General features: G+C 42.1%; 1 protein-coding gene and 1 long non-coding RNA gene across 4 annotated transcripts; one reads left to right on the top strand and one right to left on the bottom strand.

The window, feature by feature from the left end:
- The first annotated feature begins 19744 nt into the window (after positions 1-19744).
- On the top strand, positions 19745-27476 carry LOC130859633 (uncharacterized). The gene is made up of 3 exons (XR_009055233.1): positions 19745-20062; positions 25378-25625; positions 27081-27476. It is a non-coding gene; the product is annotated as an uncharacterized LOC130859633 (long non-coding RNA).
- A 43400-nt stretch (positions 27477-70876) lies between these two features.
- Positions 70877-143823, bottom strand: PTPN11 (protein tyrosine phosphatase non-receptor type 11). 3 transcript variants are annotated; one of them, XM_057744477.1, is made up of 17 exons: positions 127761-127883; positions 123292-123397; positions 122395-122489; positions 121934-122128; positions 119925-120117; positions 116778-116894; positions 115827-115940; positions 100026-100122; positions 97608-97687; positions 97323-97481; positions 94221-94352; positions 89927-90093; positions 88957-89024; positions 87884-88035; positions 77144-77256; positions 75168-75270; positions 70877-74445 (listed from the first exon to the last, which is right to left on the bottom strand). In XM_057744477.1, the coding sequence occupies exons 4-16, from the start codon at positions 122020-122022 to the stop codon at positions 75201-75203; spliced, it is 1551 nt and encodes a 516-aa protein (XP_057600460.1). In that variant the 5' UTR covers positions 122023-122128; positions 122395-122489; positions 123292-123397; positions 127761-127883; the 3' UTR covers positions 70877-74445; positions 75168-75200. The 3 variants fall into 3 exon arrangements, with proteins under 3 accessions (XP_057600460.1, XP_057600458.1, XP_057600459.1); XM_057744475.1 differs by lacking the exons at positions 122395-122489; positions 123292-123397 and adding an exon at positions 143597-143823; XM_057744476.1 differs by lacking the exons at positions 122395-122489; positions 123292-123397 and adding an exon at positions 143597-143823 and having other exon boundaries at positions 89927-90081.
- Between the last annotated feature and the right edge of the window lie 356 nt (positions 143824-144179).

The following is a 144179-nucleotide window of genomic DNA, read 5'->3' as shown; positions in this document are numbered from 1 at the left end:
CTATTGAAGCCTGCACACCTAGAGCCCAGGCTCTGTAACAAGCAAAGCCACTGCGATGAAAAGCTCGTGCATCAAAACAAAGAGTAGCCCCCACTCGCTGCAACTAGAGAAAGCCCATGCACAGCAATGAAGACCCAACACAGCCAAAAATAAATAAAAAATGAATAAATAAATAAAATTAAAAATAGAAGTGTAGGGTGCCTTTGAGTGTTGACTGTCTTGCACTCACTGAGCTAAGAGCTTTTTCCCTGTAACAGTCCTATGAAGTAGGTACTGTTTTTATCCCCATTTTACAGATGACAAAACCAAGATTCAAAGAAGTAAAGTTGCTCACCTGAGGACCCACAGCTATTAAATGGTAAAGCTGGAATTTGAACCCAAGTATAACACAAACCTATACTCTTTTCATAAGGGTATATGCAAATTAGAATCTTAACTCTGAAGGGGATCAGAATATACCACCCCCAAATATGCCACTTTGACATAAGAATTATTTTGAGCTGAATGCAACTGAGGAAACAGCAGACACAGCAAGAGCTCTCTGCCCTCGCCTTTCTGCCTAAAAGCAGGCCATAAATTTCCCTTTGTAAAGGTGATATAAGTTTCCACATGTAAAAGTGTCCTCCTCTCCCACAGGAAAAGAACCACTTTTATTATCATAGATGACTTGAGTCTGCATAACAAACCTTACTGAACAACCCTTGTCTAACATATATTGCCTAATCACCTTCCCCAAATTTACCACCCCTAGGAGCCCAAACCCCCTTTTTCTTTGTCTAGTTACTTCCCCACAAATTATCACTCTTTGTTAAAATGGCATATAAACCCCCGAGTCTAATCTCTTCTGTGGGTTTTCACTTCTGTGAAGCCCTTGTGCACATAAAAATAGTAACATGAATAAAATCTGTGTGACTTTTCTCCTGTTAATCTGTCCTTTGTGTTTAATTCCAGTCCTGCATGACAGAACTTAAGAGGGTAGGAGAAAAGTTGTTCCTCCCCTAAAATTCCAAGATCACAAGCTCCTATGGCTCTGCCTACTATAGGACCCAGTAGAAAGAGTAGTGGACTGTGGAGCAGAAGGAGCCACTGCCAAGCAGGTACCAAGAAAATGAAGATACATAGGTAAGTGGTGGCTCAACACTAAGCTTATCCAGAAGATCATATCACCTGCCCCCATTTTATTAATGGGGTTTTTGTGAGAATCAAATGATATGCTGCCTGTAAATGACCTTCGAAAACTCTGAAGAGTTATACAAAGGATAAATTAAACAGACCCTTATAATTATCATTATTTCATCCAAAAGTTACCCACAACCTCAATGATCTGAGAGATGAAGAATCAGGAATAGAGGAAGAGGGGCTTCCCCAGTGGCACAGGGATTAAGACTCCGCACTCCCAATGCAGGGGGCCCAGGTTTGATCCCTGGTCAGGGAACTAGATCCTACATACATGCTGCCACTGAGTTCACATGCCACAACTAAGGAGCCCACTTGCAATAACTAAGGAGCCCACCTGCAATAACTGAGGAGCCTGCCAGCTGCAACTAAGGAGCACATCTGCTGCAACTAAGGAGACTGCCTGCCACAACTAAGACCTGGCACAACCAAATAAATAAATTAAATATTTTTTAAAAAAGGAATAGAGGACTTCCCAGGTGGCGCAGTGGTTAAGAATCTGCCTGCCAATGCAGGGGACATGGGTTCAAGCCCTGCTCTGGGAAGATTTCACATGCCACGGAGTAACTAAGCCCATGCACCACAACTATTGAGCCCGTGTTCCACAACTATTGAAGCCCACGCACCTAGAGCCCGTGCTCTGAAACAAGGGAAGCCACGGCAATGAGGAGCCTGCGCACCACAATGAAGAGTAGCCCCCGCTCTCAGAAAATAGAGAAAGCCCATGTGCAGCAATGAAGACCCAATGCAGCCAATAAATAAATTAAATAAATAAATTTATTTATTAAAAAAAAGGAATAGCGGTAGAAAGCTCTCAGAGCACTTCAAAATGTTATAGAAGCCACTTGATAAAGGAGAAACCCAAAGTATTCACTCAGAGCCTACTGACTCTTGATTTACACACAATTCACACAAAAAGTTACCAGGTTTCCCAATTCACAGGAGATTCAAAATTCCCATTTAGAATAAGAAGGATGCTGCTTAGATGTGATGGATGATAGTTAGGAAGAGAGAGAAAGAGGGGAGCTCTAAAAGCAAATAAAGAGGCTTGTAGTCTGGGGCTAATTAGTGTAAGGGTGAATGGATCTCCCTTCCTCAGGCAGGGAGAAATCACAGTACAGTGAAAAGAAAAGAGTGGGGAACCATCAAGAACTATGGTTGCATCTAACCTATACCACTGACAAACTAAGAACTTTGGCAGGTGACTCACCTCCCTGAGTGTGGTGGTTTTAAAATATATGTACAGATTCTTTAATACTTCCCCCTTCAAGAGGTAGAGCCTAATTCTCCTCCCCTTCTAACCAACAGGATAAAGCAGGATTGACCATATCCAACTACAGAGACTGTCCAAAAGGCATTATGGCTTCCATCTTGTCTCTGTCTCTCCTGGATCATGCCATGTTGTGAGGTCATATAGGCAGCTCAATGCAAAGATCTCTGAGGCAAGGAACTGAGGACTTCAGCCAACAGCCATGTGAATGGAAGTAAATTTTCCAGCCCCAGTCAAGCCACAGATGACTACAGCCCCTGCCACATTCTTTTTTTTTTTTTTAATTTATTTATTGGCTGCATTGGGTCTTCAATGCTGCGCACAGGCTTTTGTTGCGGTGAGTGGGCTTCTCATTGAGGTGGCTTCTCTTGTTGTGGAGCACGGGCTCTAGGCATGTGGGCTTCAGTAGTTGTGGCACACGGGCTTAGTTGCTGCATGACATGTGGGATCTTCCTGGACCAAGGCTCGAACCTGTGTCCCCTGCATTGGCAGGGGGATTCTTAACCACTGCGCAGCCAAGGGAGCCCCATTCCTGCCACATTCTAACTGCAACCTCATGAAATCCTCAACCAGAACCACCCAGCTAAGCTGCTCCTGAAACACTGATCCTCAGAAACTAAGAAAGATCATAAATGTTTGTTGCTTAAACCTGTTAATGTGTATACAGTAATAGACAATGAATACATTGAGCCACTGTCTCTCCATCTGTAAAATGCGAATAACAACAGAACAGGGAACACAAATCAGTATACATAAGATGTCTAGCATGTGGTAGTTGGTGAATATATGTTAGTTTCTTTTCCCATCTGACCCTCAAATACACCTGAGAGTATAACTTCAGAAAGAATGGATAACTGAATTTTATAACATGGATAAAAGTTAAATTGTTTCTGTACCCTCCTTTAGAAAGCAAAACAATTTTTAAGAGAGGGTGAGTCTTGGAATGACTGCCATTAAAATCAGCCTCAGGGCTTCCTAGGTGGCGCAGTGGTTAAGAATCCGCCTGCCAATGCAGAGGTCATGGGTTCAATCCTAGCTCCAGGAAGATCCCACATGCCGCGGAGCAACTAAGCCCGTGTGCCAAAAAAAAAAAAAAATCAGCCTCAGTAAAATAGAAAAGTTTTAACAACACATTAGCAAATAGTTAGAAATACAGCCCTTGACTTCAGACAGATCTAGGTACCAGGTATCAGCTCTGCCACTTTACCAGCTGTGTACCCTTGGGAAAATCACTTAACCTCTCTGAACCTTATGTTCTGCATATAAATATAGATGACCTCATGGGTATATGTTTCAGTCACCTGGAAAATGTAGTTATTTAGAACTCCTCCTACCTGTGGGTTCAAGATCAAAAAGTCAGCTGTTGTGAAGGCCAGAGCTGATTGCCTGGCAAATGTTGCTCCTTCTGTCATCTGCAACACACACACACACACACACACACACACACACACACACACACAGCTAGGCAGTATGCCGGAGGGTTACGAGATGTATATTGCATTCCCTTTTCACTCCAAGGCTGCTTTTGGTATTTATTTTAATAAACCTTCACTCATAAAGATGTTGGGATTGGAGTCAGGGAGCCCCATATATATCATGACTCGTCTCAGCCCTGCCCCTGTTAAGGTTGGTCCCATTTCTGCAGTAACTCATACACCTCCTGCCTTCTCTCTCCCAGCCCCCAGAAAAGAGCCAATGGGTACCTGGGAGTGTTTGGAGGTGAGCAGAATGAAGCCTGGGAGGTGAACTGTAATTAAAACACAGGTGGGGAAAGGAAGAAAGAGCTCCTTTAACATGCAAATAGAGAACCTGGCTGCCAGGAAAGTATGTTTTGAGCCACGTGGGCTGGGGGCTTTGTTAGTGAGGCACTAGGAAGAAATGGAGGTGTGTGAAGAGAAGTTTTGGACTCAGGAACATTAAAGAACCTGGTGTGGGGGGTGGGAAGAATCTCAAGAATACAGAGCAAGCCCCCAAATTCCTCTCCCCATGGCTGGTGCACAATTTTTAAAAAATTACTGTTACCTACTTGAGATGTGTATTCAAGGACATAGAGGATAATAAATGACTCCAACAGCATTATGCAAGAAATAAGCATCCCCAATATATCTGAAGGCTCTTGTGTGCCCCTCCTCAACCATACCCTCCACTGCCCCCACAGAGGGAACCTCTGCCCTGAATTTGGTGTTTTCAGTCTTATGTGTGTCTCTATACTTTTACTACCCATGTGTGTAATGTGTATCCTTAACCTTATATAATTGCTTTGCATAGTTTTATACTTTATAGAGATAATATTCCATGTGCTTTTTTGGGCAACTTGCTTTCATTGCTCTCGACATTATGTTTTTTGGAGGATTCACCCATGTTGATTCAGAGAGCCCGAGCTCATTCATTTTCAGTGGCATGAATCTAATGTATAAAAATCCACTTTCCTGTTGATAAGGGGCTAATTTACATCCCCACTCCCAAATACACTGTGAAAAAAAAGATTATAAAGGGAAATGGAATTAAATACTGAAGGCACCTGTTTTTCAGAGCATTGCCATATGAAATTTCATATCTACCTCAGAGGGTTTCCATAAGGATTAAGGAACATGATGATAATACTAAAGTGATCATTTATCAACTGCTTACCGCCTGCCTGGCTTCAGGCTAAAAAGCTTTCCATTAACGGTGCATTTAACCTTTAGCACAACTTTGTTGATGGAGCAGCTCGTGTTGTCCCATTTTATAGATGAGCACACTGAGGCTCAGAGAAAGGGGAAGCGACTTGCCTGAAGACAAATGACTTGGAGGAGGCAAGAGTGGCACTTGAACTAAGATTTCTCTGAGAATGCTTAACTCTAGACCCCTTGCTAGAAAAGGGCTCAGGGCAGAGTCTGGCACAGAACAAGCAATCAATGGTAGTTGCTGTTATCAGTAATAATGAACTATTTTTGAGCCAGGCAGAATTACCAGAACTGGCATTAATTATTCAGCTCACCTGGGGAGAGTGACTTGCAGTAGAGCCTGTATTTAAATTAAGAGGAGGGAAATAGATGATGGAGGGGATCAACCTTTCCCATATTCTGATTCTAATTATACCCCCAGGGAGTACCTAAATCCATAAACATTGGGAAAAGCTGCACCACTGTTATTCAAAATCTATGTTATGCAATCTCTTTTCTCCAGGCTAACAGCTCAGGGTGAAGAAAGTGTGCACTTATTGGAGGTACAAGTGTATTAACTCACTCAGTCCTCACAGCAACCAAGGAAGCAGGAACTGTTATCATCCCATGGGACACACCAGAAGCTTGAGGATCAGGGAGATCAAGCCATTTACCTAAAGTCACTGGGATAGTTTAGTGGCTGTGGTATAATACGAAATATATATTTGGTCTCTGTCCCTGGTTCCTTACACAGAGCTCCAAAAACTCTTGTAATTTCCTGAGTGATGGGATGCTAGGAGCATCTTTTGTGATAATATTGGAAAAACCCGAATGAACTGTTTGGCCATCCTGATATTTGGTCATAGTCCCCCGTTCCTGACACAGAGATTCTAAGACCCTTGGGACCCCTGGACGATAAGCGTGTCTTTTTTATGCTAATGAGATGACAGCTGGCTGGGAGCCCCTAGAGAGCTTCAGGATGGGAGCTGATCATGGAAAGATCAAGGTGTAATTAGAGGGTTGGAACTTTCAGCCCCAAACCCCCTTCCGACCTCCAGGAAGGGGAGAAGGGCTGGAGATTTGAGTTAATCATTAAAGGCCAATGATTTAGCCAATCATGCCTATGTGATGGAATCTCCATGAAAACCCTATAAACAGCAGGGTTCAGAGAGCTTCCCATCCCTGTGCTGGCAGAGGGCAGCACACCCCACCTCCACTGGGGCAGAAAGCCTCTTTATCTGGCTGTTCCATTGACTAGTCGACATTTGTTACAATGTGTAACATTGTGTAGTGTTTCATGTATCAATTTCAATTATAGAGGTAGAACTCACGGAACCAGAGAGAAAGGTGTTTGCCAGAGGCTGGGGTGGGGAAAATGAGGATATGTTAAAGGATATAAAATTTCAGTTATAAGATGAGTAAGTTCTGGGAATCTAATGTACAGCATGGTGATTATAATTAATAATACTGTACTGCCTACTTGAAATTTGCTAAAGAGTAGATCTCATCACTAAAAAAACAAAAAAGAAAAAAAGGTAACTATATGAGGTTATGGATGTGTTAACTACCTTGATTGTGGTAATCATTTCACAGTGTATACACATTAAATCATCACATTGTACACCTTAAAATCACATTGTACAACCTCAGTATATATAATTTTTACTTGTCAATTATATCTCAGTAAAGCTAGAGAAGAAATAAAATAACATTTAATTTTTTTCAATGTTATGGTTTTCTTTCCGTATTTCAGAGGCCACATTTCTTTTTAGGGTATAAATATTCCTTTGTAAGGCTCATAAGCTCCTAGCACTGACCTCACAGTACCTGATGGATAAACTAGATCTCATCTCAGACACATGAATAGAAAATCAACTTTCTCTTGCTACACAGACACTATGACTTGCTTTTGTATTCCTCCATGTTGACCCTTCTAATGTGTCAAAGGCAATGCAGAAGGCGACGTGGAAAGATGCTGACAGCAGAACACCAAGAAGACAAATGATTAATGGCTGCCCACCCTCCAGCCCCCTGGAACTGAGAGGTTAATTACTGGCATCTAAAACATCTGATGCGAAGATGTTACACACCCACATTACCAATTAACCTCACCTCTAAGAAATCTTCATCACTGCAAATAATAGAAAATGACTGTCATCCCAATTACCAGGTCTATACAAAAGGCCAGGGTTAGGCAAGGAGACCTCTTTCTTAACCTCTTCCTGGTTAGTTTCCTACCCTGTTTGGCATCTTTCAATAAGTTACACTTGGGTTCCACTTCTTCCTTAAAGCTGTCCGCAGATATAGTAGCTTCTGCTGTTGTAAATCATTTTTACTGACCACTTACTATAGGCCAGGCACCACACTAAGTACTTCCTGTGCATTCTCCTCCTCCTTCTCCTCCTGCCCACTTCACTTATTCATGGTCCCTGCTTGGTGTGATTTTTCACTTTTCAGTTTCCAAATTTGATCTAGGTTTTCTCTAATCTAAGGAATTCAGTTTTGGCATGTACTCCCCAAAAGGGGCTGTCTCAGCTCACACCAGCCGAACTCACAAAAGAGCAATACACAAATCAGAGTGCCAGGGTATTGACGGCTGCTGAGAATCAGAAGTGCTTAGGGAAGAAAAGCTCATCTTCACCAAGCACATTTTCTTCCCGTTACAAATCTATACTGGAAAACATAGTATATCCTATTGCTGTCCTTCTCACCATCTTTTGCACACTGATGTGACAACTTCTGTAAATGGCTGTTTCTTTGCCAGGGCTTTCTCTGCCTGCTGAAGCATGCTAAGCCAGTGTATAGAGCAGGTCAGAAGTGTCGATGAGATAATGCCCCCAGGAGTAGCTCTTCAGTGATGACTGGTGTGAGTGAAGGATACGTACTTCCCAACCTACACAACTTTGCACACCACGAGTAACTCTGAAGCATGAGCTACCCAATCTCCCCATTGCCCTCAGCAAAATGCTACTGCTTACCGTCCTTCTCTGTCTCAGTTCCCTTCCCTACTAGTGCTTCATGGAATTTGTCTCGGTCTGCTGGGGGGGGGGGGGGGCGGGGGGAGCATACCCAGCCTGAGACAGACATTACGGGTGGTCCTGCTACCAAAGACTCAGATGAGCAATCATAACATTGAGCCCCTGCATTCTAGGGATTTGCCTGTTACACAAGCACTTTCTCTTGCTTGTTGGTCTAGGAATTCTCTTCTGGACAGTTCTGGACACTGATCAGTCTGGCCTCCCTGGACCCGCTTCTGTAGATCCTTGGTTAACACAGTGTCTCCTCAGAGGACAACCCTATTGATCAGGTTTTTTTGTGCTTTTAATTACAATCCCCATCCAGGCACCTTCCTGACATAGGTAGGAGGGGTCCCTAGGCTCTCCCAACTCATCAATCACACACATACTCCCATTCAGACTTTAGAATGGGTCGTTTACTTTTTTCTTTTAATAGATTTTTAAATACATTTAAAACAGTCCCCTTTTTACAGTAATTAAAACATGACAAATAAAGCCCCTCCTGAACACCACCTTTCCCCAGGAATCCCAGTCCCTCTTTCCTCTCCCCAGAAGTTACCCCTGTAGTCGGTTTGGTATGTACATTTCCAAGCTTTTTCCTATGAATTTACACAGATACCTTAAGTCATGGAAATACATGGAGGAGGTTAACATATTGTAAATGGCATCCTTCTGTACCTATGCTACACTAGCCACAAACAATATAAAAAGGAAATGTAAAAGGCAGTATCATTTACCATGGAATCAGAAAATGCTTTAAATCTGGGAACAAACAAAATAAGCAAGACTTCTACACTGAAAACTACAAACATTGCAGACAGAAGTTTAAGAATATTTCCATAAATAAAGGAATGCCCCATGTCCAGGGATTGTTATGATTTTAATTCTCTCCAAAATGATCTATGGATTCACTGGACTCCCAGCCAAAATCTACTAGGTTTTTAAATTGAAATGTATAAGCTGATTCTAAAATGTATATGTAAATGCAAAGAACCTAACAAAACCAAGCAATATAGAAAAAAGAGAAGAAGGAGGAGAAAGTTGGAGTTACGCCACCAGATTTCAAGACTTAGTTAAAGCTATAGTTACTCAGATATTGCGGTATTGGCACAATGATAGACAAATAGGTTGATGCGACAAAATAAAGTTCTGAAGCAGATTCCACACACAGACACAACTCAGAGATACTTCATGATATTTTGGGTTCAATTTCAGACCCTGGCAATAAAGCTAATACAGCAATAAAATGAGTCACATTAATTTGGGGGGTTCCCAATGCATAAAAAATTATGTTTTAATATGCTGTAGTCTATTAACTGTGCATATACCTTAATTTTAAAATACTTGGTTGCTAAAAAACTAACCATCATCTGAGCCTTCAGCAAGTTGTAGTAGTAATATCAAAGATCATTGGCCACAGATCACCATCACAAATACAATAATGATAAAGTCTGAAATATTGTGAGAATTACCAAAATGTGGCACAGAAACATGAAGTGAGCAAAAGCTGTTGGAAAAATGGCACCAAAGACTTGCTCAACCCAGGGCTGGCACAAGACTTCAATTTGTTTAAAAAAAAAAAAAAAAAAAACGCAGTATCTGAAGCACAATAAACTGAAGCACAATAAAATAAGGTCTGCCTGTATACAGTCACTAGATTTACAACAAAAGCATTTCTGCATTTTGCAAGGGTCTTTTGAATAAATGGTGCTGAATCAGTTGGATATCCACAAGGACAAGAAAAGTAACAAAACCTTGACTCCCTACCTCACATCATACACAAAACAATTCTAGAGACCATAGACATACTTAGCATATTTTTCATCTTGCTTTTCTCACTCAGTGATATGTTTAGAGAATCTACCCTTATCCATACATATCATCCTACTTAATTTTCTTAATGGCTTCCCAGTAGCCCATGCCAGGGTGTATCACGGTTTATTGAGCTATTTCCCTCACCCATGTATATATATTCTCTCAACTAACAATGAAATGGGATCATTAGGTTATCTTCTTCAAATCATTTAGCATCTCCATTATATTTGGTTTTTCCAAATTTCACTCTCAGTGAGCACTGGTGTTTTGTGGTTGACTGTGGAAGGTAGAATCAATGCCCCACCCAAAACTGGCTTGCATGTCAAGATTGATGACACCAACACGCACCAAGAACGTATGTAAAGATTCACTACTAACACAGTGGGACTTTCTGGGGATAACAGGACTGGTACCCAACTGGTCTGAGATGGTTGGACTGAAGAGAGTAATAATGGCTTTGGGTTTTACTATGGTTAGGGAATGGGACTAGCTGAAGGTTCCTGCACACATGGCTGAACTTCCCCATAAGTGCCAAAAAATGGAAGCATGGGTGATTTCTTATTGGCTTGCTCAGATATTGGGGCAAAGGCAGGGAGGGGAGGGAGAGAGCTCGAAAGCTGTTGGTGGTCAAACATCAAATATAGAGTTAGACTCTTTATTATACTCAATTTATGTCTTGATTTTTATTATACTCAATTTACACTTGGGTAAGCACCTCACTGCATGAACCACATACCCTTCAGATCAATACATAGTCACTAGTCAATTTACCTTAGACTCTGGCTTTAGCAGATCACATCAGGTTAGGCTAGTCTGAGCTCCTGACTCAGTTTTCCCATATGAAAAACTGTTAAAGAAACCCACCAAGTGACAGATATACCTAAGCTGATCACTCATCTTTTGCTGAGCACTTACTATACACCAGGAACTATTCTGAGTGCTTTTGCATTATTTAACTCTTTTCCATATGACAGTCCTCTGAACGAATGGTTTTTATAATCCCTATTCCACAGGAGAGGAAACTGACACAGAGAGAGGTGAAATGATTTGATTTGCATAGCCAGTAAGCGGCAGAAATGGAACTCAAGACCAAGCCGTTCGGATCCAGATACCTTCACAATTCACACATTGGGAAACAAGCATACAGGGAACGCATACCCACTTTCCAATGCTTAAGCCTAGAGGTGACACACACTCTCTGCTCACAGACCACTGGCCAGAGTAGGAATGCAGCGGAGCACATGGACTATTTGATGAGCATTAATTACTATCTCTGCCACAGCGGAGACACACACAAGTTACGGACGTAATTACAAGTCCAATATGTGCCAGGAAGGGTCTGACTGTGGATGGCCTGGCCAAGGCTCCTGAATTAAGATTTCAGAAGGCAGCAGACACACATATGAAACCACAGACAAAACAAAATAAATGACCATCTATCACAGAACTATTCTCAAAACCAGGGTAGGAGTCTTGCTGAGTTATCCATCCCTACAACCTGACTGCAACCAAGTAATGATTTCATTTCTAAGCACAAATCACTAAAAAACAATGCAGAGCACAGAAATTCAGCCACATGATTCCCACATCACCTGTAAAAACAACCCGACATGGCACAATGCCCAGGATTTATTTACTGGGTCCTGTTCTGAGTAAAAAAGTTCAGCACGTCACAGGTCATGCTTTAACTGGTACCCAGGTTCAGCTCAAATCCAATAAAACTCACCAGAGGTCTCAAACTCAAATGAGAGAGGTGGTCTCACAGGACTGGGGCAAACAAGGAGACACAGGCTGATTTAAAAAGGCAACTGCTCTTCAGCACCACCTAAGTATTGCTACTTGAGATTATTTATAAATTTCTAAGAGAAGTTGGAAATCTGGAATTTTCTGTGATCTCTTAGATTTTTGTAAAGTGGGAATTAAATAAAATTATTAAAAACACTCTTTAGGTTGAACAAAATATATCTGCTGTCCAGATTCATCCAGTGGGCTTGCCATGCTGTGAAGCCACACCCCAGTTCTCTCTATTCAGGCTCTGAAATAATGCAGCCTGGAGCCTTAAGCAAATCTGAGTCATCCCACCATCAGTAGCCATAAAAGAGAAAAGCTGGCATCACCCAGCTTGCCACCAATCAGGGAGTGGTCATGTAAATTTAGCTGCTTGATGAAATATTATGCACCCATTAAAAATGTTGTTCATGAAGACAGGAAGGACAGACAGACATGGCTAGGGAGAAAACACTAACTGAAAAGAAAAGCATACAAACGTGTTATTATGTACAACATAAACAACCTACATATCAAAACTATATAGCAAAAAAAGACTGAAAGGAAATGCACCAAAATGTTCACAGCAGTTCTTTGGGTGATAGAATTACAGATAGTTTTCATTTGTTCTTTGTTTTTCTCCCCAAATCATTTAATGAGTTTGTCCTTTTCATAACAGGGGGAAATTACATATTAAAAATTAAGCATTTGTTGGTGTGTATGTCAAAGAATTTTAGACCTGGGAAAACATGTTAGTGGTCATCTAGTCCAAAACGTCTCACTCAACACAAGAGGAAATTGAAGCCCAGAGAGGTTGAATAACTTTCCCAAGGTCACACAGCTGGTTAGCAGCAAAGCCAGGATTGAACTCAGCTGTCTTGATGTCAGTCTGGGTTCAGGTATAGCAGGCTACTAACACAGGCATAATATAGAGGAGAGAAAAATTAAAAAGGAAAAGGAAGGAAGGAAAGAAGGAAGGGAGCGAGGGAAGGAAGTGGGGGGGGGAGGAAAATCTTAAAACTCTTCCCAAGCTACCTATTTTTTTTTCTGAACATTTCAAATTATCTCTGGACCTGCTCATTTCCATAAAGGCTGATAATCTTAATTTTGTCAAGACTCTGCAAAACATTTCCTTTCCCTGATATTCCCCAAGGGAAGAAAACTTGCAGGAAGTGACCAAAGAACAACTTTTACCTTCTAATTTAATTACCGCTATTCTCTTCTATTAGGGCACTCACCAAGAACTTGGATTTAAATGTTCCCCCTCAAAGCCAGCGTGTAATGCAGTGGAAGCAGAATTAAGAAAAGTTCATTTTGGATGCCAGTGTAATTCCTGTGAGAGAACACGCATCTATAATTTACCTCCCCAATCCATTAGTGCTTTGACGGTTTTAGGAATTTAATATTTTAGTCACAACTTGCAAACCAATCTGCACAAATTTGCTAATAAAACAGCTACCTTGACTAAACTACATCAAAGTGCAAGCCAGCCAACTCCTCTCTCCGCTGTCCTGCCACCCTCATATACAAAATACAAAAATGATGTTAGCTAAGCCCTTAATTAAAAATGCCCTCGGGCTTCCTAGGTGGCGCAGTGGTTAAGAATCCGCCTGCCAATGCAGGGGACACAGGTTCCATCCCTGCTCCAGGAAGATCCCACAAGCAACGGAGCAACTAAGCCCGTGTGCCAAAAAAACAAAAAAGCAAAAAAAAAAAAAAAAAAATGCCCTCATCTGGAGGGGCTATTTTCATAAAGTCATAGCTTGTTAAATAATGGTTAATGGGAAAAATGGGGTGACGGGGATGGGGAAACCAGGGGAGACAGAAAGAGACAAAGGGAGGAAGAATCAAGATGGCGGAGTAGGAGGATGTGCGCTCACTCCCTCTTGCAAGAGCAGCGGAATTACAACTTACTGCTGAACAACCATCGACAGAAAGACACTGGAACTCACCAAAAAAAAAACCACCCCACATCCAGAGACAAAGGAGAAGCTGCAATGAGACAGTAGGAGGGGCGCAATCGTCTTAAAATCTAATCCCATAAATGCTGGGTGGGTGACTCACAAGCTGGAGGACAGTTATACCACAGAAGTCCTGAGGGTTCTGAGCCCCACGTCAGGCTTCCTAACCTGGGGGTCCAGCAACGGGAGGAGGAATCCCCAGAGAATCAGACTTTGAAAGCCAGCGGGATTTGATTGCAGGACCTCCACAGGACTGGGGGAAATGGAGACTCCACTCTTGGAGGGCACGCAAAAAACTGTGCTCACCAGGACCCAGGGGGAAGGAGCAGTGATCCCACTGGAGACTGAACCAGACCTACCTGCTGGTGTTGGAGGGGTGCCTGCAGAGGTGGGGGCCAGCTGTGGCTCACCAAGGAGACAGGAGCGCTGGCAGCAGGAGTTCTGAGAAGTGCTCATTGGCGTGAGCCCTTCCAGAGTCCACCATTAGCTCCACCAAAGAGCCTGTAAGCTCCAGTGCTGGGTTGCCTCAGGCCAAATGACCAGCAGGGTGGGAAGAGAGCCCCACCCATTGGCAGACATGCAGATTAAAGTGTCACTGAGCTCCACCCACCAAATCGGATTAAAGTTTTACTGAGCTCCGCCCACCCAGTCCTACCCACCATCGGTCCCTTCCATCAGGAAGCACCCGCGAGCCTCCTAGACAGCTTCCTCCACAAGAGGGCAGACAGCAGAATTAAGCAGTATCAGCAGTATTTCATCTTGTGGAACTGAAAATCACAGCCACAGAAAGACACAGAAAATGAAAAGGCAAAAGACTTTGTACCAGATGAAGGGACAAGATAAAACACCAGAAAAACAACTAAATGAAGAGGAGATAGGCACTCTTCCATAAAAAGAATTCAGAATAATGATGGTGAAGATGATCCAGGACTTTGAAAAAAAGATTGGATGCAAAGATTGAAAAGTTGCAAGAAAAGTTTACCAAAGACCTAGAAGAATTAAAGAACAAACAAACAGAGATATGCAACACAATAACTGAAATGAAAAATACACTAGAAGGAACCAATAGCAGATTAACTGAGGCAGAAGGACGAATAAGTGACATGGAAGGCAGAATGGTGATAATCACTGATGCAGAAAAGAATAAAGAATGGAAAATACTGAAGACAGCCTAAGAGACCTCTGGGACAACGTTAAACGCACCAACATTCACATTATAGGGGTCCCAAAAGGAGAAGAGAGAGAGAAAGGACCTGAAAAATATATTGGAAGAGATTATAGTTGAAAACTTCCCTAACATGGGAAAGGAAATAGCTACCCAAGTCCAGGAATTGCAGAGAGTCCCAGGCAGGATAAACCCAAGGAGAAACACGCCAAGACATATAGTAGTCGAATTGACAAAAATTAAAGACAGAGAAAAGTTATTAAAAGCAACAAGGGAAAAACAACAAATAACATGCAAGGGAACCCCCATCAGGTTAACAGCTGATTTCTCAGCAGAAACTCTGCAAGCCAGAAGGGAGTGGCATGATATATTTAAAGTGATGACAGGGAAGAACCTACAACCTAGAATACTCTACCCAGCAAGGATCTCATTCAGATTTGATGGAGAAATCAAAAGCTTTACAGACAAGCAACAGCTAAGAGAATTCAGCACCACCAAACCAGCCTTACAACAAATGCTAAAGGAACTTCTCTAAGCGGGAAACATTAGAGAAGAAAAGGACCTACAGAAACAACAATGAGACAATTAAGAAAATGGTAATAGGAACATACATATCAATAACTACCTTGAATGTAAATGCACCAACCAATGGCTGAATGGATACAAAAACAAGACCCATATACATGCTGTCTACAAGAGACCCACTGGCTGAATGGATACAAAAACAAGACCCATATACATGCTGTCTACAAGAGACCCACTTCAGACCTGGGGACACAAACAGACTGAAAGTGAGGGGATGGAAAAAGACATTTCATGCAAACTGAAATCAAAAGAAAGCTGGAGCAGCAATACTCATATCAGATAAAATAGACTTTAAAATAAAAAATGTTACAAGAGACAAGAAAGGACACTACATAAAGATCGAGGGATCAATCCAAGAAGAGGAGATAATTATAAATATATATGCACCCAATATAGGAGCACCTCAATACATAAGGCAAATGCTAACAACTATGAAAGAGGAAATCGACAGTAACACAATCATAGTGGGGGACGTTAACACCCCACTTACACCAATGGACAGATCATCCACACAGAAAATTAATAAGGAAACCCAAGCTTTAAATGACACAATAAATCAGCTTGATTTAATAGATATCTATAGGACATTACATCCAAAAACAGCAGATTACACATTCTTCTCAAGTGCACATGGAACATTCTCCAGGATAGATCACATTTTGGGTCATAAATCAAGCCTTGGTAAATTCAAGAAAATTTAAATCATATCAAGCATCTTTTCTGACCACAACGCTATGAGATTAGAAATCAATTACAGGAAAAAAAACTGTAAAAAACACAAACACATGGAGGCTAAACAATATGCTACTAAATAACCAACAGATCACTGAAGAAATCAAAGAGGAAATCAAAAAATACCTAGAGACAAATGACAATGAAAACACAACGATCCAAAACCTATGGGACAAAAACAAACAACAACAACAACAACAAAAACCTATGGGATGCAGCAAAGGCAGCTCTAAGAGGGAAGTTTATAGCGATACAATCCTACCTCAAGAAACAAGAAAAATCCCAAATAAACAATCTAACCTTACACCTAAAGAAACCAGAGAAAGAAGAGCAAACAACACCCAAAGTTAGTAGATGGAGAGAAATCATAAAGATCAGAGCAGAAATATATGAGAGACAAAGAAAACAACAGCAAAAATCAATAAAACTAAAAGCTGGTTCTTTGAGAAGATAAATTGATAAACCTCTAGCAAGACTCATCAAGAAAAAGAGGGAGAGGACTCAAATCAATAAAATTAGAAATGAAACAGGAGAAGTTACAATGGACACCGCAGAAATAAAAAGCACCATAAGAGATTAATACAAGCAACTATATGCCAACAAAATAGACAACCTGGATGAAATGGACAGATTCTTAGAAAGATATAACCTTCCAAGACTGAATCAGGAAGACATAGAAAATATGAACAGACCAATCACAAGTAATGAAATTGAATCTGGGATTAAAAATCTGCCAACAAACAAAAGTCCAGGACCAGAGGGATTCACAGGTGAATTTTATCAAACACTTAGAGAAGAGCTAACACCCATCCTTCTCAAACTCTTCCAAAACATTGCAGAGGAAGGAACACTCCCAAACTCATTCTATGAAGCCACCATCACCTTGATACCAAAACCAGACAAAGATACTACAAAAAAAGAAAACTACAGACCAATATCACTGATGAATTTAGATGCAAAAATCCTCCACAAAATACTAGCCAACAGAATCCAACAACACATTCAAAGGATCATACACCATGATCAAGTGGGGTTTATCCCTGGAATGCAAGGATTCTTCAATATACACAAATCAATCAATGTGATACACCATATTAACAAACTGAAGGATAAAAACCATATGATCATCTCAAGAGATGCAGAAAAAGCTTTTGACAAAATTCAACACCCATTTATGATAAAAATTCTCCAGAAGGTGGGCATAGAGGGAGCCTACCTCAACATAATAAAGGCCATATATGACAAACCCACAGCAAACATCATTCTCAGTGGTGAAAAACTGCAAGCATTCCCTCTAAGATCAGGAACAAGACAAGGATGTCCACTCTCGCCACTACTATTCAACATAGTTTTGGAAGTCCTTGCCACAGCAATCAGAGAAGAAAAAGAAATAAAAGGAATCCAAATTGGAAAAGAAGAAGTAAAACTGTCACTGTTTGCAGATGACATGATACTATACATAGAAAATCCTAAAGATGCCACCAGAAAACTACTCGAGCTAATCAATGAATTTGGTAAAGTTGCAGGATACAAAATTAACACACAGAAATCTCTTGCATTTCTATACACCAACAATGAAAGATCAGAAAGAGAAATTAAGGAAACAATCCCATTCACCATTGCAACAAAAAGAATAAAATACCTAGGAATAAACCTAACCAAGGAGGTAAAAGACCTGTACTCAGAAAACTATAAGACACTAATGGAAGAAATCAAAGAAGACACAAACAGATGGAGGGACATACCATGTTCTTGGATTGGAAGAATCAACATTGTGAAAATGACTATACTACTGAAAGCAATTTACAGATTCAGTGCAATCCTGATCAAATTACCAATGGCATTTTTCACAGAACTAGAACAAGAAATTTTACGATTTGTATGGAAACGCAAAAGACCCCGAATAGCCAAAGCAATCTTGAGAAGGAAAGACGGAGTTGGTGGAATCAGGTTTCCCGACTTCAGGCTATACTACAAGGCTACAGTGATCAAGACAGTATGGTACTGGCACAAAAACAGAAATATAGATCAGTGGAACAGGATAGAAAGCCCAGAGATAAACTATGCTCAACTAATCTATGACAAAGGAAGCAAGGATATACAATGGAGAAAAGGCAGCCTCTTCAATAAGTGGTGCTGGGAAATCCAGACAGCTACATGTAAAAGAATGAAATTAGAACACTTCCTAACACCATACACAAAAATAAACTCAAAATGGATAAAAGACCTAAATGTAAGGCCAGACACCATAAAACTCCTAGAGGAAAACTTAGGAAGAACACTCTTCAATGTAAATAACAGCAAGATCTTTTTTGATCCACCCCCTAGAGTAATGGAAATAAAAACAAAAATAAATAAGTGGGACCTAAGGAAACTTCAAAGCTTCTGCACAGCAAAGGAAACTATAAGCAAGATGAAAAGACAACCGTCAGAATGGGAAAAAATATTTGCAAACGAATCAACAGACAAAGGATTAATCTCCAAAATATATAAACAGTTCATCCAGCTCAATATCAAAAAAACAAACAACCCAACAAAAAATGGGCAGAAGACCTAAACAGGCATTTCTCCAAAGAAGACATACGGATGGCCAAGAGGCACATGAAACGCTGCTCAACATCACTAATTATTAGAGAAATGCAAATCAAAACGACAATGAGGTATCACCACACACTGGTGAGAATGGGCATCATCAGAAAATCTACAAACAGTAAATGCTGGAGAGGGTGTGGAAAAAGGAACGCTCTTGCATTGCTGATGCGAATGTAAATTGATACAGCCACTATGGAAAACAGTATGGAGGTTCCTTGAAAAACTAAAAAAGGAACTACCATATGACCCGGGAATCCCACTCCTGGGCATATACCCAGAGAACACCACAATTCAAAAAGACACATGCACTCTAATGTTCATTGGAGCACTATTTACAATAGCCAGGACATGGAAGAAACCTAAATGTCCATCAACAGATGAATGGATAAAGAAGATGTGGTACATACATACAATCGAATATTACTCAGCTGTAAAAAACTATGAAACTGGGACATTTGTAGAGACATGGATGGACCTAGAGACTGTCATACAGAGTGAAGTGAGTCAGAAAGAGAAAAACAAATATTGTATATTAACACATATATGTGGACTATAGAAAAATGGTACAAATCAACCAGTTTGCAAGGCAGAAATAGAGACACAGATGTAGAGAACAAACATATGGACACCAAGTGGAGAAAGCAGGGAGGGTTGGGGGGGGAATGAATTGGGAGATTGGGAGACCAAATTGTACACTCTAAATATATGCAGTTTATTGTAAAAAAAATAAAAGTAAAAAAGAAAAAAGAAAGAAAGAAAGAGAGAGAGATAAAGAGACAGAGAGTGTAGAGCACCAGAGAGGACAGTGACTTGGAGTAACCTCCGGAGAGCACATGACCGGCCTGGTGACTGCAGGCAGTTCTGAAAGCAGAAGTAGTCTCAAAGGAAAACCGATTGAGATAAAGCAGTCACACAGCCTGACAGCTCCAGCTCCAGGTTAAAGATTCACTATCTCCCCTAGCAGTCATAAAAAACAAGGTGTTCTGTTTTTTCTCTATTTGAAGCCTATGACTTGGGATGTTAACTACCGTGATTTACAGTCCAGTCTCTGCTAGAATGCTTCTGATCTTTCTCAATAAACACGCTGTGGGAACCACAGCTCAGGACTCTTGACTTGCTTGCTCTTGAGTCCCCTGACCCCATGCTTTCCTAAACTATTAGGTGAATTTTCTTAATTCCACCGTGCCACTCACATTCAGGTTCATTCGTGTGGATGAGATCACCACAACTGGCGCCTGAACAGGGACCTGAAGTGAAAGGAGTTGCCTGAGCGACTGGTCAGAGACAAAAGACTGGTGGAACCCAACAAACAGAGGGACTTTCCAGAAGACAGAGAGGTAAGTTCCTTTTTGGGGATTCTCGTCAGGGTTACATTATAGGTCAGCAATCTTCTGCTCACATTCATGATGAATATGTAGATTTGTTACTAACTCTTTTACAAAGCTCCAGAGTAAAAGTGAAGAGGAGGAGCTCTGAAGAGCTGTTTTCTCTAGTCAGACAGCACTGCTATTGGTTTCCAGTGGACGGCACTTTACAAATGAAACAACAGAAACAAGTAGTACAAGAACTTAAGAGAGCTTACAGGAACGGAGAACATATTCCTCTCTCCTTTTGGTCTCCCTGTAACCTTATTTCCTTAGCTTTACAACCATTACAATCTCCATCTGTCACAGATTCAGAGGGAGAAGAAGAAAACGGAACCAGAGAAGCTATTCTTCTCTCCCCTGGCCCTATTAAAGAAGATAAGGAACGATATGTCTATGAAAATGAAAAGGAAGAAAGGGAAAAAAGTCCTTTATTGGCAATGCCTGCTTTAGATTATGAAACACAAACTAGTAAGAAAGGGACAAATGGAGAAAAAAAAGATTTAGAGGGTGCTACAGCCCCCTGTTGGGACCACAGTCTGCTTCCAGATTTGAATAATCCTCCTAAAAGTTCTATTGTCTCACCACTTGAGGGTTCAGAAAAACAGAAAGGAATTCGCCAAGCCCAACTAGAAGGGGATTTAGAGGCTTACTTATACCCTTGTGCTTTTCCAGTGACTATTATTACTCCAGTAGCTCCTAATCAGCAATTCCCTCAAGGGGCTTATCAATATGATCACACCCCTATCCCTTTTAAGATGTTAAAAGAATTAAAATAGGCATGTATGGCTTATGGAACCAGTTCCCACTACACCATGGGGCGAATGCAAGGTTTATCTCAATCAGAAAGACTCATACCATGGGACTGGGACCAACTAGCCCATACTTGTTTAACATTGGCAGAATTTTTACAATTTAAAACTTGGTGGTTAGATGAAGCGTCTCAACAAGGAGCTCGAAATAATGCTCAAAATCCACCATTTCCAATTACAATGGAACAGTTGATGGGGACAGGAAATTGGCAAGATGTGCAAGCCCAATTACAATATTCTGATCAGGCTATAATACAAGTACGGTTATGCTGCATGAAAGCCTGGGAGAAGACTGCACCCCCAGGTCAAGTGGTTCCATCAGTGGTAAATGTTAAGCAGAGCCACAACGAAATTTATGTTGAATTTATAGCTCACTTAAAAGATGTACTCCATAAGACTGTTTCTCAACCTGGGCTACATGAGTTGTTACTACAAATGCTGGCATATGACACTAATTCAGATTGTCAAAAGGCTTTACACCATGTAAAAAGGCAAGCTCTTGAAGAATATTTACGAGCATGTCAAGATGTGGGATCAGATAGTTATAAAATGCAAATGTTGGCTGAGGCCATCCATGGAGCTAACTTACAGAAAAAACCTCCTAAAGGAACAACCTGTTTCAATTGTGGGAAATCAGGACATATAAAAAAGGAATGTCGTACTAAACCTCAGAATAAAGTTTCTGTAGGTCAAAATATACCTGGAACTCCCGGTATATGCCCTAGATGCAATAAAGGAAAGCACTGGGCGAACCAATGTCATTCTAAGTTTCATCTTAACGGTCAAGCCCTAAACGGGAATGGGGACCCAGCCCGGGGCCCCTATCAAAACAAAACGGGTCTTCAGTTCTCAGTCTGGGTTCCAACGTCCAACGAATCTCTGACCTCTACCCAGCCACTTCAGGTAGTGCAGCCCTAGATCTTCCTGCCGTTCAAAATCTGTCACTTATTCTGGCCAATGGCATTATTGAAGTTCACACTGGAGTATATGGTCCTATTCCAAAAGGATATGTGGGTTTATTAATGGGCAGAAGCAGTCTTACGATGCAAGGAGTATTCATACATACTGATGTTGTAGACTCTGATTTTACAGGGGAGATTTTAGTCATGATGAGTACTAGTTGCCAATATCAAATTATAGCAGGAGACCTGATTGCACAGTTGTTACTGCTACCTTATTATGCTGTCAACCGCTCTTTGGTCAGGAGAGAAGGGGGTTTTGGTAACACAGGAAAACAAATTTTCTGGCAAACATGTATAAACGATGAAAGGCCTGAGATGGAACTGTCTATCAATAATAAAAAGTTTAAGGGTCTTGTTGATACAGGAGCCGATGTTACTATTATTGCCCGACACTACTGGCCTTGTTCATGGCCTGTGAAGGATATCCCTTTAGTCCTTACTGGCATCGGCACTATGACTCATATTCATCAAAGTACGCAGATCTATACTGTTCTAGGTCCTGATCATCAAATAGCTACTTTACAACCTTACATAGCCGATATAGCTATTAATTTATGGGGACGAGATCTGCTGCAACAATGGAAAACATATGTAAACATACCGTCTATGAATACAGCTATTAATAAAAGAGAAAGACAAGATTTTAGAAATCCAAATTTATTCTAGCAGTCACTGCTGAAAGTCCAGTTGCACTTCCCTTAACATGGTTAACCAGCAAACCTGTTTGGGTGGAGCAGTGGCCGCTCACTGTAGAAAAACTGGACGCGTTTAAAAAATTAGTTCAAAAACAACTTCAAGCAGATCATATCGAACCTTCTACTAGTCCTTGGAATTCTCCAGTCTTTGTAAAAAAAAAAAAAAAATCAGGGAAATGGAAAATGCTAATGGACTTAAGAAAAATTAATGCTGTAATTCAACCAATGGGATCGCTACAACCAGGGCTTCCTTCTCCTGCTATGATTCCAAAAGACTGTTCTCTGATTATTATTGATTTGAAGGATTGCTTTTTCACTATCCCTTTACAACCACAGGACTGTATTAAATTTGCCTTCACTATTCCTTCAATTAATAATCACAAACCTGCAAAACGATATCAGTGGAAAGTATTACCCCAAGAAATGTTAAACAGTCCTATTCTTTGTCAACATTGTGTTAATCAGCCACTGCAGTTGTTAAGACAACTGTTTCTTAATGCTTATATAATTCATTATATGGATGATTTGTTATTCGCAACTCCCAATAAAGAAGAATTAGGGCTTCCCAGGTGGCACAGTGGTTGAGAATCTGCCTGCCAACGCAGGGGACACAGGTTTGATCCCTGCTCCAGGAAGATCCCACATGCCGCGGAGCAACTAAGCCCATGCACCACAACTATTGAGCCTGTGCTTTAGAGCCCGTGATCCACAACTATTGAGCCCATGTGCTGCAACTACTAAAGCCCACACGCCTAGAGCCTGTGCTCCACAACGAGAGAAGACATGGCAACGAGAAGCCCGCGCACCACAATGAAGAGTAGCCCCCACTCACTGTGACTAAAAGAAAGCCCGCGCATAGCAAAAAAGACCCAACACAGACAATAAAATTAATTAATTAATTAATTAATTAATTAAAAAATAAAAAAAAGAATTAACCCTTCTTTTTGCTGTAGCTCAACAAAAGCTATTAAGATATGGTTTAGAAATAGCCAAAGACAAAATTCAGACTGAATCTCCACTCCTCTACTTGGGAGCTATTATAAATCGTAACATCATAACTCCGCAAAGGGTTCAAATTAGCACCAACTCTCTCAATACCTTAAATGATTTTCAGAAATTATTAGGAGATATTAATTGGCTACAGCCTGTATTGGGAATACCAACCTATGCTCTTTCTAATCTTTTTGATATTCTGAGAGGTGACCCTGCGCTACATAGTCCCAAAAAACTCACTCCCGCTACACAAAGGGAATTGGAATGGACACAACGTATTCATCAAGCTCAGCTTGAACGTGTTGATTTAAATAAACCTATTCAACTTTTGATTTTTCCTTCTTTACACTCTCCAACTGGTATATTAATTCAGGAAGAGGCCATCATTGAATGGATCTTTCTTCCTAACAAACTTAATAAACAGCTACAGCTTTATCTAGACAAAATGGGACAATTGATTCATAAGAGAAGATTTCGCCTCCAGCAGTTAGCCAGCCAAGACCTGCACATTATTGTAGTACCTCTAACAAATGCTCAAATTAACAAAACTTTGCAAAATAATATTGAATGGCAAACTGGGCTCTCAGATTATGTAAATATTCTTGATAATCATTTTCCCCATAACAAATTATTTCAGTTCTTAAAAACCACTAATTGGATTTTACCTCATATTGTTGCCAAAAATCCTATTATAGAAGCCCCTACCTTCTTTACTGATGGGAGCAATAATGGCAAAGCAGGATATACAGGACCTCTCACTAAAGTATGGGACACTCTTCAAACATCTGCGCAAAAGGCTGAATTAATGGCGGTGATATCATTATTAACAGACTTTTCAGCCTCCCTTAGTATAGTTTCTGATTCGCAATATGTCGTTTATACAGTACAAACCATTAAAACCGCTGAACTTAATTCCTCTTCCTCTATTTTCCAACTATTAACTCAATTACAAAAAACTCTTCGTCAACAAACTTTTCCATTGTTTGTTACTCATATGCGAGCTCATTCAAAATTGCCCGGACCATTATCCCTAAGCAATCATAATATTGATCAGTTACTTATTGCTAATGTTCAACTTAAGGAAGCAACAGAATTTCGTCGATTAACTCGTGGTAATATCAAAGGCCTTAAAGAACGCTTTGCAATTTCCCGTCGCCAGAGTCAGATGATTGTAAGACATTGTCCGTCCTGTCAGGTTGTCGATGTTCCCTCTTGGCCTAATGGAACTAACCCCAGAGGGCAAGCTCCAAATCAATTATGGCAAATGGATGTTACTCATATCCCTTCCTTTGGTCATTTGGGATATGTGCATGTTACTATTGGTACCTATTCTCATTTTATTATGGCCTCTGCTTTACCTAACGAAAAAACATCTCATGTTTGTTCTCATTTACTAGCCTGTTTCACGGTCAGGGGCCTTCCACAACAAATAAAAACAGATAATGGTCCTGCTTATACCTCTAATTCGTCCAAAAAATTCTGTGATAAGTGGCATATATCACATTTCACGGGCATTCCATATAATCCAACAGGCCAGGTAATTGTTGAAAGAGCTCACTTAACATTAAAACAAATGCTAGATAAACAAAAAGGGGGAGATGAGTTTCCTATAACACCTAAACATCGTTTGAATAAAGCTTTGTTTACACTTAATCATTTAAATTTTTGGACTGAAGAGAATAAATCAGCAATAGAAAAACATTGGAAAAACGAAATACCTGAATCTCCTCTCATGCAGCCAATTTGGTGGCGCGATATAAGTACAGACACATGGAAGAGGGGTTGGGTTAAATCATGGGGCAGAGGTTTTGCTTGTGCCTCCACAGAAAGCGGAGAAATATTGTGGCTCCCTGCAAAATGACTGAAACCCAGAAATAAACCGGAAAAGGGCAAGATTCGGCAAAGATCCACCACTAGAGGAAAGAATGGCGAAGCTGAATATACGACCTTCAGTAACCGTCACCAACACAACTCAGAAAACCCCTCCCATGACGTGGGGAGTGATAAAGAAGACCTCGCATGAAGCTGACAAGATACTGGAGGGACTGCGCGTACCAGAGACGTCGGCCAACAGGTTTCTCGCTCTGCTTGCCGTCATTAATACTACGGTGGGAATAGTATATGGTGAAACAAATTTCTCATATTGGGCTCATGTTCCACATCCTCCACTAAACAAATTAATTACTTGGTATGATGGAGGGCCCCTTGTTTATATTAATGACTCAAATTGGCTTCCTGGGCCATATGATCCTAGAGGACCTATGATGCCAAGTGAGGAGGGCTATACCATTCCTAATTATACTATAGGAACAGATAACATCCCTATTTGTTTTGGACATGAGAATCACTGTCTTAAGGTGGCATATCAAGGCTGGCTGTCTACTGTTAAGACTAGTAATACTAATCCTACTCAATTATTCTTATTGTCAAGTTTTAGCTTTAAAGACACCGGGATCATTAGTAACACCATGCCTCCAGACATGCCCATTTGCCAGCAAAAAAGGGTATCATCTATTTCCAAATGGATCAGTTGGGATAAATGCAAGGGGAATAAAGGTCGAATGCTTCTTAATATTTCCCAAGAAAATGTCATTGAACCCTAGGGGTTCAGCTCAACGCCATGGTTCCCCATATCATTTAAGATGGAAAAAACATAAGCATGGTACTACTATCTCAACTGATACATCTGGAGATATTATATACTGGCATCGATCAGGAATGACTCCTCCGAGTCCATACTTTTCTCATGGTCCAATTCATAACCAAATATGGAAACTAATGGCCTCTCTTCATGAAATATATGCTTGGAAATGAAACTATACTAGAAACTTGGTCAATAATGATACTGTGCTCTCCTTTACTATTAATGAAACACATTACATACTAGCTTGTGTAAAATTCCCTTACCTACTAATGAAAGGACGTACTAACTTTGATGCTTATGAATTATTGTTAAATTATGTTAATTGTACCTTTTATACTTGCTTAAATTCTAGCATATTATTTAATCATAATGCTGAATCCATTTATATACTCAAAGCTCGCCCAGGAATTTGGCTGCCGGTTCAAATGAAACGATCCTAGCAAGAGTCTCCTAATCTTTACTTCTTGCAGGAAATAATTTAAAAAATGCTATATAGAACCAAATGTTTCATTGGAAACTTAGTTGCTGTTATAATAGGTCTAATTGCAATAACTGCCACGGCAGCCACTGCAGGTGTAGCTTTACATCAGACTATTCAATTTTATGTTACTCCTTATCCTTATAATTCTTCAAAATTCAATTGGAACAAAGTACGCCAACATTTGTTAAATCAAGAAAACATGACTTATGAATTAACGTTATTACATAAGGAAATTCTTAACACTGTTGACAAAAAATTGGAATTACTAGCAGGATCAAATTATTAGGACAATATTGCTAAGGAATTGGGTAAATTAAATCCTATGCCCCATTTGCACATATTTAGGGGCTCTGCTTTGGTGATAACAGGAATATTAATCTTGATAATTTTCTGTCTTTGCCTAGTCTGGCAACGTCTCCCCTGACAAAGTCAAAAACAACAACAACTAGCTGTGTATGCTGTGAAGCTCAGATGTGTGTCCGATAAACAAAAAGGGGGAGTTGTAGAGAACCAGAGAGGACACAGAGAACAACGACTTGGAGTAACCTCCGGAGAGCACATGACCAGCTACATGGCTGCAAGCAGTTCTGAAAGCAGAACTAGTCTCAAAGGAAAACTGATTGAGATAAAGCAGTCATGTAACCTGACGGCTCCAGCTCCAGGTTACAGCTTCACTATCTCTCCTAGTAGTTATAAAAAACAAGGTGTTCTGTTTTTTCTCTATTTGTGATGTTAACTATCATGATTTATAATCCAGTCTCTGCTAGAATGCTTTTGATCTTTCTCAATAAACACGCTATGGGAACCAGAGCTCGGGACTCTTGACTTGCTTGGTCTTGAGTCGACTGACCTCATGCTTTCCTAAACTCTTGTGTGAATTTTCTTAATTCCGCTGTGCCACTCACATTCAGGTTCGTTCGTGTGGATAAGATCACCACAAGAGAGATTTTTTTTTTTTTTTTTTTTTTTGGCTGCGCCAGGTCTTAGTTGTGGCACAAGGGATCTAGTTCCCTGACCAGGGATCAAACACAGGCCCCCTACATTGGGAGCGTGGAGTCTTAGCCACTGGACCACCAGGGAAGTCCCAAGACAGAGCAAATTTAATGTAAAATCCAGATAGAAATAGAGAGATAAGCAGAGAAAGACAGACAAACAAGTGAGGCAGGCAGACAGAGACACACAGAGGCAAAGAGAGAAAAGTGGAGATTGAGAGGCAGACAGAGGCAGAGACAGGAAGACAGAGAGAAACAGAGTAAGAGGGGAAGAGAGAGGTGGGTGCTGGTCTCCCTTCAACTTTAAAGCCCACATCACGTCATCGTCAGCATCAGAGTAACAAACTACAAACATCCTGTCACCTGGGTTCAGGGTGTCCACCAAGGTCAGAAGCAAGGTCAAAATAAAGTGAGTTGTTACGATCAGAGGCACGACAGGAAAAGAATGACCAACACAGCTCTCTGGCAGAAGCTTAGACTCCCAGGATTCTGAGCCTTGGACGTGGAGGCAGAATCTTCTGGTGCTCTCTAGGCAAGCTGGTCCCCAAAGCATCCCTTTCCTGCCTCCTGCCCAGACAGTGCTAACAGGGAATGAGAGTGAAGTTTCACATGGCTCTGAAGCCTTCATATTATAAGCCTTCATATTAATGCAGATCGGGGAAATGCCAGGCTCAGGGTGACTTTTAAATCCCATGGGTTCCATCTATCTTCATTGTGATCTGAAGGCATCACACATGGTCATCAGTGCAAACCAAAGCCTTTTTGTCCCCCAGACTTCATTGGTCTTCACAACCTCGGAATTTGGCCTAGATTTGCTCTATTAGCTGATAGTTATACAGTGTAAAAAAAAAAAGATAGTGATAATATTATCAGCAAGCAGTTTTTGACCAATGATTGTGCAGCAGGCATTGGGCAACACTTTACAAGAATTACGTCATTTCATGCTTACCACAAAACTCCTTACATTTTAGTAACAGCATTTTTTAGGTAAGATAATTGTGGTTCAGAGAAGTTGTGTTTTGTCCAAGAGCACACTGCTAATGGGTGGGGGAGACAAGATTTGAACCCCTGACCCAGCTCTTCACCACAATGCCTCTCTTCCAAGTTTCTGCTGTGAAGGTTCATTTAGTTAAAGAATGTAGTTCTAAGTGGCCAAGGAAACGGTTTCTGAAATCCCCCATGCTCCCCTCCTCAACAGGGCTTTGCATATGCTGTTCCATCCACCCAAATGCTTTTCTTTTTTCTCTGTCCCCTCTTCTAAATCTGCTCACTTTTTAGATCTCAGTTCAATTGTCTTTTTTTCAGGGAAGCCTTCTCTGACTTCCTTGACCAGGTCAAATTCCTCTATTATGCTCTCCCGGAGTTTGATGTACCTTCCCTGGATTCACTAACTGCAATTGCACTTTTACACATTTTTGTGTGAGTCTTTGATTAATCATAAAACCTCTGCTAGTGGAAAATTCCATTAAGGAGGACTGAATCTGTTTTTGCTGCTCACCCCTCTATCCCCAGCACCCAGCAAAGTCCCTGGCCCATAGAAGGTGTTCTTTTGTATATGTATTTAATTAACAAATTAATTACTGAGTGAGGGAGTGAATGAAATAACTAGATATATATGTGAAAATCAAGATTAGAAATGTGAAGATGCGGAAATGCCATAAGAAACAGCTAAGGGGGTTGAAAATAACTGCCCTTAGGGATGGACTAGGAGAGAAGTGGGAAGCTAATATTTTGTTGTAAATACGTTACAGAGACTTCCCTGGTGGTCCAGTGGCTAAGACTCTGCGCTTCCAATGCAGGGGGCCGGGGTTAGATCCCTGGTCAGGGAACTAGATCCCACATGCATGCCACAACTAAGAGTTCGAATGCGTCAATGAAGTTCCCACACGTGGCAACAAAGATCCTGCGTGCAGCAAGAACCAGTGCAGCCAAAAATAAATAAATAAAAATTTTTTTAATAAATAAAAATAAATGTTACAATCTGACTTTTAAACTACATGCATGTATTATGTCAATACAATTAAATTATAAAAATTAAAAATAATTACTGGAATTTTGTAAATACACGAAGAAAGATGAAAGGGAAGGAGCTGAGTTTTTCAAATGGAAAGAGAATGGAGTGGTGGGGGAGGGGGGAGGATGTCAGTGAGGAGGCACCCCAAGAGCAATCCATGCAATTCAAAGGATCTGGGTACCCACAATCGAATTCTCAGAATTAGGAGTCAGTGCTGACCTTGAGCTACACAGTGGAATGGAAAGAGGCCCTCTATGAAGTTGTATACAAAATAAAGTATGTGTGATTTTTCCCAGGTTTTATGGCTTTGGACAGATTATCAAAGGAAGCTGTAATGAAAGATTAAGGAACTAGTAAATAAATAAGGTAAATCTTTTTATATTTTTTTAAAATTGAAAGATTTCATGTAAAAATCTAGATTTCCAACTTCTGTCACCTAAAATATGGTAACACTGAGCCTGTAGTTTCTCGTGGTAATGATTGCCCAGAGCTGAGCTGCAGCAGCTCCCTGTGTAATAGAGAAGAACAGATCTGACTCAATATTGGATCTATTTCTTTTACTTTAACCTGTGTATTCTATTGCTTTTGCTACAAATTAAGAATGTTGCCTATAGCCTGAAATACACAGGATAGCCTATTCTTAAGGCTCTGACCTTTAAAGGTATAACACTTTTCCATCATATAGAGATAAAAAGTTGCAGACCAGGAATAACACTTGTCTTGTTGGAGGTTTACAGGATTATGGTGACCTTAGGGAACAAAGTCTTCTGAGAAGTCTGAAGCACACATTCCCCCTTTCCTTTCGTGATTTAAGATGGTTCTTTGGGACACTAGACCATCATCTTCTTGGTCTGCTGACTTTCCGAGTAAAGTCATTTTTCCTTGCCCCAACAATGCGTCTCTCAATTTATTGGCTACTGTGCAGGCAGCAGTTTGAGCCTGGACTCGGTAACACCTATATGCAGAGCATGTGTTCTCCAATTCACCACATCCTACCACTCTTGTACTTTTTTGGACCAGCCTGATTCATTTGTTGACATTTCATGCCTGAATCCTGTAAGCAGTTGAGTCTGCAACTACTAGCTGTCAGAGAATGGCTAGTTCAGACTAAAATGTGAGTGGCTGATATGTTGGCATGGTTTTGGCTTTTTTTTTTCTAATAGGCGCTTATTGAACCCATCAAAATACTTAATGATGAAATTAATAGGAGACATATTTCTGAGTTCCCTCTCAGACCATGTTTATACTCCTCACTCTCCCTCCCATTCAGGTTGGACCAAAAGAACAGAAATCCAGTTCCAATCATTCTCCCTCCAAAAGACTTCTGTAGACCTTCCCAGATTTCTCTGCATTCTATTTTTGTTGTTAATTCAGTTTGGATTGGTTGGTTTTTGTTTGTTTGGTTTTGGAGTCTTTTGTTTTATTTTTGGATTAGGGGATTGTTCTTTGTTTTCCCTGGGGTGGGGAGAGGGGGTTTGGTTTGGTTTTTGCTTTTTTAAGACAAATTACTAGCTGCTGGCAATCATAATCTAGCCTGTCAAAAAGAATCTTGGCCTCTAAGAAAATGGGGAAATAGTATCTCCCTTTGATTGACATGTACTTTTGAAAGTTTCTGTTTTCCTCCCTAGCTCTGAGGTAACAATCACAGACAGCCACTATTGCTGGGGTCATGCAGAGAAAAACCCTGTTACCTCTGCATAATAAAATGCTGCACAGTTTGAAATTGTCTCATGCTGGGCCCATTTTCCTAACTGCTCGGCACATGCAAAGGGACAAAATGGCTTTGAATTGAGGGGTGGCAGTGAGAAAAACAAAGGCAACCAGACCAACTTCAGAGTCTGTGATGTTCTTTGTACCACAAGCTTGAGAACAGTGACTTCCACTGCAACTCAAAGGGAGAGAGCGATTCCTTGCCTGAGGCTGGTGTCTAAGAAACTGGATCTCTACTTTACTTGAGTCAATTACATTTGATTCAATACTTCCTGAGCATCATTATGTGAAATGCAGTATGTCTGATTTGTGGGGATGCAAAGATGAGGAAGACCGAGACACAGTTCTCAAGGAACTTGAAGTCTAGTAGGAGAGATCAGACAAAAAAAACCCAAAATAATAACAAATATGGTTTCCAACTACATAATCTTTCTGGTCTTTCCTGACAAATGTTTATTCCCACTTTTTTTTGGTAAACATCACCATGTTCCCAATCTCAAGCTATTTGGTCCAGGTGAGCCACCACCACCACCGCTCATTCCCCTACTGCTTCCTGAGAGATCAAGTTCCAATTACACTGAGCCCCTGGATCAAGCCATACCTGAAACCTTCACCCTTAGTCTTTTCTGAGCCTTCAAGCTGTAAAGTCCCTTTTTGTTTGTTTTGCCTAAGCAGGTTTAAGTTATCTTTTTTTTTAACTGAAAGAGTCCTGACTAATAAAAATATATGCAAATACTCCTACTTATATTACCTCATTTCATCTTCAAAACAATTCTGTAGGATTTACAAGAGGGAACAGCTCAGGGCCCTGAAGAGAGTAAGACCAGTGTGAACACTGCCAGTTCTATTATGTGATGTAACCAAACCTTCCTAAAGAAAATGCTTCCTCTACTGAATTATCTGGGGCCAGACCTGAGCTTTAGCATGTTAAAGGCAAGAAATTCAACTGTAACATGAATAGAAGATTGTAAACCTAGAGGCAGGAAGACCTATCCAGAAGGAGGCTAATATAACTTGTCCAGGCAGAAAGGCCTAGATAGTGCAGTGCTTCTCAAACTTTAATATATATATGGATCAACTGGGGGTCTCATTAAAATCTAGCATCTAATTCAGTAAGTCTAGGGTGGGACCTGGGATTCAGCCTTTATAACCAGCTCCCAACAGATGCTAATGCTGCTAGACCAGGACCACACTTTGAATAGCCAGGGGTCAGATCAGGGCAGTGAACAGCTGAAAGTGTTTAGGACAGAGGTGACCAATGAACATGTTTTATTTGACTCATACAGTATTTTTAAAAATTAAAAAATGTTACTATACCATTTTCTCTATTTTTGTGTATGTCTGAAACTTTTCATTATAAAAAGTGTTTTTAAGTTTAATTGTCAAAATCTACAGGTGATTTTTACATAAATGTCCCAAGTTCTAGCTTCTCAAGAAATCAGATGATCTGGCCACGCTGGGCCCACAATCCTGCCTGGCAATGTGAGTCTCCCTGGTGGGACTCCAGCTGGCTCCACAGTCCGACGGCTCAGCACAGCACAGTGGTTAAGAGCCTGGAATCTGGACGCACCCCGCCTATCTGTTCCTGACTTGGTACTTCCTACCTATGTGACTGTGGTCAAGTAAATTTCATGTTTTCCTACCTGTGAAATGGGAGTAATAACAAGTAGCAACCTTGAGGTACAGTGAGAATTAAGTAAATGAATGTGTGTAAAGGTCTCTAGACAGTGCCTGGTACCCAGTTGGAACCAGGTAAGGGTTGGGATCATTATTTATCTTCCGGTCCTTGTATACCTGAGTTTGCAATCTCTGGTTTAGAAGGTGAGATTAAAAGGATATCGTCAGTGGGTGAGGCCAGGAAGACCCCCTCTGACTACGAAAACCACCTTCCCTGGGGTAAGAAGTGAAGATGGGGGTAAAAATCTGATACACACGGGCAGATGCCCACTGTCTGTTAAGCGTCCAGATATCAGCACTTTCTGCATCTCTCCTCTTCCTATTCCCTAGAAAGACCCTTGATCAAGGCCTAAGGAGGGAGAGGTGTCCCAGCCGATGTCAGGCAACCCCTGGGACCGCTGGAGAAGGCTCACATCCAACACGCTTGGCTACCCAGACCAGGTGTTAACCCACCTGGACAGGAGAGACACCGCTGGAGCCACAGGCCGCTGCGCCCCAGGAACCACTCCCGCCAGCGACCACCTGTTCTCCGTGCGCGAGGACGAACACTGCCGCTAGCACACCCTATCAGGGACCCGCCCCCTCAAATTCCGGTCGGATCCCGCCAGTCCTGTGCCTTTTCCCTGCCGTCCAATTCCGTCGTCGCCCCACCCTCAGTTCTAGCGCATCCTCCCACTCCAGCAGCCCCATTCCCGGGGACGTCGTACTGCGTCCCCCTCCCAGTTTCAGATAATCCCCCAGGACCCCGGACCCAGCGCAGGCTGCTGCTCGGGGAGGCAGGACCTACGGCGGCCCGCCCCCTTCCCCGCAGCCCACGCCCAGCCCACCTTACCCGCCCGTAGCGACGGTGGGCCGGCCGTCCCTCGTTCTCTGCCTCCAGACTTGTCGCCTCTGTGACCGCCGCCACAACCACGACAGAGCCACCTGCGCGTGACCCTCGATCACCAACTCCCTCCCCCGCCCCCCGACACGTACACACCCGCGTGCGCGCTCTGACCTTAGATGTGGGAGCCGTGGACGAGGGGAACCTCATAAAGGGTTAATGAGCCAAGCTCAAAGATCTGGAAGACCACCTCCCTGCCTCCTCCACCACCGCCGCTGCTGCAAAAAAAGTTGTCTCTGCAGTTGGGTTTCTCAGCTGGCAGAACTCATTCACACACTCCTCCCTCCTCCATTCAATCGTTCATTTTCCTGATCCCCAAATACACAGTGGTCTTCGGCCCCTGGTGGAAGGGGTGGGGGGTGTCACTTGCTGTCCCTCTACTAGGAGCACTTCCGCCCCCACCAAGGGTCCTCAAAGGGAAAAATCAGGAAAGGTGGGGTTGGGCTGGGCTGGGGAGTCAACCTTCATCTCTAGTCTCAAAAGGAACCGCTGGCTGAAATGAGCAGAATTTTTAATCAGCGACTTAACCGGTGCCTAAGTGGACTTTCAGCCCATTCATTTAACCCCTTTGTGACCAAATGAAATAGTCGATGTTGGAAGTATTAAATGCATTGTTTTATGCAACAGGCTTAGAAGAGTGTCTGGCATACAGCAGGCACTTAGTCATTGCCTGCTTGCATTCAACAGGACACCCATCCCCAAAGCTGGAATAGAAAAGAACATTTTTCCAGTGTGGAAATCGTCTTTCTTTCCTCTTTAAGGCAAGTGATGTCAACCAGAGGACTGAGGCCAACGGTGGCCTGCAGAATATGTTGTTTGGTTTGGTCAGTGTTTTTTGTTTTGTTTACATGAATTAATTGCCAACACGTAAAAACTAAGAGAGCACATAAATATGGGGATTTTCAGTACCTCTTTGATAAATAGAAAGTTTGTGCCATACTAAGCTCTTCCTGAAGGCAGGAAGCTTAGAAGCAGTGGGTCTTTTAAACAGGTGTTTCTTCTGATTGGTCAGTTTCCACCAGGCCCACTTCGCTTATTTACAAGGTCTTTTTGGCCCCTGTGGACCTTCTGAGTTCAGCCTAAGGTCTAATGCTGAGTTTTCTCCAGTTTCCCCAAGAGGTAATTTTCACTATCCCCATTTTACAGGTAAGGAAACTGAGGATCAAAAAGATCTAGTGTATTGTACAAGGTCACACAGCTAATAAACAGCAAAACTGAAATTCGAACCCAGTCTTTATATCCCAAATACCTGAGGGGTGAGGGAAACCATAAAAGGGAAAAAGCGCTTTACACCAAACCATCTTTTTGAACAGAGCATTTTTATTAATAGCATGTTTGAGTGCCAATTTGTTGGATTTAATAAGAATTTAAATTTTTAGCTTCATCTGAATTGGCAGCGGCCCCTCCCTCACTTACTCCACCTCCTTTTTTTTTCTCATTTAACCACTTTGGAAAATTTCTAAAGGTTTAACTAAGACCGAAAATATTTATTTCATCCATCCCTAGTTACTCGCAACCGTAGGTGTTCTTTCGTTTCTGTTTCTTTTGTTGTTGTTGTTGTTTCTTTATATTTTACTCTTTGTAGTTTATAAATTTGCAAAATGAAAGTGTCTTTCCTGTTTTCAATTAGGGTTGTGCAGTCTTTTAGCTCAATAAACACACGTATAAGCAATGTGTGCTGTGCACATACCCTACCACTCCTAATAGGCTCTTGGTGTTTCTCCAGATATCACTGCCCCCAAACTCAAACGCCAAAGTCACTGAGTTTTTTAATAAGCATAACCTTTCACATGAAAGGTTTAGAAGAGTTTGGTTGCAACCATTGGCCCTAAATAAATGATCCTATATTTACTGTCAATTTGTACATGTTGATAACTAATTCAGAAGAATCTTAAACACAGTGGAGACACTCCCCCCCCACCCCCCCCAAAAAAGACATACATATCCAGGCCAGATTCAGCTAGTTTATGACTGCTGTTCTTTTAGGGCACTCTTTAAGGTGTGTCTACCCCTATGAAGTCAGTGGGAAAGCTGTTCTTCTTGGGCCCCTGGACCACTTTGATCCTCTCTAGGTTGACAATGTGGGCTGTCAATCATTCCATTCTGTCCAGTTACTCTGCAATGTGGAATGGGTGGGTGGACAGAGGAAGAGGGAAGGGCTTCAGAGACTGCAAATTGGAAAAGAGGGAGGAGTAAGAGGTTCTCACTGTGGTCTATATTCAGCCTCAAGCATCTTTAAGGTGTAACTCAAAGTGTGGTCCCAGGACCAGCAGCATCAGCATCACCTGGGAACTTGTTAGACATGCAGATTCCTGGGTTCTGCCCTAGAGCTACTGAGTCAAACACTTGGGGTGAAGGCTCCCAGGGAACCTATGGTTTAACAAGTCCTCTAGGTGATCCTCATAAATACTAAAGTTTGAGGTTAACCTCCTCCTGAGAGCTTTATGCTACAGAGATTTATGCTTTTAATCTCTCTTTCTCCACCTTAAGTTATATTACCAAAGGCTCCCTTCTCAGTTATCCTGGCCAGATCCCAGAGAGCAAGAGAGGCTAGGAACCCCTCCCATCACACTGAGCATCTTGAGTAACTGCATCCCTTGCCTTTGGGATATATCATCTTATAATTAAATATTAAGCAAATTACCCAATTAAAATGTGAGCAAAATATTTGACCGTTCAAAAAAGAAGGTATATAAATGGCCAGGAAGCCACATGAAAAGGTGTTCAACAGCATTAATCATTAGAGAAATGTAAATTAAAACCTCAAGGAGAAAACCAGTACATACCTACCAGATTGGCTAAAACTAATAAGACTGACAATATTAAGTGTTTGTGAGGATAAGGAGCAACTGGAACATTCATGAGCTGCTGATGGGGATGCAAAATGGTACAATAACTTTGGGAAAGAGCTTGGCAGTTTCTTATAAAGTTCAGATACACTTATCAAACGACCCAGTAGTTCCACTCCTGGGAATTTACCCAAGAAAAATGAAAGCATATGCTTATACAAAGATTCGCACATAGCAGTGCAATTCATAATAGCCCCAAACTGAAAGTGACCTAAATGCCCGTCAGTGTGTGCATAGATAAGCGAATTCTGGTATTTGTATATAAGGGAATGCACTTTAGCCATGAAAAGGGAATGAGCTACTGATACACTCAACAATGTGGACAAATATCAAAAACGCTATGCTGAGCAAAACAAGTCAGATAGAAAATGTTACATACTGTATGATTTCATTTATACAAAATTCTAGGGATTTGTTGTGATAAATAGCAGATCAGTCAATGGCTGTCTGGGATTGGGGGGGGTGGTGATTAAAGGCAAAGGGATATGAGGAAAGTTTCTGGGGTGATGGAAAGATTCTGTATCTTTACTGGAGTGGTGGTTATATAGATGTAGATATCTGTCAAAACTCATCAAACTGTCCACTTAAAATGGGTGCATTGTTACACAGAAATCACACCTCCATAAAGCTGATTCTTTTTAGCATTATTGCACGTCAATGACAGTTTGATAAGGGTGATTATTTTTCAGTGCCCATCCTGGCCCAGCTGTGCCCAGGAGGGAATGGCTAACACCAAAAGGGACAGAGAGGTGTCTCTGGTTGGCATCTAGTCCACCTCAGTGAAAAGCCTGTGCTCTCTCTGTTCCCACTGCAGCGTGGAGGCAGTTTAGCAGTGCAGACACTTTTCCCACATCAAATAACTTCAAATGCCCAGTAACTGGGAAGCAAGCTCCCTGGCCAAATGCAGTTACCAAGCACTCCTCACTCTGCCCTTTAAAACAGCCCAACAATCCTGGGACAGAGATTCTGTGAGAAGCAAAGAAGCCATCCTTCAGGGGCTGTCTGGGGACTCTCACCAGCCACCTGCAGGCACCCATGCTCCAGCCTCTTAACGCTCAACACTGCTTTCCTAATTGAAGTCAGGATCATCAGAGCTACATTCCTGAGCCTTTTGGAGAGAGAAGAATGCCACGAGCTTGGGGAGGCACTCAGATTTCAGCAAGTCAGATCCGTTTCTGAGGGCAAAAGCAGAGCTGCCACATCTCACAACTCTATGCGGGGCCGCTCACGTAGAATATCATGTAAATGGTGCCCCCAGAACTGGGCAACGCTGCCCCACATGAGACATGGAACTAGGAACCAGCAGCAAAGGTCTCTGGCATTAGCTAGAATAACCCCCATGAGGGATCATTTTTCTGTTCACAGGCCTTTTTTTTTTTTTTTAAATAAAATTCATCTAACACAATGTTAACCATTTTAAAGGGTTCAAGTCAGTGATGTTCGCAATGTTGTGCAACCGTCTCCACTGTCTAGTTCCAAACCCCTTTCATCACCCCAAAAGGAAACCTGTGCCCAGTAAGCAGTCACTCTCCGTTCCTTTTTCTCCTCCCAGCCCCTGGCAACCACTCATCTACTTTCTGTCATGATGGATTTGCCTATTCGGGACATTTCACATAAATGGGATCTTACAAGGTGTGGTCTTTTGTGACTGGCTTCTTTCACTTAGCATCATGATTTCAAGGTTCATCCATGTTGCAGCACAAATCAATATTTCATTCCTTTTTATGGCTGAATAGTATTCCATTGTATGGATGGGTACCACTTTCTCTTGATCCAGTCATAAGTTAGTGAACAATTGGGTGTTTGCAAGTCTTTCTACGGTCCTTGTCTTGGCCCTTGGAGGTACACAGGACTGTGAGTTCCTTAGAGGACAAATCCATGCCTTCTGAATTCTTCAGTTCTCTCCTGCTCTAACAGAATACCACAGACTAGGCTGCTTAAGCAACAAATGTTTATTTCTCACAGTTCTGGAGGTTGGACGTCTGAGATCAGGGTGCCAGCACGGTGGAGTTCTTTTTTTTTTTTTTACTTTTTTAAAATTTTTGGCCTGCCATGAGGCACAAAGGATCTTAGTTACCAACCAGGGATCAAATCCACTCCCCCTGCAGCAGAGCATGGAGTCTTAACCATTGGATCACCAGGGAAGTCCCAGCATGGTGGAGTTCTTGGTGAGGGCCCTCTCCCTGCTTCTTTCCTCCCATGGCCTTTCCTGGTGCAGAGAGAGAAGGAGAGGGAGAGATCTCCTATCTCTCCCTCTCCTTTACAAGGACACTAGTTCCCTCACAAGAGCCCCACTAACCTAATCGCCTCCCAAAGGCCCCACCTCCAAATACCATCACATCTTGGATTAGGATTTCAACATGTGAATTTTGGAAGGACACAGCATTCAGTCCAGAGTACCTGCCCCTGACTCACCCTGCCACCCTACTTATGCCTCCAGACAGTTTCATAGGATGTGAATATACTCTCTAATATTGAAGGAAAGAAAGGTAGAGGGATGGAAGGGAAGGCAGTCATTGGACAAATAATAAAAATATCATATGGCCTCTATTATGTATTCAACAAATATTTAGTGGATACTTACTGCATGGCAGGCAAGGTCAATGCTGGAGATACAGCAGTGGACAAATCTTCCTACTGTAACAGTCCTTACATTTTCCCTCCTCCAACTTTAAATTTTTTAATTTCACAACTCCACTCTCTCCTCCCACCTGCCAAGTTGACCTGGTTTCTTCTCTCCCATCTCACACTTTGCTTCCCCCCTATTCCATGATTGGGCCATTACCTTTCCAACAAACAAAAGTTTTTTTTAAAAAGACATTTCCCAAAGAAGATATATATAAATGGCCAATAAGCCCATGAAAATATGTTCAACGTTATTAATCATTAGGGAAATGCAAATTAAAACCACAATGAGATACTTCAACACTCCCACTAGAATGGTTAAAATTAATAAGGCTGACAACAACGTGTTGATGTGGGTATGGAACATCTAGAACTTTCATACGTTGCTGGTGGAAATGCAAAATGGTACAATAACTTTGGAGAACAGTTTGTCATCCCCTATAAAGTTAATGAGATACTTACCATACGACTCAGCAATTCCACAAGCAGACATTTTCCCAAGAGACAGTGCTGGGTTTGAATCCAGACCCTTTCACTTTCCAAATGTGTGACCTTGAGCAAATGATTCAACCACTCTGAACAACTTACTCATCTGTGAAATGGACATAATAATAACACTTTATTCATTCATTTAATAAGTATGTATTGAGCACCTCTGTGAACCAGGCTCTGGGCTTATAATGGTGAATAAGACAGATATGGTTATCCTCAAAGAGGCTCACAATTTGGGAAAGAAAGTTGGCATTAATAAGCAGACAAACATATCATTACAGATGGTGATGCATGCTAGGAAGGAAAATAACAGGGGAGCACAGGGTGATGACTTCAGGTTGAGGAGTGAAAGAAGGTTCTTCTGGGGAAATGGCCCAAAAGTGAAAAGGACAGAAGGGCCTGTAGAAAGGCCTCAAGGCCACTGAATCTCAGCATGTCTGAGGAGGTGAAAGCCTGGCTCACTGGAATATTAGAGGAGGTAGCCCCACGGACCAGGTTACACCTGCACTGTAGACCAGGTTACACCTGCACTGTAGACCAGGTGGGGTGTTTGGATAGTATCTTCAATGCATTGGGGAGGGTCCCCATACGGGTTCCCCCAGAAGCCAATGTTGGTTCATACACAACATACACAAGAGCCTTCTCTCACACAGGGCAGGGAGAGACCAAAGAAAGGAACAGCCACTCCAGGCTGGTAGGTGGGTTTTAATAAGCAAGGGAGCTTACTTCCGAGGCTTGGTTTGGGGGAGATCGCCATACCCGCCTGCCAGAGTCTAGAAAGTTTATATAGAGGTCGCAACTGGGCTCAGTTATACTGTCCAGACAGTCTCAAGGCTGTACTTGAAAATGGCTCTGACTGAGGGAACGGTGGGCAGAGTGGACATCCCAAGGTCAGGGGAGGGGGGTGAGGAGCCTCTGATTGCCCGGGGCTACCGCAAGATTCAACAGGTGGTCACGTCCTCTCAATGACCTCCTCCAATAGCTGACCCTGAGACAAAGATGTGAGTGCAAATAAATTATTTGGACAGGTGGCCTCAGGAAGCACTGGCAGAGGAGAAGGGAAGCCAAAAGAAGGAAGCAAATATAGGTGCATCACTGAGCAGACTGCCATTGGGGCAATAGAGCCCAAATCCCCGCTTGATGTATCCTCAACCTAGGAGCAAGGGATCTGGGATCTGATAGTTATCCTCCAACCATCACCAGTCATGGGTTGAGACATGCTCCGGAAGGGATGGGTGCTAACTCCTGACACTTCTAGCCTGCCCTGTAAATAGCCAGCTAAAGCCCTCGCCTACGAATCTTAGGTGTAGCTGTTGGAAGCGCAAGTCTGCACGCCCAGAAATGGAGTGTGCCAAGCAGATATGTGCAGGGCATCCACAGCATCTGCTGCAGGGACTCACTGAAGGATTTTAAGCACAGTGATTTTCAAAGCTCACTCTGGTCTTTGGAAGGAGAATAGGCTGTAGGCAACCAGAGTGGAAGCATAAGTGCAGCTTGGATCCTGCTGGCAGTGGTTCCAGCAGGAGATGGCCACAGTTTGGACCAGGATGGTGGCAGTGGGGGTGGAGAGAGTGGGAAGGTTTGAGATATATTCGGAAGTAGGAAGTGCAGGGCTTGGTGATGGACTGAATGTGGGGATGAGAGAGAGGGGCCCATCAAGGATAGCTCCTAAGTTTCTGGCTTTGTCAACTAGGTGAATGAAGGTGCTTTTCTCTGAGAGGGAATTGGAGAAGAGGATGTTGGTATTATTGTGGAATTTGATTAAACTAAAGAGACTGCACCTAGCCTGGGGCCTTCCCTATTCGAGGCACTCGGTATGGTTCTGTGTTTTTGCTCCCACTCCCATGTTCTTTGAAGACAAGATCAAAGCCTGCTGGGGCCCACAATGAGTGAAAAATTTATCTCCGGGAAATAACAGATAATAGAGACAAACCTCACAGCCCACCTTGGCAGGTTACTGGAATTACATGTGACATCCCAACCCAATTCTGGAAGCAAATTCCAGAAATTACCTTTGGTCCTGCTACACCAGGGGCCAATCTTTTTTGACTGGCAGCGATTGTGACATAAGCTTAGTGTTAGAGCAATGTGGTCATTTTCAGCTGGCAATGTGCTTTTAATTCAATATTTTCAAATGGCTCAGAGTTTTCCTCTTAACACATGGTCCAAAATAAACTTGGGAGAGCAAACGTTTGGGATTTGTTCCAGAAGATTTGAATCAGTCACACAAGTATTCATCAAACATTAGCATCGATTTCAAGGAAAATGGGCGGGGGGCACTATCTCAAGGAGCTAAATCATAAGGGTGGAGATGAAACTGTTCACGGCCAAGAAAGAAACTGCACTGGGGGGGTCAGAAAAAGCAGTGATTATGTCCACAAGTGGCTTTACAGGGAATACAGGACCACAGAATAATGCGATAGACTTAGAGATGGAGAGACATGCAGTTACCTGAACAGGAGTGCAAAGTGGTACAACCACTTTGGAAAACTGTTTGGGAATATCTATTAGGACTAAACATACATATATACTATAATCTAGCAATTCCATTCCTAGGCATATTCCAAAGAGAAATGCATTCATTTGTTCACTAAAAGACATACGCTAGAGTGTTCAAGGCCATATTATTCATAATAGCAAAAAATCAAAACAAAGAAACTGGAAACAACCCAAATGCCCACCCGTGAATGAAAGAACTGTGGTACACTCACACAATGGAGTATTGTATACTGTACAGCAATGTGAATGAATAGTTTGCAACAATATGCAGTAACATGGATGCTTCCCATACAAAGTCATAATTCTAATAAGAATACTTTGGGACATACTGTTAAATAATTTCAAGAAATACTGAGTAGTAATTTCTAGAGCAGATACTGGCCTAGGTTCTGGAAATACAGACAGTAAACAGGATCTTGAAAAACCCTTGCCTTCATGGGTCTTATATTCTCGTGGGTGGAACAGACAGCAAATAAGCAGTATATCCAAAATCTCCAAACACGTTTTAATTTGGGTTTTGCCTTTTTCATGGAATTAAATAACTTAATGGCCAGGATTGAACTAAATAAACATTATGGTCTAATGGAGTTGATGGACCTTTGTGGGGAGGGGTGACCCTTAATGGACATCAAGGGACCAATGAATCTCCTAGAATTATATGTAACATGTTGTATGTCTAGGAATTTGTCTGGGGAGGTGGTCAAAGGAATACTGAGACTCTTTTTTTTTTTTAATAGACTTATGAGATTCTTAGAAATGTCTCTGACCCAAAGGGAGTTCAGAATCTCCAAGTTCTCCCCAATGTTGCTTAGGGAGCATACGTTCTCAGAGCACTTGCCCATAATTATGGAATCAACTGTCTTTTACTCAAGTTGCTCAACACTATTTCTCTGAAACAGGAAATGTACAGCCACATCCTACGTGTCATTTGTAAATGCTACCAAAGAGCACACTGCTTCACACTCTGACCGCTCTATGGAACCACCTCCCGATCAGGCATGAGGCTGTTTCCCCCTTCTCACCATTCCATACAGGCTGCTGTGAGAGCTTTGGAAAGATTGTCTGTTCCTTCTAAAGGGTTGTCTGGGAGTGCTTTCGAAAACTGCAAAAAGTGGGTCAAATGGGACCAACAGTTTAATACTCCAGGATGGCTATTGACCACATTTTCAATACAGCAAGCATAGCTATTAACAATCACCCACAGGATATGACAAAGGGATAGTTTTAGCTTTAATTCATCATTGATCTTCCTCTCCCCCCGAAAATAATAGTCATGTATCTGTGATAAACTAGAAGAATGAAAAATACTTATTACAATAATGGAAAAATACCTATTTTCTGGCAAGATATTTCATGTTTCTATGCCCTTGGAAGTTCCTCTCAAATTTTTTTCCTATCATTCACCATAACCAATGTGTCAGTCTCAGAGTAAACAGGCAAGATGGGGGTGGGGGGGGGGGTTGAAGGGTGGAATGTTGCCATGGTAACAAAGGATTTCAGTGATGCGTATCCATGGTGACTGTTGCTAATTTCTGAGAGGTTTTAAATGCTTTATTTAAAATACATAACAACTGTGCAGCTGCTGAGGATGTTATGAGAGGAAGAGAGAAATGGGCTGTTTGTGCCTTTACGAATACATGCTTGGTGTGGTTCAGAAGGAAAAAGACAAGGCAGTTTAAGGACAGATGTACTCCCTGGGTCATGCTATTTAGCAGCTATCAAGGACTGCTATCCCTCTAACATAGAATGCTCTCACACCTCTGGGTCCCAATTTTACCTCCATCGCCTACTCAACAGGGTAACACCTGAGATAAACTCAGACAGGAACCAGTCCCCACCCTGCTCCTTCCCTGGGCAAGCTGCCCACATCACTGCCTCAGAATAGAAACAAGCGGCACTCTGAGCAGAACTGAGAGTTCCCAAGGGGTGAACCTCATTGGAAGCTTAAAATGGGATGCTGCGGATTATAAAGCAGGGACTATTTTTTCACCCCTAAATTTGCATGGAATATGAGTTGGAGAAATGTAACTAGAATCCAGGTTGTCTAATTAGTAATCCAAAGTTTGCTTGTTCTCCTTTTGTATTAGAACGAACTATGAACAGCAAAGACCAAACATAACAGAAACTTTAACAAGATGGGAGTTCATTTCACTTTTACAAGTCAATGAGTTAATCAAGCAATAAATCCAGAAGCTCAGGGGGCCAGGCCCCCCCTGTTGTTCCACTAGACTCCACTCTCATGGTCACTTCATTGTCCACTATGGCTGCCTAATTCCAGCCATCACATCCAAATTCCAACAAACAGGAAAGAGGGAGAGATGAAGAAATAAAAGCAAAGGGTCCAAAGGGTTGTCTTTTTTAAGAAGGTTCCTCAAAGCAGCTACCTGATGCTTCCCCTTATAACTCATCTACTGTTACTGAACACAAGTCCATGTGCCTGACGCACAGTGAGGCCAAACAGTACCAAAATGTTGGCGTTTGGAGCAAAGAAAGATTTATTGCAAGGTCATGTAAAGACATGGGTGGCTCGTGCCTTAAAAACCCCAAACTCCCTGAAAGCTTTCAGCAAAGCCCTTTTATAGGAAAGGTGAGGGAGGGGCATGGCTAGTTATTGCAGACTTCTTGGTGTCAGATCCTTTGTTCTTGAGGTCTGGTCACAGTCAGGTCACTATGTTCCTATAAACCTCCACCAAAACAAATGTTGTTCTCTGTTCTGACAAGAAAGGGAAAGGTCCCTAGGCTCAATTTTCACCCTCCAAGGTCCAGGCCCTGGCTAAGGGGAAGCAGGCCCTGCACCGGCTGGTTACCCTGCCCGGGAGGCGGAGCATTTGTTCAACACCCAGTCTGGGTTCTCCCACCAAGGCCCAGGCCCCGGCCCAGCAGAAGAGGCAGATCTCAGCTGGTGGTGCCCTCCGGGCCAGGTCCCCAGACCCTGCTCAGCTGTCATCACTAGGGAGCCAGGTGCCCAGGACCCACCCTGCCCTCGGGCTTTTCATTTAAACTGGAGAGAATCATTTGTATAGGATCAATAGGATAACATGTTGTAGCAAATACCAATCAGGTTAATTCCCAACTCACAACAATTGCCCTTCTTTGAGAATATCCCCAACTATTAGGGGAACCACTGACCATCCCGGCCAGGTATGACAGTAACCACTTGCATGAATTATCTTACAACAGGAGATCCTGGTAAGGAACTCGGAACTAACAAGTTACCACCAACTGGAAGAATTCAGGAAACGTCAAGAGGAGAGAGGAGATGCCAGTCCGTGTGCGACCAACCTCCCAGAATCCTTCTCACTGGAATCCATCCTGGCTGAGCGCCACCAGGAAGGACCGTGCGTCAGAATGATTGGCCAGAGACAACGGGGAGACTAACCCCCTCACCATAAAACCTGAGACTGTGAGCCAGGTGGCAGCGCAGTTCTCCCGGGTTCCCTGACCCTGCTGCTCTTCACCTGGGTGCCCCATTCCAATAAAGTCTCTTGCTTTGTCAGTATGTGTGTCTCCTCAGACAATTCATTTCCATGCGTTAGACAAGAGCCCACTCTCGGGACCAGGAAGGAGTACCCCTTCCTGCGACACAACCATAGAGGTGGACCTGAAGTAATCATGTACAATGCCCTTGCAACTTAACCCTGACCTCTGGCCACCTCCTAGGAGTAGACAACTGATCTATGCTGGAGCAATTTTTGAAACTTGAAGGAAGAGACTGAAGCTGGTTGAAGTTACCTTAATGGCAGTGTCCATATACTCCAGCCGCTGAGGCCGCCACAGACTGCGACCCACAGGGACCACCGCGGCTGCCACTAGGTAGCAGAGGCGGGGATGAGGGAGAGGTTCACTGCTGCGTCAAGGCCTGGGCCAGCCAGTGGGCGGCCGTGGCAATGGCTCTGGAGTTCTGCAGGACACAGGCCTCAGCCTGTCTCCAGGCCCCCAGCTTACCTGCCAGACCTGAGGCCAGTGGGCCTGGAGGGCCCCAGGGAGGAGGCCACCATCTTCCTGTCACCACACTCTTCACCGCGAGGACCACCACTGCCAGGCTGACCATTGGCAGAGCAAGAGCTGCAAATGCCAAGCCGTGGATCTCGCGCCTCTGATCTCGCGGTAATGGTCATGATCCCGGGGTAATGGTCATGATCTCGCGGTAATGATCATGGTCTCGCGGTCACAGTGCTGAGGTAATGGCTGAGCACCCGCTCTGCCCGTATTACAACATGCCCTACTGGGCATCATCTCACTGCAAAGGAGGGAGGGAGAGAAGGAAAGAGCGAGAAGCTCTCACAGTCCAGATTCATCTAAAGTGAGGACTGTGGTGGTGCTTGAGATGATTTTACATGGTACATAATAACCTTGGGAGAAATTCATCCGTTTTCCATTCCCTACCAATCCTGAACACAAGGAGGAAGTCTCAGGTTGGTACCATAGGTCCTGAACGCCACTTTCACACTGGCTATTGCCTCCTTTTAACAAAGACAGAGGAGGGTCTCAGCCCAGAGCTCTGAGTAGCGCCAAATAATCCTAAATACTAAACCTGATGGGCAGAGCAGATGTTAACTTTTGTTTTACAAGAGTCGCTATGGTATCAACCATAATTGCCTTGCTAGAGCTTTGAAACATGGTTTCGCTTGCCGGGTATTAATTGTCATTTATTTCCTATTTCTGTGAGTAATAAGATTTTCCATGTACATTTGTTCAGTGATTTCCTTTTAAATAAACACCTTTAAAAAATAAACACCTTTACATTTTTTAAAGTGAATTGATTTAAAGGGAAAACCATTAAGTGGACGATAGTACAGGGAGTACCTGCATATGTTATAAGTGTGACTGAAGTATGGAACATACAAGTTTAGTGCAAAATACAACTACTGACGCTGGAAGGGGCCTGCATTCTAATCCCAGTTCTGCCACTGATTTGCTGTGTGGCCCTTGACAAGTCCCTTCACCTCTCTGGGCCTCCATTTCCTTACATGTAAAATGAAGAAAACTGGACCCAGTGGTTGCAAAGATTCCTGCTCTAAGTGACAGGAATTCTGGGGTCTACAGAGGATCCCAAAATATCACATCTGGGGACCCCAGCCATCATTCCTCTAGCAATACCAGCTTTGCCTCAGTGAGCATTTGAGGGTACGTAAAGCAGCAAACGCTTAGCTTAGCGATGGGGATTAATCTGTATTCAGAACATGGCAAATAAATAAAGATTTTTAAGCCAATGGAGAGCCATCTCCCAAACATGCAAAATTAGACTTAATTATTTTTAAAACAATACATCTCTTAATTTTCAAATGAGCAGAATGGCATGCTAAGCAGAGACTTATTTTGGATGCTAGCTACAGTAGCTTTTTCAATTGAAGATTTTCATACTCTCTCTTCGCACTTCCCCTCAACTGTTTATTAATAACTCTGCCTTTTCCTTGGGTTTAAATTATCCCTAAATATTAAAGCCAGTGTGCAGAGCAGATGCTAACTTTTGTTTTACATAAGTCACTTGTCTTATTATAACCCAAAACAAAGACCATTTTTTCAAGAAATCCCAAGAGATGGTCTACTTTGGAGCTCTGAACTTAATGGGAGGTAGGGAAGGGGGACATAGCTCCACTGTTCCTCAGACATGTTGACATCTGTGTTCCCAAGCATATCAAAATATGCACAGGAGAACCACAATGAGGCACTATTTTATACCCAAGCATCGGAGAAAATTGAAATGTCTGACTATCGCAAGTGTTGGCAAGGATGTGGAATTCTTATAGTTTTGGAGTTGTTCATTCAGCAAATATTTACTGAGCACCTACTGTGTGGCAGGCACTGTTCTTGATGCTGAGAAGGGAGCAGAAAGTATGACAGAAAAAACACCTTGTTTTTGTGGAGCTGACAGCTTAATGGGGAAGGGTGAACAACAACAACAAAAGTAAGCGATAGAGTGTGTTACATAATGAGACGTGCCAGGGAGAAAAATATAGAAAGAGGGAGAAAGCGGGGGTAGTAGGAAGATAATTACAATTTTGTAAAGGGATGTCAGAGAAAGGTCAGTGAGGTGACTTTTGATCACAGACTTGAAATAAGCCTAGGTGGATATTTGAGGAAGAGTATTATAGGCAGAGGGAACAGCCTGTGCAAAGGCCCTGAGGTAGGAGCATGCCTGGTATGATTAAGGAAGACCAAGGGGGCCTGTGTGACTGAAGTGCAATGAACAAAGGGGTAAAGGGCAGGAGATGAGGACAAAGAAGGAACATAGGGGCCTTGTCAGCCAGGGTGAGGATTTGGGCTTTTACTGTGATAAGATGGGAGCCACAGAAGAGTTTTGAGCAGAGGAGAACTTAGCATGCCTGGGGCTGCTGGCTTGAGAACAGGCTGGAGGGTGGGGGGTGGAGGGGGAGGACATAATCAGGGAGACCAGGGAAGAAGCTGCTGAGATGTGATAGTGACTGGCCCAGGTGATAGCTGTGGGGTTGGGGAAAAGTGGGCAGGTATATATTTTGAAAGTAGAGCCAACAGATTATGCTGAGTCCAGACAGATCTGAGTTCAAATCCCAGCTCATCCACTTTCTTAGACATATCACTTATTCTCTCTGAGTCTCAGTTTCCTCATCTGTAAAATGGGGATAATCATTCCCATTGGGGGCTGTGGTGGAGAGTCAGTGAGTTAGCTGGTGCACAGTAACTCAAAGCTATTATTATCTGCTCCAGCTGGTGTCCATCTCCTCGTGGCTCCACTGACCACCACAGAAAGTCTTAGAGGCCCCTGGGGGATCACAGAGCCATCTTCTGATATGGAAAACGGAAATGAGTCTGTCCAGAATGGATCCTAAGAAACTGATGTCACTGGCAGCATAGAAACATGATGGGTCACAGGCACAGGAGGGGACTGACTACCAGCACATGACCTATCCTCAGCTATGGGCCAGGAAAATGTCCTTCCAGTCTCCTCTTTCTCTGCTTCTGCCAGTCTCCTCTCCTCCCTCCATTAACTGCAGCCTCTCATTCTCAATGGAGAAGTTTCTGGCTGCCTCTGATGGCCTTTCTGCACACTGAAGATGTGGGGAAAACAAAATAATTAAGCCCTGCCTTTCTTGGTATCTTTCAGCTGGGAACCCAAAGTGCTTTTCCAAAATTAATGAGACTGGGGAGGCTCCCAGCAGCTGAGCACGGAGAGCAGGTCACAGACAGAGCATGAACCAGGCTGTCAGGGTCTCTCTTTCTGCTGCCTTAAAAACCCTCCAGGAGGAACATGAGCTAATTCAGAGAAATGTCTGTGCCATTCTAAAAGGATGGATGAATCTGCCCTTTGGGTCACTGCTTTAAAAAATGGCAAAATTCAACATAGAAAAAGGAAGCCAGAAAACCTTAAAATGTTTATGGAAGAAATCTTATATAATTCCTACTGATTACCAACAATCAGCTTATCCACTTCTGCCATAATCAAGCTAGAAATCAGCATAATGTCATTAAGTCAATCAACAAACACTCTGTCATTTCACGTCACTCAGACATGTTTTTTCTATCTGTATTTAAAATAGCATCCCACTGCCCCCCCACCATCTCCATCATTCTTTGTTCCTTTATTCTATTTTATTTGTCTTATTGCTCCTATTACTATATGAAATTATGATTATATATTTTCTTATTTACTGTTTTCTCCTCCACCTGAAAATAAACCTCATGTCTGTCTTATTTGCTGCCCTGCCCAAGCACCTATTACAGTGACTGGCACATAGTAGGCCCTCAATAAATATTGAATGAGTGGATGAATGAATGAATTAGGGAATAACCCTTCGAGGTATGTGGGACTTGTATATCTTTGCCATTTAGCAGATGAAGAAACTGAGGCTTATCCAGATTGAAGCAAATAGCTCAAGGAGGGGAAGGGAAAGGGACCAACAGGGGTGCCTACAATGTGCCAGGGACTGGGCTAGGTGTTCTCTCATCTGAACTTTTTCACAGTCCATGAAGGAGGCAAAATTATCCCCATTTTACAGATGACCAGTAAAGTTCAGATACCACCTCATGATATGCAGAAAAATGGACTCCCTAAAATGTCCACATCTTAATCCCTGGAACCTGTGAATATGTTACTTCACATGACAAGGAAATCAAAGTTGCAGGTGACATTAAATTTGCAAACCAGCTGACCTTAAGATAAAGAGATTCTCCTCGATTATCTGGGGGCACCCAATGTAACCACAAGGGTCCTTTACATGGAGAAGAAGAGGGCAAAAGAGTCAGTGTCAGTGATGTGACATGAGATAGACTCAACCAGCCACCACTGGCTTTGAAGACAGAAGAAGGAGCCATGAACCAGGGAATGCAGTCATCCTCCAGGAAGCTGGAAAAGGCAAGGAAACGGATTGTCCCTTAAAGCTAGATAGGAACACAGCCCTGCTGACACCTTGATTGTAGCCCATTTTTGACTTTTGACCTCCAGCACTGTGAAATAATAAGTTTTTGTTATTTAAGCCACTAAGTTGCTGATCATTTGTCACAGCTGCAACAAGAAATTAACATGCAACTCTCAGTCATTCAGGAGTAAGTCCTTGCAGTAGATACACAAATCATTACTGCCCTAAGGGAACTTGCCCAGCTCTCAAACAGACTCTTCTGTCCCTGAGTGGGCAGTGGGGTCATGACCCCTCCCCAGCCATGGCTGATTGGACCAAGCTAGGGACAACTGCACCAAAGTAGGTCAAATAAAGTCTCTCCCTCCTGGGGGTTTGGACTGGAAACTAAACAAAAATTAGTTTCTGTTTAGAGCAGCTTCAGGCCAAATCTGGTTTGTGAATGGGATTTATTGGGCCTGCACTGTGCTTTAAAATCTTTTTTTTAATTAGTTGCCAATGCATTTAAGTCTTGAAATGTCATATTTTCAAAACCTGGATTACCTTCTGCTGTCAAAATTCAGAGCACTTGGCACGTGTGTCACTTGCTCCTTCATATTCTGGAGGCTGGACCTGTGGGTGGCACCGTTAGGCCCCCGTGCCCTCCGGATTTCAGTTGGGTTTAGCCAATGGGATGTGCCAACAGGAGATTAGAAGGCAGAAAGAACATGTGGTTGGATTATTTATTTCCCTGGCTCTCTCCCTGCGGGGTCACTAAGAACTGACTGTAACCCTCCTCTGAAGTCCACAACTCCTGCCTATATGGTCCCTCCATACCACCCACTGATCCCAGATTCCAGAACCATTCCCTCCCCGGTCTTTTGGGTGCAGGAGTGGTTACAGCTCTGTTGTACTAGCCCTGGCATTCTGTGCTATCTTTCCAGGTGTCCTTCAGCCTGCCCAAACCTTTATAAATAGTATCTTTATTAAACCCTTACCCTGATGGAGGTCTGCCAGCTATTTCCTGATGGGACCCTGACTGGTCAAGAGCGAAGACACAAAAGGTGGACCAAGAAGGCCGTTGCTTCCATTGACATCACCTGCTTGGGCCAAGGGAAAGCTATTTGTTGGAGGGCGGCGGGGGGGCTTGTGGGTAGAAAACAGAGCTTGGATACATGGACTAGGGATCTACCCGAAGCCCCTTGGGGTATGGGACAAAGCCAAAGGTTAGAAGAGAAGGGAGAGTGGGCCGTGAGCTCTTCCCTCTGAGTCATCACATTCTGGTCCATGACTCTCAGGAATCCAAGATTCTAAATTCAAACCCATAATATGTGCCAAGGTAGAAAGATAGCTCATATTTTATCTAAGCTTATTGGCCTGATGTATAATTTTCAGATACACAAATAAATGATATATGGGCCTCCTTTGGCACTCTTGCCTTGGGGTCTGCAAATGCTAGGGGTGCCCCCAACACCCCAAGCCAAGAACTGAGCATGGAACCCATGCTGGGCTAATTGGATGTCCCCTCTCCCACTGCCTGCATCCTGAGCCTTCTGATTAATGCCTTTGAGTTAACTGAGCCCAAGTTGGTTTCTGTTGCTTACAACCAAAGAACCCTGACAGATATACACCAAGTATGCCCAACCCCAAATTGGTTGTTCCTTCCATTAGAAAAGGAGGAAAATACACACCAGGTCTGCATCCACAGAAGATGTAGAAGATACAGAGAGGGAGGAAGGGGAGGGTAGGAGGGAATCTCAGGTACATCTCACAAGAGGTATCCAGAGTCTGAGTTGGATCCTGCATCCCCAATTCCCCCCCTTCCCAGCTGACTCATGGCAAATAGTCCATTAAGATCCACTGAGTCTCATAAAAGAGTTGTGCCTTCAGCTCCAGCCTCAACCCTCAAATATATCAAACAAAACAAAGCAAAACCTTTTTTTTTTTTCATTTTTTGCCAGAAAACATCAAAGCCTCCGCACTTGATTCTCTGTCTTTTGTAAATATTTCTATCGCATCCCCTAAAAGTGATCTCACTGAATGGATGAGTAATAAGCTAGAGAGAGGACAGGAGAAAATTTACATCATTTAAATGAGCGCCTCTATTATGCAAAATTATTATTCAAATCATGTAAATATCATCCTCTCAACTGGATGAACTTGCTGGGGGAGTGGGGGCAGGCCACTCTGTGGAGCGGCAGGAGGGAGGAAGCAAGATAATCAGGACCCCAGAAGAGCAGTGAGAGGGTAATAAAGCCTGGAATGGTCCACGGCAGGATGGGTCCTTGTACATTAGGTTTGCTCGTGCATCAGGCTCTCCTAAAAATATGCAAAAATCTGAGTCATTCCCCTGCAAATCACAGGAAATGATGATGTTGTGCCTGTAGATAAAGAATACTTGTAACGAGAGCTCCAAATATTCTGAAAGACTAGGAAGGATGGAATTCCCTCCCATCAGGGCATCTTGTAAAGATGAGACAACCTGAAAAAAAGTTAGCTTTCAGGGTAAAAAGAGAAAGGACAGGATGTTTGTTACAATAGAGACCAACCTCCATTATTATTACTGTGGACGCCAATACCCCAAATAAGAACCCCATTCCAATCCCATTTGTTTGCCAGAGAGACAAAGGGGTTTTTTTCTTTTCCTTCCTCCCACCCTTCCTCCCTTCCTTCCTTCCTTCCTTTCTTTTGTTCTTTCTTTCTAGGAAACTGGATGGTGATGTTCCCCTCCTTCCCCTGCTTAAAGCCTCTTAGCAGCTTCCCATGCACCGATGGCTGGCGTGGAAGCCTACACTTCCTGCAATCCCACTGGGAGTAGGTGTGATTATCATCCACTGTCCCAAGCTGGAATCCCCAGAAAACGCACTCTGAGACAAAGTTTAGCATATAGGCTTTTTATTAAGGAGGGCCCCTGGGATGGACCCCTGTGGAAGGTTGGGGAAGGAAGCAGAGTGGACAGAGGGGGAAGCTGAGCTGTGATGCAGGTCCAGTCACATCCGCAGCCTACCCCACAGGGAGGCCCACTGCCAGTTTGGTGATGTTCAAAGTTGGGTCTAGATGGCCAGGACTTCATATTCCACCTTGAGCTGTGAGTTGGCCCAGGAAGGGAAAAGAGCAAGGTGGCTCTGCAGCTGAGGGATCCTTGAAGGGATGAACAGCCGAGGGCCATCTGCTGTCAGCAGCCCCACAGTGAGGGCCACAAGCCCTCCATGGAAGGGGGATCTGGGTGGAACATGGAACTGAGGCTTGATGAGGCTATCAAACCTGCCCAAGGTCTCATAGGTAAAACACAGACAAATAGCAGAGCCAAGATTTGAACCCAGATCTGTCTGATGCCAGCATTTCTCCACCACCATGCACTTTTTTTTTTTTTAACTGCTAGGCTACACTGCTTAGTAAAAAAGCAAAAAAAGCAAAACAGTTCATAATGACTTGGATAAAGGGAGTAAAAGAGAAAAGATTAAAAGACCACTCTGAGGTTTGACAGCCTGGGAGCCTCAGTATCTGATGGCATCCTTGACAAATGGGAAAGTTGGGGAGGGACACCAATGGAGGGAGGAGAGGTGATAGGTTCTGATCTGACCAAGCTGCCTGTGGCGGAGGCTGCTAGATGAAAATTTGCCTTCAAGGAGAGAGGACAAAATCACCATTTTTTGAACTCTCTGAGTTGGCAAAGGGCCAGGAAGATAACCCAGCATTAGTTTGGAGCATTGCATGAAGGGAAACGCCGTTAACACTTGGAAAAGACGAAATGCTGCTGAGGATATTAAATAACAACATTGTACTTTCTTCCAGGGACTGTGAGGACTCAGGCTTGTCCCCAGAGAGAGGCAGCAAATGAAGACTGTTTCACAGATGATGACAAAATGGAACAAGCACACCATGAGGAAGCAGGAGGCCTGAAGTTCAGCAACAGAATTTCGTTGACAAATATGCTGTGTGTCCTTGAGCAAGCCACTTGCCCTCTCTGAGCCTCCATGTGCATGAGTTACAGTGAGTACAGTGAGTGAGTTCTGCCTTGCAAGCGTAATATAGAGCAGAATCAGGTTTGCTTCCTAACGATGTCTGAGATCGTATTCTTTTGTCACAGCCATACATCGTTTGCACATTAACACTTCAGGAAGAGCATTATTTCCACAAAGAAAAATGTTCATTCTTCATCTGCTTCTAAGACAAAGCCCTCTCAATCTGCCTTTTGTTCTTCCCCTCTTGAAGGGGCATTAGGTAAAAGAAATATTTTAGTCTCCTCTTAACTCTACTGTAATGGCATATATGTGCTGATACATGACAATTAATGACACTCCCTCTGCAAGTTTCAGAGGAAATAGGAAGTAATCTGGGAGGTGCCAGGAAGGCAGGAAGAGGAAGAGATCCTGTGCTTCCTTTTGGCCCATCCCGGCTCTGACAACCACTGCTACCTCCTGACCTATCAGGAGTGGTTATCAGTGGCTCCTCCTCAACAGCGCCACCTGTTGCTGGGTCCCCCCAACTGCACTCCCTTCCTTTGCCCCAAACATGGTAACGCTCCTCCCTAGGCTCTTAGCCCCTCAGTGTCTCAATATGCCCTTTAGTTCCCTTGACCACACCCACATCATTGTTCACAGTCTTTTTTTTTTTTTTTTACCAAATTCTGCTCGATTACCCAGTTAAAGTGTGCCTTCTCTTTCCTGCTGGAACCCTAGCTGATATAGTAGGTGCTCAATAAATATGGGTGAAAAAAATAAATGAACGAGTGAGTAAATGAGCGAATGAAAACGGTAACTGTGCGAGGTGTTGATTGCATTCAGTAACTTGATTGTGGTCATTATTTCATAATGTATATGTATATCAATTCATCACCGTGTAGACCTTAAATATATGTAATTTCTATTTGTCGATTATACCTCAGTAAATCTGGAGGGGAAATGAGTAGATGAATGAGTGGATACAGGCGAGAAGCAGAGAACTCGGGCTGAGGTTAGTTAAGAGTGAGAGTAATAAAACTCCTAGAGGAAAACATAGGCAGAACACTCTATGACATCCATCAAAGCAAGATCCTTTTTGACCCACCTCCTAGAATCATGGAAATAAAATCAAGAATAAACAAATGGGACCTCATGAAACTTAAAAGCTTTTGCACAGTGAAAGAAACCATAAACAAGACTAAAAGGCAACCCTCAGAATGGGAAAAAATAGTTGCCTATGAAACAACGGACAAAGGATTAACCTCCAAAATATACAAGCAGCTCATGCAGCTTAATACCAAAAGAGCAAATAACCCAATCCACAAATGGGCGGAAGACCTAAATAGACATTTCTCCAAAGAAGACATACAGATGGCCAACAAACACAGGAAAAGATGCTCAACATCACTCATCATCAGAGAAAGGCAAGTCAAAGCCACAATGAGGTATCACCTCACACCAATCCGAATGGCCATCATCACAAAATCTGGAAACAACAAATGTTGGAGAGGGTGTGGAGAAAAGGGAACTCTCTTGCACTGTTGGTGGGAATGTAAGTTGGTACAGCCACTATGGAAAACAATTTGGAGGTTCCTTAAAAAACTACAAATAGAACTACCATATGATCCAGTAATCCCACTCCTGGGCATATACCCAAAGAAAACCATAATCCCAAAAGAAACATGTACCATAATGTTTATTGCAGCACTATTTACAATAGCCAGGACATGGAAGCAACTGAAATGCCCATCAACAAATGAATGGATACAGAAGATGTGGCATATATATACAATGGAATATTACTCAGCTATAAAAAGGGATGAGATGGAGCTATATGTAATGAGGTGGATAGACCTACAGTCTGTCATACAGAGTGAAGTAAGTCAGAAAGAGAAAGACAAATATTGTATGCTAACTCACATATACGGAATCTAAAAATGGTACTGATGAACTCAGTGACAAGAACAAGGACGCAGGTGCAGAGAATGGACTGGAGAACTCGAGGTTTGGGAGGGGGTGAGGGGTGAAGGGGAAGCTGAGACGAAGCGAGAGAGTAGCACAGACATATATATACTACCAACTGTAAAATAGCCAATGGGAAGTTGTTGTATAACAAAGGGAGTTCAACTCGAGGATGGACGATGCCTTAGAGGAGTGGGACGGGGAGGGTGGGGGGGACTCAAGGGAGGGTGGGGGGGGGAGTCGAGGGAGGGAGGGAATTTGGGGATATGTGTATAAAAACAGATGATTGAACTTGCTGTACCCCCCCCCAAAATAATCAATCAATCAATAAAATTTAAAAAAAAAGAGTGAGAGTAAGGTGAGTGTTAGGGGTGGGGTTTGTTTACAAAGCAGAGGGAGATGGGATGACACAGAAGGTGAGGAGAGCTGCCCACAGCTGTCTCCGGTGCTGTGTGCAGACTCCTGCATCCCATCTCCGCCGCCCAAGGGGATGTGAGATGACTGTACTGAGCAAAAGCCCATTAATTACTTTGGCTGAAGGTCAGCCGGCACACCCCACACTCATTCCACAGACAGTACGTTAAACCACCTGCCGCGTGATGGTCCTTCCAGAGGCGGTCGGCACCTCAGCCTCGAGCAAGGTCAGATTGAAGGAGTCCAGCACGCCTGACACCCGTAGGGGACGTCACCAGGCTCTGTGGCTACGAAAGGAAGACATTTCTCATTTTAGACAAGCAATTTTGTGAGCTACCAGTGCTGTAGCTTAGAATATACTCAGGAGCCCCCCTCTGGCTTCTTCCCTGATGCAGGCATTTTCCTCGTTTACAGAATTCTAGGTTTCTAGAGTGTCCAGTGTTTCCTAAGTTTCAGTTATTCAAAGCCGTGGTCACAATTTTACTGTATCCTTGTTGTGCGTGCTTTACTATTTAATATTTTTCTTTAAATTGACTGTCACCTCCCCCCCCCCCGCTTTTCTGGGTAAGTATGTTTTAAAAGGAAACATTATATCATGCATCAGCAAAGGAGAATGGTTAAGGGCACAGGTTCTGGGGGCAGAGTTTCTGGGTTCAAATGCCCCCTCTGGTACGTACTAGCAGTGTGACCTTGGGCAAGTGCTTCAATCTCTCTGTGATGTAATTTTCTCATTTCTAAAGTGGGGATAATAGGGGCTTCCTAGGTGGCGCAGTGGTTGAGAGTCCGCCTGCCAATGCAGGGGACACGGGTTCGATCCCTGCTTCAGGAAGATCCCACATGCCGCGGAGCAACGAAGCCCAAGTGCCACAACTAAAAAAATAAAATAAAATAAAATAAAGTGGGGATAATAATAGTACCTTATCCCTTAAGAGAATAGAATGAGTTGTGCATGTAAAATCTTTAGAAAATTTTCTGGAATTACTAAGCACTTTGTTAGTGCTGGTGGTTGCTGGTGTTATAAGTAAATGGAAAACTGGAACTTCCCTGGTGGTCCAATGATTAAGACTCTGCACTCCCAATGCAGGGCGCCTGGGTTCGATCCCTGGTTGGGGAACTAAGATCCCGTAAGCCCTGCGGCATGCCCTTCCCCCCTCCCCACCCCCAAAAAAGAGAGAATTCAACAAGGAAGAACACTTTAACTAGGTGATCCAGTGATATTTAAAGCTCCAACCTTGTATCATCTAAAATAATCCTTCGTATCATATATGCTATTCCAATGACAGGGGCGAACAGAGGTCCCAAAGATGGCCTGCCCACGGGCACGGGCAAATCAATCATTCTCAGCCAAGCTGGAGGTTCTTTGGACATAAGGATTCCGGGAATCTCTCCTAGACATGGATAGCCAAGAGCCCCAGTCCAGTTCTGTCAAGTGGGTTCATATCTTCAAGCACTGGACATGGAAAGCCCTGAAATGTAAAAGAAGGCTTTTATAAAATTCCATAAAAACTTGAGAAGCCGGTCAATGGTGGTTGCAGAAAATGATTTGCAGAAGCTTCAAATATTTTCATCTTCTCCAAACGGCCTTTATGAAAAAGACAGCCATAAAAGTGAAGATTTTAGCAACCCTCTCAGGGCTTGTGAACACTGGTAGATTGCAATCAGTGACTCAGTTACCCCCAGAAATGCAATTTTTTTGACCACTGAAAGTGCCTGTGATATTCTTCTTTGGTTTTCAGAATAAATTCAAATGTGCATTCCTCAAGACAAAGGGAAAGTAACAAATAAAATAAAAAATAAAAACACCAAGCTTGGGGGAGTGAAACCAGGAGATAGAGTTTGTGGCTGTGGGAGTTGGACCAATTATGTTACCTCTTTCAGGGTCTGGGTTCCTCACCTGAAAAAACAGGGAATTGAAACTAATAGTCTCTACCCAGAGAACAGACTTATTGTTGCCAAGGGGGAGGAAGGGAGGGACAGGGATGGATTGGGACTTTGGGGTTAATAGATGCAAACTATTACATTTAGAATGGATAAACAACAAGGTCTTACTGTAAAGCACAGGAAACGATATCCAGTCTCCTGTGATAAACCGTAATGGAAAAGAGTATAAAAAAAGAATGTATATATATGTATAACTGAATTACTTTGTTGTACAGCAGAAATTAGCACAGTGTAAATCAATTATACTTAAATTTAAAAAAAAACTAATGGTTTCTAACGACTGCCACTTACACCTCTTACACACACGCGTGCGCAATCTCTAACAGGGCAAACTGGCTGCTCCTCCCACCCACTCAGCCCTTCCCCACATAACTCTTGGTTGAAGGTGGGCCATCCTCCCAGGAACTCAGACTCCAGACTTGAGGCCTCCAAGCACCTTATCTCCATCATACCCATCCACACGACACACCAAATCTTGCTGACTTTCATTTTGTTATTTTTGCTTTTATTTATACAGTGCTTATTCGCTTCCAGAAAAATGGGCTAGGGGTGCTTCAAATATGATCTCTTTAAATCCTTACAACAGTTGGTAATGAGCACCTTGTATTTTTCTGCCCAGCACCCACACCACTGCTTCTGGTAATGGCCCCCCGTTTTCTTTTGAGGACCCCCCCCACTCTCAGTCCATGAGGCTCAGGAAAGGCTAACACACACCCCCTTCCAATGACCTAGGTCTGACCAGTGAGTGTGTGTATTCCATCCCCTGGCCATAAGGATTCACTCAGGAATGGGCTTGTGCACGGTGGTGATCCAATTAAAGCCAACCTCATAATTTTACAAGAATGATTAGGGAAGGGGTACTCTCTTTTCATAGGATTTGCTGAGGGATTATGATGCAGGCTTGGAGATATTGGCAGCCATCTTGCCACCATGAGGAAAGAAACAGGCTAAATAAAGCCAACACTGAATCAAGAGATAAATCTCTAGTAACTTTACTAGAGCCTCTCGATCCAGCCATACCAGAAATTGTGCCAGACTCTAGTGAGCATACAACACAAGTAGGTACCTTAGTGGGAGAATGAAAGCAGAATATCTCAGGTAGAAGAGTGAAGCATAGGCAACAGCCCTGAGACAGAAGCATTTCTGTGAAACAGAAAGAAAACCATTTGGGGCTGGAGTGCAGAGACCAGGGACAAACAAGAGTGGAAGAAAATAAGTTCTGAGAGAAAGAAAAGGGCCAGACCATCCAGGGTGGGCCAGAGCGAGTATTTAGATATTTATTCTAAAGACAGTAGGCAAAGTTTCAAGAAGGAGAGGGTTAATAATCTGATTTGAATTTTGAGAAGTTCACTGGGGCTGCTTGAAGGAGAATGGACTGGGGTAAGGAAGAGAACAGGATATTGGAGGGATCATTTGGGGACTATTATAGTCATCAGGGGGAGAGAAAGGGTGGCCTGGAACATGGTGGCACGTGTCCAAACAGCTGCCCTTGGAAAGGCCATAGAGAGCAGGGGAAGCCGACTACATGCTCTATCTTTGTAGCTACATGAAGTGAAAACGAATGCAATAGCCAAGGCAAGATTTGCCACCCCTAGTAGCCCGCCCGAACCACCGAGTCGTGGAGAGCTAACATAATCAATAAATCCACAGTTGCTGGGTGAGAGGGCTGCTGTGCATACACATAGCCTCGAAGCAAGGAGCCGGGAGCTACGCACCAGGTACATTCAGTCACCCCGGAGCTTGCAAGAACCTGGATGCTGGCAAACTGTCTAGCAGCCAGGACCCCTTGTACCTGTTGGTCTTTTCCTGTTTACACTCTTCAGTGATTTCTTCTCCTGAGTGATATTTCCCTTGAGTTAAAAAAAAAATACGGCAGATGTTCATTATGAAGAGGAAAGATTCCTTTACAGGGGAGAAATTAGACAATATCACCTTGGCCAAGTGATCAAGGTTAGCATCGTCAATAACGGGACGAATGACACCACGTGGCCTCCTGATGGGAGCACCAAGAAGGACACAATGTTGTCCACATCGTGTTTTTGCCAAAAATGTTTAGCCCCAATCTAATCACAAGAAGCAATCAAACAAATCCAAATCGATGGACTTTATACAAGATAAACAGCCTGTGCTTCTCAAACAAAATCTCGTGAAAGACAGAAGGAAGGAATCGGTTCTAAATTCTGGGAGACTGAATCCAAAGGACTCCTAAATGCCATGTATGATCTTTAACTGGAGCCTGGTTCCCCCAAAACCAAGACATTTGGGGGACAACTTGGGAAATTAAAATATCGACTGTATGTTAGATAATGCTGTCGTGTCAATGTTAAATTTCCTGAGTGTGAACACAGCATGCAAACTCTTAAATTGCAGGATGTGGGATTTCATTCCCTGGCCAGGGATCAAACCCAAGCCCCCCCTGCATTGGGAGCGAGGGGTCTTATCCACTGGACCACCAGGGAAGTCCCTATTAGTGTAATCTTTTTTGATGTTTCATCCTGAAATATTTCAGATATTCAAAAGAATATATGGAACATATACCTTATGATTTAAACATATTATAAAATGTTATAAAATCCATAAAAATATGGAACATATCTTATAATGTAAATACATTATAGATGTCATAAAATCCAAAAGTATATGGAACACATGCTCTTATAATGTAAATAGATTATATAATAAGACATAAAAATTGAAAACATAAAAAAACAGCTCAAATAAGCATCTTGGAAGCCATGGGAACCCCACTTGCCCCTTGCTGTTCTCATCCAGCCTCACCCCTTTCTAACGCCAAAGCAACAACTCTCCAGAGAGTGGGGGAGGTTGTCGTTCCCCTATTTTCCTTCCGTGTTTGACTTACCAATGATTTTCTTCTCCAAACATCGTATTATTTGTCTTTGCATGTGGCTGAGCGTGCAAAATAGATGGTCTCATCCCATTCATCTTCTCACACGATTTGCTTGTCTCTGTTTGCCAGGATTTGTGCATGTTGACATGGTCCTCTGCTGTATGATACATCAATCAGTGTATGGAAAACACCACAATCGATCCCATCCATTCTTCTGTAGAGGGGCATTTGGGGGTCTTCCACTGTTTTGCTCCTACAAACAATCATTCCTCTGTACGTCTGTTAGCTCATTTTATCTGCATGGATGGTGTATTTTGATTGTCGGCTCCGTTCTCAGTGAGGTTCTGAAGCTTAGGTTCCTTGCCAAAGTCACATGGGCTAAACTCATGACCTGGTCTTGACTGTCAGCCTGTCCCTATTCTCAGCTCTTTCATATCAACCTTCTTCCCAAATTGAAGCAATTTCCCACTTATTGACTGTACTAAAAGTAATAGGGTTTTTCTCAACCATTACCTCTTGGAAGGGCTGTGTAAACTCTAAAGCAACGCATGAATTTCGTTCACTATCTCGCTGCTATGTCCAATCAGCTGGTAAATTCCCATAACACAGAACAGGCTACGCCAAGGGCCTGCAAGACATTCCCAAGCCCTATAGGAAAAACATGGATGTTTATTGAGAACCTACTATGTGCCAGGTCATCCACTGCCGTTAAACTTCTCAACAACCCTTCACAACAAGGTAGATTTCCTAAAGAGGAGTCTGTGGATCAAAGGCCTGAACTGACTTCTCTAAGATCCTACAGCCAGTAGGTGAAAAAACCAGGAAACAAAGACTGTGGGATTCCAAAGCCCTGATTTTTCCCATTAAATCAACATGCCTAGAACAGAATGTTCCATCTCCTCCTGGAGCCTAAAACTTGAATGTATTTAACTGCTTGTACCAAAACATATATTTTAACTTACCCTTAGCAGACACTTGATGGTTTATTCTTATATCTAAAGAGAGGAATTAGGGGACTTCCCTGGTGGTCCAGTGGTTAGGACTTCGCCTTCCAATGGAGGGGGTGCAGGTTCAATACCTGGCCAGGAAGCTAGGATACCACATGCCTCGAGGCCACCAGGTTAAAACATAAAATAGAAGCAATATTGTAACAAATTCAATAAAGACTTAAAAAAAAATGATCCACATCAAAAAAAAAATCTTTAAAAAAAAAAAGAGAAGAATTAGGACTTCCCTGGCGGTCCAGTGTTTTAGAATCCATGCCGCCACTGCAGGGGGCATTGGTTTGATCCCTGGTCAGGGAACTAAGATCCCACATGCCGCACAGTGTGGCCAAAATAAGATAAAATAAAAAACAAAGAGAGGAATTATGTGGTCTCAAACAAGGAACTTAGTCCATTTGCAAAAGTGGAAAAGATATTAAACACAGTAAATCGATTCACAATAGGTCACTGCCAGAGGCTCATTTGTATGGCTGAAGCTCAGGAGTCTTTTCTGTCCATAACTGAAACCTTTGTTAGATATTTTCTAAAGCCGTCATACAAAGTAACACTTGAGAGAATCCACCCTTTAGAAAGGAGGAAATTGATTTTCGTATGAGAGAAAAAAATGGTAATAGGGGAAGGAACCATCAAACATGTATGAATGAAGATGAAAAAAACTACTTTTTACAAGTTGAGAAAGCTATCAGGACCCAGACATCTGTCACCTCCCAAACAGACTTTAATTTTAGAGTCTGCTTCCTTTACATTTTTTTCCTCCTTCTCTTCCCATCGTTAGATGGATTTAACATATGCTTGGGATTTCACAAACTCGGTTTTGGTAGGTGCGATGTCTAAGAATATCTGAAGCTGTTTTCAAGACCTTATGGAATGACGCTTGTCTTGTTCTTTGAGATCCAACCTTTGGATTTTTCCTACTCCTCGTGGCTACTCTTGTAATGTCAAGTGATTCCCAAATCCCTGTCTGCAGACGTGAACTGACCCAAGCATGGGTATAATTGCCAATGACCTTTCTCTCCCCATGGAAGTCCTCCAGCACAGCTCATCACAAATGTGCCCACACATCCCCGGGTGATCTTGTAAAAAAAGAAAAAAAGAAAAAATACAGGTTCTGATTCACTTCGGGCTGAAGTGGGACCTGAGACTCTACATTTCCAGCAGTTCCAGAGACACCGTTGCCCTGTCTCCTTGACCTTCAGAAATAGCAGTGGCTTGACTAGGATGGCAGTAGTGGAGGCAGGGAGATGCAACAGGCCAGGGATAGATATATTTTAGGAGAGTGACCAGAACTGTCTGCTGAGTTGGACAGGAAGTGGGGGAGGAGTCAGGGACGATCCCTATGTTTCTGGCCAAAACAACAGGGTGGTGGCCATGCCAGGTCCCGCACCAGTGGAGTAGGTGCTGTGTGCCAGTCCAGGGTTTAAAAAGGGCTGGCTCAGCCTTCCCTTGGTGCTGGGTGTGACTGCTGAAAGCTCACAGCTGCCCTCAGGGAATCAGGGTGAAGCTGCCTTCCTCCACCTGAGACCAAGTCCTGCTTTACCCCACCCTCCCATGGCTCCCTGTCTCCTCTTCTCCAGAGGGCCTTCCTTCTGCAAATTCCTTGCCCAGGAGTTCCTGTCACAGGCTCCACTTCTCGAGAACCTGACCTAAGACAGATGGGGAAGGTCTCCCTTAAATCTTATGATTTAACCCCAAATTTTTTATTAAAAAGGTTTGAGGGGGGCTTCCTTGGTGGCACAGTGGTTAAGAATCTGCCCACCAATGCAGGGGACACAGGTTCAAGCCCTGGTCTGGGAAGATCCCACATACCTCGGAGCAACTAAGCCTGTGTGCCACAACTACTGAGCCCACGTGCCACAACTACTGAAGTGCACAGGCCTAGAGCCCATGCTCTGCCATAAGAGAAGCCACCACAATGAGAAGCCTGCACACCACAATGAAGAGTAGCCCCAGCTCTGCACAGCTAGAGAAAGCCCGTGCAGCAGAAACGAAGACCCAACACAACCAATAAATAAATTAATTAATTTAAAAAAAAAAGGCTTGAGTGTGGTTGCTTAGGAACAAGAGAGCTGGGGGCACTGGGGAGTGATGGCTGAAGGAAACACAGTTTCTCTTGGGGGTGATACAAATATTCTAAAATTGACTGTGGGGCTGGCTGTACATACCTGTGTATATACTAAAAACCATTGAATGTACAGTTTACAGAAGTGAATCGTATGAAATGCGAATTGTATCTCAATTCTTAAAAAGCAGTTTAAAAAAAAAAATAGTTGTCCATCTTCCATCCAAAACAAAAAAGGCCACCTTCCTTGGTCGTGGCCCCAGTTTGCCCCCCCAACCTCACCTCCCATTCCCACCTCCAGGAATGGGTTCCAGCCACGTTGAGCCCTCTCCCCACCACCACCACATGCTCTTCTGCTCTGTGGCTTTGCCTACCGGCCACATCTCCATCTCCCTGGGTCCCACTTCCAGCCAAGTGTGAAGCCCTCACTCTCTCCTGGGAATCCTCAGGGGCGAGTGTGGTGAAAAGAAGGGGGCATGGACTTTGGAGTCAGACACACCCACCTAGGCTCAACAAATCCTAGCTCCCCACTTACTCAATGGGGCCTCAGATAAGTCAGTTTGTGTCCTTGAACCTCAGTTTACTCATCTGTAATATGGAGATTGGTCACTCACAAAACAGATGGGGGAGGGTACCTGCCTTGCAGGGTTTGAAATCATCTCTGACAGTGTTTGGCATATTTTTTTTTAATAAATTTACTTATTTATTTATTTATTTTATTGGCTGTGTTGGGTCTTTTTTGCTGTGCACAGGCTTTCTTTTTAGTGGCGGTGAATGGGAGCTACTCTTTGTTGTGGTGCGCAGGCTCCTCATTGCCGTGGCTTCTCTTGTTGTGGAGCACGGGCTCTAGGCGCATGGGCATCAGTAGTTGCAGCACATGGGCTCAATAGTTGTGGCTCATGGGCTCTAAAGTGCAAGCTCAGTAGTTGTGGCACACGGGCTTAGTTGCTCTGCGGCATGTGGGATCTTCCTGGAGCAGGGCTCGAACCGGTGTCCCCTGCATTGGCAGGCGGATTCTCAACCCCTGCGCCACCTAGGAAGCCCCTGTTTGGCATATTTAACTGTCACTTAGTAAATGAAAGGCAGTATCATCATTTCCTTCTACTCTTTTAGTCTTGAGCCAGGCCTCATCCATAGCCTTTTATTTTCCATCTTGTACTCAGCCTGTGTGTGTCTGCTTTCCCTAAATGGGCCATCAAGTCCTTTAAGACAGGGGTCAAGACAGATATTTGTTTTGTATCTCACAGCACCTAGCCCATGGCTCAATGTACTCATCAAAAAGTGGTTGAATGGATACACGCATCCACATTGTTTGGTGCTTTTGAATCTGAAAGAAACTCTGAAGCAATTCTCAACTCACTAGCCAGGATAATTAAGGCCAGTCTCACATGGTAGCTGGGATAGAGCTTCAGCATCCTGGCGATGCCAAGAATGCTTTCCCTCATCCCCACTGCGAATGACAGTCACAGCAAGGCCACATCCAAAACGCACAGACAGGTGTATCCCACATGCACCTGAAGAGCATTTTATAGAAACTGATCCTGGTGACTCAGTAATTCCAATCAGGTCAGTCACTCGTAGAGAATTAAATATCTTTATTTCTAAACTCAAAAGAAGACAGATCCGGAACTCGAAAGAAAAAAAGGCAGCGACATAAAGCGTTCACAGAAAGGCATATACAAAGCATTTGAAAAGATGCTTGGCCTCCTTTTTAAAAGAGATGCAAATTTAGTTACATTGAGCTATCTATTCACCTATCAGACGGATGAGGGCTCAAGTTTGACGACAAGGGAGTTTGATAAAGGTGTGAGGAAAGAGGCTGGTAGAGCTATAACTAGGGTCAGCCTCACTGGAGGACAATTCAGCATGCTACATCCAGGTAACAAATGTAAACCCTGGCAACCAGCACTTACGGTGGGGCATGTGTTCAAAGCTGCTCTCAGTCCTTGGGGATAAAGAGAAACACTGTTCTCGGGAGACAAGTGTTGAGCTTTTCCCACTGTATGCTCTTTTGAACCTTTGTTTTAAGTGAATGTATTACCTACTCAAAAAAATACACACAATTTTAAGTTCAGAAGCGCTTTAAGAGTAAGGGGGGACATTTTTAAAGAACATACTGGTTAATGGGTACAGAATTTCAGAGGTGATGATGAAACAGTTCTGGAAACAGATCGTGGTTAATATTGCACAATAATGTGAATTCCCTGCACTGTCTATGTAAAAGTGGTATAAATGGTCAATTTTGTGTTATCCCTATTTCACAATTAAAAATTCTTTTAAAAATAAACTAGACAAGCACACAAGACCTCATGAATCATGAGGCCACATTCAAATACCATTACTTGGGAATCCCCTGGCGATCCACTGGCTAGGACTCCACATTTTCACTGCCAGGGGCCCGGGTTCGATCCCTGGTCAGGGAACTAAGAACCTGCAAGCCACGTGACATGGCAAAAAACAAAAAACAAACAAACAAAATCACTTGAAAGATATACTCTGTTAAAACTCAGAGGCCTAGACCACCTGAGTTCTCTAGGGTAGTCCTGAACAAACAGATGTTATCTTTCTTAATAAAGGACATTTATTAATCGTAAAACTGAATTGCAATGTAACTTTATTGACTTTGTGAATTTATATGAAAACATTTACAATGCAGGAAAAAAGTCCTTTGCCTTGCGACATGAACTTGATTTTTCCCTTGAAAAATGTGATCTCAATAATTATTACATTTAGGGCTTCCCTTGGTGGCGCAGTAGTTAAGAATCTGCCTGCCAGTGCAGGGGACACGGGTTCGATCCCACATACCGAGGAGCAACTAAGCCTGCGAGCCACAAATACTGAGCCCACACGCCCAGAGCCCGTGCTCCGCAACAAGAGAAGCCACTGCGATGAGAAACCCAGGCACCACAACAGAGTAGCCTCCACTTGCCACAACTAGAGAAAGCCCATGCACAGCAACGAAGACCCAATGCAGCCATAAATAAATAGATAAATAAATAAAATAAGTCTTTAAAAAAATAAAATAAAAAAAGATTACATTCAGAATGAAATGGTTCATTCCAAACCACAGCTTATACTCTATACTAGGAAGTCCTAGCAAAATTGGCCTAGATTATCCAACATAGGGAATTTATATTTCACCAAGAGCTGAATGGTTAAAAATGCGGTAAACAGATGCACGGATAGAGAATAAAAGACACTAATAAAATATGTACTATATTTTGTTGCAAAATGCATCCAAAAGAGTGCTAGAACTGCCATTGGTATAGATCATCACAAAGAGAATTATTCTCCTTTGTTCAGAGATGAATGGAGAAGCAAGAATTGAACAGAGAAATAGCTATTTGCCTTGCACGTTCATTTCTAGAAAGTGAGCCAAAGAAACTGGCCTTGACTGAACCCACAAGAAAATGAAAGGATGGTTTCCCTCTTCCTCTACGCGCACGCGTGCGCACACACACAGAGGTTCCGTATTGGTCAAGAATAAGCTTAAGTGACCCCCACCACTGAATGCTAACTCCTCTATGTAACCATCAATTTCAGTTAATACCCTGTTGTCTACTCCAATCAAATTATAACTACCTGTACATAAATCTGTCTCCCTGACTACACTGAACACTCCAAGGCATGTACTCTTTTATTCATCCATTTCCCTGTGCCTAGTCTCTAGTGGGGATTTAATCTTTGCTGAATGGAAGAAAATTTGTACCCAAAATGGTCTATGGTCTTAACAGGTAGAGACAAGTCTGAGCAACACATGAATTTCTTTGTCCATAAACTGCCCACAGATTCTTTCTTATAACCCTTGTGTTTGTAGTTATGTTTTATATCATGATGGTATTTGGAGATTTAAATTGTCTGACCTCAAATGACAAGATGATCAGCTCATTGGTAATTGTTGCTATGGATAAAATACTATAGCAAATCACTATTTCTGGCTCAAATTCAGTGTTTGGAAGCTCAGCTAAGTTCCTGGGGGATAAAAACAGCACCTGCAATAAAACCACTCACTCGAGGTCACAGTCCGTTTTTTTTTTTTAATTGATCCTCCTATAGTCAAAGCAAATGGCTGGATGCAAAGCGTACGTGTGATCCAATCATAACTAGGTGCTTTCTTCAGCTTTTCATTTGCAAGATGGCCAAGCTGAATAACCCTTAGCTCTCCATCCACAACTGATTTGTTATGGGGATTCCTGCTTTGCCCTTTAACCTACATATTTTCTTAGGGACTTTTATTCTGTGTAGGAACTACAGAACTAGAAAGTTCTTTCATGACAAGTCAAAGGTATCACCACTGCCCCCTAATGTACAGCCCAGGATCTCAGGAAGGCTGATGGGGAATGGGAGTTTCCAGGCTAACAGTGTATACCTCTTCGGAAACCCCAGAGGGTACACACCAAAGCGCCACAGTAGGAAAACACAGTAGATGTCCTCCACCCGTGGAAATGTACACTCCCCTGTGACAGATCCCTCAGTCCCTCTTTATAACTCTCATTCCATTTGGAACTGGTTGTCTAATTCTTGTCTAATTCCTGTCTTAGTGTGCTGTATCATCAGTAGTGCTTATCCCAAATACAGTTAACTGCCTTCTTTCTTTTTTTTTTTTGGCCACACCTCGTGGCTTGTGGGATTTTAGTTCCCCAACCAGGACCAGGGATCAAACCTGGGCCTTTGGCAGTGAGAGCATGGGATCCTAACCACTGGACCACCGGGGAATTCCCAGTTAACTGCCTTCTGACTTGTACAAGGCCTACCTCCCCTGTTAGAACACCACGACCACGACCACAGCCACCCTGTCTGTTTCATTCACTGCTCAGCCCCAGTGATTAGCTCGGATGCAGCGCCTGGCATTTTGCAGGTGCTCCATATTTCTCGAATGGTTGTATGGCTGGGCTAGCGGACTAACCCAGCTGCATTTAATTACATGCATTAAGAACTCAGCTGAGACCAGGAGGAGGGCAACAGTATTTTACAGTGTAAGTAATACAAATTGTTCCTTAGATTTATAATAGAGAACGAATATCTACCTGTTTTGTTATTTATAAAAATGATTTTTCTGCCAGTGTCAGCACAGTGCTGTCAGAAGAAGCAAATGGCTCTGTTTATATGAGGTATGAGGCCTAAATCTACTCTAAAGGGAAGAGGTGACGTCCTATAGCACATAATTCACTCCTCCTCCAAGCCTCTTTTATCATATCTTTACTTCACAGCCCCACCCAATATTATTTACGTTCACTTCCGTATATTTTCTAATTATTTCCTGTTCATGTTATACGGACATATTTTTTATTCACTACCTACTCGTAAGTTCTTCCAAATACAATTCCCTTTCTGTCTTGCAAAGCTACTCATAAAGCAGGCATTCAATTAACACCTGATGAACTGATTCATTCCTTTTCTACCCCAAGCCCCCTTCCAGATGAGAGCTGCTACACGTCAGGATGTGGCCAGTGTTAAGGGGTTGAGGGACCTGTAATCCCAGTTTTTCCTGGACATTTCAGATGAAGTAAAGGACAAATACCATAATATAAGAAAATGGTTTTATTCCTAATTTTTAGTTCCCATACAGTTTACAAATACACTTTTACTCTGATAACACGGCTTTGCAACTAGCAAAGCAGTTGAACTAACACCCATAAATACAGGTGGGGAGACAATTAACATCCACTAATGTTTCTCTACATAAACTATTCTTTTAATGTCATTTTTTTAAAAAAACAATTGCAAATCGACTACATAATATACGTGGGCAAAAAGGCAATTAAGTGAATCTCTTGAAACACTAAATGTATAATAAACAGTGCATATTATCAACATTTACATGATTCACATCAAAATGATGACATCCTAAAACGTATTCCTTTTAAAGGATAGATTTCTCAATAAAATATTACATATCTTTTAATACTCTGGTACAATACTTCATATACTGCAGGAAAATTAACTGTAGATCTAGTCATCGACTTAATAAAGGATCCTTTTCCATTAGCTTTTATTAATAAAAGAATCACAATTAGGTCATAAATAAACAGGCAAATTAATAATTACATGATTTGAGGTTTAGGATGGAAACTTTTAAAAATTAGTTTGATATACAGCAAAGTTATACAACACACAAAAACCAACTATTTAATATTTTTGCCTTGTGTGAACTGCCCATAGTAAAAAAGAACAAACTTCTTAAGGATGGAAGATACAACAAATTATATTTTGGAATTTATTTTTCAAGAGGAAGAGGAAAAAAGATTTTAATGACATTAAGGGCTAAATATAGATCCTAATAAAGGCATATTGAAATCAGGGAGGCCATGTGCTTGCGATATAAAACTTTATTCCCCCAACAACATACAGAAAACAAAAACTGTACTGGGTTTGTACTTATGTCTACAGTCTAAGTTTCCCTTATGGATTAATAAGCTACAACAAAACACTTCACAATTGCATACCTTTTCCCACATTCCTCTGAACTAGAAATAACCCAGGACATTATACTAGTTCTTAAAAACCCTAGTAAACCCTTAATAACCCCTTAATAACCCCTAGAAATAATCCTGATGATTTTCTTGGCTGTTCCAAAGCAACTGGGCTCCATAAAGAATGCACAAACACCAAGAAAGTGGTACATGTATTTTCTCATCCCCATTTAGACACATTTGAAAAGTCATCAATTTCAAAGGAAGAGATGACCAGAATCTTCAGGAGGGCCACATACTGGATACAAGGTGTCTTTTTGTTTCATTAAAAAAAAAAAAAAAAGCTATTAAGACTCTGAAATTTGGCTTAAAAAAAAAATACCATATGCCAGATAATTTCTTCACCCCCAAATATAAAATTCTATGCTTACAATTTTAAAATACTTAGCCAGCTATGGGATATTGTGCAAATTTAATGTCTACCAGCAACCCAGAAGCAGACTGCAGACGTGTAGCTATCACACCTATTTTCCAGGTAACCTGATACAACTATTACTGACTGCTCTGGCCCCAGGCCCTCTGACTTCCTCAGAAACCATCTCTTTGGAACTTTCATTTCCACTATTTTTTTACACCCACACCTCCAGTCACACACACCCCCCGCCCCGCCCCCCATCTTCACAGCCCCTCTGCCTGAATTCATCCTGTGTAATCTTACCGGAGAACCTGCAATCACCTTTACCAAACACAGACAAGCCTTAGCAACCTAGGGACTATTACAATCTTGTCCTGGCATCAGTTTATATTACATGATAGTTTGCCGACTTGATGGAGGGAAATCTAAATGAAATCAATGTCCTATTACAAACAAAGCTGGCCAAGATCAGAAGCTTCTAAGTGCAGAAACAACTGATCTTAAGCTACAGGCAGGACATTAATGCAGCAGATATACTGTACAATCAAACCCTTGTATGCTGGTGAAAGACCATGCCCCCAAAGTCTAGAGTCAAAACATTATCGCAAAAATGAGAACCATTCAATGTGACAATGCGATACAAATAACAGGATTCAAGATCCTTGTTGCAAATACTGAACTGGAATCTCTTTCTTTACAGGCTTGACAAGAAGACGGTAGTCCTTTGCATTCCTCTTACAAGGTAATTACCTTCAGCAATTCTAAATTCAATGGGTGGGGGCGAGAATCAACTTGCATTTTGTCTGTGAAAATGGCAGCCAGGCTCTCCCCAAAAGCCCTCAGGGTTTCAAAGGAGGTGAGGACCTCAGAAAGGAACTACGACCAGAGCTGGATCTAGTCCTTCCTTTTCAGGAGACAAAGCAAGAAGAATGTGATTAAGGAGATCATGACTTAACGGCAAAGCCGCCGTGGCATTTTATTATCTTTACAAAGTCCACCAATGATGCTTTAACTGAAATACACTCATTGAACACACAGGGCAAAGAGGGATGTCTTTGGAGAAGGCACTTCAGGTAGAACGTTAGCAAATCTTACTGCTTGGTTAAAATAAAAATGAGCTACTGCTAATTCAGTCTGATCAGTGGCCTCACGAGGACTGCTCCTCCTCACTGCAGCCTGACTGCGTGTATGGGTGTGAGGCCCAACTGAAACCAGTGGCATGAAGAAAGCACCCCATTCACCTTCCTCTGCAGGGGCCAGGGCAATGAGGTGGCTCTGCTTTCAAATGCTCTGCCCTCCCAGACACTTCCACCCTTAAGAGACCAGTTTCCCAAAGTGATGGTTCAGAACAGATGCTGAGAGCAAGCAGCACTGGTTCGGGAAGCTCGCTGAAGGCCCCCTGTTTCTGCCTGACTTCCAGCTTACCCCCGCTATCATAACCAGCTTCAGCTTCCCAAGGTCACTAGCAGCTTCTACTTTTGCTAACTTCTTTTTTTAGCTGTTTTTCCATGGCACTGGTTCTGACAGTCTGTTACTATCAGCCTCCAAGAATCCTCACCTCCACTTAACGCCTTCACACAGTCCCCTCTTCCCAAATCGGGGCTGGGCCTGGGACTGGCTTTAATCAATAGAGGGCGATAGAAGTGATGCTGTGACAGTTCTGGGTTTAAGTCTTAAGTACACCTGGCCACTACTGCTTTATACCATTGGGACCTCGGAGCTGCCATAACTGTGGTCCAGCTACCCTGCTGGTGAAGCCACATAGAGAAGGAGAGACCTGAGGACCGCATGCAGATGGAGAGGCCCAGCCATCCCACCAACCACATGAGTGATACCAGCAAGACAAGGAAAGGAACCGCTCAGCTTAGCCCAGCCCAGTTTGAAGAAGGTGGGGAGAAGCTAGTCATTGTTTTAAGTCACTAAGTTTTCAGGTGGTTTGTCAGCAACAAATGATAACCAAAAACTGGTTTTCCATAGATGCGTTTTTTTTTTCCCCCTAAATACAAGACAATTACTCAAATGAAAAGAAAAGATGGCAAACATTTTCCCACCACAACTTTCTCAGTCAACAGGCTGAATGGTAACTGGTCAACTGCTACGAAGAAAGCATGCCTTTTACTCTAAGCTCCCATGAATTCCCCCCTCCATGATTTTCTAATGGCAATGCAACGGTAGACAGTCTGGGGCACTGGCTTAATTATTATTTAGCCAAAATAAGAGGCCATCAAAATGAATTATCCACTACTGGATAAGGGATGATAAAGGAAATTGTTCTCACTTCTATAGGATGTTGTTACTTAATTATCCCAAATCATTTTTCCTCTTACAAGTGCCCTATCATCCCCCACAAAGAGGAGGGGGGAAACTAAATTCAGAGAGGTTATCAAAAGAAAAAAATGTCAATAACTAGAATTTGAGTCACCATCATCTGTAAAATACAGAGCACAATTTAACTGCTCCCTTAATTTAAAATAAAATTCCATAAAATATAACACTGTCTACATCGTAGAGATGATTTCTTCTTATCTGAGGACATGAGTAATTGGAAATCAGGTACTGTTGAGTTAGAATATAGTGGTCTTTAAATGATTTCAAATTTTGCTTATCAAAAGATAGTCAACCACAATGCAAGCCTTCCAAATTCAAATTCATTCTTCATGTAAACTTCCTTGGATCTGTTCTTGAGCTTTTTCAGGGAGAGGGTGAAAGTCCACATCTGGCAAAGAAATAAGTTAGAATTTTTAAGGAGCATACAACTAAAAGTTTGGCAAGGCATTAAACCATTTTAAAGCAGATTTAAAGCTTTTAAATATACTATTCATTGAAATGGAAATTTCAACATGAAATGCTAAAAACTATGAGTTTCTAACTTATCTTTTAAACATAACATCACACACTTGGGTCACTGTCTAAAAAGGTGATTGGAAGCGAGGAGGCATACAAGGGAGATGAATTCCCAGCATCAGAGCTAGAAAGGATGTGGAGTTGAGCCAGTCAGAGGCCCAGGAAGTCCAGTGCCCTGTGTCACACAGCCAGCCAGTTGGAGGCCCACTGGGGTGACAACTCAGGCATCCTGACCCTAACCATCCAGTGAACGTCCCCACACTCCCTAGATCCCTACAGACCATCTCCCAGCACAGCCTGGGTTAACCTACTTTAATGAAAATTGCAGGAATGACGATACCTGCTCTTCACCACCAGTGTCAACCATTTCTCTGTAAGTGCCAACCCTGCCCTTCATAGAATTAATTCTGTATTTGATTTCAATGTTTAACAAATCCAACTTGGAAAAAGAAACACAGGCAGAAGAAAAAAGAGGCTGGTTTGTAAAATTCAGTTCTGGTTCGCTCTGTTAACACAGTCATAAATTATTTGCTGGCCTCAAAATGCCACAAATGATATAAACAAGTGACCAGTGGAGTACTTCCGCTGAAATACCTCTTTCTGTGCTTGACATCTTGGTGGGGCTTCTCATCTGAAACTTTTCTGCTGCTGCATCAGACCCACATTTTCATAGACTCTAGCATTATCTTCTCTCATTCTGAAAAGAAGAGAAAGAAGATATTAATAAAAACGCAGACATATTGTTTAACCTTATAGGACAGTGATAATGCACATACTCTGTTCTCTGGGGACCGGATGTGGCACAGACATAGCTCCTGCTCCCAGAAGCTGACATGCTAGGAGGGGATATCAGACAGAAACACATGACAAAGTAATTCTGAAGTAAGAGCTTTGAGTCCCTGTGCTGTCGGGGGTTTGGTGGGAGGAGAGTTGTTTTCCAGGAGGGTGGAGCGAGGCAGGCCTGTACGATGAGGCATTGGGTCAGACCCTGAAGGAAGGAGGGGCGTGTGCATACAGAAAGGGATGGTATTCATTGCGAGCAGAGGGGTCTGAATGGGCCAGAGCAATGCGAAGGCAAAGTGCAGGACCGTTGGGCGGGGACTATAGATCCACTGAGCCCCCAATCCGGCTACATGAAGGTGAACGTGAAGCTGACCGGCGGTTTAGGGCCCCAGGGTGGAGGGCCAAAGCATTAGAGCCCAGACTCTGTTTAGCTGAGCAGAGTAGAGACCAGGAGAGTCCAGGAGGATGAGGAACCCAGCAGCTGTGGGCTGGTCAGAGAGGAACAAGCTGAAACAAGCAGCAGGGGCCACAGTCTCCTGGGTCTGCACCCCACAAGGGGACGATGGGAACCGAGAGGCAGACAACTCATTAGTCACAGGCAGGCCACTGGTAATAAGGGAGTCGTCAGAGCTAATTCTGTTGAGCCAACATGTGGAGAAAGCTTTCTGGCGAGGACTCGGAGCCCTGACGTGCTGGTTCCACTGCAAATCACGGCAGATAGCTATTTAAAATATCAACTTTCCCCATCAGTGTGCTGGGAAAGAAAAAAGCAGGCAGAAGGAAGAGGCAGCTTGGTGGAGAGCATACTTTTGCTATATAATTTCATTTCCATGTTAAATAGAAAGCAAATGTAAATACGAGTCTCATGTATGTTATTGAAAACGTTTACATAGAGTATTAAAGCCAGCAGGGGTTTAAGAATCCACATCAGAAGCAAATAGAGATAAGACTCTTAGGGGAAAATAAAAAGTAAATGTTATACCAGAGACTGACTTTAGTATATACAGAAAATAATAACTTACAATCTCTATTCAACTAATTGATTTAACAAATATTTTCCTCTCACGGGTTTTAGTTCAAACAAGGAGTTGGCAAAGTTTTTCTGTACAGGACCAGACCAAAAATAATGTATTCTCTGTGGGCCACAAATGGTCTCTGTTATGTATTTTTCTTTGTTTTTTTTTTTTTAAACAACCCATTAAATACCATCCAAGAGCTGTACAAAAGCAGGCCATGGCCCAGATCTGGCCTGGGGGCTATAGTTTGCAAACCCCTGGTTTAAGTACCCACAGCAGATTTCTGCTTACCTACCTCTGCAACAATCCACATCCCATCAAAAGGAAAACTAGATTATCGGGACGTCCCTGGTGGTCCAGTGGCTAAGACTCCACGCTCCTAATGCAGGGGGCCTGGGTTCGACCCCTGGTCAGGGAACTAGATCCCATATGCATGTTGCAACTAAGAGTTCGCATGCCACAACTAAGCAGCCCGTCTGCCGCAACTAAGACCCGATACAATCAAATAAATAAATAAAATATTTTTTTTAAAAAATTAGATTCTTCTTGGAGAACCAGCACTTGGTATATGTATAGGCTCCTAGCCAGTGTAGCAGGCAGCCTTCAGTTTAAGTCAATTACAGTTTAGTTTAGCTAGCCACTGGCACACTCACGAGACAGGCAACAGTAACGTGCACCAAGGAAAGGCATGTGCTCCAAAGACGGGTCATTTTTCAAGCTTTTCTACAGGATTGTGTTTAAGTAAAAAGAATTTCCTTCATTTCTACTTACTCTGCACAGGATGGCGTTGGGGTACAAGGCGGGAGGGGACTCTGATCTCCACTTGCCTGGTCCGTCAGGGAATACTTAATATTTGTATACTCGTGCCCTTTCCTCTTGCTTTTCTGAAAAGTGAAGATTGCATTTATGAAGAACTGTGACTTTTTTGAGGGAATGAAGAAGTTAGAAAGGCATTTCACCAAAAAAAAAAAAAGAGAGAGAGAGAAAGAAACAGAGACCGAGTTGGACAGACACACGAGTTGGACCCTGAATACTGGTATGTTGACCAAATGTCAGGGAATTCACCTCCTCCATGTAAATACATCATACGGGTGAAAAGGACCTTTGAACCATACAATTCAAAAGCAGAGACAGTCATGCATTAACAACTTACTGTATTAAACGAAATGTACCTGTTTCTGAGCTAACAGAGAATTCACACTTTGCCACATTAGCATCTAAATATTTCATAGTTCACTTGCAACACATTTAATGATTTTCAATAAACAGGTGGGAAAAGAGCTCCAGAAATAAATGCACTCCAAGTAAAAATGGCACACAGGTACAAAAGATGCCAGAACTCTTAGCAGAATAATACAATTTATCATATCATCCCACCCCACCCCCACTCCAGAAAAAACCCTAGCACATTTAAAACTTTATTTTCAGCCCAATGATACTCTGGGGGGGAAAAAGGCAAAGAAAACCAGTAGAATGTAATTGCATCTCAGATATAGAGGAACTGCATTAGGTAGGACTCCTGGTTAGATGATTTATCCCTCTTTCCTCCTAAATTCACCCAGAAACAACCAATTCTGAAAACCTAATTCATTGGGACTTCCCTGGTGGAGCAGTGGTTAAGAATCCGCCTGCCAATGCAGGGAACATGGGTTCGCTCCCTGAGCCAGGAAGATCCCACATACCAAGGAGCAACTAAGCCCGTGAGCTCCAACTACTGAAGCCCGAGCGCCTAGAGCCCGTGCTCCGCAACAAGAGAAGCCTCCGCAACGAGAAGCCCACGCATCGCAACAAAAAGTAGCCCCTGCTCTCTGCAACTAGAGAAAGCCCGTGCACAGCAACGAAGACCCAACACAGCCAATAAATTAAACTAAATAAATTAATTAAAAAGAAAAGAGATAGCAAATGTTAGAAAGAGTATCCATGTCAAACACTGATGTATAACAGTGATTTTCATTCACTGCTGGTGAGAGGCTGAACTGGTGCCATCCCTCTGTGTGCAATCAGTCAGAACTGATAGTACTAACTAGTTAGCATCTGGTAATGTTGAAAAGACACATACATTCTACAACCTTGAACATTTACTTCTTGAGAAACTCATGCACACAAGCTTAGAAGAGCTGACAAGGGTGTCCAGTGACATGCTATCCCTAACAACGTTCAGCAAGAGAACAAATGAATGTGATGTATTCAGATCAAGAAATAATATGCAGCAGTGAAGAGGAAAAGTGTGTGTGTCTGTGTGTGTGTGTCTGTGTATCAAAACAGATTACATACACAATGTTAGGTGGCAAAATACAAATTGCAGAACAATGAAACAGTATGCTATCTTGCTAAACATTCTAAACATAAAACCAATGTTATATATTGTATGTAGATATTTGTATTTTAAAATACAAAAAGAGACTGCAAAGCCTAGTGACTGCCTTGGGGTTCCAAGCGTGAAGATGAGCGGTGGTCCTGGGGGTGGGAATCAAACGGAATCGGAATCTCAGCCGCATAGCTGTTACGCTTGATTGCTTTTAAAAAGAAAAAAAGACTTGAAAGAAATGTGACAGAAGGAAATGGTCTACTATAATGGGTATAGTACTGAATGTTTTAAATTTTTCAAAACAGAATATAAAGCATAAAAGAAACATAAATCCACCAGTGAAATTTCTTTTTCCTCTCCTTGCTCAAAACTCACCAAAAACAACAGCTAAATAAAAAATGAAAAATCTTATCATACTAAAACAAGGGAATCCTACTACTCCAATCTACAAGCTATAAAGAATCTCTGCTATAGTATTGCGAAAACTGGACCAAAATAAGGAGGAAGCTGAGAAGCAACACACACCCCTCAGGTGGTAGCAGGAAAAGGAAATCCCTGAATGTCGCTCTCCCAGGAGTGAAAGGCCTGGGGGCCGAGCCATGGCAGGCCACAGGAGAAGCCGGCAAGGCCTCCTTGTCAGGAGTCAGTTCAACACAGCAGAAAGACCCACAGCCTGTAGGGCCCTTTCTGCCGTCCTACGCCACCTTCCTGGCTGTGGCCTAGAGGGAAGGCGGGGTAGGAGGGAGCATTATTAACCCCTCTGACTCCACAGGCAATGCAAGGGGTCAAAATGACCCCCTGAACACCAACACACAGATGTGCTCTCCGGGCAAAGGTAACAGGGCTTCAGAGACAACAAACCCAAGCAAAGCCGTGGACATCCTCAGCCACCCAGTCTCCCCTCAGTATGGGCTATCCAATAAGGAAGGGGTCGGCACAGAACCTATATAAAGAAGCGGGGAAAGGTACAAAAAAGAAAAAGGGAGCAAAGAGCAAAAGGCAGATGGAGAAAATGCATCGAAAAAGAACCTAGCCTTCCCTGGTGGTGCAGTGGTTAAGAATCCACCTGCCAATGCAGGGACAAGGATTCGAGCCCCGGTCCGGGAAGATCCCACATGCTGCAGAGCAACTAAGCCTGTGCGCAACTACTGAGCCTGCGCTCTAGAGCCCGCGAGCCACAACTACTGAGCCCACACACTGCAACTACTGAAGCCCATGCACCTAGACCCTGTGCTCTGCAACAAGAGAAGCCGCCGCAATAAGAAGCGCATGCACTGCAACGAAGAGTAGCCCCTCCTCACTCCACGACGAAAAGTAGCCCCTGCTCTCCACAACTACAGAAAGCCCGTGCGGAGGAACGAAGACCCAATGCAGCCAATAAATAAAAAATAAAATTAATTAATAAAAAAAGAACCTAAACAAAGAAGAAAAGATAAACAAATAGTTCTGCATTAATATCACAGACTTTACAGACATGAGCTTTCTTAATAGTGTAAATAAGAGATTATATGACAACAGAGATGAAAAGCAAGCTGGCAAAGCAACAGAAAGAAATAAATGAAGACAGACACGAAATATAATAAGTTCAAACCTAATTAGAGGTAGCAAAAAGTAAAATAGCTAAAAACATAGGAAGGGACATTGCAAACAGTCTAGAGAAAACATTTTTAAAGTATTAATAAAATACATAAAAGTGATGGAGAAAGCTAATAAGAGATTTGATATATATTATGGAATTCCTGAAGATGGAAACAAATAAAACAGAAAAAAAAATCCTAAGACATAATGCAAGAAAATGTTCCTGAAATATCAAAGGGGAAAAAAAAAATGAATCTGCATTTTAAAAGAAAAACCATAACAATCAATCTCCCAAACATCAACGATAAAGAATCTGCCTGGATTGGATCTCCAGGCAGAAAAAATCAGTCACTTATATGGGGGGGATAATCAAACTGACTTTAGACTCCAACACAGCCACATAATTCCCAAAAATCTCGTGGGGGAGAAAGATGACCCAAGAATCTTACACCCTGCTAAGTTATCCTTTAGATATAAAACCCATGTTTGGACATCTTTAAGCATGCAAAAACTTAGAATGCAATTATTTTAAAAAGAAAAAGGAAAGAAAAAGCTAGTGATGAAATCTAGCCAAGAGATAAATCACAATCAAAACAAAGAATTCAGAGAAATAGAAACCACGATCAAAGGACTAGAGCTTTGATTTAAATACAGCACTAACACTGAATAACTGTCATAATTATAGATAAAAATGTCATAAACCATGACAAAAATCAGGAGACAAAAGAAAAATGTGCTAAATTCTCTTTCACAGAGTTAAATATCAATTATTGTGACAGCGAAAACAGTTAACATTTTCTAAGCACTGGCTTTGTGTCAGGCACTATTTGAATATATTATCTCATTTTAATCCTCATAACAACCTTTTGAAATAGAAACTATTATTAGCCCCATTTTATTTTATTTTGTTTTATTTATTTTATTTTTGGGGGCATGCTGCACAGCACGCGGGATCTTAGTTCCCCAACCAGGGATCAAACCCAAACCCCCTGTGGTAGAAGTATGGAGTCTTAGCCACTGGACCAGCAGGGAAGAGCCAGCCCTATTTTACAGATGGGGAAGTGTGCAATTTCTAGTCATAACCTTAAAACAGGGGTTGGCAAACTAATGGCCTATGGGACAAATCCAGCCCAGATCTTTTGTAAAGCTTGTAAGATAAGAATGGTTATTTCATCACAAGTTTAATAGTTTTTAAAGGGTTTTTAAAAAAAAGAGAGAGAGAATATGCAATAGAGACCACATGGAACTGGGAAGCCTAAAAGATTCACTCTGACCCTTGACAGAGAAAGTCTGACTCCTACATTGACAGGCAGCTGCTTGCCTTCTATTTCCTCCTACTCTCTGCAACTGGGTGGAAAAGGAAACATCCTAAAAGACTGTAGAGTGACAAGACAGAATGTACCTGGGTCCCTGGATGAATCTCGGTCCCCGCCCTATACCTCTGATCCCCAAATCGCCTGCCAGCTGGACTTTCATATAGAGAAATAAGCTTCTATCTTGTTTAAGGCTCTATTATTTAGCTTCTGTTAAAGCAGTCAAAAAATTTATTATAAATTGCAGTCATTGCAGAACTTATAGTCTAGGGAAGAAGTTGCAAAAAAGAAATCAGAAGAGAAAATGTTCTGTTTATTCTATATAGGATTTGAATTTTTTGAACTGGTTTTAAAAATTTAAAGTCCTTGTGAATAATCACCTCTGAATAGCAGCCACAGACTTCTAGCACTGAAATGCTGACTTACATAAGAAACAATTTTTTTAAAGATATGATAAAATTTAAAATTAAATATTAGCTGGTAGAATTGGTAGAGAACATCACTTAAAAACCTGAAGTTTTAAAATCTCATTTTTTTAAATAAAAATTTTAAATATATAAAAAATAAACTGAAGCATAAAGATGCTTTCTATTCAACACTCTTTTTAAAATTGTGGTTTGAAAAAAAACACGAGATATATCCTCTTAACAAAATGTTATGTGTACAGTATAATATTGTTAACCACCTGCTATTGCTGTACAGCAGATCTCTAGAACTTTTTCATCTTGCACAACTGAAACTCGATCTTCCCATTTCTTTCTCCTTACTACACACTTTCTTGAAAACCAAGATCAATATTTCTGCATGAAGTGATGACAAAAGAATTTTCCAATGAGGAATAATTAATACAAATGGAACAGGATTTTTTTTTTTTTAATCATAGCAGCTCGCTCAACATCACTAATTATTAGAGAAATGCAAATCAAAACTACAATGAGGTATCACCTCACACCGGTGAGAATGGGCATCATCAGAATATCTACAAACAGTAAATGCTGGAGAGGGTGTGGAGAAAAGGGAACGCTCTTGCACTGTTGGTGGGAATGTAAATTGATACAGCCACTATGGAGAACAGTACAGAGGTTCCTTGAAAAACTAAAAACAGAACTACCATGTGACCCAGCAATCCCACTACTGGGCATATACCCAGAGAACATCATAATTCTAAAAGACACATGCACTCCAATGTTCATTGCAGCACTATTTACAATAGCCAGGACATGGAAGCAACCTAAATGTCCATCAACAGATGAATGGATAAAGAAGATGTGGTACATATATACAATGGAATATTACTCAGCTGTAAAAAGCAATGAAACTGGGACATTTGTAAAGCCATGGATGGACCCAGAGACTGTCATACAGAGTGAAGTGAGTCAGAAAGAGAAAAGCAAATATCATATATTAACACATATATGCAGAATATAGAAAAATGGTACAAATCAACCGGTTTGCAAGGCAGAAATAGAGACACAGATGTAGAGAACAAACAGATGGACACCAAGTGGGGAAAGCGCAGAGGGTTGGGGGGGAATGAACTGGTAGATTGGGATACCAAACAGTACACTCTAAATATATGCAGTTTATTGTATGTTAAAAAAAATAGAAATCGTAGCAACTCAAGGAATAGCATAAAAATGCTGGAGCTTTTTAGCTTATTTTGGAAAAATAAGAAATAAAATTGACTCACAAATCAGATGAGTTTGTGTCTTGGAACCAACTGTAACAGCCCAGGCTGTCTTATACAGATCAAGAAAAATTCTTCGGGGCGGGGGGAGTTAGGGCCGTTTTGTTTTGTTTTCTTTTGTTTTGCTTTAGGGGATGGTGCAGGGAAATTTATTTCAGAGGAAGTCTAAAAAATGATCTCAAATTGATCTATTCTCCATTGGAATTCAATGACATAGCATGGTTACCAAGTCTCTTGCAATGTTTATAATAAATTTTATGGTCTTGCCAACTGACACACAGCCAGGGTTGAGAGGAGGAACCAACCATGAGGCTCTAAAATCATCTGGTATTACATACCTTTCCATGTGAGGTAACCCCAGTTACATTCTTAAACCTTAAATTACAAAAAAGCCCAAATGCCAAGAGCAGGGAGAGGGTAAAACGGAAATGCTCTTGTCTGAGTTACAGAGCAACAAGACGATGCACCCAGGGTGCTCTGGGCTTAAGTGTCAGGATGACAAACACCCTGACTCCTTCCACATCTTATCACAGAATCCAACTGGTTCCACTCTCCCTGGGCTCACTATCGACCCCTGCTCTCCTGTCCAAGCCACCATCAGTTCTCACTGACACTGGTCCCCCCTGCAGCTGCTCAAGCCTCGTGCCCGCCTATTCTTCCCTCTCAAGCCAGGGCCCTCTTTTTAAAATGAGGATCTTTTTATGTCGCTCCCCTGCTTCAAAATCCTCAGTGACTTCCCATTTCCTTGGGGTAAAGTTTTAAATCCTGGATATGGACTGCAAGCCCCGCCCGCTCAAAATCTGGCCTCTGCTGACTTTTCTAATCTTGCCCAACACACCCACGCTCTTCCTCTAACTCCTTCTATTTCAACCACACAGATTTATTTCCATCTCAGGAACATGACTACTTACATTCCCAAGATCCGGCACAGGGCCTGGCACATAATACAACTGACTTTAATTAATACAGGAATGAACAAACAGATGAACAAATGTGAAAACACCTTTTTATTGAACCAAGGAGATTAAGGAAGACATGTGAAGAAGCACAAGGCTAGGGAAACAAATAAAATAGTCAAGACAGGGACTTCCCTGGTGGCGCAGTGGTTAAGAATCCGCCTGCCAATGCAGGGGACGTGGGTTCAATCCCTGGTCCGGGAAGAACCAACATTGTGGTGTCAAAAAGAGTAATAAGGAAGTAATCAAAAATGGGAACATATCAAAAAGTACAGGAACCAACTTGAAAAGGTTCCCATTAGGCAAATTTGGGACAAACAACAGAATAAGTAACAGTAATGGATTATAACCCATTCTGACATAAATGAATAAATAAACAAGGGAGAAGGGAAAGCTGTTCCTTATAGTAGGCTTCCAACTAATAAATGAAAAGGGAATGAAGGAAAGAGAAAACACCAGTGGGCAAATGTCACAGTGGTAATCTTTCCTAGCAAGAATCCTGAATGAATGTAAAATTGGTAGGCAAAAAGTATGATGAAAAATTGTACATTTATATAGTTTCTTGTATCTACCTATAGGATATTAATTAAGAAGGGAAAGAGAGCAGCTTAACAGTGGAGAAATCAGACAGACAACACCTTAATCAAGTGATCAAAGCTAACACCACCAGGAGAGAAACAAACCAAGAGGGAGCTCGTGATGTGATGCACCAGGAAGGACACAGCATCATGTCTGCAACCGCCCTGTCAAAAATGCATGACCTGAATCTAATCAAGAGAACACATCAGACAAATCCAAACTGAGGGGCATTCTAGCAAGCAACCGGTGTGAACTCTTCAAAATTGTCAAGGTCACGAAAGAGAGACTCAATACGGCTCCAGATTAAAGGAGACTAAAAATACATGACAACTTAATGCACCACGCAACCCTGAACCACAAGAAGGATATTAGTAGGACAAACTGACAAACTCTGAACATGGGTCTGTAGATTAGAAAATAGTTATTGTATCAGTGCTAACAGTAACTATTTCCTGATTTTGATAGTTTTACTATGGTTATATAAGAGAATGTCCTTATTTCTAGGAAATACACATTGGAGTATTTAGAGGCAAAGGGGCATTAATGTTTGCAACCTACAAACATTTCATTTAAAAAATTATTTATGTATGTATATATAAGGTTATTTGTGTGTGTGTGTGTGTACACACATGGAGAGAGACTATGAATCAGTGATAGAGCAAGTGTGTTAAAATCAACAGTCAGGAAAGGTGGGTGAAGGGAATTCCATTATACTGTTTCTGCAAATTAAAAACAAAATTGTTTCAATTCTGTAAATGGAAGTTAACAAAAGAAATCTACTTCTAAGTAAACAGCGGAGTGTGAGAAGATCCATTTATAAAGACCTGAGAATTTTCTCAGTCTTGCTCGTCTGCATTTCCTCTAGCTTCCCACCTCTGCTTCTGCATTTCCTCCTTCCAATGCTGTCTCTGTTTCTCTATTTCCTTTTCTTTTTTTCATTTATCCCTCTGTAGCACATTCTTCCACTCCCAAAGGTCCTCAATGCTTCTTAATTTTGGAAATGACTGTATTTCAAAATAATTGATTATCCTGAATGAATCTTGTTCTTTTGTTTAATTTAAAAATTGGGTGGTTTTTATCAAATATCATATATTAATGCATATGTGCAGACTCTAGAAAAATGGTACAGATCAAGCAGTTTGCAAGGCAGAAATAGAGACACAGATGTAGAGAACAAACATATGGACGGGGGGGTGGGGGGGGCGCCGGATGAATTGGGAGATTGGGATTGCCATATATACATTACTAATAAGAAACAGTATATCAAATTGTACACTTTAAATATATGCAGTTTATATGTCGATTATATCTCAATAAAATTCTTAAAAAATAGAAAAATAAAAATCACGTGGTTTTAATGTTTTTTAAGTCTGCCACTTAAACCTTCTACTAAATTAAAGTACTTCTTACTCTACCACAAAATCAAGTAGCAAGTTCCTACACTGAATCCAACAGCACAGTGCAGAAAACAACATATCACAGAATCTAATTTTTAAAAATAAATACAATCTAAGCCTACATTTTTTTTTAATCCAAAGGCTCATACACCAAACAGTAGTTAATGTGCTGGCACATACTGGCACCAAAAAAGTACTGGCTGAGTGGATGAATGCATGCACACATTCAACACTCTTGGGATGGGATTGCCAGGGACATTCAGTTTCCATAGTCTACTCTCTGTAATACTTAAGTTATTCTACCCCACCTACCCCACACCCCCAATACAAGAGCAGTGATAAAGGTTTTTGGTTTGTTTGTTTTGTTAAAGTAATTACTAAATCCAAATTACAACTTCAAATTCAGGGTCAGAGGGCCCATTATGCGGTAATGGGAAGATCTGCAGTGCCAGAAAAGCTGGGAGGGGAAGTTCCTAAATTCTCCAAAACAAGAAGAAAAACCAAAGCTTCTGAATGAAACAGACAGCTTTTCCCCCAGCTTTTCTGAGCAAGACTACATAACGTTCTTCAAGATACACCCAAATAATTTCCCATTTGTACCAACCATACTGTACTCTCTTGAAGTTATTAGGAGTCCTTCTCTTCGGAAAACTTTATGCTATAAGTATTCCTGGCCCAAATTAATATAACTGGAAGACAAATATAAAATAGCCTACAGTAACCATCTAAAGAGTTCATAGCACTTACAATAACACAAAGTCAGACTTAAAGCAGTAAAGTTCAAAACCAGTAGCTTGTTAATTATTTGACAGTACCTGTCTGTGTACACACTGCTTCTGCAGATGTTCTTGTACAAGGAAAGAGTCTAGTGAGTACTTCTGTGTAGACTGAGAATCTACTAAACTAACTAACTAACTCCGGCTAACCACGCTTTGATAACATGCCTGCTATGCTGCTAGGTGAGAAATCTTTCAATTAGGTGGCAGGTGCCATTTTGAGAAGCTGAGTTTTCTGGAAAGCAATAAACAGGGTAAAGCAGGCAAATACTGTTGACATTTAGACACTATCCGGTCTGTAGCACAGCAATGGGGCTGGGCCTGGGCCTGGGGCTGGGGCTGCGGGTGGGGAGAGAGATAAGCTTCGCTCTCAAAAGAGCAGTCTCCTCATTAACTCAGCTTTGTGTCTGCTGTGAATAGCTTCCAATGGAAAGGCTCCAATGCCACACTGTTCTTCATTATGCATGGCTTACAAAAATTGAAATTTTACTGTTTCCAACTTGACCAAATTGGTGGTTCAAACCCCCATGTGCTATTAAGAGTGAGGCATTCATTTAAGAGATGGAATCAGCATGAATGTGGCCTGGATCAAAACTGGAACAGGCTGGAAACTTCGAGGCTTTGAGTTCTAAGCTTGCCATGTGAGCCTGGAAAAATCCCAACCTTTCTGTGGCTGTTCTCTAAGCTGTCAGGCCTGGTGCCCCTCCCCTGAGCTACTCCATACTGAAAAATCTGAGTTGTGAAGTAGGGAATAATTCGTTTCCAGAGAGGCCCTTCCTGGTTGGGAACTTGTTTCTCCTTTCCAAATAAAGACAGTTACCTATCAGAGCCTGTCCTCCTGCACAGAAGAAGAGCATATCCAAGCTGCCCAGAAAAAAACACTGAAAACCCACCCGCCAGCCTCCTCGGCTTAGTACCTGCTCTTCTTCAATCCTGCGCTGTAGTGTTTCAATATAATGCTGGACGGCCATATAGATGAATCGGTACTGTGCTTCTGTCTGGACCATCCCTGACCTCTGAGACCGCACCATCTGAATGGTTTTGGGAACGTCAATGTCGCAGTCAACACCTACAAAGCAAGCACCATGGCGTATCAGGAGAAAATGCAGAGACGAGGTGAAGTGGTTTAATGCACAACTTTTAGCAGACTCAGAGATAAAGCACATTTAGTCTTTAATGTTCTAATCAAACATGTTCCAAGGGCTATAGCACTGGCCTTTTGACCAATACCAAGGATCCTAGACGATTACAGGGTAAAGGGCTGGCGATGCAAATATATGGAATCTAAAAAATGGTACTGATGAACCCAGTGGCAGGGCAAGAATAAAGACAGAGATGTAGAGAACGGACTTGAGGACACGGGAGGTGGGGGAGGGGAGCTGGGACGAAGTGAGAGAGTAGCATTGACATATATATATGCACCACCAAATGTAAAATAGCTAGCTAGTGGGAAGCTGCTGCATAGATAGCACAGGGAGATCAACTCAATGACTGGTGATGACCTAGAAGGGTGGAATAGGGAGGGTGGTGGGGGAGGCTCAGGAGGGAGGGGATATGGGGACATATGTATAAATACAGCTGATTCACTTGTTGTACAGCGGAAACTAGCACAACAGTGTATAGCAATTATACTCCAATAAAGATCTGAAGGGAAAAACAAAAGGGTCAGCGGTGAGGAATCCCTCACATTCCAACAGCACCACCCCATACTATCAGCAAGGATTAGGCGGCTGGGTAGAGACCACCACTGCATGTTCAAGAAAAGACCACAGCAGTAGAATCCACAGCTCCAAGGCTTCATCTTATGCCAAAAGCTCAAACAGCATCACTTCTGTTCTCTGGCACACATATTGAAAGTTGAAGTCCCCGGCCTAGATTTTTGTGAAAATATTTTAACATTCAATTCTCTTCCGCAGGCTATTTTCACTAGCACTCTGCTTCCATAAACTGAAAACAGGAACCATAGCTTCTTTCCCTCCGGATGACCTACCTTTCTCTCTGATGATGTCAATAAGAATATCAATCACAATGAACGTCCCTGTCCGGCCAATTCCAGCACTGTGGGCAGAAGGACGAAAAGCGAGAACAACGGAGTCATTCATGAGGGTTTTATACACAAAACCAAGCTATTAATATTAATGGAAACAATGTCTGCTCTTGGGAGTGTTTATAAGATTGTCTATTTATATTTGCAAATATATTAGCAAAGAGCACAGGGCTTTGGGCTCAGTCCATCCTGCACTTGGAGCCCAGCTTCTGCAGCACAATGTGCCTGAGGGTGACTCCCTTAACCTCTCTGACCCTCAGTTTCCTCATCTGTGAAATGGGTTGTTGTGAGGATCAAATATGACTAATGGATGAAAAGCACTGAGCTCAGATGCTGGTACAGAGCAAGTGCTCAATAAAAGGGAGCTCTTAAAGAAGTGAATAAATAACGTTTCACACACATCTACTTGCCCAACATATGAAAAAGATTTAGGAACCCAAACTTTCCCCAGTATAATCATGAAGCCTAAACACGGGCACCAGCAGCCCGCAAATTCTGGTACGGAGGCTGTGGGCTTGGCTTCTAGAAGCCTGGGGGGGAGCAGTCCGAACCTTTCGGGCCAAACAAGTATGTTGTCGGGGAAAAAATATACCTTATTTCCACAGAAGAAGAGACTAGAATCGCAATCAAAGAACTGAATCCTAAATTACTGTATTAACAAAGGAAACCAAGCAAACATTACCAGACCAAGGGCTCCTTCAGAATAAGGACTGTGTTCACCACCTTCTGCCCCACCATCCCCAGTCCCATAGGATCTAGAAGAGATGTACTTTGGGGTCAAAGCAATCCTTTAACGCCTCAAAGGTTAAATTTCTCCCACAGTCAAAGAGCTGGGGATGGGCAGGTAAACACAAGCCCCCCGGGCATCAGGACACGGGACAGGCGGCGTCCTAGAGGCGGAAGGGCTGGTCACCTGCAGTGAACCACCACAGGCCCTGCGTCCATGATGCTCTCCTGCTTATGGTGGACCTCCTCCAGGAAGTCCAGCACGCCCCCGGGGTCACTGGGCACACCGTGGTCCGGCCAGGTCCGAAAGTGGTATTGCCAGACCGTTCTCTCCGTATTCCCCTGGAGTAGAGCCAAGAAAAACCAGAAAAGAATTAAATAAATCAAGGGGTTGAGGAATCGCCTGGTTCCCATCTTTCCCAGATTCTACGCGAGCCAGGGGGCCGGGCCGGCACAGAGCCTCCTCGCACTCCGTTTACAGGTCCCCTTCATGAGCTTCCCAGATCTCTCCTCGTCTTGGGCCTGGCTGAGCAATCCTGGAGGCAACCCCTTGCCTCTGTCATAAGAACCCAGATGTCTCACACGGCTAATTGTTCTTCAGGAAACCACAACCTGAATCAGTCTCTGAATCCTCAGCCCATGGCAGACAAGGTCCCTGTTCCTCCTCATCCAAGTGCAGGTCCACTTGGGAGGCAACCGAGGCCTCTGCGACTCAGGACTCTCCTGCCACCAGATGAGAAAACAGATATTCCCTCAAGACGCTTTTCTCTTTGTCTTTTTGTACCTGGCCCTCCTTCCTTCCCCCAATACACACTTTTATCATAATATGATATTTAAACCTCTGTTTCGTGCAAAGCAGATAAGAAGACAGGCTTTGCGATCAGATGGGTGGATTTAAGGCCCAAATCCCAGCACTCGCACTCACTACAGCCCCTGGACATCTCTAAGCCTCAACTTCTTCATTTGCTGATGGAGATAAGAATCTCTCTGTTACAATACCACTGTGAGGACTAAACAAGGCCAATTAAACACACAGACACTGTGCAACAGACGGTAAGAGACTCAGCACACTGGCGCTCTTCTGAGGACTGACATTAATAAAGGTCAACAAGGGTACCAAGACTACAAAAAACCAAAAAGCATCATGTTCTGGGTCTACCCAAACCAGGTCACTGTAACAGCACTATTCGTCACTTCGTCTTCTTCCTGCATATCTGGAGACAATCCAAGCTAAGTAACATTTTTAAAGGGGATTTTAAAAAAGAGAGAAACTAGACCAGTGTCCACCACCAGTATTTTCAGAGTCTGAACCATAATCAAGGTCTTCTCTTGAATTATGTGCATTTAATTTGCTGAGTGAGAAAAGTATTTTTCTGGATGCTACCAGTGAGCTAAGAATCAGGGGGCTATAGGGGTCACAGAAAGGACAGGGAACGAGAGCGACCCAGCCGCCTGGAGCATCCTTGCTCCTCCTCCTTCATAAATGGCCACTGAGGTCTCTGCCCTCACTCCTTCTTCCCAGGAGATTAAGAGGCTTAAATGAGATTGTGTGATAGCACTTTAGAAAAAATGGAACATGCTATACAAAAAGCAGATAATCTGTGACCAGCAATTCTGGAGAAATGATCGGTCCCATGTCAGCACCTACATCCAAGGGTGCAAAACACAAACCCAAACGCCAACATTTCCCGTTCCTGCTACTCCCAAATCTCCGATAACAAGAAGATGGATGGTTTATCACTAAACTGAAGAAAAATCCACTTGCTACTAAGAAACACCTGATAATGAGAAGATGGGTAGTTTATCACTAAACCTGAAGAAAAACCCATCTGGAATCTTTGTCCAATGTCTTCTAAATCTCTCTCTCATTTCTGCTGGACATCTGCATTCTTCCAGCTCCTCTCACAGTCTCTGCAATTGATTGAACCTCCATCCCTCTCGCCATCAGCAGCAGAACTGCAACCCCGCTGACATCAGAAGTTTGACATCCCAACCTGGACCACGAGGCTTCCAGCTCACTTCAGTTCCCCGACCACCTCACAGAACTCACCAGACCATTGAGCTCCTCCTCTGCCCGCCTCCTCCTGTCCTTGCTGTCCTCCTGCACAGCTCAGATTCCACGCACTCTCTTGACAGTCAGTCTCCATCACAGACCTCCATTCCCTCCACCCTCTCTCCATCCACTGCACACGCACGCGTACACACACACACACACCTGCCACTCCGGCAAAGCCCCAAGCCTGGACGAACCCAACCACCCACTTTCTCTGTTTTGCACCCAAGGAACAGAGTGTCCTTGGAGAAAACTCACACCAGGTGACTGGTATCACTGAATGTTCTTCTTCACCACCTCAGTGGGTACTCAGCACTGCCCAGAAATTTACTGGATTTCTTGTCTTGCTACCCAATTACTATTTCATCCTTTTCCCACCTTCCTTAAGCGTTTCGTCTCTTCTTATTCCCGCTGAATGTCCGTGGATGCCCCTGCCTCAGGCCTGATGGAGAATTTACAGCAAATCCCTGTCAGCTCCCCTCCCTGTACCTGCAGCCACCTTCTTCTCTTTCCCTCCTGTGGCCAAGAAGTACTATCCCTCATTGATCAAAACCAATCCATCCACGGTGCTCTGGATCCCATCTCCCCTCCTCACCCAACCTCCACCCTCGTCTCCCTAGCATCCTCGCCTTGATGTCTCAAAGGCATCTCAAACTTGACGCGTCCAACAGGTTGTGCTTCCTCCTCCCTCCCTCCTCAGATCTGCTGCTCCTCCCCCCGCCCCCACTTCTCAAGCTTGAATGCCGCCCTCACCCCTGATTCGTACCATCATCATCAAATCCCTTCACATTTACATCCACAGTTGTCTCCAGCAGGTCCCCTTCTTTCCATCACCCCTGCTACCACCCTACCATCTTTTACCCAAACGATTCAAGCCCTATTATCCTGTACATCTTCCAGCTTTTCAGACCTCTGCCACAGCACCACCGTCTGCTCAGACTCAAAACCCTAAGATGCCTGATTCCTCCTCCTACTCCAAAAGCCAAATTATCTCTACACACCCTGCAGACTTCACCCCTCTAAGGGGTCTTTCACATCCCTTGCTTCTCTTCTGCAGTTTATTCTGGCATTTTATATCATATTCATTTCCAAAGGAAGGAAAAAGAAGCGAAACGTGGAGAGGAGGCCATCAGACCTAGACCTCTGCAGAGGCCTCCTGTTTACAGACCTCTTGGCCACTAGAGTCACCCCATCCCTCCCCTCCCCGGGGGGCTGTAGGACACCTTCTTGGCACCCATCTCCACACATGTGTCCACTTGGCATAAGAACTGTCATGGGTCCTACACCAGCCAATAACTAAAATTTACTTTTTTTTTTTTTTGGCCATGCCTGCAGCATGTGGGATCTTAGTTCCCCAACCAAGGATCAAACTCAGGCCCCCTACAATGGAAGTGTAGAGTCCTAACCACTGGACCACCAGGGAAGTCCCTAAAATTTATATTCCTTCCCATGAGAGTTAAGACTCTTCCCAATTTGGCCCCAACCTCTCTCACCCCAAGTTTACTCCCTCAGTTCCCCACTTGCCTTCATACTCTGTAAACCCCATTTCCCTGGCGTTGGCACTTTACAACCCTAGCTGACAACGACACTTCATTTGGGAGGCTCTTCCTCCACCATCTTCTCCCACAGAAACCCCACCCTAAAGGCCCACCCTATTCTGAGACAGTCTCCCTGGTGCCCCCGCCGGAAGGAAGCCCAGACTTGGCAGAACCCCAGCACCTCAGACGGGTGTGACAGCCAGCTTCTGCTCGACAGCATAGGAATTTGTATACGTGGCTTTTCTCGGCTACATGACTGCAATTCCCTGAGCACAAAGGCTGTTTCATTCACTTTGTGTCCCTCAAAGGACCCTGAAAAAATAAGCCCCACTAGCCATGAAATTAAAATGAATCCAAATCTTATTGGATTAAAAGTTAGTCACCCCAGGGACAAACCTGAACTACATGCAGTTAAAAGCTGATGCCATGGAATCTGGTCACTAAATAGGCCTCAGGGCCTTGGCACTTGCTGCTCCCTCCACTTGGAACACTCCTCTCCTGACCCTCTGGATGCTGCTCCACCTTCAGGCCTCAGCTTGCGTGGCAACCTCTCAGACAGGCCCTCCCTGCTTACTCCATTTCACTCTCTGACATATCAGCCTGCGGCTTTCACAGCCAGGGCACAATCAGAAAGCTAAGCTGGTTATTTACTCCTTAACCTTCCACCTCCCTAAGCACTGCGGGGGCAGGGGCTATGCTGGCCTGGTTTGCCATATACCAGTAGTACCCTGACGGCACCCCACACAGAGAAGGCGCCCACCTGATAAATGGGTGTTATTCAAGGAGTGAACGAACGTCTGAAGGTACGCAAACAGGCATAACCGCACGACCCTGGATTAGCGCACACCATGCACAGTTACCAAGTCTCTAAAGTACGACAGTATACTTACTTGTCCAACCTTCGAAAGTTTGAGTTCTCTTAATGTATAGTCGTGAGCGGCACTTTCTTTGACGTTCCTAACGCGCATGACCCCGTACTCTTTCAGCGCATACTCGTCAGGCCAGTACTTGACACATTTACTCTGGAAGGGATCAGAGAAGAGACAGTTAATCTCTGTGAGCTCTGACACGAAAGCCAAAACCAGCAGAAAACCAGCGTTCAAGTCTTGCCAAATGACCACTAACATGGAAAATGGGGTACTTCCCTGGTGGTCCAGCAGTTAAGAGAGACTCCATGCTTCCACTGCAGGGGGCATGGGTTTGATTCTTGGTCGGGGAGCTAAGATCCCGCATGCCTCACGGTGCAACTAAATAAATAAATAAAATAAAAATAATCTGGGGACTTCCCTTCACCTGCCAATTCAGGGGACATGGTTCAATCCCTGCTCCGGGAAGATCCCCCACGCCGCAGAGCAAGTAAGCCTGTGTGCCGCAACTATTGAGTCTGCATGCTGCAACTACTGAAGCCTGTGCACCTAGAGCCCATGCTCCGCAACAAGAGAAGCCACCACAATGAGAAGACAGCCCACTGCAAGGAAGAGTAGCCCCCGCTTGCTGCAACTAGAGAAAGCCCGCACGCAGCAACAAAGATCCAACACAGTCAAAAATAAATTAAAAAATAAAATGTTACAATGCTTTTTAAAATAATAATAATAATGAAAGAAAGAAAGAAAGAAAGAAAGAGAAAGAAAGAAAGAAAGAAAGAAAGAAAGAAAGAAAGAAAGAAAGAAAGAAAGAAAGAAAGAGAAAGGAAGGAAGGAAGGAAGGAAGGAAGAAAGGAAGGAAGAAAGGAAGAAAGAAAGGAAGAAAGGAAGGAAGGAAGGAAGGAAGGAAGAGAGAGAGAGAGAGAAAGAGAGAGAAAGAAAGAAAGAAAGAAAGAAAGAAAGAAAGAAAGAAAGAAAGAAAGAAAGAAAGAAAGAAAGAAAGAAAGGAAGAAAGAAAATGGCCTATCTGGTATCTACCTATTGGATTCTCAAAGAAAAGGAAAGAAGAGATCAAAAGAAAAGCAGGTGCATGGAGAACCAGGGAGAAGTGGGAAGAGAAAGGCACTGCTGCAAAGTTGTGTGATCTAAGCCACAGGTCCGAGAAGAGGCAGTGCTTGTTTACTTCTCTGTAAAGAAACAAAGAGGCAGAGAGAGGGGGACCACCCAGTGTGAGGGTGCTGTCTGGCACCCACTGAGTTCTGAATTCCAGAGATCTGCCAATCACTCTGCAGGGAAGGCAAGCAGGGCTCTGGAGGTGGATGGGCTGCCCAACGAGCCAGACTGTCTGGTTCACTTCCTCGCCAGTGTAGGAGGCCTCTGCGCCTTATCTAACCCAAGTGTGAATAACTCCAGCACAGAAAGGCAGCTGATGGGGTTCTGAACCAGCTGCTTTTTCTATATTCATATCCATTTGATACCTGCTACACACGTCACCTTCACTTAGCTGCGTGCCTGGGAACACCAAGCCTGCAATAGCTGCTGGCTTCAGAGCAGGCAGATTGGAGAATATGGCACCAAGGGAATCATTCTTGCTGCCAAAGAGGAAGATATTTTGCTCAATGAGAGATGAGTCTGCATATATGTGGTGATGCATCCCGGGCAGAGAACGCTTTTGTGTCTTGTTTTTTTCCTGGGAGCGGTCACCCACACCACTCACTTTCTACAACCACCAAGACACAAATATCAGCAAGAGAAATCTACCTTGTATATTAGGAAAACAGAGAAATTCACTGTTATAAAACAAGAAATCAGAGAGTAGCTGCAGACATCCCCACGGTCAATGATTAATTGAAAGAAAAAAAGAAAAAAACATGGTAGGAGGAAGGATCAACAGAAGAATTAATGGACAGTGTTTACTTTTCTGCTTGGCATGGTCTATGTGGTCTTTTATTTATTATTCTGAATTCAGCTTTCCCTCCAATATTTTGTAGATCCAAAAACCTCTCTGACAGATTTGACACAATTTTTATTCTCCCCAAATAAACACTTTGCCTATTTAACATATGCAATGCTGTCACCGGCCAATCAATTTTGAGGACTGCTGGTTGCTCAAGAGAACACAAATTAAGTCACAAGTCCTAACACTGTAGCTGACTCTACACGTCTGCAAACTACGGCACCCTCCTCCCAATTTCCCAAACTCTGATGTAAACCTTGGCAAACAAATTCTAAAATGTGAGTGCTAATATTTTAGCTTTTAAATTAAAGCCCAGGAATCAAAGGGAATCCAGAGTCTGGTTTTTCTTCTGTGCACTGGAGGGGACACCAAGTGAACAAGTTGCCAGGAAGGCTCGCAGGGAGACTGAAAGCCCATCATGTCCTCCTCTCCAGCAGCAGAGTAAAGACGAAGAATGAGAAAACAAACAAATGCCGAGAGAAGGAGGTAAGGAGCAGGGCAGAGTGACTTGGCCCGATGTCTGTCTGTTCTAGGAGTTTCTGGCAGCTCTTCTGAGAGGGACCAATCCTGATCCCTCGAACTGACCTAAGAACCCTCTCTTCACAGCCCCCAAGTCCTCTGAGAGAAGGTGGATATAGGATATATTAAAAGAGAGACATAGGGTATATTAAAAAGACTCAAATAAAACTTAAATGAAAAGGATAATGTCTGCTATGAAAATTACACTGGATAAGATGAACGGCAGACTATACATCGCAGAAGAAAAGATTAACTGAAAGATGTAGAGCAAAAGAAACTTATTCAAAAGGAAGCAGAGGGAAAAAAGTGAACTGAAAAAAAATGAAGTAAGTCTCAGTGAGCTGTAGGACCACTTCAAACAGCCTAATATACGTGTAACTGGTATCGCAGGACAGGGTGGGTTGGGAGTTCATATTTGAAGAAATAGTAAACATTACTCAAATTTAAAGAAAACTACAAGTCCACCGACCCAAGAAGTTCCACGAACCCTAAGCAGAAGAAACAGAAAACTACACCAAAGCGCGTCATAATCAAATTTCTCTCCTACTCCCCTTTTCCCAGCGGGTCAGAGTAAGTGTCACATGTTTATTCAGTTCCTAACCTGGTCAACCTGACATGTCCCATACTTCAAAAAAGGAGAGTATAGAGCATACCTTTCCTCTCTCCACTTCTTTTGTTGTCATGACAATCACTCGGGAGTTCTCTTGAAACACCATCCGCCAAAAGTCATTCACCGTGTTTTGCAGACAGCCTTGTGTGGCAATGTAACTCTTTTTGGGCTTTGAGTTGTTGCACTTGGTTTCAAATTCAGGCTAGACATTTAGGAAGAAAATACTTCAAACATTTGAACATTGCTTTCCAGCCGCGAGGAAGGATTTAAAATACGAAAACGGGCCAGCAACAGACACTCAGAAAACACCGTGAAAAGCAAAGCTTACCATGATGATGTTTGCATTGATGTAATCTGAAACGGGCTCATTGGGATCCCCGTCGTGTAGGACAACCCTGGTGTGATCAACTGGAAGGAAGAGAAACCACGGTCACGAAGGTACGCAGATCTCTTCAGGACAAATCAGTTCAGATCGGTTCATCCTCGACGAGGCCAAGTTTTGTTCATTTCATGATAAGACGACATTAAAAACTAAATCCTAAATGAGCACAATAATCTGAATATGATGCCTCATAATGCTTTCTTTAAGGAGAATAGAGGAGAGATGTCAAGTCCCTGGTTTTGATAATGTACTACGGATATACGGGATATTATCACTGGGAGAAGCTGGCCAAAGGGTACATGGGAACCCTCTATGTATTTTTGTAACTTCTTGTGAGTCTAAAATTATTTCAAAAGGTTTTCTGTTTTTTTTTAAAGGAAGAGTAAAGTACAGGTAAATGAAACGACATCTGAGATTTGCTTCAAAATAATTCGGGGGGAGAAGTGTATCAGGATATAGATGAATCTGGGCAGGAGTTGACAATTGTTGGAGCTGGGGGATGGGTACATGCGGACTCTTTATACTAGTTTGTCTACTTTTGAATATATTTTAAACTTTCCGTAATAAAAAGGTGGTTTTTTTTTAAATGAAGTAGAATTAAATACAGTATCTAAACTAGAAGATTCTGACGATAGTATCTACTGACCAAATTTGGTACAAAAGGACATTACTGATATAAAAAAATCTGAGTGTTCTACCTAAGCAACACATTTCACACTGGTAACTATTAATAAAGTTGTATGTCTTAAGAGAATAATGTTCTTTTGCTTCAGAATCCCCATCTTTAAAGAATATGGTAATTAGAAGAAACACCTGAGTGGGATCTTTAAGAGAGGAAAGAGCAGCAGTCTTCTATTTAGACCCTGTATACCACTGTTCCCTTCATCTTTTCCCACATCCCCATATCTTACTAATGAGTACCATTTAGACCGCCTGAGCAGAAATGAAAACTTAAGACATGAAGAGGGTGATGCTTCCCCCAGGTCATTAGGACCATGCTGTGGGTCAAAATGATTCTCTGCAAACTCCTCATTGCCTTTCCTCAGTATTAGAAATGCCTCCACTTTCTCCCATCCTCACCTGCACACATTACAAATATCTATATGGATGTGATATACATATACGCTGTGTGTGTGCACCTGTGTATACAGAAAAACTATGCCCCTCCACACACCCACACCCACACACAGGATGGGTTTACAGTATCTTAGACAAAATAGCTCTGACCTGACGAGACATTAGAGCAGTGCTCTCCAATCTGACCATGTTCCCCAGTAAACCTTCATAATAAAGTTTTGAACACTGGAGCATACAGATAAACAGAGACACAAACCAGCCTTATTTTTAAATTAGGTAAATACGTTGTGCCTGCTCCGTCAGCAAGCTGCACGTCAGATTTAAATTCTTCTCTTCTTTTTCTTTCTTTTTTTTTGTTTTAGATAAAGGATATAAATCAAGGGAAGTTCTAAATGTTCCTTCCCTGTCCCCCAGCGGACTGCCTCACCCGTTCCTCCCTGGAGACCCTGCATTAGAGCCAGGGGCTGAGAGCAGTGACTCTGGGGGTTCCGGCACCAGCGCTCCCACTCACCCCCACCGGTGACCTTGCTAAAATGGCCTCTAAAACGGGGATGATAATCCCCCTGCTTTGCATACACAGGATACGGGTTAAGTGACAGCTGGAGACAGAGTCCGGCACAGAGCCGGCCCTCAGGAGCGCTGAGCCGTGACCACGGTGTGGCACCATTCCTGGGATCCTCACCTACATCCTTTTGGGCCTCTTTTTCCCCACGGTTCATCTCAGGCTCTACCTGGCAGCACCTAGGCATTAGAGGAGGTACCGCTTGATGAGTATCACAAGGTCTGCTTCTGAGCAAAGTGTAGGTATGTGCCCAAATCTCCGGTAACTCGAGCTCAAGAGATGAGGGAGCAGAACAGCTGGAAGAACCCCCAGGAGGAGCTTGTCTGCTCCCCACATGAGGGAATGGAGCCCCAGAAAGCAGGCGTGCCGTCCCCAAGACCCATGGGCTGGGGAATGCAGAGCAAAGACACAAGCCTGGGGCTCTTGAGGCTGATGGTGAGACCCCGGGAGGCGGCAAGCCTTGAGATGATCTCTCCTACGCAGACAAAATTAATTAACAGGAGGAAACAACCACACTCTAAGCCTCCTAACCAGCATCACAGGAACTCGGTGAATGAGGCCATCCGTCCCCAAAACAACTGTTAATCTTAGAAACTACTCATAATTAAAAGAAGCTAAGGCCTCAGATCTGCTGAAAAAGCACAAGGCTCCCAGAAAAGTTACAGAGACACTCGGAATCAAAACCTCCAAGAGTGACTATTCTGGAGGAATATATTGATACTTACATGGCAGGATGTTTTTATATCTATTTTTGTTTTTATTCTCTTGTCTCTGACCCTCTTTTCGGCTGTAGAGAAGTTTGCACTCCTGTTGTTGTAGTGTCTAGGGAGAAACAAAAATAAATATTATTAAGTACCAAAAGTTTAAAAAACAAAAAAAGCCTGACCCAGCACTTCTGCTTTAGGGAATTTATCCTAGGAAATGTGTTCAGCAGTTGTGGGCAATAGCTACAAGAAAGCTCACCAGAATGCTGTATTGAGAGTGGCAGAAACACTGGAAACAACATAAATGTCCAACCAGAAAGGGCTGCCTAAATAAACACTTCATTCATACAAAAGATGTTCTACAGACGCTTAAAAGACATCCTAGGAGAATATTTAATGCCTTGGAAAGAGGATCAGAGTAAGTATTAACTGAAAAGAAGGTCAAACTTCCAAAACAGTGTCTTACATAAGCCCGTATGTCTGCACGCACCTTGCATATAAGAAATGGCAAAAGGATGTACACCTAAAAAGTAATGGGGATTATTTTTTTCAGCGCAGTGGGATTATGCTTTTGCTTTTCTTTTTTTCTTTAACTGTTTTTTGCCTAAATTTTCTACAATAAATAAATATTTATAAGAAGAGAAACCTTTTTAAACAACAATTATTAAGAATGAAAGCCAGTAAGCATTGGTATACAGCAATATAGATGATCACACCTATATTTTATGATCTGCATTTTACCACTGATTAACTCAGAGCAAGTCAAAAGTCAGTTCTCCAAATTTGGATCCTGGTGGACCGTAGAAGTGGTTCTGGTACCACTGGATCATGGGCACGAGAGCTTTGTTAACAAGGCTTTAGAGTCCTCCTATGCCCCACATCCCCGTCGTGCCCTGGGCAGCCAGCCTGTGTCTGCGCAGACACCCGCTCCCCTACGCTCTGAGGGGAGGGGGGTCCCTACGCTCTCCCCAGCCAGAGACGGGCTCCCAAAGCAAGGTGTCAGGAAGATGCCTCTGCAGGGAAAGGAGGTGGGGAACGCAACCAGGGAAAGAAGAGCCTAAACTAGGCAGCCACAGCAGGGCTGGCCCCCGGGGAAGAGGGGATGTGGGGAAGTGGAGGGAAGGACCAGCTGCAGAAACAGACAGGAAGGCACACAAGCCAGGCTGAAGCATTTTCAAGGAATAGGTTTCATTTTCAGAATTACCAGACGTGCCTCTTCAAGGGACCATTGGTTTCAAACAAGCCTAATTTGGAATGGGAAATCACAAATGGGCAAATCAAGAACGTGAAAGGCAGACTAAAAAGGGAAAAAAAAAATGTTACATTTTTTTTAATGTATTTATATATGCTAAAATGATTATCCCTTAGAGATTTCTCTAGGAGGAGAGGCACAGTCAGTACTTTATAACACAGCAGCCCTGTTATATTTCCATTTCATTTATCTGAACTTCACAGACAGGTATGAAAGTCAGGAGTTTAAATTGCTATTTGACTCTCGGTATCAAAATGCAATATTCGGCCTTGACACACATCTCATAGCCAAAGGGTTTAGCCAGCTGAAACCTGGACAGAAATAAAACACAATGTATGCAGAACTCTGACAATCAAACGGTCACTCGAAATTCTTAAATGAACTCACATCAAGTAATTACAGCCATTTGCCTTCTCGGGGCTGGTATTTCCTCTGAACTGTGAGGCAGCCTTACTGTGCAATATTGCTGTGTTAGGAGCAAAGTTCGATCTTGATTTTTAGACATTAAGGTGAGGTTCAATCACTATGAACTGAATCAATCACGGAAACATCAACCAAGTGAAGAGAAACAACATTCACAAAAGCTACAATGGGGGTGGAGGGTACACGCTAGGAAATAACTAGGTGCTCGATTCAAAACAAACTGGACAGCAAAGCACTCAAGTGTTCACTTATGATGCAAACTTCAAGTGACGCTTCACTTGCGGATGGCACATTGCCAGAGCAATCTCTAGAAAAGGCAAATCTCAACCAGTCGCTCCCGTTTAATCACCTTCAATTTCTCCCTCTGCCTTCAAGACCAAGTGCAAGCTTTTCAGAACAACTCAGGAGACCTTCCCTTCTCTGAGCTCATGGAGGCCTGCCTCTAACCTCAGCTTCTGCTTCGCCAGTTACTGTTCTGTCTGTGCCTCAGTGTCCTCAAGCGTAAAGCGGGGCGAATCCTAATTACCCACCCCACAGGGCTGGTTTAAGAGTTAAGGCGCACGGTCTACACCCCAGCCACACCACATATACACAAGGGTCCTTAACTCGCCGTATTTCTTCAGGCCTTCATGTTCTTGTTCACGCCTTCATGTTCTTGTTCACACCATCGCCTCTGCCTAGAATTCCCTTTCTCTGCCTTGAGTACCTATGAATGGTTACATTCTACTTATTCATTAGGAACCACCTCAAATACCTCCTCCTCCGGGAAGCTCTCCTGACCCACTCAGCATGACCTCCCTGTACCCCACGACACGAGTGCATGGGCTGCAGCACCTCCCTCCATGGGCACGCCTATCACACTGAATCCCACCTACGTCTTTACAACCTGTCTCTTCTATTACAGAGCACGGACCACCCTTGTTTGCCGGCAGTCAGCACAGCGTCTGGCACAAAGTAGGCACTCAAAATGTACCTGCTGAGTGAACATATAAATACAGAAGGGGGTGGGGGGAGAAAGACAAACTACAGACCATCATTGGCACGGCCTTGGCACTAGAGGCCCCACACTCAGCATTTCATGCTGACACTGTCAGCCTGGCCTTCAACGTAAAGGAAGAGCATTGAGTGCAAAATAGTAAAACAGCATTTCCTGATCCTTAGTCATTTGAAAAGCATCTTCAAGGTGCTGTACCATCTTGGCACACCACCTATGATATCCGTTGTTTTCTTAAATTAACCTCCCCTTTTTCCCCTTCAGAAAATATATTTCAAAAGGAAACAGCATATTACCAGTACACATGAAAACCAGTATCACTTCCCATATATAAAAGGTAACCAGAAAAAATGAAATATTGTCAAATCCTACCTAGATACTGTAGCATGCCTGAGGCTTTGCACAAAGAAGAAAAAAAAAAAAAGGACACTGGCAGGTTTTAGAGGTAAATGTTAGAGGCATATTAAAACTGTACTCAGACTGCCTCCTAAGCCATGTCAAAAGCAATGGATAAGGGTTAAAAAGAGAAAACCTTCCTCATTGACTAATTCAATCTTACTATAATGGGTGCCACTGAACACCATCTCACACAACAAGAACGCTTTGCGAGAATAATACAGAGTTTCAGGCCCGGGAAATCCTCATTAACACCCACTGCATGGTGGCCGGACCATCTACTCAGCTCAGCCTCTGGCTCCCTCACCCTGCCTTAAGTTACCAATCGCCTCTTCCATGTGGATGTAGTTGAGCACACAAGTTGAGACAGTTTGGGCCCCAGAGTCTTCCAGAAAGGAAGAGGCCCCAGAGGCCCCGCGTCCCAGGCACAGTCGGGTGCTAACTGCCGGCGGCTGGCAGCTGTCACGGATTAGTAATGACTAACAGTATGTCTCCCCCCTTCCAGCCCCGCTCCTTCCTCAGTGCCCATCGGCCCATTCTCTTCTGGGCCTGGGGCCCAAGCTGCCTAAACACATTTCATTTCCCACAGTGGAAGGCTGCCATCCATCTAGAGTGAGACTGAAAATACAAAGAACCCAGAAGTTGTGACTTTCCGTGCTCTGCCTGCAGAGGCTCCCTGACTGCACCCGAGATAACTAGCTCCCACCTGCTAAGGGCGCTTCCTCCCCAGCAGCAGGCTGACGGCCGGAAGAGGCAGGAAAACATCCAACAAGCCCTGCCCCAAGGAGGTTACCATCCCTTCAAGGTTGATCTTCCACAACCTTCCTCTTAGCCGCCCGCCCCTTGGATACCAAAAGCTGTGAATGACCTGCAGCTGAATGTCAATGTCTCTGTCCCCATTCTCCACTGGGCCTGGCAGGATGCCAGTGATAAGGCGTGGGACAGGCAGCAAAAAGGACACTAGAAAGCTGAGGCACAGGCTGCAGGATACCCCGTTTTCCCAAGTAATACGACCAAAGGGTTTGCACCCACGGATGAACCCTCAAAAGGACCAGAGGCTAGTTACAGTCACCTGATTACATGAGTCAAAGCTGATCAACAAATGGATTATATCAAACTTTTAAGCCTTTATAAAAGACATGAAGAGAAAGGCAATCCCCGATCGACATTGTACATTAGGAGTGCCCAGCAGCATGACCAAGTGTGGACGTAGCAGGGGATCACCGTGCAGAACCGTCCCTCACACTCATGGCTGTTGAACACCCGTGCTCCCCACACCTGGACCCCTGCCAGCCTCCAGCCTAAATGCCAGTAGTGGCATCCCCAGTCACCGTGATGACCGAATGAGCCCCCCACAGGCTTCCAGCGCCCTTGATTAAAGACCCCTGGAACCGGCTCTTGATCAGAATGTCATGAATGCAAGTGGAGAAACAGGATCAAAGAAAGACAACAAATGAATGGGCAGAACCAGGCAGCCCTGTGCACCAGCACAGTGGCCCGAGAACCATTTGCCCACACTGCTCTGAGCAACAGGGACAAACTGCTAAGGAAAAAAAATAATAATGCCACTAACCACTAAGGCCAGACCAAGCTGTACAGTTACTGTATTTTTAAAAATAAAGCTACAAGGGGAGGAAACAAGATTAACAAAATATTGATGAGTGTTACAGCTGAATGTTGGGAAAAGAAGGGTCATCGTCCTATTTTCTCGACTTTGGGGTGTGTGAAAACTTCAATAATAAATGAAGGTTTTTATAAATTATAAAAAATAAAAATGTAAAATCTCCTATTAACTTTCCCTCTACTCCACTCATGGCTGGCCTCCTGAGGGAGAGAAAGAGGGTTGAGAACAGCTGTTAGGCGGATGGCCTCTCGGGTCTGGGGGCCATGAATAATAAGACAGCAGTAACCATGTGGGCAGGCTCCAAACTGGGCCCTCTACCTGGTCTGAATGAACTTCTGTTTCTCTTTGGCATCTGCCCTCCGCACAGAGGAACGCTGGAATTCTGAATCCATCCTCTTTACCGCACACTTTGCTGCAGTGTTATCAGGTGCCACCGGCGGGCGAAAGCCCCCACTTCCATACGCCACACTGCACGACCTGTCACCATCTCCCCGGGGTGGAGTTTTGGGCAGCTCGTCCTGAATGAGTCCACAGTGCCCTCCGGGAATGAAGGGGCAGCTAGAGACTCATCACCAGAGGTCACAACTGATGCAAAAGCACTTACGAAGCACTGTGAGGGACAAAACCAACCCAAGATTTGGTTCCTTTCCAGGTGCTTGCTGTAAGTCAAGTCACCTCCTTCCTCCAACAAGGTTTAGTACAAGTAGAAAAACAAATTTAGACAACACGGTCCCCGGAGGAGAACGGGTTCTGACACAAGAAACAGCAGCAAACAGTACAAGACAAATCTATCATTAATAATCTATCATTAAGTGTGTAATTAATTCTGTAGTGTGGAATTTAGGGAGTGAGACCCATGAAAACTATGTGAAGCAGGTTTCTGGGAGGAGCTGAGGCTTGAGGAGGCGAGGGGCTGAGATGGGTGCAAGGAAGAATGGAAGACATCCCAGCAAGCTAGGGACATAAGCAAAGGTGGTTAAGAGGCCAGAGTTAGTGGCCTCAGAGTTAGGGTGAAGGAAACTGGTCGAAGAGTCTCGAAGCTGTGTGCTGTCAGTGGTAGCAAGTGAGGTTAGGTGGGCAGATGGGGAGCCCTGAGAACTGGGCAGGAGATCTTCAACGGCTGAGAAGCACAGTGCGGCAAGCTTGGAGTCAGAACTTCTGGAAGTTCAAACCACAGCCAACTACTTGCCAGCCACATCCTTGGGGACGACTTTCTCCCTTCTTCTGGGCTTCAGTGTCTTCATCTTCAAAATGAAAATGCTATGCCTCTGGGAGGAAATCGGGAGCCACCGAAAGTTTTTGAACAGAAGAGTGACATCAGAGAGAAATGCAGAAAGCACATTAACCTGAAGGGTGAAAGGAAGGGCAGGGGCCAAGAGTAAAAGAGCAGCTGATGCCTTGTGGGACGGTGAGTGCCTGCAACCCCTGGCATCAGGTGAGGCTCCTGTCTCTGCTGCTGCCCACCTGGGTGGTCCCAGGCAGGTACCTTGATCTCTGAGAGCATCCAGGGACACAAGATCTACCTACCTCACAAGATCTAGGGATGCAATGAGATGACTTCCCTAGCCCAAAATGCAGCACCAAGCAGACAATAAATGCTAGTTTCCGTCCTTCCTCTAGGACCAGAAAGACAACTAGGAAAGAAAAATCAGCCAGACCTGGTGAATGGCTAAGTATGGGAGAAAGAAGAGTCTAAGGGACACTCTGAGGATTCGAGCCTACAGGGTCAGAGAAAACAGGACAACCCCCAGAGACAGAGAAGCAAAAGGGGGTATTTTTGGTCTGAAGGGGTAAATAACAGGTCCAGTCGTGAATGCTCAAGTTTAAAGAGATATGACAGCCAAGAAGAAGTGTGGAAGGCACAATTCAAAAGGTAAAACCAGAGCCTGGAAGCAACACAAACTTAAGGGTAGGGTGAAAATGGACGTGCTCCCCAGGGAAGAGCAGATTTAAAGCAAAATGAGCAGGGGGCCCAGACCACGTCTTGCAGAACCACCAGAGTTAACTGGCTGGGAGAAGAAAAGGCAACGAACAGCAAAAAGGGCACAAGGAGGGCAGGAAGGAATAAACCAGGCATGCGCTGCTGCAGGTCAGAGAAACAAGAAAATGGTGGGAATGAGGAGCTGGACAGCTGTGTCAAGAGCAGCTCACGGGAGAAAGAGGCCACAGAAAAGACTACTTTTTAAGAACAATTAGAAAGCCACTTGTGTCTTCTCAAAGTGTTACTTCAGTATACTGGGGGGGGGGGGGGGGGGGGCTGTCACACTCCAGGGTTAAAGAAGGAAGGAGCTAAAAAGAAACAGAGGCCACAGCACAGGCCCACTGGATGGAGAAGACAGAAGGACGCGGCGGGTGCAGAAAGCAGCAAGGTCAAAAAGCAAAGCGGAAGGTACGGCAGAGATGTGAAAGCACCTGGAAGCACCTTCGGTTCCTCAATTCTCTGTAAAGATGTCAAGCAGCTCCAACAAATGAAAACAACTCTAAAGAGAAAAACCTGATACTGGAGAGGCACAGACCAAAAAGGGGTGGGCTGAAAGAGAAATAGTTCAAAGGAAACAAAGGAATTTCTCCAGAATGGCGCTTGTGGAATAAAGCCCCTTAGCCACTGTGATGCTCTGCCCGCAGGAGGGTAGCAGCCCTCTATGAAACATCTGGGAGCTCGGGCCTGGATGGAAAGTCCTGGTGACGGCTCAAGGCTGCCATCCTGAAGCATTTTTAAACACAGGCTGGAGCCCTGGTTGGGGGCTGTTGTTCAATGTGGCTTTGCTTAGTCACCAAGCGGAAGATTTCCACTAGAGATCACCAGCAAGAATTATTATTCGAGACACACCTTTGGGGTGCAGTTAAAGTCTTGTCTCCATAAAAGCTAAACATCTCCAAGTAGAATTTATAGCTCCCTTGAGCGGGATATAATCACTTTAAAGAAATCAAACTGGACTATGGGTTTGAAGACAGGCCCTAGCTCCTCCTGGAGACACGTCGGTTGGCAGAGCTACTGGCAGAATCCAGGACATCTGTGGATGTCAGAGAAATGCCGGCAACGCACGTGCCAACGGAGAACAGCTTCAGACCACGACAGGGAAGAGAGGCTTGTATAACGGAAGGAGGCTGGGCTTTGAAGAAAACTCAGATTACTAAGGAAAACAAGCTTTAAAGTGCTGGGAAAATAGAGCCCCTTATTAAGCTGTTGTGTGGGGTTTGTCTGTGTGTATTGTTTTCTTTTTTTTTTTTTTTAATCAGAAACAGAAGTGGTTCAAAACTAAAATTTTCCTGAAATTCATTGCTCCGACCCTAAATGATATCCTTTTAAGCAAGCGCGTAGAGGGGCCTCAGAGACTGAAATGCGCATTCACTAAGCCTCAAACAGGGGCTCCATGTGAAAACTGCATGGAAATAAAGAGGAACATCTCCAAGCAAAGCCTGGAACATTCCTCCATACTTTTTAAGCATCAGAAAGCTGTTCCCTGTTGAAAATAAGCAAAGGGCCTGAAGCCAGCACAAGTCTCTCTTGCTATGGGAAAGAGCGCACATTCAGCACAACACAAATACTTATTTTGTGCTTACTGTGTGCCAGGCTCTCTGCTGGATTCTGAGGCCATAGTGAACAAAACAGGACTCCCTGTCCCTGCAGGGCCCACAGACTGACCTGGACTATTTTCTTAGATAATATGCACACAGCAGACATAAAATAGCAGGATCAAAGTGTGTCTATTTGTTCACCAACAACTTGGTTTGAACAAAACCTCTTTTTATTCCAAAAGACCTTGTAATGTCACGTGCTTCTGTGGATTCACAGTGATAAGAAACAAACATTAAACCAATAACCACACAAATTTTTCATGAATTCCCGGGATAGTAAGTGCTACAAAGGAAAGGGCCCGCTGCTATGTGCACACAGAACAGGAAGAACCAACCCAGACACGGGGACGCGGATGGAGGAGGTTTCCTTGAGAAAATGAGCCTGAGGCTGGGAACTGAAGAGTGAGGAGATGTCAGCAAGGCGAAGTAAGGACGGAAGAACATTCTAGTACACTCCCTCCTGTAACACCCTTGAGTTAGCTGAAGAATCATAACCCCATTAGACATGTAACAGGCGGTTCAAACTTTAACACGTCCAAAATGAAAGCTGATCACGTGCCCCAAATCCCATCCCTCCTGGTTTCCCCCAGAACCCATCCCTCCAAGTCTCCCCGAAAACACATTTCTTCCATTCTTTCCCACCTAAACAAACGGTAACTCCAACCTACCAAATGCTCAAGCCCAAAATTTTCATCTTATTTTTGCCTCAACTCTGTCTTACCATAAAAACTGTCAACTCTACCTCCAAATACTGATAATTTTACCTTCAAAAAAATCTCAAGATCCCAACCACCTCCACCGCTGCTGCCACGGTCAAAGCCAACATCATTTCTCTGTTCAGATTACTGCAGTCTGCCTCCCTGCCGATCTCCCTGCTTCTATCCTCCCCCTTGCAGACTGTCCTCCGTGTGGCAGCCAGGGTGATCACCTCAGTCCTGTGCTCAAAACCCTCTTTGGATTTTCCATCTTATTCCAAGTGAAGGCCAACGGCCTTACCTGGACCACAATGCCCTGCAGGATCTGACCCCTCCACCACCGCTCCACCTACGCTTCCCTCTTGCTCACCCCTGTCTGACGGTACTGGCCTAGCTGCTGATTGTGCATCATGCGAATTAAGCACATTCTCACTTCAGGGCCTTTGCACTTGCTGTTCCCTTTGCCCGGAATGTTCTTCCTGAGGTTATCTGCATGCCTTGCTCCCTTATTTCCATCAGGTCTCTACTCAAATGCCACTCTGCCAGAGAGATCTGTGAAAATGGATCATAGATCATCAGCACACCCTGTTTATCTCCCCTTACTTAATTTTCTCCACAGCATTTATCACCATCTCACATACTGAATACTTACCTGCTTCTTTGTTTACTGTCTCTCTCTCTCAATTGACTCCATAAGGATAAAGACTCTGACTCATTTCTGCTACATCTCCAGAACTTAGAACAGAGACTCCAGCAAAGAGTCTGTGCTTAGTCGATATTTGCTAAATGAATGGGCAAATAAATCACTGCCACCACCAACGGCTACTGTTTGGGGGAGATATTTTGGGGGGGTGTCTGCCCAACTCCCTATAATCCTCATCTTTGAGAACTAATTTTCCCCAAACATGGTAGTCCATGAAGACATACGTGTTCTATGTGATCGTGTCCTTGAACCAGAGATGGATGGCATCTGAACTAACAAAAATCTCGGAGACTTAGATACAATGACTGAAGGTTGCTAGCCTCAATATGTGAAAGGGGTTGGGAAGTAAGGTTCATAAGTCAAGAAGCAGAGAAACCTGCTGCAGTGAAAGAAGAATGAAGCAGGTGTGTGGAGAGCTGGGATCCTGGCTACAGAGGGTGCAGTGAGATGGAAGAGGAGGACAAAGGCAAAGACTGGGAGCCGTAGACTACTGGCAGTAAGGTTTCCATACTCAACTTGGGTTCTGTAGTCAGCTGTAGTCCAGGCTCAGCTCACAGCGCCCCCTGGCAGCTCAGGTCTAGGGACTCAAAAGGGAAGAACAGGCACAGAGAGGGCAGATACCCTACAAATGCAGCCATGCAATATGCCCCTCGCCAGGACACACAAGGCCTGAATTCAGGTTTCAGGTAGCTTGCATTTCACAGGGACAAAACTGCAGGATCAAAACCTGCCTGTTCATTTATTTAGTGTCAGTCTCATTTCCACAGAACTCTACTTCATTTCAACAAATCTAGAAATATTACCCACCTCATTAAATTCATGAGCAGAGATATGCAGGAGGCAGAACATGTTTACATAGATCAGAAAAGGGCAATCTCATTTTACCTCAGTAAAAAGAAAAAAAGAAAAAAGAAAAGAATGGAAAAGAAAGAAAGAAAAAAAAGGGGGGAATCTATAGGAAAAATCAAAGATTTGGGTTTGCAATCTTTTGATCACACCACATATTCCAGAAGAAAAACATCAACCTGAATTTATTTCAGGAGCAAAGGAGAAAAGAACCAAGAGCTTCACAAGAGACTTTGTCTTTTTAAGATGCGTCAAAATCGGAAGTAATTTATAAGTGTCTTCTGGGGGAAAATACCCAGAAGAACATGAAGAGTTTTACAGAAAACCAGAAGCTGGGCAGACAAACAGAACATAGCTGTCAAGAGTTAAATTACCAATGGCATTGCAATGTACAGCTTTGGTTCACTTTCAAGGCCATCAGAACACACAGTAAGAATGAACTGATCCTACATTTATCACCTTCCAGGAAACAACTAAGGTACAACCACTAAAATAATAATGCCTTGCTGTTGTGGATCAAACTTCAGCTTCAGAGGATTTAGATTTTAATGAGTCTCTGCTTCCACGTACCTAAGTTCTTCTTTAATGGTTCGTTCTGTTCTCAGCCTTATTCCCCTGGCCCTGACCTTAAAGGGCAATTTTTAAAAAACTGACTGGATTTAAGAAGCTGGTACATAAGAGATCGAGAAAGCAGGGCATCAGCTATTTGGATCTAGCTTCAGTTTAAATGAAACGTTAATGCCCTGATTTAGTGCTTGACAATTTATCAGCCTGACCTCCACAGAGGAGTTAGTAGAGTACACATGTGATATTGTTTTTTTCCATTTCCACTGAAAGCCAACTCAGTTTTCCCCCATTTTGTTGTTAATAATGTATAAAAGGTGAACTGAATTTGAGATGTCACGGAGTGAAACCATCAGGTCAGCGTTTAGAATCAACCTTTTTCCATGGTCAGAAAAGTCAGTCTAGGATTTCCTTCTAAGTTCTATCCTGACCCTGCCAACAGGATCATAAAAAACTCCCTACTGCCACAAGCTGTAGGAACGTTTGACTTTGTTTCTCTAATCGTTGCCAAGTGAACTTTTTAAAGAATCCATCACTGCACCAGATACAAATTTGCTGCTGTAATTTTTTTAAAGTCCATAGTCACTTTATAGGAAAAGTGGTCTGTGCAAATGATCGCCTCAGCTATATTACAGTGTAATATAAAAATGGGTCTACCACTACCTAGAATAATGGAAATAAAATCAAGAATAAACAAATGGGACCTAATGAAATTTAAAAGCTTTTGCACAGCAAAAGAAACCATAAACAAGACTAGAAGACAACTCTCAGAATGGGAGAAAATATCTGTCAATGAAGCAACTGACAAAGGATTAATCTCCAAAATATACAAGCAGCTCATGCAGCTTAATACCAAAAAAGCAAATAACCCAATCCACAAATGCACGACAGACCTAAATAGACATTTCTCCAAAGAAGACCTGCAGATGGCTAACAAACACATGAAAAGATGCTCAACCTCACTACTCATTAGAGAAATGCAAATCAAAGCCACAATGCGGTATCACCTCACACCAGTCAGAATGGCCATCATCAAAAAAACTAAAAACAATAAATGCTGGAGAGAGTGTGGAGAAAAGGGAACCCTCCTGCACTGTTGGTGGGAATGTAAGTTGGTATAGCCACTATGGAAAACAGTTTGGAGGTTTCTTAAAAAACTAAAAATAGGACTACCATATGACCCAGCAATCCCACTACTGAGCATATACCTGACGCAAACCATAATCCAAAAAGAAACATGTACCATAATGTTCATTGCAGCACTGTTTACAACAACCAGGATGTGGAAGCAACCTAAATGCCATCAGCAGATGAATGGATAAACAAGATGTGGCACATATATACAATGGAATATTACTCAGCCATAAAAAAGAATGAAATTGAGTTATTTGTAATGAGGTGGATAGACCTAGAGTCAGTCATACAGAGCAAACTAAGTCAGGAAGAGAAAAACAAATATTGTATGCTAACTCATATATATGCAATCTAAAAAAAAAAAAGGTACTGATGAACCCTGTGACAGGGCAAGAATAAAGATGCAGATGTAGAGAACGGACTTGAGGACACTGGGTTGCAGGGGGGGAGCAATGGGGAAGCTGGGACGAAGTGAGAGAATAGCTTTGACATATATACACCACCAAATATAAAATAGATAGCTCGTGGGAAGTTCCTGCATAACAATAACATAAGGACACAAACTCGATGATGGGTGATGACTTAGAGGGCCAGGATAGAGAGGGTGGGAGGGAGTCACGGGAGGGTGGGGATATGTGTATGAATACAGCTGATTCATTTTGGTGTACCTCAAAAATTGGCACAGCATTGTAAAGCAATTATATTCCAATAAAGAGCTTAAATTTAAAAAAAAAATGGGTCTAGATTACAAAGTAGCTCACTATTTCTTATATTTACCAGAAAGGTTTGATATCTTTTAACTTTAATTAAAAACAGTACTTTTCAGACTTTAAATATGCTAACCAAAATCATGTAGGATATAAAATAAAAATTAAAGATGAGGAGGGAGTTCCCTGGTGACCTAGTGGTTAGGTTTTGGCACTTTCACTGCTATGGCCCAGGTTCAATCCCTGATCAGGGAACTAAGGTCCTGCAAGTCATGCAGCGCAGTAGAAAAATAATAATAAATAAATAAATAAAAATTAAAGATGAGTAACAACCATCACTTTTTTAACACAGAACATCAAAAAATGTTAATATTAACAAAAATCAGCAAAAACAGAAAAACACGCATGCACAAGGCTATCCACTGTACCTTCTTTGTAATACATTTGGAAACTACCCAAATGCTCATCAATAGGTTGAATAGACTATGGTACATCCACACAATGGAGCACTGTGCAGTAAAAATGAATGAAGGCTATCTTAGATACTACTGTGGAGTGATCTCCAATGTAATAAAAAAGCGAAGGTGGGAAAAAGTGTGTAAAATTATGCTACTATTTATGCATGAAAGGATGGGTTATGAAATTAGAGATATATATTTGCTTATACTGTTTGAAAGGTAATGATAAACTACAACTTTTTTTTAATGGCTATAAATATAAGGAGGAAAAGACAGGGATAGAAAGTAAACTTCTTTGAATGTACTTTTTTTTATATCTGACTTTAGAATCAAAGGCAATATTTTATATAATTGTAAATAAAATTTTATAGAAAGAAATTTCTAAAATCCAAACATAAAATGAAACAAATAACCTAGTTGTATATCCAGTTAGTATATAAACCACATAGAGAAGAACTATTACAAATAAGCTGAAAGCACAGTGATCTGACTATACATCTCTAAAAGATCTACCCTAAGGATTAAAAAATAAAACCTGGGAAAAAAAATTAAACTATTTTCAGTAATGATATTATTGGGGGTAGCCGAAGTCATTACTCTGAGTCCTAAATTTGAATTGGAAGTATCATTGGGACTCATAATTTATTTCAAGAAAACAATTTTTTTCTAGTTCTATCCATCGAGAAGGCAATAACCAACCTTACAGCAATAAGCACTTTTGGCTCCCAGACTACAGTCTCTAAATACCACTTCCCACGAAAGGAAGGAAGAGAAGGAAGGAAGAAAGGGCGGAAAATGAGAGAGAACCTAACTCACTCCTTGGAGAAATGACTGATTCCAGTTCTGACATGGAAAACACATCACCAGAAAGTAAGGAATCTAGCAAAAACTACTAGAGTTGTATAGGAAGGAGCAGAAGCCAACTTGCAGAAGCTGCTACTAAGGAGCTCGCCTGCCACAACTAAGACCTGGTGCCAGATATCAACATTGTTAATGCTGGGTTATAGGTATATATTGCTATAATTATATGATTCCCTTTGCTTTTGTATAATTTGTAATTTTGCATAATAAAAAGTTTTTTAAAAATAGGCTTTTCATTCAAACTTTGATGTAAGGTTTCTAAAATTTCTGTACTCATCCCTCTCTCAACTCAAAGCTCCTTAAAGACGAAACTCTGTCCGTCTTGTTCACCATGGTGTCCTTGGTGACTAACCCAATGTTGGTATAAAAGAATGAACGTGAGGTCAAGTCCCTGGTCAGCAATGTTGACAAAGATCATGATGGTTCTATTCTGTACACATCCTCAGGGCTGCAATTCAATCAATACTTGTGGTACAGAAGTTGGACAACTTACTTAACCTCCCTGAGACTGGGGCTCCTCATCTGTAAAATGCAAATAACATCTCACCAAGTTGATCTGACATACTGTGGTTAAAAGGACTTCATGTGGCCATTCATTCGTTCATTCATTCCACAAATGCTTATGAATTTTAAAGACCTACAAAAAGTATGGAATAATCATTCCCATAAAAAGAGTAGGGATAATAAAATAACATAAATATCAGCTAAATGTAAATACTTATGCAACAAACATTTATGGAGTTTCTGCTGTGTAGCAGGCACTGTGCTACATGCTAAGGATAACTACATGAAGGTAAACATGGCGCGTGTGCACACACACACACAAATTGTTTTTGAGGAAGTTTTCTGTCACAGGGATGATAAGGGAGAGAATAGGGATTACAATGAGTTGGCAGGTGACACACTTCAGTGCGACAGGAATACAGCCCACTCCCACTGGGGACATTCTCCTACCCAAGCTGGTTTCAGGGAAGAAATCAGTTCACTTAACCTCTCAAAGTTATAAATTTCAACTCCCAGATTAAAGCCACCATGAGATGATTGTCTTTCACTTATTCACTGCAATAAAGCTATAGATTCTTTCGAAAGACCCCAGCCAATGCTGGAAATCTTCTGAAGAATTAGATCCTTTTATTTTTCTGGGGTTTTGCCAACGGTCCAAACCAAAAGAGCCAAATGGAGCTATTGGCTCATCCATTGAATATTAACTGCCAACTCCCTTCTCCCAGAACACAATGCCATTCTATTTGGAAAAGCCCCCTCAGCAACTTACTCCATGTCAATCAATGGCTAAATTAAGAAAGAATACAGATCTGAGTCTTTCGGACCTACTCCCAAACAGCAGACCAACTTCTCTTCCATTAAGAATAGTATTTAACAGGGAACTCTACCTAACACACTGTGGTGACTTAAACGGGAGGGAAGTCTAAAAGGGAGGGGATGTCTGTACGTGTATGGCTGATTCATTTTGTTGTGCAGTGGAGGGTAACACAACATTGTAAAGCAACCATATTCCAATAAAAATTAATTTAAAAAAAAAGAATAGTATTTAATAAATCATGCAAAAAAATTTTTTAATAACTTACCTCAAATTCTTCCCAAAAGCCTTGTTTGACTTTATCTGTGGTCTCAGCTAATTTGCTTAGTTCTCGAACCCGACTCTCTATTTCAGCAGCATTGATACGAGTTGTGTTGAGCGGCTAATCAAATTCAGCAGTTGGTGTGAAATGAAGACAGTATTACAGAAAAAGGTGTTAATGCAAAAAAAAAAAAAGGCTTCTATGTTGGTGTTCATAAAGGCAAGGACAGGAAGTTCACAGGACACAGTATTCACAATAAAAGTTTTCAAATAGAGTTTCACTTTCCTTTCTGTTCAGTCAGGAAATATATCTTTCTTCAATCGCCACACACTTTACTCTGCTGATATAAACTCAAACCTATTTTTCTTTATAAATAAACCACAATTTAGAGCAATGATATCATTTGTCACTAAATAATAAGAATGTGCTTTGAAACAGCAATAACTCCAAAGTGAAAAGGTATGATCATCTAAAGGTAACCAAAGATAGATCACGATGAAAACTCGATAAAAACTTTGCTTTTAAAACTCCATAAGGCCTTTTTTATGAATTGGGAGATTGGGATACCAAATTGTACACTCTAAATATATGCAGTTTATTGTATGTTAACTGTATCTCAATAAAAGTTCTCAAAAAAAAAAAAAAGTGAATGATGTTCATAAATGCTCAAAAAAAACCAACCAAACAAACAAAAAAAACTCCATAAGACCTTTTAGATTTACGTATGAAGACAGTCATGAAAGTGACGTACTATCTAGAATTTGTTTCCAAATACTACAGGAAGAAAGTAGTTAGCGGAGTAATAAATGAAACAAGATTTGATGAGTTGATCACAATTGAAGCTGGGTGATGGGAATGTGGAGGTTCACGATACTACTTACTTCTATTTGGAATAGTCTATGTTAGGACTTCTTAAACTCTGTAAGGAGGTGGGGTTTAGCTTTCCCATATGCTTACCTGCTTGAGCTGTAGGACTGTGCCCAATGTTTCGACCATAGGGTTCTTCTTGTAATGCTCCACGAGATCTGTCAGAGAGTCAAACCGCTCTCCTCCACCAACATCATATTTCAGTTCCTTTCAAGACAAAAAAAAATTATGCTCATGACCTTTATGTTAAATCACCATTTTTCCAAACTCAATTTCAGAGACTAACTCTCCACCGATAATGGAAAGATCAAACAGTTGTAAGAGTGCACAGAAACAGAAGCGACAAAGGTGATGAAAATGGAGAAGCTGACCCAATGTAAGAGTTCCTTGTGAGGTATGAGAAGCTCTAAACAAGCATCCAACACTAACTAGGCCACAAAAATGTTTCTCCCTCATAAGTTAACTAAATAGCTAAAAAAAAAAAAAAAAGAAAGTAAAATCATATTCTTTACTATTTACTTATACTCTAGGCTAACTGACTATATATAAGGCTGCTGAACAGAAGAGAAACAACTACTTCTCTCTGAAACACAACAAACTCCAAGGCTGGTGAGACAGCACTGAAGCCCAATGTACATGTCTTTACTTGCATCTTCTAATGAAAATTTAAAAGGGAAATTACAAACAGAGACCAGGAAATTTTTTCTGACAAGGAGACCAGAATAGGCTATTTCAGGAAAACAACAGGAAAATGGTTAAACTTAGAAAATATAAAACCCTAGAAATAATATATGAGGCTATTTGGGTATGATCTTTTATTTAAAAATAAATTGGGTGGGGGGAGAAGCACTTTCAGAACGACAGAGTTAAGGACATCTGAAAATCCAATCTTTCACAGAAGTAACAAGAACCCTGGCAAAAATTGTCTTCAACTTTTTCAGAACTCTGAAAATTAACCAATAAAGTCCAAGGAGCATTTACTCAAGAAAAAGACTGACTCTTGATAAGAACAACAAACTTTGGCCTTTTAACTCACCCTATTCTCACCTACCTCTCCCCAGCTTCTCGGTAGTTTGAAAACCAACAGCCTCGTAACCACAGTAGCCGTGAAAACAAAGCAGCTTAGCACAAATGGTGTAGACAAGATGAATTTGGAGCTCTTTCCAGACCTATCCCCAGCTAATTATCACTGTCTGGTCTGTTTAGCAGCTCCCTGGGAAAGCGCTGTTTTCAGAGCTTGTCTTTATTTGACTGACTTAGGGCTCACTCAGCCCTGCCTTCAGGGGATCTCCCCAAAACAATCAGCAGCAATTGTTTAATATCACAGCTGCCTAAGGCAGCAATACTTGTCAGGGCAAATAAGAGACTGATCAAAAACTTAAAAAGGAAAATCCAGGCAACGTTCATAAGGGGCTCTAAAAACCTCCAACATATCCTTGAGAATCTAGAAGGACATGTGCATGTGCAGGGCTGTGTGAAGTCCAGGAAAGATCCAAAAAGACCCCAACCTTTACCTCTACCTGATCCTGAGGTTCTAAGCAAGCAGGAAGTGAAGGCTAAGGCAGAGTTTTAAGCTACCAGAGCACTGAAGGTAGACGTGCCCCACAAACACACACATACAGAGCTTCCCTGGCAAAAGCTGAGAGATTTACTGTTTCAAGGCATTTAAGGAACTCTCTGTTCAATCATTAACTGATTGCTAAGCTACCCAAGCAAAGACTTTAGTGGCCACGCATAACAAAGAATATAGGAAAGTCACTGAAAACACAAACAGCAACGAGAGCTACAGGAACCATAAAAAGTAGCAACACCAACCCTCAGACAGGAGGACAAAAGATTTATATTATTTAAAATGTCTAGTTTCCAACAAAAACTTACGAGACATGCAAAGAAACAAGAAAGTATGGTCCATACTTGGGAGGACAGAGGGAGGCTTTCAATAGAAACTGTCCTTGAGGAAAGCCCAGACAAAGACTTTAAACCTGCTAGCATAAATGTATTTAAAGAACTAAAGGAAACTATACTTTATAAATTAAAAGAAAACATGAACATGATGTCTCATCAAATAGAGAATACCACAAAATGATAAATACATACATAAATGTTCATAGCAGCATTATTCATAATAGCCAAAATGCCCATCAATTTTTTAATGGATAAACGAAGTGTGGTATATATCCATACAACGAAATGTTTGCCAATACACACTTTGCTGACACATGCTACAACATGGATAGACCTTGAAAAACATGCTAAGTAAAAGAAGTCAGTCACAAAAGGCCACATACTATATGACTCCATCTATACAAAATATCCAAAATGGGCAAATCCATTGAAACAAAGAGATTAGTGGTTGCCAAGAGCTGGGGGGGGGGGGGGGGGAGTGGGGGAGTGAGTAGTAATGAACACAGGGTTTCTTTTCAGGGTGATGAAAATGTTCTGGAATTAATGTTGTTGGCTGCATAATTTGTGAATACACTAAAAACCATCAAATTGTCCACTTTAAAAGGGTGAATTGTATGGTGTGTGATTTGTATCTCAATAAAGCTGGTTGTTTTTTTTTTTATCTTATTGAAAAACTGAAGCAATAAGTGAATAGACAGTTGCTATTTAGGAAATTATGTCAAAAGAAAGTTTGATGTAGTTGACCAAGAACCAACCTCCTTGATCTAGGCACCATATTAAAAACAAGAAATGGTGAGTTCAATTCTCCCAGCCTTAACCGGAACTCTGTAATATGAAAGCACACGTAGTCACAGGCTAGACTGTGCTGACGCCATCGCTTTGGAAACTGAGAGGGAGGCAGGCTCCAGCTGTAACCAAGCACAAATAGAGTGAGATACTGCAGGGCTGGGAATTCCCTGGCAGTCCAATGGTTAGGACTCCATGCTTTCACTGCTAAGGAAGCGGGTTCAATCCCTGGTTGGGGAACTCAGATCCTACAAGCTGCACTGCACAGCCAAAAAAAAAAAAGAAAAGAAAAGAAAAGATAGTGCAGAGCAGAAGGTAATGCACTGAGGCATGACTTAATCTGCCAGAGACAGACAGGAAATCAGTAATTTAATAAAGTTCTGAAATGAAACAGTTATAATTAACAAGGTACTAAAAGTGTAAAAGCCCTTGACTAAATGAACAAAGAAAACCTGACTGTGGAAGTAATGGTGTCGGCGTTCTCCCAGCAGAAAAACCACCCAAAGATGACATTTTGCAAGACACACAGTTCACTCGGGGCTTTACCTGACAGCGGATCATGACGTGGGTCACTTTAGACTTGCCGTCATTGCTCTCCCCTTTGTCATCTCCGGTTCGGACAGAGAGAACAAAATCTCCAGGGTGGCTCTGGCTCTCCCGCACAAGAAAGCTACCATGTTTTCCTTTCTCGGTTAGTAATTTCTCTGCTTCTTTCCCAGACAGGTGTCCATGAAACCACCTAAATTTTTTTAAGTGAAAAATCAATTGAGTTCTGCCATGGGTTCACAACATTCTTTCACAAAACTACCATACATAGTCACCTCTCCTCCACACAATTAAAAACAGATGCATTCCTCCAAGAGACTGATCCATCCCACATAAGACAGAATCTGGACCCCACGCAGGCAGGAAAAATGACAAAGATGTTAAGAGTGACAATTAAGGGAGCTCCCCGGTGGCCTAGTAGTTAGGATTCCGGGCTTTCACTGCTGTGGCCCAAATTCAATCCCAGGTCTCGAGGAACTAAGATCCCACAAGATGCGCAGTGAGGCCAAAAAAAAAAAAAGAGAGTGACCATTAAACTCCTTAAATGAGCCCACAGTCATTTGGAGGCAAATATCGTCAATCTTCCCTATTTTCTTTTAAATCTCTCATCTTTTAAAAAGGCAGTTTGTCATTTCTCCACTGCCCAACCCTAAAAGGACCAACTATTTAATCACAGTCATTTAAAGAAGTTACAACAGAGTTATGGTAGTGACACAGAATCATCTGAATGTTTGCCCTTGCTTTGGCATGCAACCACTACACTAAAAAGGATCTTCATTATAAATTAATTCAAGCATTCCAAGCCTTTCCAGATTTCCAACCTATACTTCAACAGCCAAGTTTGCTGTCAACATCTTTGGACTACCTATTAGGTTATTTCAAATTCTGATGCATGTAAGACTTGGAGTAGAGGCAAGGGATTTTGCTAAACATGTGAATTCCCATGCCTCACAATGAGAGATATCAATACACTAAGTCTGAATGGGGCCCAGTAATCTGCATTTTTAACCAGCACACTAGAGTCCTGATGTAGGCCGTCCAAGGTCAGACCTTGAGACAATACTACTCTAAGTTACTACAGAAAACACCCTAACATAGTCCTATGAATACTGTGGCTTTTTCCCTCCGGATCTTGGTAAGGAAACAAGCATGATCACAGCCCAAAGTGCTCATGGCTCTTCATAAAGGAATATACTTCGAGGTGTTTTTCATCTACCCTCAACTGAACAGAGTAAAATTAAGAAATAAACTGCCCAGAGTGGGCTGACAGCCTTTTGTTTAATAATCTGGCTGGAAATCAAATTACCAGCATAAAATAGAAGTGACATGAAGGTATAAGGAGAAGAAACCTATGTCAACATAGAAAATATACAAACCAAATTAAAAGACCCTGATTTGGTACTGAGTCACAGAATAGACTGGGAAATGCTGAAAACCAATAAAATAAATACAAATTAGTCAAGCCCCAGGTTGCATCAGCTTAGTTCCAACACAGGGGAAAGATCTCTGAAATAACACAATTCCCTCTAAGCAAGGCCATTCCCACACATGTGTGGATATAACGTAAACGAACTGATGAAACCTCCGTTCTCTGCCTTCCCACTTCTGAGCTTAAACTGACATCTGTTGGTGGCATTGCTGAATAGCTGGTCAGGAGCTACTACAGGGAATTACTGCTGTTTTGGTGTCTCCGTTATTATTTGTTTTCCTCTCCTAACTCTCAAAGTTCAATAACCCTCAAGTTCAATAATCTTTAAAAAATTATTGCATGTATCAACTATATACAGGAATAGCCTGAGACTTCTGTAGAATAACTGTAAGTAACACTGACTGGAGCTTTTGCAAGAAATGGCCACTCTGAGGATAATCTGATCCTATTACTCTTACTTTAGTAAAACTTTTAAGATTACAGTTTGGGAAGCAGATAGAAGCCAAACCCCCATAATGCACTGACATCACACCTGTGGCACGAGAGATGCAGACTCTGCAGTTACGAAAATGTAACTGACCTTTCAGAGGTAGGATCTGCACAGTTCAGAGGATATTTGAGCTCAATAACATCTCCATTCTTCTCTTTTAATTGCCCATGATGTTCCATGTAATACTGGACCAATTCAGCCAAAGTGGCAAACTTCTCCCCTCCATACAAGTCATAGTAATCACCAGTGTTCTGAATCTTGATGTGGGTGACAGCTCCATTTCTTCTAAAATAGTCCATGAGAAAAGTGGGGGGAAAAGACAAATAAAGAGCTATACTAGTAAACAAGGATCTCATATTCATTACCAGATTTCAGCTAAACACTGAAACAAACCCAAGGCAAGTACGAGGTTACGTTTTTCCTAAACAAATGCAGTGAGTAAAGTAACCACACAGTCAACCACTTCAACACCAAAGGCTCTGCGTATATTAAGTGACGATCACTTCTCATCATTAGTTAATCAAGACGAGTATCATTAAACATACATTTACCTTATAATCCAGTAAACACTCCTCTAAGTATTTTGCCCCAAAGAAATGAAACTGCGTGGCTACCAGAAGACTTGTACAAGAATATTCACTGCAGCCTTTTTGTAGTAGAAAAAAATTGAAAAATCAAATATTTATCGCCAAAATGGATACACAAATACTCAGACAATGGATTATCACACAGCAATTTAAAAAAAAGGACAGAGCGAGGACAAACAACATATACAAACAACATAGGTGAATCTCAAAAACACTATGCTAAGAGAAAGAAGCCAGACACCGAAGAATATATACTGTATGACTTCATTTATATGACACTGTAGAATAAGCTAGTCATTGGGAATAGAAAAGAGAATAGTGGTTGCCTCTTAGGGGGAGGAAGATTAGAAAGGGGCACAAAGGAACTTTCTAGGGTGATAGAAATACTCAAGATTTTGGTTGAGAGTTTTGGTTGCATTAATAAATACATTTGTCAAAACCCCTCTCACTATACACTTTAGATACTATACATAATTGTATCTTTAAAAATAATTTTAAAGACATGTAATTGACAGAGTTTCCAAAATGAGAGAGCTAATGTGTCAACCCACTGAATTGACAAAACACTGGCCAAAAGTTTCTAAAACTCGGTATTTTAGTTAGCCTAGGCAGTCTGATGATTTCCATTTGGTTTTCTGAACTACAAAAATACATCTCAAGGACACCTATAGTGATCTCTGTGGACCCAAGGGGTCTGGCAACCCCAAAATGGTAATCACTGATCTATATTTATTTTTTAGTCTGATCCTACAGCATTATTGATGAAGCCTCTGTTAAATATAAACACACTTCTACAAAAGATAAAGGAAAATGGAAACGAAGGAAAGTAAGAAAAATTTGTCTTACAATGTTAATACTTACTTCTAATTTTGGGTGACAGTCTTTCCCAGTGGGTAAAAAAGGCACTTCAGGTCTCTCTCCTCCAGCTACACCTGATTCTATTTTAACACCTGAGCTTTCTCCTTGACTTAACACAAAAACAGATATTTCAGGTACGGACTATAAAGCAACATAGATGGACCTCAAAAACATGATATTGGGAATTCCCTGGCTGTCCAGTGGTTAGGACTTGGGAGCCTTCACTGCAGGGACCCAGGTTCGATCCCTGGTTGTGGAACTAAGATTCCACAAGCCACACAGCACAGCCAAAAAAAAAAAACTATGATACTGCATGAAAGAAGCACAATGCAGAATGATATGCTTAGCATGCACCATTTATGAAAATTTCAGAACGCAGGCCAGTAATACTATATATTATTCATGACAGAGACCACAGACATACATATATATTCTATTTTGTCATTATAAATATTATATTATTTTTATGTTATATTATTTACTATATTATATGTACTTTTTTTTTTCATGAACTAGAAAGACATACACCAAACTCAGTAGCTGCCTCTGGGGCAAAAAGAAGAACAGCAGGAAGGGTGGTAAAGAAAGGCAAATTTTGCTTTATTTTATATTTTACATTGAAGAAAAAACTGACTGGCAATAAATACAACATGGGTAATTAGACATTATTTTTTGTATTTTTCTGTATTTTTTTCCCTCAAAATTAAGAAAACAGATCTTCACTGACTAACTAAAGCAACCTAATCATCAATTTTTCAGCATGGGCACATAACAAAAAGATTAGATCACCTGCAGAAAACTAGAACAATAAATATGTCTTGTGTGCACACACACACCCCTCAGTGTCTATAATGTATATCACATACATAAGGAAACATATAGAAAGTGGAACTTGGTTTTTTTAAGAGTTGTTAATAGCACTGGTTCTACGACAGTTCACCAAAAAGATATGCAAATGACTTTTAACCTTATTAAAAGATGTTAAGCTTCGATCATAAGAGAAATTAAAATTCACTGATATACCAGTTCTCACCTATCAGGTTGGCAAAAGTGAAAAGCTTGACAGCACTCAACTGGTGAAGCTGTGGAAAAACAAAGGCCCTCAGACACTGCTGGTCAGAGCGCAAAATGGTACCATCACTGTGGAGGGGAATTTGGAAAAACTATATTAATAGACATTGACTCTCTGCCCAGTCATCTCACTCTCAGGAATTCACCTTGAAGATTCATTTCCAAAAGCACAAGACATATGCAAAATGTTATCATATTAAATGCAGTATTATTTATCATTGTAAAATATTGGAAATAACTAAATTCCCATTTTTAGGAAATCATATAAAGTTACATGCTATGCAGTCAATTTAAAAAATAAGATCACTGGGCTTCCTAGGTGGCGCAGTGGTTAAGAATCGCCTGCCAATGCAGAGGTCACCGGTTCGATCCAGCTCCAGGAAGATCCCACATGCCGCGGAGCAACTAAGCCCGTGTGCCAAAAAAAAAAAAAAAAATCACTAAAAGATTTCTGTAAGTGAAAAAAGTAAACTACAAAGAAATAGATGTAGTATTCCACTTCATGTGTGAAAAGAAACACAGAAGGATGAACCATAAGTTAATAAAACTGATTACCTACAGGGATGGATGAAAATAAGGTACACAGGGTAGGCATATGAATAAGATTTGTCAGAACATACCTTTTTATACAGTTTGACTTTTAAATCTTGTAAATGTTTCACATATTCAAAACATAAAATCAACTAGGATCAAAAAAAAATGAGTACAAAACCAAAAAAACTCAGAGAAAGAAATGAATCTAACTTTGTAGTAAGTTCATAACTACACAGAAAATTAATTCCCATAGCCTTTTGAGCACAGTACTGATTGTCACCCTTAGTGGGATATTCTATGAACAAAAAGACTCCAGAGAAACCATGAACTTTACTTAATGGGTTTGTAATTAGAAATGATAATGGGATAGTAATTTTGAAACTATTTTTGTATTATAAGATTGGGCAAATGACGTCACACATTAATGATGCTGTGAAACACAGTTCTCTCTAAAGGGGAACACAAGTCTGGAATGGGAAAAGGTAAGGAAGCTGGGCTGAACTGGAGCTATCAAAGTTGTTTTGATATTTATATATTTATTGATATTCATAGATTTAAAATTTGGTTTTAAATATATAAATATGTATTTCCCAGCTCCGTCTACAATTAGGGCCTAGAAGCAATGACACTCCAGAAGATGGGGCAAACAGATATGATGTGCTTCCTGATGTGAAATAAAGGGATGGCTTCAAAAGCCACTAATGAAATGATGAGAGAAATTTGAATACGGACTGTGTGTTAGATAATATTATTGAATCACTGTTAGAATTTCTCACACATAATAATGATACTGTAGTTACAAAGGATGTCCTTGTTCATAGGACATGCACACTGAAGTACTTCGAGGTAAAAATAAGCGTCCTGACGTCTGCATCTTATTTTCAAAAGGTTGGGGGCGGGGAGAGTACATACATACACACAAACACACACTCATAAAGAGACAGAGCAAACAAGGCGAAATGGTAACAGGTAAAGGGAACGTGGGTGTTCGGTGTACTCATCTTTCGACCTTCCTATACGTCTGAAATTTCTCAAGATAAAAAGCTGAGGGAAAGGAAGAACAAAAAACCTCACCAGTTCTGTATTCCTGGATCTGCCGCTCACTACCGATGAGACCAGCTTTGTAACTTAACCTCTGCGCTTCAGCTTACTCACCCCTAAGATGAAGATAGTGGTATTTCTTCACAGGTTGTTGGAGAGACTAGATGATACATGGAGCGTGCTTAGCAAGATGGTCTGGTATATGTCAAGTCCTCAATAACGTCTGCCATCCTCCTCCTCCTCCTCATTGTCATTATTATTATATGACCTCCATGAAAACTCTTACAGGTCAAATGTCACACAACTGTAAGTTAGAAGCCTGTGCTAGGACAAGCCCGGAAAAACTCATGAAGGCTTCTGCTCACCCCTTGTAGCAAAATGGAAGTAAAAGCCAACGACATAAGCTCCTTGAGAAACTAAGCGATACCAAGAAGGGACTTCCCAAGTCCCAAAGGGGTCCTAAATAAATCCTCAGAACACGTTTTCTTTACTTCTTTATTTAAAAATAATGACAAGGAAAGCAAATGCATAGAGCAGCTCAGGAATGAGCTAGAGTAAGGAGCATGAGTGTATAAGAGAAAGTCAGTTTCTAGAAAAACTCTCCCATGTGTGCTCCAAGGGACATGTTAACAGGATGGTGGCAATACTGTTCAAAACAGTTTTAAATAAACCAAAAACAACTCAAGTGGCCACCATCAGGGGATGGGAAAAACTGTGGTATACGCACACCATTTGAATATTACATAGCCATTAAAATGAACAGTTAGACCTGTGTGTACCAGCACGGAACTCGAAAAACATTTAAAGGAAGTCCCAGGATACACACATTATTAAACCATGGATATGAATTCTAAAAACACACAAACCAATTTCATATCGTTCACACATAGTACAAATGCAGTACAAGTATAAAAACATGTTCAGGAAGGAGATATGCCAACCTCTTAATGGTGGTTTCCTCTGAGGAAAGAGGGAGGGGAATGCGACTGGGCAGGGGAACACACGGGACCACAACTTCCTCAGTGATGTTTTATTTCTTGAAAAAGAAAAGTGATCTGAAGAAACTCTTCTCTTTCTTTCTTTCTTCTTTTTTTAATTGAAGTATAGTTGATTTACAATGTTGCGTTAGTTTCAGGTACATAGCAAAGTGGTTCAGTTATAGCTGTATTCTTTTTCAGATTCTTTTCCCTTATAGGTTATTACAAGCTATTGAGTACAGTTCCCTGTGCTATACAGTAGGTCTTTGTTGTTCATCTATTTTATACATAGTAGTGTGTATCTGTTAATCCCAAACGCCTAATATATCCCTCCACGCCCACCCCATCCCGCCCCACACTTTCCCCTTTGGTAACCTTATGTTTGTTTTCTCTGTCTGTGAGTCTGTCTGAAGAAACTCTCAAAAAGTATTTTTTTCCAATCAGTAATCAACAGAAGGGAAAGGAAAAATGCAGGGAACCAGGTTCAGGATGAGTGGAACCAGTACTGAGCCTTGTTTTGGATTGAACCGGGATCAAGCCAGGCTTAAGACCTTGCTATGCTCAGCTCCAACTCATCCTCAGCAGTCTCTCAAGAGAGAAGAAAAGCCCACCTTCAGGCCTCTTCTGCTGACCCCCCAAGCCCCTCACTCTCAGGAGGCCACGCCCTAAAGCCCACAGCAGGCTTGAATCACACCTGATCTGTGGGCCAGGGTGCTGGCAAGGCCTCCCCCACAGGGCAGCCGGCAGACCTTTAAACTCTAAAGGAGGGTAGCAAGTTGTCCAAATGTGGTCTTACCATTTCCCACCTGGAAGACACTCTCAGGATTCTCTCTTTTTCTTCCAACTTACCTAACGGAAAGTGTAAAGTCTCCAGGGTTACTTTTACTGGGCCGCGCCAAAAAACTGCCATCAACTCCTCTTGTCAACAGTAGGTTTTCTGCCTCCACGCCAGTGATATTTGGGTGAAACCATCTTGAGAGAGAGACATAGAGCAATGAAAAAAAAAACCACAACACTGTAAAGTGACCATACTCCAATAAAAATTAATTTAAAAAAAAGAGAGAGACTCTGTCAGCACAACTTTCCACACCGTCACAGCTAAAATGCCTATGAGTAGAGCAGCAAATAAAAATACCAGCACTTTCCCCTTTTCCCCTCCTCTCTTTGGTCACAGCCTCCTCCTTGTCTTCCCCATAGTAGGGGCCTGGGATCCTGCTAGCACAGTAGGTGGGGCTGGAGGCATGGTCAGTGGGACTGGGGCTGAGGTGGAGGCTATTTACATAGGGTGGCTGGGGAGGGCCTTAGCAATAAGGTAACATTTGATGAGACCTGGAAGAAGTGAGGCAGCAATATGCAGCCACATAGGAAAGGAGCATATCAGGCAGAAGGAAGAACAAGATCAAGGGCACAGGGGCAGACCGTATTTGACATGCTCAAGCACTCAAGAGGCCAGTATGCTTGGAGCAGAACAGGCAAGGAACAGAGGGGTAGATGAGGCCGATGAGGTAATGGAAAGCCTGATGATGCAGGGCCTCAAAGGACACTGTGAAAACTTCAGCTTTTATTTTTTGTGAAATGGGAAAGGACCAGAGGGTTTTAGGCAGAGAAGCAACATGATCTGACATTTTTAAACCATCTTTCAAGCTATCGTGCATGGGTAGAAGCACACAGATCAGTCAAATAAGCTACTGTGACAATCCAGGCAAGGGATGATGATGCCAAGGACCAAGGTGGCAGAAGGAGTAGTGATAGTGCAACTGGGAATATTTTAAGGGTAGCCAACAGGATTTCCTAATTTATTACATATGAGATGGGAAAGAAAGAAAGGAGTAAGAATGACTCCTAGGTATCAGGTCTGGGCAAGTGGAAGGTTGGAGGGACGGTGAACGAGATATGGAAAAAGGGTGGGGAGAGGAAAATCAAGTGTTAGATCTGGTACATGTTAAATACGAGATGCTTAGTCATCTGAGTGTCTGATACATATTAAGCACTAAAGGTTAGATATTATTATTGACAATCATAATAATAAATATAAGACTGTTCTGGTAAGAAATAATCAGAAAAGGTAAGAATCCAGACATAGTCTATCAACATTCCTGTTGTTTACATTAACTGAAATTTATTTTCTTTTTAATTTTTCCTATAGCATCTTACTAGCATTTGGGGGAAATCTAAACATCATTCTGATTATCCCAGTGAAAAACCACAGGGCTCAGATCAAAAGGGAGGAAATATTAGTTTGCTTTTTACTCTGAGAACATGTCAGAAGATCAAGAAAGAATTTTGCCCAGAGAAAATTCAACCTCAATTTATATGATACCTACCATTCTGGCATCCAATACTCTTGCATACAATATGATTACTAAACTATCCTTTTTTTTTAATCTTCTTTAATCTAATGTTCCCATCTGAGTCCCCACAGCCCTAGGGAATCAAAAAGTAATTAACAGAGGGCTTCCAGTTACTTATAACTTTTCAAAAAGTACAGTGAAAATCTTACGTTAACCTTCAATTTGTCTACCTATATAAGCTAGTTAAAATGTCAAATTTCTTTTGCTTTTAGCTACAAAACAATTATGTTACTTGGTGTGGTAGTCTGAAGCTGAGCAGCATATATGCTTTCTTCTACAACAAAAAGGGAAAAGTAATTATTATATGATAAATACAGTTAGCAAACAATCCTTTTTAGAATATTAGGTTTATGGTTTAAAAAAAAAAAAAGAGGAAAAAGCTGAGAATCACTGGCATGTGGTGGCAGAGCTTTAGGGTAGGAATATGGTCTCTGGAACCAGACTGCTTTGGTTCAGATCCCAGCTCTGTGTGACCCTGGGCTAGTTATTTAATCTGTTAACTCATCTATAAAATGGGAACAGCAACAGCACTGTGTCATAGGGTGTTGAGAGGATAAAATGAGTTAATATTCATAAAGTGTCTGTAACAGTGCCTGGACTTCAGGGCAGCCAAGGACAATGATGTCTGCCTAAATTTACATTTTCCCACATATCCTTCAAAAACCATACAGGGGACTTCCCTGCTGGTCTGGTGGTTAAGATTCCACACTTCCAATGCAGGGGGCACGGGTTCAATCCCTGGTCAGGAAACTAAGATCCCACATGCCACACAGGACAGCATAAATAAATAAATAAATAAATAAATAATTTTTTTAAAAAAATTAAAAACTAAGGGGAAATTTTTTTTAATACGGAATTTTTAAAAAAGAACAAATAAAACCACACAATAACCTAACTATGACCTCAACATAAGTAGAAGACAGAGAATGCCCAAACTTTCAAATTGCCTGTGAGTAAAAAAAGAAGACATACCAAATCTCAGGCACTGATTTCTCATCTTCCTACTGCAACCCTTCGTGCCAAGCCAAGGGCATTCTGCGAAAAACTGCATGTCAGAGAAAACAGGGGAGCTACAGCAGGAGGTGCTATAAAACCACCTCCAGAAAGAGAACGTCCATGCAAAGTGTGAAAATACTAAAAAAAGTTTTCTTGTAGATCAGAGCCCTATTTATAGGAAAGGGGAATTATTTAAGGCACAGTGTTAGAAAAGCATGGTCTCTGGGGAAGAAAAAGGCAAAAAAGAGAGAGGCTCCATTTGGCAGTTAGGTGACAAAAAGGAAAGGAAGTAGAAGGGGAAATTTACTTACCTGCAAACAAACAAACAAAAAACCCAGAGGACAAATAACATCTCCCCCACCACAAACACACATACACACACAAATCCACTAAAAAAAACCTGGACTTCTCTATACTGACAGAAGAAGATGCCATTGAATTAGGAACCTTTAAAATATTTAAGATCCACAAAATATATAGGAAAAAAGTGAATAAGTCTACACAAAGTTACTACAAAATAGAAAACAAGAGTCACACATCGGTTGGCTGATGAAAATTACCCCCAGACAAACACCCATGATGCAGAAGAAAACTATAAGACAACATTCCCATCTGAATTAAATATACTCAAACAAGACTTGAGTATACCAAAAAAGCACTCTGAATAAGAAATTTAAAAGTTAAAAACAGAAATGGACAAAAGTAGGGAAAAAATTAAGAGGGGGTTGATCAAACTCAGGAAAAGAAAGAAAAAAGAAAATCATCTCAGAAATGAAGACTAAATTACAAGGTGCCCAAAGGGGAATAAGTTCAAATGAAAACCTAACAAGTGGCGTTAAAGAAAGGTAGGAAAATAATGAAGAGAATAAAATGTGATTAAGAAAGAAGTAAAAGATCTCCAAAAAAAAAAAGGTTAATATGAAGGACAAGCAAAGAAGAAACAACATACATATAATTGGGGGGAAAACACAATGGAGCAGAACTAATATTTAAAACTAAATTGAGAAAACAAATAAAATAAGATGTGAATCTACACATTGAAAGGGTCCACCAGGTTCTTGGGAAAATTAGCCCAGAACAATCACTGTGATACTTGTTCTAATGAAACTGTTACACTTTAAAGACAAATGGGAAAAAATCTTCACGGCCTCCAGGAAAAACAAATAACTTACTACAGGAAACAAATTAGACTAGCATCTAACTTTTCAAAGCCAACATATAAAGCAAACTGACAAATGAACAAGCATTTTTTAAAAACTCAGTGACAGAAACATGTAAACCAAGAATTTTATATCCAGTCAAGTTATCCTTCAACTATCAAAGCTATAGAAAAAACAAGTTTCAACACACAAGAACTAAAGGAACGCTGTACTTATCAGTCTTTCCTGATGAACCTATTAGAAGATAAACTTCATCTAACCAAATGGTAACAAGCAACACTGACAAAATAACCGATGGTGAGCATTTAATAATCTATAAATGTACACGTAAGACTAAAACAAAGATGGGAATGAGAGTAGAAAACTAATGTACAAACAGTTATATATTGTGACACAGCAGAAATACAACTAGAAAATGGGAAAAGGAAAACAGAAAAAAACTCGTTGTACAGGCAATAGGCAGTAGACAGCTGTTTAAGAATAATGAAAAAAAACTGATAAGCCTGATTATAAAAGTTAAATAACAAAACAGAGGACTACAGACATTCAAAAAGTACTAGAATAAGTGTAAGTACTAGAATAAAAAAAATACAAATCTTCCTAAATACCTCCTCAAAAAACTGTTTTCAACAAAAAAAATTTTAAATATACATCTTAGAAAAAATTATATATATATTAAAATTATATACATATAAATTATATATATACACACACACGTACATACACACACACACACCCTGTGAGAAACAATGTAAGGAAACACTACATATATACAGTCGACCCCTGAACATGTGAGGATTAGAGGCACCAATGCTTGTGCAGCTGAAAATTCATATATAACTTTATAGTCAGCCCTCTGTATCCACATTTCTGCTTCCAGCTGCATGGTTTCAACCAACTGCAGATCATGTCATACTATAGTACACATTTATTGAAAACAATCTGTGTATAAGTGGACCCATGCAGTTCCAACTTGGGTTGTTCAAGGGTCAATCGTAAGTATAAAATATTATGACAGAGTTGATACCAAACCTATCAGTCATGACAATAAATGTCAATGAGTTTGCTGTCTATTAAAAGAAGTCAACAAACCTATGAATATTTATGTACCAAATAACACAGCAATCACCTTTGTGAAGCAAAAACTACAGGATATGCAAGGAAATGTCGATGGAAACAAACTAACAATAGGAGACTTTAATACACCACATTCAAGATAAAATAGACTAAAAAAATAGGTAAAGAGATAGAAAATCTAAACAGCATAAACAATAGGGTAGACCTTATGTGCATATATTGAACTCCACACCCTAATAATAATTACACATTTTTCTCAAGTGCCCAAAGCATTTTCATAAAAATTGATCAGATATATAGTCACAAAAAAAGTAACCCCTATAGAGTAGAAGTATTACACAATACACTATCACAATGCAATAAACTGAACTTTACTAACAAAAGCAAAAAACAGAAAGGCCCTTCTACATGGAAATTTTAAAACCTTCCATTAAACAACTCTTACGTAAAAGTGGAAATATAAGCTGAAACTACACAATTTGTAAGAAATAATGGCCATGAAAACACTACATACTAGTATCTATGGGATACAGCTAATGGAGTTATCAGTGGAAAAGTCACTACACAAATATTAACATTAATAAGAAATAAAAGAATAAAAAAAGTCCCAGTTCAAAAAAAAAAAAAAAACTAGAAAAAGGACAAAAGATAGCACAAGGAAGGAAATACATTTTATAAAGATAAAAGCAAAAATCAAAGAAAAAGAAAACAAAAAAGTAGTAGATCTAACTAATAAAAATCCTGCTTTTTAAAATTAACAAAATAGACGAACCATTAGTTAACTTATTCAGGAGTACAAAAACAAGAAAAAAATCACAGATACACAAAATAAGAAATGACAAGGGGGAAAGAACCATTGCAACAGAAGAAAAAAACATTTAAAGAAACTACTTTGCAGACTGCTGTTCAAATAAATTAGAAAATCTAGATGAAGTGAATGAATTTCTAGGGAAACACAGACTGCCAAAACTGAGTCCATTAGCGAGAAAACTTAGGCAAACCAATTTCTATAAAAATAGAGAAAGCAATTTTAAAACTACTCCACAGAAAAGCACCAGGCCCAGATGGTTTCAGAATGGAAATCTATCAAACTTTCAAAGACCCAGACCATCCCAATGCTCTATAAATTACTCCAGAGAATCAAAAGAAAAGGAAAACGTACCACTTCCTTTCATGAAGCAAATATAACACTCATACCTATACCAGATAAAGAAGCTACTTCAGTGATACAGAATGCAGATACCTTGTTCCTAATTCTAACAAGTCTAATTATTTTAAAATTATAATGATGGTTACATTGCAGTATTTTTAAAAAATCCGTAAAGCTACAATTATCAGGTTAATGAAGTAAACGAAGGGAAAACCATTTTGTCTCCCCTCTATGGCTCTCCCCCAGAATCTTCCTCCATTAGTGGTCTTCATTAAATGAAATACTGCGGGCTCAGAGGTTGCTTTATTTTTAAATACCGGTCATCCAGCCTGGACCCCCACCACCCATGGGGGATCTGTTCCCTTACTGTCACCACTGTTATCGCCTCTTTCTTTTTTAAAATAGAGTCTAGAAGAATCTCTCTGGTTTGTCCTCAACCTCACCACTGGGAGGGCTACCTCAAGGGCTTTATTTACTGCTTCTAGCAAGATCTTTTTATTTGGTTATTCTGTTTTTCATTCCCGTTTCACCTTTCCTTATCTCAGCCAGCTACCTCAGGTGGCTCTAATTTTTATACAGTTAATGTTCTTCAAGGTCTTGTTGAGAACACAAACATAAACTTTCTAAAGGCTTTTAAAATTCATTTATTAAAACAGCACAGGGACTTCCCTGGTGGCACAGTGGTTAAGAATCCACCTGCCAATGCAAGGGACATGGGTTTGAGCCCTGGCCCAGGAAGATCCCACATGCCGTGAAGCAACTAAGCCCACAAGCCACAACTACTGAGCCCACGTGCTGCAACTACTGAAGCCCTCACGCCTAGAGCCCGTGCTCCGCGACAAGAGAAGCCACCGCAATGAGAAGCCCACGCACCACAACAAAGAGTAGCCCCCGTTCACCACAACTAGAGAGAGCCTGTGTGCAGCAATGAAGACCTAACACAGCCAATAAAATAAAAAAATAAAAACAAAGAAACAAAAAACCAGCACAGATAGGTATGAAATTCAGAGAAAAAGCCCAAGCTTCCATTAGACTTCGAGTTGTATTCGTCAGAAGTAACTACAGTTAGCAGTTTCCTAGTCTTTGAGAAACGTCTCATGCGTATACATGTATATGCCTATCTGTGTGTGTGTGTGTGTGTGTGCAAACACACTAGTCCCTCCATGCCAGCCTGTGTGAAACACACACACACACACAAATGGAATCCTTATCTACACCCTGATTTTTTCACTTACTATAACACAAAGATCTTTCCATATGAGCATTCTTTTTAATGGCTATACACTATTCCATTATAAGAATGTACCATCCATAATTTAACCCCTATTAGACTTCTATAATATTTGTAGTTTTTTGTTATTATAAATAATGCAGCATATCATACCCTTTATAATCATCCTTATACACTTTTACAAGTATATCTGTAAATTAAAATTTTAGAAATAAAACTGCTTTGACAAGCGTTTTCTTCTTTTTTTTTCACTCTGACAAATTTGCCGAACTGCACTCAAAGGAAGGTACCAGTTTCGACTTCCATGAATTGAGCGTGAAAGTCCCTGTTTTCTCCCAGTTTTGCCGATACTACATATATTACCAAACTTTTTCATCTGAGTCATGGAAAATGGTACCATTCTAGTTTGCATTTCTATGTGGTTGAGACTGAGCATTTCTGCACGTTTTCAGACCACTTTTTTTTTTCCTTTTCTGTGTGTTGTCAGCTTGTCGTTGTTCATTTTCTATTGGACTTTTTTTCCTTACTGATTTAAAGGGGTTCTTGATAGAACCAGAAAATGACCCCTTATTATATGTGTGAAAATATTTGTCTTAGCTTTTTTCCCTTTTCACTCGCTTGTGGTTATTTTTTTTCCCCAAAGAAATTCATCTTGGCGTGGTTAAATTTATCAGCTTTTTCCTTTACGGCTTCTAGGTTTCTTGCTATGTTTAGAAAAACTTAACTCACAGCACTGTTGTGAGATGGAAATAAATTAATACACATAGAATGCTTAGCATAGGAAAAAAAACTCCAAGGAGTTTCACCTTTGCAACTAGGAATTTAGTTTTAGGTCAGAATAAAATACAATAAAGGCACAGACTTTAACAGGACCCTGCAACAGGTACTAAAGAGGGGGATGACTGGGAGAAGACAGTAAATAAGACAGAGAGGAAAATTTACATCAAGAAAGAATATGCAGACCAAGAGCAGACAGAATTATATTTTTATTACTAATAATATTTTATATTTAAATAAAAACAGATTATAAAATAGAAAAGATTTCTCCATGCTTATATTATTACATACATGTTTTTTCCCTCAATTATGAACTAGCTCTGAAGCAAGGAAAAAAATAATTTACTGGCTATTTATTATATATTATGGCTGGTTAGAACTGCAGCTACATTTACTGTCTGCCGTGTGCCAGTGTGCAAAGTAGACTCCAGAAATCAAACTTTTAACCATTACGCTCTGTTTATTTCTAGAAATTTTCAAAGTAGGACTCTGACTCTAGATGGTCCTCATTCATAACCAGGTGTATATCGTATATTTGTGTATTTTACAAAAATAACACATAGAGTATCCTGCTGGTGCTGAGGGACATTATAAAAGTGACTCCCACTGCTGAAGGTGGGGCTAGGTAACCACCACCAATGCCCATCAGGTAGACTGGCACAGGAGATAAGGCAGGTGGCCTCCTTACCCCTTTATTAAATAAACCATTATTATTTCATTTCCAACTTCTCATTATACCTATCATGTTATTAAGAGGGAACAGAGGAGAGTGATGTTTACAGGGGAAACTTAGTAACCAGCACTTAGCACAAAGGCTAGACAGGGTAAGGGCTTAATAAACACTAGTTATCGATGTTGTTATCATTACTATCATTGGTGGAAGATATGCAGATAGATTCTTCTCCTGCATAATTATGTTTGTTTCACACAGGCCATTTTGAGATATGAATCATTTATGTTACACTGCCTTTTCAAAAACTGAACTTCACAGCTCAGGGGCTGTCCCGATTTCAAACAGTATATAATTAGAAATTGAAAGTTCTATTCCATAACCCACCCACTTGAGTTTTGATATACTGTAAACTCTCCTTCCTTAGCTATTTTTTTCAAAAAGCCTTTGTATTTACCAAAAACTCTTTCCCAACTGCATGTTTAATTTTATAGTTCAATTACTGGCAGTTTTGTGATCTGCAACATGCTTACCACTGACACAGAGCAGTTAGAGTTCATTCAACCCCCAAGATCTCAGTGAGTGAGGGTAAAGAATAGCAGATATAAACACTTGTAATATTGGGCACTGAGGCCACACATCTCGAAACCCTGCCCCCACCTCCCACCTAGTGTGAATTTAAATAGAGGTTAGTCTCCCCAGAAAGTAACGTAAATGTACCTGTATTACCTAAATGGAGGGGGGAAGGGCAAATTAGTATATCTACATTTTGGGGCCATCAGCAAGGTGGGTCCACACAGGAGGAGAAGAAACAGATGAATTTCCAGTCCTCCTCACGTATACAGTGGGCACTTGGTGACCGACTGCTGCCTGAGTTAACTTCGGGGAATTAAGAAAAAACAGGGAGGAGAAAAGACACAGAGGAAGGGCAAAGCGAAGAAGTAGCACAGGGAAGGGGGGGAAGGGCGTTCTCCTCTTGCACATTCTAACTCCTGCAAACCTGCCAATGCTTGACAATCCCTTCTAATCGGTCATCCTCTGGCACTGTCTATTATTTATTAAGTCTCTCAGGTCATAACATGGTCCAGGTGGGTACCACCCATCTCCCAGAAAGAGCCTGAAAACACATACACACACACACACACACACACACACAACACCAACACTTGTGAAAAAGAGCCTCAAGTCATTGTCTAAAACAAATCAGTCCTGTGCTGAGTGGGCTTGAAGAAAGGAAAGACAGAATCCCTGCCTCCAACAGAGTTTACAAACCCAAACTATTTGCCTAGAAATCATACCAGAAATCTAAATCCCTCATTAGTGAATGCAGAGTCTGCAAAGGCTTATTATTAGCTCACTGAGGCCAGGATCTTACTTATGTCAAGTGAGTTTAAAAAAAAAAAAAATGCTGATGAACCAAAAAGAAAATACAATGATGCTAAATATTTTGTTTATCTATGCATCCCCTTCCCCCAGTAATGTGGGGAAACAGTCAAGCAGGCCAATAATTTCAGGAACTTATTCTCAAGGCTGCCTTGCTAAGAAGGGAGTTTAAACTAGGGATCTGAAGTCTAATTTCAGTTTCTTGCCTAAGTATAAAGTGATACTGGGTATAGCTTTCTTACCCGCTGCCCCAGAAGAATCATTATCTTTGTCCTTGGGGAGAAAGTTTAGAGTTTGGTACTTTCTGCAGATTACAAGAATATTCCTCTTTATCAATGAAATTTTAACTTTCTATGGGAAACAGATGAGTCACGAGGGAGGGGCAGTCGAATGGGACAAGCATTCTAGGTAAAAGAAGCTAGGGAAAAAGTTAAGGCTTTTTAATGGTAGTGGATAGCGATGTCTTCATAAATCATGACAAGGCAATAAATGGAAACTGCCTCCAAAAGTCTTTCCACAAATGGCTTCTACCCTGTTCAAAGCCTCTCTCTCGCTTGTCTGCTCTCCCTGGGTCCACTCGAGCCTCCTACAATCCTCCCTTCACAGCAGCTAGAGGGATATTTTTAAACAGATCAGCTCATGCCACTCCCCTGATCACATCCTTCTATGGTTTTGCATTGCTCTTAAAATACAATCCAAACTCCTCTCCGTGGTCCATGTGACACTGAGGACCTTAAAAATCCCTGTGTGGTCTAGTCCCCACCTACAGCCCCTGTCTCAGCTCCTCCACATGCTCCCTTCCGTCCTCAAGCACTCCAAGAACTCCCAACCTCAGCACTTTCACACTTGCTGTTTCCTTAAAACCTGGAACACCCAATGCCTAGCACAGTGCCCCCCGCACTTAGTAATCCCACAATAAATAAGTCAAATCCCAAGTTCCTGAATGAATGGGTCGATGTTTCATAAGAGTGGGTCAATGGAATGACAAAGACTTGGATCTATTGCCTATTGTTTTTAAAGTAAAAATATCGCATGTGTGTACAGACAGACGTATACAGGGTGTATGGATGTGTATATCAGTATACAAGTACATATGTATTCTAAACAGTATGCTCCCCACTGACAAATTTCAGTTTCAGTTTGGTCTACATCCATCAAACTCATTTGATGCTGGCCTACGTCTGTCTCCCTCTCTAAATTCAATACTCCTTGCAAACATGAATCGTATCTTTCATGTTTCAGTGCTGCCAAGAATCACAGCACATACAAGTCTGCTAAATCCACACAACCCTCCAAAACTCAGTAATGAACTGGACTGCGTTTTAGGGTGTGTGAATCCATTTCGGGGGGGGAATCTCAAACCCTTGTTTGCAGTCCACCACTGCCACAGAACCTGCCAAACATCAGTATTTGCCTTTCCTTCCCTTAAAAAGGTCAGCATTGGAGGGCAAGTGCTGTCTGTGTTTCCCAAAGGGAAAGAGGAATAAGCACAGTGTCTTCTATTGTTCTGCAGCTGCCTAACAAAGTACACCAAGGCCCGCTAGTAACAATTACAAACAAGGGTTGGCTCTGCTTTTCCAGATCTTGTGCGACTCTCTAACAGTCGCCACACTGACCACGTGCAAGAAGGGTAAGTAATCTTAGCAGTGGCCTCTGCATTTGAGCAACTCTGGACAAAAACCCGAGCTTCCATAGGGACAGGACATTAATAAAGACAACCCAGTTTCAACTGGAAAGACATAGAACTTTTATTTTTCAGCAAGGCAAGTTTATTTACTCCCACAGGAGATAAACAAACATGGCTACTAGGGAGAGCCTGGGACAAAATGTGCTTGACCTGCAGCAGATAAACCAAAAGCCTAGAGTTTGAGAACAAGCTAAATGTTCTGCCCCTCTTAGTTCAAGTCATCAGACAGTATCTTCCAGAGGAACAAAGGCAAATGCAAAGGATGTACCAGATGCTGAAGGATACAGCCAGTTTTGTCAGCTGAACAAGGCAGAGTAGGGCAGCCAAGCACCCTCAAAATCTAAACTCAGTACTAGCACTGCTATATTACCTGGGGGGAGCGGGCAGGGGGCAGGGAATCATATGATTACTCATGCGTTCCTTTCCCTACCTGTAATGTCGAGAGGTCTCAGCATACTGAATATATGGCACTATAATTACTGGATGCATATGAACTCTAAATCCTAAACCCATGAACCAAAAAAGAATTATTCTGATAATTAAGCAAAACAAAATTCAGAACATTAGTCATTCAGGAGTCAGCTCATATGATCACCTCCTCAGCGGCTTTTCCTAAACCCATTATCAAAACTAACCACATTCTCTACATTTGGTTTGTGTTTTTTTTCTCCCCTCCCAGCAGTTATTACTACCTGAAATAGTCTTATTTATTCATGTGTTTGTCCACTTTCTCTCTCGGCCATAAGAACAGCAATCTTTGCCTGTTTTACTGCTTCACCCTGCCTGGTTCAATAACTACTTGTGGAATGAATTAATTCTGAGGTTAAAAATCATCTGAAAAAGAACACAGTTTGAACACTATCTGAGTTTAAGACTTGTTATAAAGCTACAGTGATCAAGATCATGTGGTATTGGCATAAGGAAAGACAAACAGATCAATGGAACAGAAGAGAGTCCAGAAATAGACGCACAACTGATTTTCAACAAAGGTGAGAGTTCAATAAAAATGGACAGTCTTTTCAACAAATGGTGCTAGAACAACTGCACACCCAAATGGGAAATAGAGAAGATCTATCCACATCTCACACCACACACAAAAGTTAACTCAAAGTGGATCCTAAACCTAAAACTATAAAACTTGGAGAAAACATTTAAGACCTCGGGTTAAGCAAAAATTTCTTAGGAATGACACCAAAAGCATGATCCTTTTTTTTAATTGATAAACTGGACTTGATCAAAATTAAAAACCTCTGTTTAAGTCACTGTTTAAAAAAAGAAAAGACAAGCCACAAACTAAAAGAAAATATACGCAATTCTGATCAGAGTTGTATCCAGAATAAGAAACTCTGAAATTTTAATAAGAAAACAAACAAGTAAATTTTATTTTTTTTACAAGTAAATTTTAAAAAGGAAAATATTTAATAAAATAGGTCACCAAAGATATACAGATGGCAAACAAGCACATAAAAAGATGATCGACATTATTAGTCACCAGGGAAAATTCAAATTAAAACTACAACGAATAAATATCAAATCATTACGCTGTACACCTGAAACTAATATAATGTTACATATCAGTTATACCTCCACTAAAATATTAAATAAGTAAAATTAAAATTTAAAAATTAAGAAGTGCTGATATGGGAAAAAAACTACAATGAGATATAATGACACACCCTTTAAATGGCTAAAATTTAAAAACTGACCATACCAAGTGTTGGCCAGGATGTGGAGGAACTGTAACTCTAATACACTGCCGTTGGGAATGTAAATGGTATAACCATTTGGAAACATTTTGGCAACTTCTGAAAAAGTTAAATATGCATCTGCTATGTGATCTGGCCATACCACTGATCGGTATTTACCAAAGAGGAATGAAAGTATACATCCGTACAAACATTTATACACGGACATTCAGAGCAGCTTTATTTGCAAAGCCAAACCCTGAAACCACCCAAATGTCCATCAACAGGTGGATGGATAAATATACAGTGGTATGTCCATAAAACGGAATATTACTAATCAGTAAAAAGTAAGGAACTATTTAACACACATTACAACCTGGATGAATATCAACATAATTTTGCTGAGCATAAGAAGCCACACATGAAAGTCCATTTATATAAAATTCTAGGAAATCCAAACTAAAGTAGAGTGATAGAAAGCAGAATAATGTTTGCCTGGCAACTAGGAAGGGATGATAAAGGGCTTGAGGAGCCATCACAAGGGGTAATGGAGATGTTCACTATCTTGATTGTGGTGATGGTTTCATGAGTGTGTGAATGTGTCAAGACATCAAATTGTACAAGTAAATAAATGCAATCTGTTGCATGTCATTTATACCTCAATAAAGCTGGTGTAAAAATAATAAAACACATCTATGATCTGAAAAATAATAATAAATAATCCCCAATTATGTGTGTTACAGTCATAATCTGACTTTCTAGGTGGCACACACTTCTTTTCCATAATAGGTAAGGGAGAGCTGGAGGAGAGGAGGAATTACTCCATTTCAAACTGTCATCTTTACCACTTGCTGCTTTGGCTATACCCACACTTCCTGGCTTCTAAACTAACAAGCTAGACAATGTAGGGTCTATTACTACCCAGTCCCTACCCCACTCCCAGCCCCCAGTCTTTTTGTCTCCTAAAAGAAGCAGATCCTTACTTGTCTGGAAGAGCAGACACAAGGAACAAAAAGCTCAATGACTATTTGACAGATTAAAGAATAGACAACTGTTTTATTTAAAAGCTCCCTAAAGAGTTAGAACATTTGAGGCTATACACTGTTCTGCTGAAATGCAATTATATATTACCCAGATCTGTAAGCATTTGCCAACAGAGCTGTCCAAATCACTCACTTCCTAAGTTTTCCGTTTTCTTCTTTCTCTATCTTTGCATTCCATGAATGAATAATGTGCAGGTGTATTTCTGAGAAGACATTCCTAATATTTTGAAAAGTCTCATTCAAATAACCCCAACAGCTTGAAACAGTTTTTCAAATGTCTAAGACAGTGACCATAACAGGACAACGAAGTCTAAACAATAGGTCTTATGTGTGAATTGTATATAAAGAGTGGCATTACCAAACAGCTGGACCATTATCTGGAAACAATAAATCACACTACCATTAAACAACAAAATTAAGGCTTACAAATGATTGGCAATACTTATAAAATAATAGCAACCCACTGTTAGTGGGGTTCTGGCTCCATCAATTATTGATTGAGTGACCCTAGGCAAGCTGCTTAACTTCTGAAACTCAGCTTACTCATCTTTAGAGCGGGGATAACTGTACCTTCCTGAAAGGGTCATAGTAAGGATTAAACGTGTTTGGCATAAAGTAAGAGCTAAATAAAGTTAGCTATTAGTAGTATGATTACCCTGAGCTTTTAAAGGATCTCATTAATTCACTACTCTTCCTTCTGACTCTTAGAGTCATTTACTAGCGTGCTTCTTCCCAGCCTCAGTTTCCACATCCGTAAAACGGGGGTGATAAAAATGTTACCTGACTTTTAAGGTTGTGGCGAAACATTAAATAACTAGAGATACAGCTCCCTTCCCTCCCATCTCCCAAAGCGAAGATCGCAGAGGAAGGAAATACTTCTAATAGCTGCAGATACAGTCAGTTTTTCCATTTCTGGCACGTGAGGTGTGGGGGGGGGAAAGGAGATGCAAAGAGGCATATAAAGGGGTCAGGGATCCTGAACCAAGCCCCCAAATGCGCGCAAGAGGCAGAGGGACCCGCAGCGCCTGGACCGTCGGGGGGCCTGGCCCCGCGCAACTCCCTACTCTCCCCTCCCGCGTCCCTGGCCGAGGAGCCTCCCCAAGTGAGCGGGGTTATTTCGGAATCACCATGAGGCAATTCTCATGAGGCAATGGGTCAGGAATGCGGCGCCGAGCCGGGCCGCTGGCGTCCGCGGTTCCCCGAGCGCCTCTACCTGCCCCCGTCCTGACTGGCATCCCCAGGGCTGCGGGAGCCGGAACTCTGGGAGGCAGGAAATGAATGGGGACCCGAGGGGTGGGGGTGCGGTGGGGCCGGGCCTCCGGGCCCGGGAGAACGAGGGGGTTGGGACGGAGCCTGTCCCCGCGACCCCGGGCGAGAGTCCGAAGCTCGGCCGGGCCGCCCCCTCCCGGGCGGGGCTATCCGAAAGCGATGGGGGCCGGGTCCGAGGCCCACACCGGGCCCTCGGGGCTCCTCACCTCCGCGATGTCATGTTCCTCCGGCCCTCCGGCTCCGCGACGGACCCGCTCCTTGCTCAGGCTCCGCTGGGCCCGGTCACATCGGGGCTGGCCCGAGGGAGGCCCGCTCCGGACCGGACGGGGGGCAGAGCCAGCCGGCCGCGCGCAGACCCCCCTCCAGGCCTGGGGATCCCGGAGACTGTGCAGCCGCCCCCCAAGCCCGGTTCGCTCCTCCTCCTCCCCCGCCCTTCTCCTCCGGCGCCACCGTGACGTCACCCCGTGCGACGCCGCCCGCTACTTCCTGCTTCCATGCCGCCTGGGACTGAGCGGCGGGCGGCTGGTAGTGGTGCTTCGGCGTCTCGGTGGAGCCGTCGCCGCGCTGTTTCCAAAGCACTCTCTAATCCTCCTTTAGATCTTGGCGTCAGGCCGTGCGTTGCGCGCTTAAAGTTGCACACACTGGCGTGAATTGATCTCATCCGCTCCCACCGTGTCAATTTCCATCCCTGCGCTGTCAAGTCGAATTTCATTCATTCCACAAATTAGTCGCTCCACTTACTAGGTGTGTAAGCTTAGAAAAGTTGCTTGATTTCTCTGAACCTCAGGT

This window comes from Hippopotamus amphibius, chromosome 8, assembly GCF_030028045.1.
Source record: "Hippopotamus amphibius kiboko isolate mHipAmp2 chromosome 8, mHipAmp2.hap2, whole genome shotgun sequence".
NCBI lineage: Eukaryota > Metazoa > Chordata > Mammalia > Artiodactyla > Hippopotamidae > Hippopotamus > Hippopotamus amphibius.
This window is presented reverse-complemented; position numbering and strand designations above follow the sequence as displayed.

Coding starts and splice junctions, on each gene's coding strand:
- PTPN11 (XM_057744475.1), bottom strand. Junction 77,257..87,883: donor GCAGGATTGAAGAAGAGCAG/GTACTAAGCCGA, acceptor TTCACTTTTCAG/AAAAGCAAGAGGAAAGGGCA. Junction 75,271..77,143: donor CCAACGCCATCCTGTGCAGA/GTAAGTAGAAAT, acceptor TCTTCTTTTCAG/AATGAGAGAAGATAATGCTA.